Source organism: Pseudochaenichthys georgianus, chromosome 8 (assembly GCF_902827115.2).
Source record: "Pseudochaenichthys georgianus chromosome 8, fPseGeo1.2, whole genome shotgun sequence".
NCBI classification, from domain to species: Eukaryota; Metazoa; Chordata; class Actinopteri; order Perciformes; family Channichthyidae; genus Pseudochaenichthys; species Pseudochaenichthys georgianus.
The window spans coordinates 20,322,103-20,466,281 of NC_047510.2; the positions used below are offsets into that span (position 1 = coordinate 20,322,103).

At 41.8% G+C, this 144,179-nt stretch overlaps 6 protein-coding genes across 12 annotated transcripts; 4 read left to right on the top strand and 2 right to left on the bottom strand.

Moving 5' to 3' along the window:
* The first annotated feature begins 15,096 nt into the window (after positions 1 to 15,096).
* metrnla (meteorin like, glial cell differentiation regulator a) lies at positions 15,097 to 25,789 on the top strand. The gene is made up of 4 exons (XM_034090158.2): positions 15,097 to 15,498; positions 17,443 to 17,831; positions 24,715 to 24,774; positions 24,898 to 25,789. Exons 1-4 carry the CDS (start codon positions 15,398 to 15,400, stop codon positions 25,209 to 25,211), a joined length of 864 nt encoding a protein of 287 aa, XP_033946049.1. The 5' UTR covers positions 15,097 to 15,397; the 3' UTR covers positions 25,212 to 25,789.
* A 10,344-nt stretch (positions 25,790 to 36,133) lies between these two features.
* On the top strand, positions 36,134 to 45,997 carry LOC117451268 (medium-chain acyl-CoA ligase ACSF2, mitochondrial-like). Of its 2 annotated transcripts, none has more exons than XM_034089482.2 (16): positions 36,134 to 36,587; positions 41,594 to 41,789; positions 42,172 to 42,300; positions 42,611 to 42,664; positions 42,989 to 43,107; positions 43,243 to 43,405; positions 43,491 to 43,586; positions 43,668 to 43,819; positions 43,905 to 43,996; positions 44,088 to 44,164; positions 44,270 to 44,377; positions 44,462 to 44,613; positions 44,719 to 44,860; positions 45,413 to 45,523; positions 45,611 to 45,675; positions 45,757 to 45,997. In XM_034089482.2, exons 1-15 carry the CDS (start codon positions 36,484 to 36,486, stop codon positions 45,635 to 45,637), a joined length of 1,722 nt encoding a protein of 573 aa, XP_033945373.1. In that variant the 5' UTR covers positions 36,134 to 36,483; the 3' UTR covers positions 45,638 to 45,675; positions 45,757 to 45,997. The 2 variants fall into 2 exon arrangements, with proteins under 2 accessions (XP_033945373.1, XP_033945371.1); XM_034089480.2 differs by having other exon boundaries at positions 36,136 to 36,587; positions 45,607 to 45,675.
* Positions 45,998 to 50,189: 4,192 nt separating this feature from the next.
* Positions 50,190 to 59,723, bottom strand: ndel1b (nudE neurodevelopment protein 1-like 1b). Its single transcript, XM_034089540.1, has 9 exons — positions 59,582 to 59,723; positions 56,752 to 56,848; positions 54,685 to 54,838; positions 53,804 to 53,952; positions 53,514 to 53,650; positions 52,292 to 52,459; positions 52,104 to 52,198; positions 51,826 to 51,971; positions 50,190 to 51,702 (listed from the first exon to the last, which is right to left on the bottom strand). Exons 2-9 carry the CDS (start codon positions 56,835 to 56,837, stop codon positions 51,612 to 51,614), a joined length of 1,026 nt encoding a protein of 341 aa, XP_033945431.1. The 5' UTR covers positions 56,838 to 56,848; positions 59,582 to 59,723; the 3' UTR covers positions 50,190 to 51,611.
* A 1,241-nt stretch (positions 59,724 to 60,964) lies between these two features.
* LOC117450614 (RING finger protein 222) lies at positions 60,965 to 61,674 on the top strand. Its single transcript, XM_034088468.2, has one exon. It carries the CDS (start codon positions 61,024 to 61,026, stop codon positions 61,645 to 61,647), a length of 624 nt encoding a protein of 207 aa, XP_033944359.1. The 5' UTR covers positions 60,965 to 61,023; the 3' UTR covers positions 61,648 to 61,674.
* A 1,369-nt stretch (positions 61,675 to 63,043) lies between these two features.
* Positions 63,044 to 90,502, bottom strand: arhgap44a (Rho GTPase activating protein 44a). 6 transcript variants are annotated; one of them, XM_034089706.2, is made up of 23 exons: positions 90,210 to 90,502; positions 80,150 to 80,189; positions 79,151 to 79,270; positions 78,929 to 79,005; positions 78,593 to 78,704; positions 78,368 to 78,444; positions 78,169 to 78,283; positions 77,988 to 78,056; positions 77,769 to 77,850; positions 77,256 to 77,383; positions 76,435 to 76,546; positions 75,873 to 75,954; positions 75,631 to 75,711; positions 75,401 to 75,514; positions 75,221 to 75,312; positions 74,230 to 74,413; positions 73,345 to 73,362; positions 73,065 to 73,244; positions 71,150 to 71,662; positions 69,408 to 69,553; positions 68,801 to 68,875; positions 67,802 to 67,853; positions 66,674 to 66,763 (listed from the first exon to the last, which is right to left on the bottom strand). In XM_034089706.2, the coding sequence occupies exons 1-22, from the start codon at positions 90,260 to 90,262 to the stop codon at positions 67,846 to 67,848; spliced, it is 2,478 nt and encodes an 825-aa protein (XP_033945597.1). In that variant the 5' UTR covers positions 90,263 to 90,502; the 3' UTR covers positions 66,674 to 66,763; positions 67,802 to 67,845. The 6 variants fall into 6 exon arrangements, with proteins under 6 accessions (XP_033945596.1, XP_033945593.1, XP_033945598.1 ...); XM_034089703.2 differs by having other exon boundaries at positions 68,474 to 68,875; XM_034089705.2 differs by lacking the exon at positions 67,802 to 67,853 and having other exon boundaries at positions 63,044 to 66,763.
* A 28,634-nt stretch (positions 90,503 to 119,136) lies between these two features.
* hs3st3b1a (heparan sulfate (glucosamine) 3-O-sulfotransferase 3B1a) lies at positions 119,137 to 131,627 on the top strand. Its single transcript, XM_034088353.1, has 2 exons — positions 119,137 to 119,928; positions 129,783 to 131,627. Exons 1-2 carry the CDS (start codon positions 119,435 to 119,437, stop codon positions 130,399 to 130,401), a joined length of 1,113 nt encoding a protein of 370 aa, XP_033944244.1. The 5' UTR covers positions 119,137 to 119,434; the 3' UTR covers positions 130,402 to 131,627.
* The last annotated feature ends 12,552 nt before the right edge of the window (positions 131,628 to 144,179 follow it).

Below are 144,179 nucleotides of genomic sequence, written 5' to 3' on the forward strand. Positions count from 1 at the left end.
ATTTCTACTGATCATATTTCCATTGTTGAGGTATTCTAGAATAGATTTAAATTGTGCAATTTTCCAAAATCACACTGGTTTCTCATACAGCATCTCTGTATAGTATGTGTATTCACTCTGTCCTAAACGGCTTGTTGGAGCTCCTGCCCCCCCCCCCCCCTCCCTGTGAGCCCAGTGTGCTCTGATTGGTCGGGATGTTGCGAGGCTCGTTGCTGTGAGCAGTTGCTGTGAGCTGCTGCGAGGAGCGGACAGGTTTCCGGGTCGGCGATACAGCGAGAACAAGCTAAACTCATCCTGAGCACACACAAACACTCACAGCCGAAGTAAAAACAATAAGTGTGGCTTGATATTGAGTAAGAAAATGGTTTATAGCGCTGTGAGAATGGGTCTGCGGAGAGCATTCCCCCGCGATCCCAACTCGTCTATTACCAGCGTTCAGGGAGCTCTATGCAAGTCAATGTGGACTCCCTGTTAGTTAGCCAAGGGATCCTGGTGTGTGAGGTGCTCCGCGGATTGGTCCATTTGGGCCAATCCGGTCATTTGTTGTTGATTTGGGTGTTCACACGTCACAGAACCCAGGAGGCAAACAATGGAACATGAGAAATCTCCAACGAGGCATTCTAGGGCAGCATATAGACAGGTATTTTCTGTGTTAGAGTTTTACTCACTACAGGGTGTACTTTGAGGGTTTTTGACTCTGCAGACCGTTTACATGCAGAAAAACCTTCATAACACACAAGGGGACGGGTTATAACCGGAAAAGCATGACATGGGACCTTTAATGTCTATGAAGACCCAACAGGGTGATCCACCATACTCTCATCATATCTTCACATGTCCAGTGCCCCATGAACAACATGCAAGTCCACTCCAAGGTACACACAGAAGTTGCAAAGGGGGCCCCTGCTGTCCTAGTCCATTGTCGGGGGGGCAGCAGGCATGCTTGGACACATCAGCCGAGGATCAAATTGCTTTTGTTGGGCTGGTCCCAGGTCCACGCTGCTCTCCAGGGCTTCAAAGGGCCATGTCAGTGCGCGTTAGGGAAGATGAGAAGCGGTACGAGCGCAAGTCAGCGGAGTGTGATCAGCAGGGTCCACGGGGCACCCTCAGGACGACACCGTGTTGTCTTAGCAGGCGAGGGAGTCACGCAGGACTGACAAAACACCCAAGCACTGGAGCTGAGATGAGGCGGAGAGATGGCCAACAAAGGCTTACAGGACAAGAGAGCGGTAGGATAGACAGGTGGAGATTTAGATCGAGACACTATTATAGACTACTGGATTGATGCTGTCCATTAGGAGAACAGAGGGAGGCTGTTCCAATGTGAGACGGAGCCAATGTTATCTCCTGTACGGGCCAGTGGACTGAATGTATGCACAACATGCAGCTTTTTTGATAAGAGCTACAATAGGACAGAGGTGAAGCAGGTTGGGGGAGGATAGTGGGGGTCAGGAGTCACCACACAGGAGGCAAAACATCCTCCGCAATACTCACAAAAATCACATCCCCTGGTGTCACTGCAGCAAGCATCCTCTCCCCGCTCCAAACACAGCAACTCTTTTCCCTGCACAACGAGTCTGCAACGGAAGATTGCTGCTGAAAAAACGTTTGAATTGTAATGTCTGTGGGGACTGTCTGTTATCTTGTAGGGTGTTTACACAGTGTGTACATGAACAACAGGGGGAAAAGGTGGAAGATATGTTTGCACGATATGTTTTATACAATTTTGGTTGAGTGGAAGCCTGTGACTAAATGACTTGTTGACGTTTATATTTTTGTGTTAATTAAAGAGAATATGAACTTAAAAACAAACTGAATGTGCTCAAATGAAAAACAGGGTCATTATTCTTCAAAATTCTTATTCTTGACATTCTGGAGGTTTGTCACCACACAGCAACATAGCAAACACTTGTTTTTTTCCCCCTTGTTATTCATCACAGTCTTGACAAGTAAAAAAAAATCTAATTCTTGTGTGCAGACTGCAGGTATGGAGGCTGCTACGAGTGTGTGTGTTTGGTGTTTCAGGTGACGATGCCTCGTGTGCAGAGAAAGAGGTGTTTTGTCGACAGGTGTGACTCCTGACCCTGCCTCTGTCTGCCTCTGTCAACACATCCAGGCCTCATGTTTTGACTCGGGCATGGAGAGACACGCCAGGCCACCACAGGCTTTGTCTGCTCACCTGGATACAATAACCACTCCGCTGAACAGCAACAGTACACACACTAACCGGTTTTGACTATTCAGTCTTTTTGTTTGACAAGTTAAAAGCCATATAAAATGAGGTGAATGAACATAAAGCATGTAGATATGTTCTTCTCCCTGCAGCAGATATGGCCCACTGACACAGTGGGGACGTCTTTCCATGAGTAATGAGGAATTTGTGCGCTGGAGATTATGTCAAATCCCAAACAACTATTGGCAATTTTCCAATGAGTTCCATTAATTCATTTGCTGGACAGTGAGGTTAATCTTTAATATAATGATAACATTCCTGGCAAACCTCCTGGAAGACACACACACACACACACACACACACACACACACACACACACACACACACACACACACACACACACACACACTCTTACTTCCATTCAACCGGCAGATGATTCCAGATGTTTCCTAAACGGATGAAAGGCATGGAAGCTCCTCACAAGCCTGCATTAGACTCAACAGAGTTTGGAAGCCGACCAGCTGGAACCACCCAGGCCTCCATACTGTTTCCTCCTCCCCGGCCCCTCCCAGACGCAGACCCATAGTTGTGATTTATCTCCCCAGGATGTGTAAGGCGCGTGGGGAGGACGCCGGGGCAGACATCCCTGTCGTTAAATGCAAATCCCCTTGATAAGAGACGGTCCAGTGAAAGAATAGAATAAATAAACAAAAGCAGAAAAAGAAACCCTATATTAGAGAATATAGATGTACTCTTTTCAACACATGTGTTTATGTATCGGAACAGTAGGCTGCTTCTGGATGAAAATATGTCTCATTATGGGGTTTTAGATTGGCACCAAGGGATTATTAAACTACTCCATTGGACTTTTCTTTCGTCACAGATCACTGAACTACCTTGTGGAAATATCAGGATGTGATTAAATATGTCACTCCAACGCTGCCGAGCTTGTGGCCCCAACCTCGGCCTAAACCATAGACTGTATATAAAGGCCTAAATACAATCGAATACAAACAGGAGCTTACTGTATCTAGGCTGCAGCCCCAAGCTCAGGTGCGCGAGCCACCCACGTTTTTCTCTATTATATCTGATTCATGAAACATCACTGAAAGCCACAAAACTCTCAAAATGTCCCTGAGAGTCAAAAGTGGGTGTGTTTTTCACCTGAATGGAAAGATTGTAGCAATTACGGTGTTACCTCGGCACGTACAATGGGCCCATTGTGCGACGTACAACTCCCCAGGCTTCTGGTGGATCTGAGGCTTGGCGAGAAGAGAGCGGGACGGGGTGGAGGTGCAGAGCGAGCCCACCGCTGAATCGATGGCTTTGTTTGCAGACATATCCTCGGATTTTGATCATAGGGTTGGAATCGCTGGGGCTCAAAGCTGCTTAGATTTGCTTGTAGTCTGTGCTGCACATTGTCAGACACGTGTAGGCACGTTTTATCTTTCTATGAATATTGTTGACATCTTATCGGTTTCCAAATCCATCTGGACTTAGTTTTAGGCACACGACATACATTTCAACATTTTAAACAGTTTAAAAAGTTGTGTAGGTTGTGCGTGTGGTATGTTTGATCACATGTAGCTACCGATGATGATTTACAGCCATGATTTTGAGTTGTGTAGCTCTGAAAAGGACGCTGTTCACTCAGCACTCTGCTCGTGCCTCCTTTGTGAGGGTGTGAGTGTGTTTTCTGTGCGCACGCCTGTGGTTGTGTCACCTGCTGCCACTCTTTCAGCTGGCTGTGATTCACCTGCGTAGTCACATGTGTCCCGTGTTTCAACAGGTGTCAGGTATCACAATAGGATGAACTTTACATGAGGGCACATTCGGTTAAGCCTTGGGACACACAAACAGCAGTCTGTCTCGTTAATGCAGTGTTCTCTACACGTTCATGTTAACTTGAATACATAGTAATAATTTAGCTTTTTTCCCTAATCTGTGACTACATATTTTAAGGGTTATGATACTTGCTGTTGAGGTCATATCTGACACCAGAAGATGATGGCCAGTGAAATGTCATCAGTGTAGCGTCTATCATACATTCACATTTAAAACATTTTGTTTTTGGCTGTGAGGGTATCTGATTTGTTTCTACATTGTGTCTTCATATTGCGTACATGACCCTGGGAGTGTCAGTGGAGTGTGCCAGCCTTGAGGATATGGGTGGATCGTGTGTGTGTGTGTGTGTGTGTGTGTGTGTGTGTGTGTGTGTGTGTGTGTGTGTGTGTGTGTGTGTGTGTGTGTGTGTGTGTGTGTGTGTGTGTGTGTGTGTGTGTGTGTGTGTGTGTGTGTGTGTGTGTGTGCATAAACCGACCGGACAACTTGCTGATTCAACCCTGCAGTACTGAAGGTGTGTGTTTGTGTGTGTCAGATGCTGCTGAGCTACTTAGGGGGGCTTAGCCCGGTGGGCAGAGAGTGGAATACAGTGCTGCGCGACACAAAGCACAATAATAAGATCACAGAGCACAGCCTCCATGCCCAGCTCCCATGATCCCTCAGCTGATCTCGCAGCTGATCTGGCCTCCATGTTCCACTCAGTCAGCACATCAGCTTCTTTCAACCTTATCCATGTGACCACATTTCAAGATTTGCTTTGCATTCTGTGCCAACTGCTTAAACCCTTAAATAATCTCCTGATGTGGACGTGGCCTTTGAGCAAAATCAGTCAGCCCAGTAAACCTCTTTTTGCCAAACGCTCATTTAAATGTGTCCCTCATTACCAGTCTCATTTAGTGACTTTTGCACATGTCAGAAGAGAGTTATTCACAAGAAGCCATTTCCATCAGAGCTCTCTGGATACCTGCTTGAGTCAAAATGGCACTTTGTGTCCTCACAGGCTCTGTTGGCGGGCTGCCTGACATAACCTCAGGATGAAGGCAGGAAGATACAGACCGAACAGGTTATGTGTGTGTTGTTCTAGTCTCAGCATGTCCACATTGTTTTTGTTATGAGACCACAACACAAAGAACAGATCTTACTATTAAGCAATGACTTGGCGCTGAGCTCTGCAGTACTTTTTTTATTTCCATCTTCCTCTTTAGATCCATTTACAGTGTACCAATAACCACATGATGAAGAAATGTGGTCGTTTTATAACCTGGGAAAACAAGCATGCTTACTATTAAGTCAAAATAGAAGCTTGAACTAATGTTTCCCAGTATGTCTGCTTGGTGTGTATTCAAGTTTCACTCTGTTTTGTTTTGTAAGTGACATTTCCCTTAAGACTTTTCAGCTTTGCAAGTGGTGAGTTAGTTATGAAACATCTGCACTTCTACTCAGAAAGACACACTTTAAATAAGGCCTAATTCAATATTCTGCACATTAAGTCTGCTCAGAGCTGACATATGTTGATTTACGGGAACAGAGAACATACTATTATGACTTTATGTGAAGAGGAAACAGCTCTGACATCCTGGAAACTTTCTAACTTTTTCTTCCACACTTGCCCCAGCTAACATCTCAGTAAATGAGCTAGTAGATCATTTTAATTCAAAAATTAAAAATGTTATAGATGCCATTGCTCCAACTAAGGTAAAGGAAGTGTCTGGCAAGAAAATATCTCCATGGAGAAAGGCCATGACCGTGAAAACAGAAAAAATAGAATGTCGAAAAGCTGAACGCAGTTGGCGAAAAACAAATCTCCAGTTTCACTTTTAAATCTATCAAGAGAGACTTGGCCTTTATAATTTGGAATTGAAAAACGCACGACAATCGTTCTTCTCTGACATCATTACCAAAAACAAAAACAACGCACGTGCCTTGTTTGCTACTGTCGACAGACTAACTAACCCCCCAGTGTCAGTAGCCTCTGAATTTCTATCCACTATGCACGCCCTGTGCAATGATTTTGCCTCCTTTTTCACTGACGAAAATCAGACAAGCAGTCAGTGCCTCTGCATCGGGTACAGCAAATGTGTTGTCTCTGTGTCCACTTAAAATCAATTCAAACACCATGACACAATTCCATCAGATTAATGATAAAAACCTAGAGGACATTATACAACTTCTGAAATCCTCCTCCTGCTGCCTTGATATTATTCCAACAGGATTTTTTTCAAAGGTGTTTTGCCCTGCATGGCCTCAGATCTACTTCATATACTAAACAAATCTCTTCACTCAGGTATTTTTCCACAGGCCCTGAAAACTGCAGTCATTAAACCGCTCTTAAAAAAAGAATAATCTAGATGCTTCAGTAATGAACAATTACAGGCCCATATCAAACCTGCCATTTCTAGGTAAAATCATTGAAAAAGTTGTTTTTCAACAGTTGAGTAATTTCTTGCATTTAAATAACTGTTTTGATGTGTTCCAGTCAGGCTTTCGTCCAAACCACAGCACTGAGACTGCTCTTGTAAAGGTCTTCAATGACATCCACTTAAACACAGACAGTGGCAGAACTTCAGTGTTAGTATTATTAGATCTCAGTGCTGCGTTTGACACTGTTGACCACAACATATTACTAGACCGACTGGAAAACTGGGTGGGACTTTCGGAAACAGCTCTAAATTGGTTTGAATCCTACTTAAAGGACAGAAACAACTTTGTTTCTATAGGTAAATACTAGGGCTGTCAGTCGATTAAAATATTTAATCGCGATTAATCGCATGATTGTCCATAGTTAATCGCGTTTAATCGCAAATTAATCGCACATTTTTTATCTGTTCTAAATGTACCTTAGAGGAATATTTTTCAAGTTTTTAATACTCTTATCAACATATGAGTGGACAAATATGCTTTATGCTAATGTTTATTATCATTTTAACAATGACAAATATTCTCATGAATATTAAACGCAACAACCTGGAACCTCTCTCATACAATACAAATGGTGTGTGTGTGTGTGTGTGTGTGTGTGTGTGTGTGTGTGTGTGTGTGTGTGTGTGTGTGTGTGTGTGTGTGTGTGTGTGTGTGTGTGTGTGTGTGTGTGTGTGTGTGTGTGTGTGTGTGTGTGTGTGTGTGTGTGTGTGTGTGTGTGTGTGTTGGATCGTTGGAGCTATGTGCAACTCAAGGCATATGCTCGAACGCGAGCTGCCTGGACGCTGCAATCATGTTGCTGCAATCATGAATGTGCTGACTTCTCCTACTGTCTGGCTTCCTGCATAAAGTCAAGTGCTCGGTGCAGTTGTGGCGAAATATCGCTCCTCTGTTTTCATTGAAACAGCTCCTTATATCCGTTAGCGCAGCTAGCTAGCACCAGATGCTAACAACAACAACAATGCACGTAAGGTCTCTCTCTCGCTCGCTCGGGCCACACACACACACCCTCCCGGTCCTCCCGATGGCCAGTCGGTGCCTGCCGGTGAGCGTGGAAGTGTGGTCTGCTGCAAGCGGGCGGCAGGAGCGGGGCTGTCAGCAGATGGTATTTTAAACTCGATGCGCTCTGAAACTACGGCGCGTTAAAATAATTAGTGGCGTTATTTTTTTTTTGCGTTAACGCGTTATTAACGCGTTAACTTGACAGCCCTAGAATATACACATCTGAGTTGACAAATATGACATGTGGGGTACCTCAAGGCTCCATCTCGGGGCCTCTTCTCTTTAACATCTACATGCTACCACTGGCTCAGATAATGAAGAACAACAAAATAAGTTACCATAGCTATGCAGATGATACACAAATGTACGTAACAATTTCACCAGGAGACTATGCTCCAATTCAAACACTGAGTAAGTGCATTGAACAAATCAATGACTGGATGTGTCAGAACTTTCTCCAATTAAACAAAGATAAAACTGAGGTAATGGTTTTTGGAGCCAAGGCAGAACGTTTAAAAAGTTAGCGCTGAGCTTCAGTCTGCAATGTTCAAAACAACAGATAAAGCCAGAAATCTAGGTGTAGTCATGGACTCTGACCTGAGTTTCAACAGTCACATTAAAACAGTTACTAAATCAGCCTACTATCACCTAAAGAACATATCTAGGATTAAAAGACTAATGTCACAGCAGGATTTGGAAAAACGTGTCCATGCTTTTATCTTCAGTAGACTGGACTACTGCAATGGTGTCTTCACAGGTCTCACTAAAAAATCTATTAGAAAGCTGCAGCTGATTCAGAACGCTGCTGCTCGAGTCCTCACTAACACTAAGAAAGTGGATCACATCACTCCTGTTCTGAAGTCTTTACACTGGCTTCCTGTGTGTCAAAGAATAGATTTCAAAATACTGCTGCTGGTTTATAAAGCACTGAATGGTTTAGGCCCAAAATACATTTCTGACCTCCTGCTAAATTATGAACCATCCAGATCTCTCAGGTCTTCAGGGACTGGTCAGCTTTCTGTCCCCAGAGTCAGAACTAAACATGGTAAAGCAGCGTTCAGTTATTATGCTCCAAATATCTGGAACAAACTCCCAGAAACCTGCAGGAGGCAACTCTTACTACTTTTAAATCTAGGCTGAAGAATTATCTTTGTGTCGCTGGCTCGCTGCTTTTAATTGAACTATTCATATCTTAGACTGCACTGTAACTTTTATCCATGTATTTTTTCTTTTAATGTTTATTTTATTAGCTTTTCTTTTTAATGACTGATTTTAAATGCCATTTTCTTAATGTCTTTCATTTTTTGTAAAGCACTTTGAATTGCCTTGTTTTGAAAAGTGCTATATAAATAAACGTGCCTTGCCTTGCCTTAACTGCAATTTCAACATGCAAATTTGAGAATAATTAAATTAAAGAATAATTATGAAGTCAAACGGAACCAGGTTTATTTTGGAAAATATACTACAATACAAACAGCGAAGTCAGCCAATTGCTAATATTTGATTTAATCATTTAAATGTATTTATTTAAGAAGTCTGCTCTTTAACAGTATGATCACCATTCGTAGGCTCAATAACATATCTAACTTCACTGCAGTGGAGCAGATCTTGTTGAAAATAAGACACAAGGTTCCAGGATGTTCTTTGCAGCGGCATCAAGCTCAATAAACTGCAGGAACTCCTGATTTGAATAACCTGAAATCCTCATGGGAGAGTGTTTGTGTTTGTTAGTAACCCCAAACATGAACTCCTCTTGTCTTCCTCAGTGACCCTTATGTGGTTTTTCTTTGACCCCTACTTTCCCCGTGAACCTGCCTCCTCCCGTCACCTGTGACCACAGCTGTCACCAGCTTGTGATGAAGATGAAGTGAGTATCGCCTTCAGAGCTAACCACACCACCGACCAAACTCTGGGTTTTCCGAAATTCATCTCTGGTTAGAGGCAAAATGAAATCCATTCAGAGAGATGCCACAGGATCTTAAAGAGCCCTCTGTATCAGCGCTCTAAGAACCGTAACACCGGGTCAGAATTTCCATAAAGAGCCATCGTGTTTTGTTTATCCTTTGACTGATTGTTAAATTTTAAATAGTTTTTTAAGTTGTTTCTCCAGGCAAAAACCATGATATACAACTCTGCATGTGGATGAACACAATAGACCAACTGTTCTTCTCTCTTGCATTTCCTTTTCTTATTCTCTCGCTGTGTAAACACATGAGCTTGTAATGTGAATTAATGTGCTTGTTGGCTGGCTGTGTCCGCTTTGCAGCATTAGAAGAAATACGATTATGAGGTAAATGCAATTTAAGTAAATAAAAGTACTCATTATACACAGGGGCCACTTTCAGAGAGCTTTACATAGCATTTCATTGCATTAACAGAAAAGCAGCATTTCTATGTTAATGCTGGTGAAGGATGATGAATTTAAGAACTTCTGATGATTCTGATATGTTTTAGGCTGTAAAAAATCATCTAGCTCGAACTATCAATCTATTGAGTCCTACAAGTATTTTCTGCTTAAAGTAGTGAAATAAAATACCTGTATTGTTGTATTATTTAAAAAGTGTCACCTTATTTGTGTTCATTCACAAAACCAGTCAACCAGTTGAAATCCTATCACGACTCTGGCAGATAGCTTTAACTTTTTAACAAATATAAGACTGTTATAACTCAATATTCATGCTGCAGTGTGTGCAGTATGTATGTCTTTTAGACAGGACAAATCTAGTGCAGTAAAAAATAAACCATAATTATTAGCAGCAGAAGTGTATCCACATACTAACTGTAGCACTCTCACTTAAACCAAGGGGAGGAAAGCTAGGCGATATGTTCCAAAAAATCTTCTCCTCAAAGTCTAAAGATTAAAGAAACACAATGTTAACCATCAGTCAAACAATGCCCAGGGAGTCTGACTCAGCCTCATCTGCGCTGGCAGATTACTGCATCTCTGATTAAACACAGGCGCCATCTCCTGCGATGTTGAAACTCCATAAAAATCTGTTTTGCTTTCTCCTTCAGAGACACAGAGATCGGCACGGCCTATAAGGAATCAATATTATTTAAATAGGCACATGTTTGAATGTTCTCCTGCAGTGTTGCACAGGAATGATGCCAGAGTCTTTGGACAGATAGAAGGAGCTCCCTGTGTGAGCCAGAGAACTTTGGCATTCACAAAAGAAGGCACTCTTACCCCTCCGCCCCCACAGTCTCTGAGTCTATCATGGCTGTCACCCAGCATCAGGGAGTCTAATGGCTGAGGCTTTTTGTGTACAGCATCATGGACTGATAGAGTGAATCCAAGAATGGGTGTAGGCCCAACCATCAAGGAAGCTCTCATGTCACAGAGCCATGAAGAAAACGGAGGGACGTGGGCCAGAGCTTTTTCTCTGCAGGAAGCCATGAGAATTAGATCAGTGTGTCTAATCTGGATAGCGGAAGTCGTCCTGGAGAAAGGGCGCACAACAGCTTTTTCTTAGTGAGTCAGGTTTTACCTTCATTACTGCTCCCTGTCTTCCTCTTAACATTTGGTCGCTGATTGGCCTCAAACCACCTGGATCTGCAGGCCTAATCCATATCTGATCTCTGTGAAATTCAAAGGCAAAGCGGAGTTAAGTTCACTTTTATTATGTTGCTTTCATAAGAGATGCCCACCTGCCCTGTCAAAATGAGCCCTGACCCAAATTCCTCTGAGCTCTCGGCGCTGTTGTTCCTCAGGTTTCTGTGTGCTGCTGAGAGACAGGGATATGAAGGAGCTGATAGCAGGGTGTTGGAAACAGCTTGAAGGCATCAAGGGCTAATTCAGCATGGACTTCTTGAGCATGTCGCTGAGCTGAGGCCTCTACAACATCTAATCTCCTCTGCAAACCCTCACATGGCCTGCTATAGATACACAAGCAACAAAGCCATGATATGTTGTGGCTTCTTCCACTTTGGCGTCACTTTTCTCTGTATTTCAACGTGATTTTTCCACATACATCACCATTAGAGCTGCAACAAAAGACAGGCTTTGTCTTCACTGGCTTACAACAACTTCAGGGAATTTTTAGCGAGATGCGCCAGTTGCTGCATACTTCACTTCCTCCCACATATTTTCACACTTACTTGTTGTATGGACTTCACTACTAGCAATACAACACTGGGGGCGGATGATAGAGACACTGTGGGCTGCAAAGCTGGAATGTACACTATGTTTATTAGCATGTTGTTTAAGCAAGGTGTTAGAAGAGATACACACCATGTCTGTCTTTAGATAAGGAAGACACTTCAAAATGACACGGTTCCTGTTAACTAGGAGAAATGCTCATGCAGGTTTGAGCTGCAGCTGCAATTCTGACAGTCGAGAAAGCAGCCAGAGAGGGATGATGACAGGCAGACGGCCTCTCGATGATATCAGCTTCTGCCTTTGCATACCACAAGTTATTGGACATGCTTGTGTGACTGCAGTTCGCAGTTTATCTGGCCAAGATATAGACTTAAAGAAACAGGTTGAGACTGGCTCTAAAGAAGAGCAGCGGTTAAAGTCTTTATGAAACTGGTTTTGAGGAAACACAGTTTGATATTTGAGGTAAAGGTTGTTGTAAATTAACTCAAGGCAAGCTTTCGGTCACAACCGCCAAAGATCTCAGCCAAATGGACCAATAAACTGTATATTTTAAAACCCAGAGGAGAAAGTGCAAACAATGGGTTTGTTCAGAATCCGCTGTTTAACGAAAAAAATACTCTGCTCTTGTTTAATCATTGACATGCCTGGTTTCTTGTTTTCCAACAGTGACAAGTAAGAAAGAGGGGACAGAGAGGACACACACACAAGTTTACACATGCAAACACACATAAAAAAACGCATCCTGCCAGCCGCCTAATTTACTTTATGACTGCTTTTTCACCTGGAGGCTAGCCCCGGGCATAAAAGTGAGTCACACTCAGCAAGAGTTTGAGACAACAAGCCTGGCAAAAAAAACAATCCTACCCTCCCCCCATCAAACTTCAGGAGCCTCGCCCTCCCTGCCTCCCTAAACTCCACTATCCCTGGCTACGTAACACATGTTTACCTCCTAATCCTCTAATAATTCAAACTGCACCTCGCTGCTTTTCTGTTGAACGTCATGGTTTCTGGGCCAACTTTCAACCTATACCTGGAACACACGGTAGGATTCACTGTCTGTTTCTAAGACTCTTGCAATCTGTCATCGATTTATTTTATTTCCCGCCCTTGTGCCCAACTCTCCGCTCCCACCAAGAGTGAATCTTCTGACAGGTGCGGGGTGAGAGCTAAACCTGCTTCCTTTAAGCTGCAGTGCAAGAGAAAATAACAAACACCAACAGCAAGTGATCAAGCAACTGGAATAACAAGAAAATAACAAACACTCTCTTCTGGGAAGACTTTAATTACTATTACTCAGTAGTAGAGATTAAGTTGATAAAAGACAGTCATGCTAACCAGACTTTAGGGCTGCAACTATATATTAGAGTATCAAGGACTTCTTTTATTTGTTGGTTAAATGTGTAATCTATAATGTGTCTGAACAGTAAAAATGTCCATCACAATTCCCCGGGGCCACAGATAATAGTTATTATGGCTGAGTCTGGCTGAAATTTCAAAGGCCAAACTATTCCTTACCAACAATGTTCTAAAACAAGATAAAGACAGAAAACCTTCCTATCTAGTGACCTTAAAAAAGGGTTTTTATTTATTTATTCGTATAAAAATAGTAAAATGTACTACTTAAGAGAGTACAACACTGATGTAGCACTTTAACATTGACGATTTTAAGATGAACGGTTTAAAAACATTAAGTAGCAGAAGACACATATCGTTTTTATAACACCTTCTCTCATTCTTTGGCAAAATATGGCACCTCTTTTACCCACAATGCAACTTAACATCCAAAAGTTCAGTCAAACTTTATGGTTTGTTTGGCTAGTAGCAGCTAATATTGCATTGATTTGCTAGCCTCAATCAGCCATGAGTAGCTAGCTCCATACTTCCAGATGTTTTATTTATTTGTAGTCTTCTGCCCAAACAGACGATGACCCAAGCGACATCACTGGAGCCAAGTAATCAGATCCCACTGAGCTTCCTCTGGATTAACAAAAGGCTTTATACAACTTATATCACTAATACAGTCAGACTCGACAAGCCTTTGATATGTAAAATGGGTGATATTCCCCTTTAACCTTATACTTGAACAAGGATTCAGAAAACAAATTGTGTAATTCTAATGAACTAATTGAGAAATCCTTACAGGTGTAGCTCTGGTGTAACAGTGCAGGTGCAATCGTGACGGCTCCTCAGACATCTTGTTCAGACACGTCTGGTTATGTTACTTCATCGAGAGCCAGTACAACAAGGACTACAGAAACCAGACACACTTCTCATCAACTGACAAAAATACACACAACATTACAAAGTTGCTCAATGGGAAGTCTGACATTTCTTGGAGTTTTATCAATTTGATCAAAAAGAGATATTCCATAGTCAAATTTAAAACTTTTTCGCACACTCATCTTAGGTTTGTGGGGTGCTTTGGTGGCATGTTGCCCAGGCTGAGACATGTCAGGTCAGTAATGCAAACATGTAGATCAAAAACAAGCCACAACCAATCCAAAGTCCTACGAAACCAGAGAGGAAATGTAGCAGTTACAAACTGCTCTGGATTTCCTCGTTGGACCAGTTTCTATGCCATATACAAATAAAACATCTTGTTTTCTGAGAAACCCTAGCCCAGGATACATGAGCGATGAGTAGTTGATGTTTACAGATGCACCCAGTGGTTAACAGACCCACAAGTATGTGCAGCTCTTGTTGAACTTGGTAACAAGACTGAATTATAAAGCTCAGTAGTGTTATCTTAAACTTTGGTTGGGACTTGTGTGTCATAAAGTTATGGATCAATGGCAAAGTATAAATAATTGTTCATATTTTTATTTCACATTCTATTATGACTCTTTGCATGATGTGGTTTTACAGATGTTCAAAGGTTGAAGGACTATTCTGGCATATCCTTGTATTTTTTTATACATGTTTTTAATAATGGAAATAACGCTGTTTACTTAAAGATGAATAAATGCCAATTTTTGTTTCCTCAAAAAAATCCATTGAAAAACTAAATTCTTGAGTTTTATGCTCACTTCAGGTGCTGTGGGAATTTTCAACACTTGTTGTCAAGTGGATTATGTCAACACAGCTCAGTAAAGAAAAAAATGGGCTTTGGCAGTTTCTATCATAATTGAAATGCTCAAATGTAACTAAATGAATGCAAAAATGCCAGAGAATGTATTTTAGCCTTTTTCCTCAAATGTACTTAATCAATAATAATAAAGAATCACACACTTAAGACCAGCTTTTTGCATGTATGAGGAAATTATGTGATTACAATTACGTATCATCCTGGAATAACAATGAGAGACAATTAACATACAATTCACACATAATGTGTAAATAGCTGTAAAGATAACAATCATTGTTGGAGTGTTTCACATAATATGTTGAACGAATACAACTCTAGTTCTAATTTAGTTTTGACCAATAGCTGAGTAGCTCAGTTGTGTTGGTTTCAAAGGTTTCAAATCAAAACCGTAAACCAATTTGTTTTACATGCAATGCACAAGTGTCCTTTTATTTTTGAAAGGCTAGGAAATCGGAGTCTCTGCTGAGCCCCTGAAGGCAGCACAGTGATAAAGTGCTTTGGATGGGGTGTGACGTGGAGAGCAGTCAGGTCTGCAGGAACAGAGTCGGAGTTAAACTCACTCCACAGTTTTTACGGAGGGCTGTCCGGACTGGGTTTTACGGACAGCATTTGAATACGCGCCGTTACTCACCTGAAACTTCCTGAGAATCACAGGAAATAACCGGGGAGCAGCACCGAGCGGTCCGGGGCACATGGAAACGCTATGTAGCTGGAAATACGGCGGTGGACTTCATCACAGTTTCGCTCGAGAAGAGGCGAAGTTAGCTGCGAGATAAACATGCTCACCCCGATGTTGGCCTCCCTGCTGCTGCCTCTTCTCCTTCTCTGTCGGATTTCTTTCTGCCAGTATTCAAGCGACCAGTGCAGCTGGAAGGGCAGGTGAGGTTTACCCCGTTGTTTTTTTAAAATGTGGATAAAAATGTGTCTGTAAGTGAGCTGCAGCGACTTGAGGCGACTGTGGCCGAAACTCAGACTCCGAGCGCGGCGATCTGAAATCAGGCAGCGGAGTAAAACGAGAATAAGTCTTACATTAAGGCAGGATAGGAATATTAAAAAAATGTCTTGCCTAAATGAATAATCTGTTATTGTTTTGTGATGTTAATGGAAATGAGAACGGGCATACGACAGTTTCACAGACGGGCAGGATTTATTGGTATGCTGAATTTATGAATGACAAACTTATTTGATCAACATATGACTCACCAATACAAATGCGTTTAGGCCTGTTATTAGGGACTTGCTCGTATAAAAAGTATGCACAATTATTATAATATATAATTAAACATACGTAAGTACATACTTAGATTTAACCCCCCCCCCCCTCCCCCCCAACAAAAATAATACTGATTATTTACAGGATTGCATGCACAGATCTCCACGGAACCGTTTTAAGCATTTCGTTTTTTTAACAGTTTCTAAAACCTCAAGCAGCACACTGGAAAATGTTTCCTCCATCAAACATCTGCTGAACTCTCTTTTTGCACTTGAGAGGCTGTGCTTCAAATAGTGTGGTTTTGTTTTTCATCCTCCACTCAGGAGGGGTAAGAGATATTCAGCACTTTGAGCCCAAACCAATAATCTGTTGTTCATTAGTGAGACTCTTGACTAATCTCCTTTAATTGCATGCAGAAGTGATGAAGTTAGAAAGGACTTAATTAGAGGCGTGCTGAGGAGAGCCTGGTTATGAGGCTTCAGCTGCATGTGTTCAGCATATGCCATGGGTTACTTTAGATCTATGGCAAATTTGAATTTCAGCATCTCATTTTCAGGAAGCTGGGCGTTTCTCCCCCAAAGTCAAAACCACTAGCTTGGCATGCACATGCTGGTGGACTGCTGATGGCTTCCTGCCTCAGGCTCTGCCACAGAATGACTGACAGGCAGGAGTTTTCGAACCCTGACCAGGCATTACGTTCTGGAGGGAGTCATTTGGTCATGCTGGCGCCAGAGTCCGAAGTGCTGCCCGGACAAGTCTCTTCCAGTCTCTTTGGTGGCTTGAAAGCAAGGGGAGGTTCGGTGCGTGACCTGCATTTGCACTTGCATGCAGCAGGCCCGGCTACTGTTGCTGTCGCTGTCTGCCCAGAAGCCCCTGTGTCCCTCCATTCATCCATTTCTGCTTCCAAACTCTTCCCCAAGGCAGCTTGCCAGTGGTGCGTTTTGCCAAAGCTCGGGGAGGATAATGTGGTATGGGGGGAGTGTGTGTGAGCTGAGGTCATTTTGGCTGCTGCGGCTCGTGACTGGTCATGCAGCCAGTCTTGCGCACAGGCAGCCATTAATGCTTCAGGAGGCGTTTACTATAATCAGGTATCTCGGGCTGTAAATGACCAAACTATTATTTTCCGATCACTGAATAATCTGTTCATGATGAATGAAAGCAGGAAGGCACAGTATTTTTTGTCAATATTACATTTTCCGATATTTTTGACCCACAACTAATTCTTGCAGTTTTCTGATAGTTATATCCAAAACACAACATACAGAAGGAACTCATTCACTGGGCCAATAAGGAACAACCTAAACTATGTCCACATGCAAAACATGCCCTTTTAACTTTTTATCCAACATATGGCCTGTCATTTTGGAGGAAATGTTCGGTTGTGGCTGATGCCAATATTTCTTTTTAAAGCCTCTTCCTGCTAATATTAGTGACTTGTGAATAACATCCTGAATTCCTAATTAAAAAAATTAAAATATCTCCACATTAAAAGGTTCCACATTGCAGGGTTTTGTGTAATTGTACACTTTAAGACATTCTAAACAATCCCTGCCACTTTGATTCTCGAGTGGTCGATGCCTGCTGACGTCTTTCCTTCTCGTTACTTGCAGTGGTCTGACCCATGAAAGCCACGCCAGGGATGTGGAGCAGGTGTACCTGCGTTGCTCCCAAGGCTCTCTGGAGTGGCTCTATCCCACAGGGGCCATCATCGTCAACCTGCGGCCCAACACTGTCTCCTCCGCCGCAGCCCGCCTCTCCGTCTGCATCAAACCCTCTGCAGACTCCGGTGGCACCAACATCTACCTGGACCGCAACGGCAAGCTGCGGTTACTGCTGCGTGAACAGGACCATGCTCAGGGCAAGGTGCAGTGCTTCAGTATCCAGGAGGGGGCGCTCTTTATCGAGGCCGTCCCGCACTTGGACATCAGCCGTCGCATCACAGAGTTCCAGTACGAGCTGGTCAGCGACAGGCTGGGACCAGATGCACAGTCACTGGAAGGTAAGACACATTTCCACCATGATGCTTTACGGCTCGATGCTAACCTGTCGGCCATTGTAATTCATTTGAGAAGCCATTATAAAGACCTACAGGCTTTTGAATCATTCCCTCTGTGTCTGGTTCTCTTTGTGCTGTGTCCCTGCGGTGTGTGCACTAAATGCAGCCATCTAATGGTGGAAACTGTTATTAAGTTGGACGCTAATAGTAGGAAACTCAACGTTTGTTCCAGCAGACTGCTAATACTGAAGCCAAAGTCCATTTCTCTGGTCACATTGTCTGTACATTTTGGTTTTAAGGGAATGTATTTCTTGTCGGAATCAAATGCCAGCTATAAGTATCAAGACATCAAAAAACTGAAGCTTTTTAAGTCTCTATGGTACTTTTCCAGGACGAAAAAATCCATTCATGCTTGATTTGACTTGGCTCTTAGCTGTAATAGATTTGTTTTTTTTGTGTGTGTGGAGAGGCACAGCCAAACAGGGGGCCTCCATTGAAAAACAACCGTGTATTTTCACGCTGCGTACCTGCCAAACCTGCACAGTTTCAAGCCGCGCAACTGTGCAAGCAACTGTGTTCTTTTCCACCTCAAGCAAAATAAGAGCAGTATTGGGCCCACATCTGTTTTTACGGGCTCTCTGGGTTCACATATCCACATCCTGCGTCATTATCTGGTGCAGCACAGAGAGGGGGTTAAATGCAGAGAGCAGTGAGTGTGGAGTTGTTTTGGCCACATTAGTGTGCTCCGCTCAGCTCCGCAGTATAATCTGTGTGTGTGATGTGGCCTCAGATCGCATCGGGATGATTCACAAAGACGGTGGTCTCGTGTCATCTGAAGCCTGGGCTGGTGGATTGATTGCAGCTTTGCTTCTTCTCATCTCCTTCTCTCTCCCGTCTCTTCCCTCTTCTCTCCGACCCGCTGTGCTGTGATTGAGTTGCTCACCGTTAACTTGGAATGCATCTCTAACCAGATGTTTGGAGGAGCTTCTAGGAGCATATAGGCTTATTCCCCCCCACTCCCTTCTTTTCTTGCCGTCACTCCCTCAGCCTCCCTTTCAGATCACTTAACTCATATTTGTTTTCCGTCTTTGTTTCACTATTTCCTACCTCTCTTTTAATGTATTGCTCGTCCATTTATCATTCTAGTATTTTCCTTCTCATTCCTCTCCCCTTCATATATCTTCCCTCTCTCTTCCTGAACGTTTGAAGTGGTTCACGTCTGTGCCGAATGGTATTAGCGAGTTGTGCTCCATTACAGTGGAATGCATCGGGGCCCAGATGTTTTAGGGACACTACATCGTGCCTCTCCTCCCCTCCTCTACCACTCCTCCCTCTCAGCTCCTGTGAAGTGGTTCTGATCAGAGCGGCGCTGCATGTGCATGGGCCAGAGAGGGATGCTGACTCGGCTCTCAGCCCATTCCTGTGGTTCTGTTTCATGTCTGACATGTGAGCCCTGCTCGCCTCTGCTTTGGTGGAAAGAAAAAACACGGCTGGGTTTAGCGCCGGGCTCTGGGCCTTTCTAATGCTAAGGCCGCACGCAGGCTCACTTCAAAGGGCCTTTGCACTCGGCTCTGGGCGAGGTCGGCCGCTCTGAAGTCTCCCGGCTTTCCAGCTGTTCTTAAGCCGTCCGAGCTTGTGGCTGTTTGACCTCCGACCTCTCTGGTGATGCGGCAGAGCCTCGTGTTGCTACACAAGCTGACCTAAGACATGTTCACCCCTCACCCCTATACTCTCAAGCCAGCTAAAAATAAGGCTCCAGCGCCTACAGATGACAGAGGGCACTCATCTCTGTTTTTGGACTCAATTAAGTAATAGTCTACAGATTTACTCTCCACATTTCTAAATGAGAAACATTTCACACCAGACTATGTAAGCTAGGGTGGTTTCCAGTGCACCAAATCCACCTGAGTTAACTGCTTTAATCATTATTTTTCTAATTTAATGGATGAACACCCACTGACCCAACCTCTGCACATCGCTGACTCGACACCCCTCCCTCTGCTCCCCACCTGCCCCTCTCTGCCGCAAAAGAAAACCACAGCAGATCTAGGACTAATAAAGACGTTCTATCCCGGCCAGCCGCAGGACCACCTGAGTCAACTAATCATTGGTTGTCTGCTCTCATTTAGGGCCCTTTCTCCTGCTATAAAACAGTCTGGAGGCGGGCCGGCTGAGCTGCTGCTCTGTGGGGGAAATGTAGCCCGGGACAGACTTCTAAATTTCTCTCCAATTCTCTTTCTTGACAAATCTTTTGCCCTTCAGTTATGAGAGCATACCCTTTTGATTGCCATCTTCTATTGTTTAAGACCAGGCATTGTGGAGATCTGCCTACTATTAAGTGATTTTCACTTTTAAAGCTATTCAAAACTCTACTTGATGTTGTAGTTGAGAAAGTGCTCACTGTTTCAGTCCCAGCAGGTCTGCTGAAGTGCTAACAGAGCTCAGGTCAGCAACTTAGCCTTTCCTCGTGTCTGTGCTCCCCTAAACTTCTCATCTGGTCCTTGTTTGTCACGGAGCGTCGAGGGGCTACTCTTGTGGCGGGGAAGCTGACCGAACTCCCCCCACGAGCATAAAACCCCTCAGCAGTGTTTATGTGGATACACTTTTTGTTGAGCAGCATGCCCAGTTCTGTTTGGTGTTAAAACAAGGAGCTCATGACAGCTGAATTCTGCTCTGCCGACTTTGTAAATAAATAATCATCTGTAGGGACGGAAATGACTGTGACCCCAGTTGTTAGTGTGTGACTTTGTGTTTGTTAGGTAAACACAGGCAGTGTTCAAAATGGAAGATACTATCCAGTATAATGTAAATGATGTTCAGCCACCCTAAAATGAATTGTGGCTCTATCGACTGTTCAATGGTGGACAACAAATGATGAAGCATTGGATAAAATAAATGGGAATGATGGCAAGTGACTTCTTCTAAAATATTTAAAACTTTTAATACTGGAAAATAAAGTTGAAGAGGTAGTGTACCTTTTGTGATACAGGTTTCATTCAGAGTGTAGCTCAGACCGGTTGTCATGTGATGTAGATGCATTTAGCTTGGCTTTACTTCAGTGTGAACAGTCTGCTGGTCATGTCAAACTTGAGGGTAATTTAGTAGGAAGTAGTATGCAGTGGCTCAGTCAGTACAGTGTTTCCCACATCATTTGATTCTATCAAGACAAGCCAGAGGCCCCTTAACGTATTCTGGTGGCCCACGCATCCACCCCCCTTCAAATAACAAAATACATGCAAGTTCATGGCTACTGTAGCAGACAACGTTCTTGTTGCTCTGTGTTGCGTTGTTAATGAGTGAGACACACCGGAGTTGAGGATCTGTGGGGTTTATTCTCCAAAAAATATAATTTACACCAAAAAAAATGATATATTATCCGCCACAAATGAATCAATGTATGGGAAACACTGCAGTAGGGGCTTGGACTGTGAGCCGTAGGGTCGCCGGTTCAAGTCCCCGACCAGACCTAAATATGGAGTGTGGACTGCTACTTGGAGAGGTCCCAGACAGTTCACCTCTTGCCCTGCCGTGGTGCCCTTGAGCAAGGCACCGGACAACCCCCTTCCCCACTCACTCCCATTGCTCCACGGGCGCTGTACACTAGGGCTGAAGTCGAATAGTCCATTTAGCTTAGGAACCTTCCTAACCGCGTGAAATGACCCGGAAGTCCCTCAGTGGCAGCCATGATAAGTGCCTTTTGAATTCTCTAGATGAAAGGAAAGGAAAGGAGGTTTCAAACTTCCTTTATAACCTCCTTTAGCTTAGGAACCACTGGACTGGACCTCCCTAACCGAAAGGAGAGGAGAAAATGCTGCCCCACAATGCCTTGCGGCCACAGCATTTGTCGTCACACAACAGTCGGCCGTTCATGGAAGCAACCGATTATGACCGAGAAATGATATCATGAAAGTTACGGTGCTTATTAAGCATTTTAAGACGTATGTGGTAAGTTGCCAAAGTGCTTTGTTTTGAACGTTCATCAGTATTATAATCAAAAAGAGAAATATGAACGTTAGTTTTTAATGAATTGATCCAAAAAAATCAACATTTCACAGTCTTTACTGAGCTGTGTGGAGTTTGTTCAACTTTTAAAAGATGTTTGAATGGTGATATACACAGTGATAGATGTTAAGGACTAACGTTTATAATAAATACATTTGTATTGATTTTAAGATCTTTTCATAGTTCATACAATCATACGTATTGGGATCATTTGTATTAATGTGGACCGGAGGGAGAGGGTGACGAGCATAAGTTTCACTTTCCTTTTTTATTTCAATTCCAACTTTGGTCATGAAGAATATGTTTCTCTGTCTACGTTCATAAAGCAAAACAGCAGCATCAGAGCACGGTGCAGAGTCTCTAGATGAGTCCCTCGTTCTTATTGAACATCCATGTTGTAGTCCGCTGTATAGAAAACTGTAGTTTCCATAGTTTCCCCACAGCAGCAGACGCACAAAATGTATCTAGTATTTAGCTCGGGCAATGAAGCCTCACCTGCTGGTTGCCCAATCGGGCAATCTATTATGCCAGTATCATGCAGCTCGCGGATCCAGTAATGAGTGACCCGACAGTAAAACTAAACATATCTATAACTAGTTTAGGTAGTTTGAGAGGTAATTAAAATAGCTACGTGTGATATTCTAACCTGAAATGTGTTTTGTTCCGCTCACCGCTGCATGTGGTTATGCAGAGCTGCGTGTCGAGTCTCGACTCGTCAGCAGCTGCTGATCTCTCTCTCCCGTCAGATTAGACTTCACTCGCGTTTATGTCCATATCGATCAGATCCAGCTAGTTCTAGCTAATGATATGACTGCCTGCTTATTAAAAGACAACTACACAATAAGTGTTGCGATGCAACTGGATGAGGCCACAAAGTATAGCGCAGCATTATGCATTTGTTTACATGCCCACCGGAACCCCGAGGCATTACCAACAGATCAACGCACAATCAACCCATACATCTCTTTCTCCACATTAAGTGTTACGGCCCGTCCACACAGCGGCATGCGCTGACGCTTGCCGGCGGGCGTGTCTGAAACTCGACCAACAACCAATCACATGAATCTCCCGCCCCTGACACACAAGCAGCGGTTTGATTGGCTAGAGCTTGTACTGGCATATGATTCGATTGGCTGACGCCTCGCCGAGGCGTCAAAAGTTGAACATTGCTCAACTTTTGCAGCGAGCCACGCCAGCTACGCTCCACGTCGCTTCCCACGATGCATTTCGGCTAAAAGTGACGTCACCCCATTCAAAGTGAATGGGGAAGCGTCAACGCACGCCGCTGTGTGGACGGGCCGTTAGACATTAGAGTTGACTATTCTTGTATGTCACATACTCTTCTTGTCTGTCACATAAGTGGCGCAACTGAAGCGGTATTGCTCTAAAGGGAAATTATTTTGACCGAAGATATTTAGATTTGCCGGCTAACGGGAACTCTGACGTGTGCTTCGCGGATGCGCTCGGCTCCTCTCGGGTCTGCTCGGTCAGCTTCCGGATGAGGAGGCATTCGTTCGACCAACTTACAGTAGTTAACATTACAAACATTTTTAACAGGGGCCATAATAGTGTAAATAATGTTTGTTTTGGCAGTTATAACTGAATGTAATGTTTTCTACTTTTTTCCATCTGGGAAGGCATTTGCCTTCATCAGATGGAAAGTGTTTTGACCAACAACTTAAGTATTTCTTATAGCTATGCAGGGCATGCAAGCGAGCAAACAAGAACAAACACACAAGTGAAATGAAGAATAAAATTGAAATTGTACAACATAATATTGTGGTGGTTCATCTTATAATTCAGTCTAGAGAATGCACCAGACAGCATCTAAGACCTGCAAAAATCAAAATTTTCTAGGGGGACGGAGGCCCCCCAAACCCTTCGTGCCATTTTGTCCGCGTGCATTTTTCAGGGCAATCTCTATTGGGCTCAGGGCCATCTTAGATGGCCCACAGGGCCATCTCCCAAAATCCTTAATGTCATGCACTGCGCAGTCTCTTCTCCTAAATCCTTTTGAATTCTCCTATCCACTATCCCTTAACCCCGTGACGTTTCACTCAGAGGTGAAGGAATAGACGATAGGGTTAGAATTTAGGAGCTGATTTTTAAACTATCCGACTGCAGCCTAGCTGCCCACTGCTCCTTGTACTAGACTCCTGGTACTAGGATGGGTTACAAGCAGAGAACAAATGTCACTGTGCTGTGTGCTCTGCATGTGTGACCATTAAAGAGGGTTTCATCCCTCTGATTCTATCTATTCTATACTTATTGAGTTTAAAGTGGACCTATCATGCTATATTTGAATAATATATTGTAGAGCCATACCTATACAAAACATGTCTGTGAAGTTTTTTTTTCAAAATACCAAACAAATCATGCATTTTAGCCATGCCTCATTTAGCTCCATTTGCTCTAATCCAGCCCTGTTTTTGCAAGGGCTGATTCTGTGGCAAATGAGCTGCAGCTGACCACGCCCCCCTGCAAAGGAGGGGGGCGAGGCACGAGCATCATGTTACCATGCCACGGCAACCTCTCATTCCCCTGATGGCTAGAGAGTTGCCCATATAGGCGGAGCACCCAGTTTCTGACGTCAGAACAATTTCAAATCTGGATCAGTCTGTATCAGATCCGTTGCAGCCCCGTTTTTAGAGATTTGGGTATGGAGGAAAAGAGAGGGTTGTGTTTTCTGACACTTGTTGAGTTCCCTGACACACCGGGGACACATATTCCTGTATAAAAGACGTACTAAAGTACATTTTGCATGATAGGTCCCCTTTAAGTAGAAGGTGGTGGACCTGTTAAATATTATGTGGACTGAATTTTCCTGTTTCAGTTTGTAGTGCTTTACCAAACTCATCCACTTTCTCTCTTTGTGTCCCTTCAGAACCCTGTCATCCCTGCAGCGACACTGAGGTGCTCCTCGCAGTCTGCACCAATGACTTTGGTAAGTTAAAACACTGTTTGGGAGAATAATAGTCGTCCTGTTTCTATCTCATGAGAACATCATATTGTGTAGCATGAAATAAAACCCGTACCTAAATCCTGTGTTCATGCTTGGTGTTCTCAGTGGGCCGGGGCAGCATCAGGAGGGTGGAGCAGGAAGAAGAGCACTCGACAGTCACTGTGGAGATCAGCCGCCTCTACAGACAGAAGATCCACGTCTTTGCATCCGGGGGTGTGAGGGTGCGGAGGTGGACTGGCAGCATCAAGATGCCCCCGCAGTGTGGGGTGAGGGCTGGGGAGGGGGAGTTCCTCTTCACCGGGACTGTGAGGTTTGGGGAAGCCTGGATGGGTTGTGCCCCACGCTACAAAGACTTCTTGCGGTTGTATAACGAGGCAGAGCAGCAGGGGACCAACCCCTGTCATGTGCAGACGGACTGAGGGGTTTACCTGCCCACCCCAAAAATTACATGTCCTCACTGAGTGGGGGGGGGGGGGGAAGAAGAGCAGAACCAAGCGTTCGTGCTAAGGAGAGAGAGAGGCCGACAGACTGGCCCGGAGCCTCTCTTCTCCTGCTGTCATGTGACTCTTCGGAGAGAAAGACTGGAGCTTCTGAATGTTGCCAAGCAGCATGCTGGATGAACTCGCCTCTGAAAAGTCAAACGTGATGCAACAAGGAATGTGTCCGGACTGCCTTTCTCGCAGACAAAGGCACTCCCAGGATTTAAATGTAGCAAACCCTCATTTGGTTTTTATTTGTATAAAATGTGAATGAACATTGTATATTTTGGAGCTCTGTGTGCTTTGTAAAATAGCTTGATGTACAGTTTTTGAAGTTATTTCTTATGACAGAAATGTATAAAGTAAAAGCCTTTTTATTTTTATTTTGTTTAAAAAATGATCCACAATTTTAATGTGGTGGTTTTCTTTTCAGGCCGTACAATTGTTAAAGAAAAACCCCCTAAAAAAGCAAAAACGTTTTTTTTTGCCTTTTTGAGAATAAAAGTTTTTATTCCCTGGATGTGTGTTAATGTCTGTTTTATATGTTAAATAAATAATTGACAAAATCTGCGCTGGGCAAATTTAAACTTAAGTAGGTCATTGTTTTTTGGGATTTTGACTAGCGAGGGATTTAAAGAGGGTTCTCTCTGGACTGTTGGTAACTCGTGGACTCGTTTAGTCCAAAAAAATCAATTTATTTAGAAACTAATATGCAGATGAACTAATGCAGGATACGGCTAGCTTTAACCTTAATTTAGCTTGTGCTATAAACCCTTAATTTCAGCCTCATATGGAAATGGTGGGTCATTTCATATCAGATGAAATACACTCAGTAGTGCGAACAGGTTATTCCCCCCCTGTTCTGTTGGAATAAAAACACACTCATATGATGTGCATTAGGCCCTGCTCCGAGGTTCACCTCAGCCTTTAGCCGAGACCGTCTGCCAGGGGTAGAGATTGATATCAGAGAGTTGGAGTGGATTCCTCTGCGTTGGTTCCTGTGGTGATGGGGGTGGCCGTGTGTCAAGGTCAATGTGAAAGGCCTCTTTGTTCCAGCGTAGCAGTCTGGTATGAGAGAGAGGACTGAAGACAGACCTGAATACAGCCCTGTGACTGGGCACGCAGCACTCTCCAACCACACTGCACATTTTGATTGGCATGTACAGTCGTGCTCAGGTTCCCTGTTTAAATGAAGACTTTAATATCCACATCACCTGGAATCTAACAAGGAACAGAGCAGGTTATTTTAGCGCTGTGCTGCCGTAACAGTAGATGCAACCTGTGAGCCAGGCCCGTTAAGATGACATCCAGTTCATGGCCAGGTCCCTCTTTGTCAGCCTTTTCACTTAAAACGGAAATGCACCTCGAATGTCTTTCAAAAGTTGCCCCACATAGACAATTGCTTCTCCAGACAGCTCTGTGTATTGAATGTCTGAATTCCAGCTGAATTCCAGCTGAAAGCCAGCGGTCCCTATTGCTCACTGGGAAATGCAAACAGAGTTTCTATGGAAACGATGACTTTCTATGAACCTTCTCACTCTGGCTTTGAGACCAGGAGCCTTGGAGGAGGAGGAAGAGGAGGTCAGCGGGCATTACTTGGCTGGTGGTTTTCACTGGTCGGGCTGTCCTGGTTGACAGAGCTCTCTTCCTCCGGCCAGTAAGCCTGTTTGACACCAGACTGGTCTTCAGGTGATTCCTATGCAAAATAATCAATATATGCATCACTGTTCAAAGTGACCTACTGAGCTGTAGTGTACTCCTATGATGCCGTGCAATTTAGCTCTTTACTTTCCCTGGGGAAGCATCTACTAGCTCTCATAAGGATTTATTTTCACTAGAGCTGCTTTTAATGAATGTGATTTATCGACCACTGCATCTACAGGCAACTATTTTGGGGGGGTAAAACATTTGTTCCAGCTTTTCAAGTTCAAGAATGTGCATGACATTTGAGGACATGTCTATGAGTTGTAAAAGAAAAAAGCAGCACAAAAAAGATGCAATTGTTCCTTCTTTTCTAATGTCTAGCTATTGTCACTAATACTGCACTTTCTTTCTAGAGGCTTGATAAGCCGCCCATGGGCAAACAAATCAAAGATAAAAGGCAGTTTTAGAGAATGTTTCTGAACCCCATTTCATGAGATTTTCTTCTAAATAATGTGTTTCTAGTTTCACTGGGAGTAGTTCATTTGAAATTCTGACTAATCTGTCAAAAATGCACATGCAATTGTAAGGGCGAGGTCAGATTTCATTGTAATACTAGTTGAGAAGGACCAGTTTATGCCAGACATGAATATGTGGGGCCTTTGTGTCATCAGTGTGATTCAGCCAGAAGTCACTGCATGGTCATCTCGTGGGTGGAATTAAAAGAGAAAGAAAAAAAAGTACTGTTGAAAACTACAGTGACGGCGAAGGGCACAGTGACTTGGCAGAAAGAAGGGCAGTCGAGTTGAAGAGCAGGAGGTCTCCAGTAGTGAGAGGAGGCCTTCGAGCGCAGTGTAGTGGCTAATATTTTATGCCTCTTTTGGAAGTGCTGGAATGTGGGGAATGTGTTGACTTCACACACACGCGTGCACAGTTCCCTCAGCGCTGCTGCCTTGGTTAGCTGGAATCAATAGAGTCTCTGTGGTGTTTCTGTGTGTCTGACTGAGTGTGTGTGAGTGTGTATGCCTGCACTGTGCGCGTGGCCCTAACCCCAGCACACATAAACACACCGCCTCAGCAGCGAGATAGCCGCCACCCACACTGAGCCACGACTCTCTCTGCAGCTGCAGTCCTAACACCTCGGATCTGACATAATGCTGCCCTGACACTTCTGTTAGCAGGTCTCACAGGTTTATATTTATAGGTTTATATATTACTCTTTTACTATAATAGTATTTGTTTTGTTAAACAACTATCCTCTTCAAAAGATTGCAAGTTCCTAGTGCCTGGCTCGAGCTCAATATCCTCTTAATATGACAGATTATGAAAATCTTGCCAAGGGTTATAGGTTTTCAGCAGTTATTTTCCCTGGGTCAACATGAAAAACCCACAAACAGCTTTCCTGCTAATGCTATATTACTCTAAACCATAGCCCCTACAATTCTTGTGAATGTTTACTTGATTTCAAACAATATGTCTCAAAAGTGTCTAAACTGATTTTTACAGTTCAATTGGTGATTGAAACATCCACATCCCTTCATTATTTTGCAAAGAGAGCCTTATTCAATCTCTCATTGTTAGGAACCTTGACTCAATAGTATGAGGATTCAAATGCACAACCCAGAGACAAAAAAGGTTTGAAGAAAATAATCTGAAAAAACAAAATGTCAAAAGTAAAGCGCTCACATGGAGGAAAAAAGGCAAATCAAACTTCGCCCGCATAACAAGGGTACTATGAATCCTAAAACTGTAACACCAAAAACAGAGAATCAGTTTAGTAGGCTATTGATAATCAACCATACCATTTATGATGTCTTTCCCTAAAATATATAAAAAAACATGTTTATGCTTAAGTATCTCAAAAATAATTTCAATACGTTTTAAAAAAAATGTATTTTGAGTGAATGTTAAAGTAGTCTGTTTTCAAATTCCCTTTAAGTCATTACCAATTGGAGCCAGAAAGAGATGAACACATCAGAACGCGAGGGTCAACAAGCCAATAAGGCCCCTCACAGAATGCTCATTAATCCCCAGAGGGTCATGAGTTTCCCAGTCATGAAATGCCTCAGAGCCGCCTCCTTTACCCCGCCTCTCCCACCAAAGCGGCATGGTAGGATTATGCTCTCTGGTGTTGGGTGTCCCCTCACAAAAAGTGATTGGGAGGTCATAGCTTGGTCTTGCATGTCTTAATATCAGGTATCAAAGGGGATGTGGGAATTGTGTGCTCAGATATGTTAAATGGGAAGTGTACATGAAGTAAACCAGGCACTGCCTTTATTAATTAAGTTTTGGCAGAGACTCATGCAGTCAGAAACATACAGTAGCATTAGTCTGTTGAAGAAAAAGCTACCCATGATAGAAAGCTCCACACTGCTAAGCTTTATCATGTAAATGCCTCTTTCTTGGCTGACGTCTGTATTATGACTAATTATTTCTGTTTGTTAAAGGTTATTTGCTGCTCCAGTCTGTTCCTACAAGACTGTCTCCTTCTTCCTTTTGTCCCTCATCGTTCTCTTTTCTTAATGAGTGAATGTGCGCGGCTGCTGTCAGCTCACATGGCTCCCAGAGGCCGCGTTAGGGTACCCTGTTCGTTCAGCAAACACGCCAATGTCCTCCAGAGTGGGGGGTCCCACTGCACAGAGTTACTGGGAGCCCCCCAATGCTCAGCAGCCCAATAACGGCGCAGAACTTGGCTCCGAGGACATCGAGCAAACACACTGCAAATTGTACTTTTATTTACTTGCCTTCACTTCCCTGCCCCCAACAGCCTTCATTTACTGGGATCCGCAGTGCCATATCCAGGAGCCCCATGGCAACAGTCGGCCTTGTCAACGGGGGGACAACTTTCTCATGATGTCACTATGTCATGGATATTGGCAGCCTGTTGCAAAGCCATGAAGCTCGCTGTGAGATGTTAGGATCCCAAAACGACTGATCTTTACGAAAACACGACATTTGGGTTTTGGTACTCTAGCTTAACCTTGATTTGTCTTAGTAAAGTCGTTTTTTTAATGTTTTTATCTTATTATTTTGTTGTTTTGTTGTTTCTGTGATTAACAATAGTAAAGCCGCTGGTAAACTCACACAGAACTGCTTGTTGGATTGGCTGTTTAGCTTGAAAACCCCCTCCCCCACAGACTTTTACGAAGTCTGATTTGGATGCAAGGGCTACAATTTCTATACATTTCTGAAAGTCAAAGTTCCCAAATCAGACCCAACTTATGCAGCAACAAGCCAGGGGAGACAGTCAGTTATAAACACTTCCAATGTGGTGGGACAACACACTTTGCCAACCTAGTTTCTAGCACGGCCCAACACTAAGTGATTCAATGCTTTCAGGATGGACCATTACTGAAATTGTCACTGATCACAATAACAAAAGCTGCCCCTGTCACTAGTGCTCCCTTGACTTAATCTTGGCTTTGAATGAGCGTGTTGTTGCATGCTCTATACAACCTTTCACTCATCAACCCTTGCTTCTTGTCTGCTTGTGATAATGCAATCGGCCCAGGCTCCTCCGCTCTCAGGCCTGTCAGACTCAGCAGATCAGCAGTTTGCACACTCCAATGAGCACCAGTGGATTTGCCCTGTTGGTGGACTCCTCCTTGGCAACCAGGCCGACCCCCTCTGACCTCTGGCCTAGGCTGTGGCCTTTGGTTGAGAAGAAAAATAAATGGTTCCTGTCTAAATTCAGCATTAGAATCTGGAGGAGACTGGGGCGGGCACTATATCCTCAAAAGGAAACGCACATCTTTAGGTTTTGTTGAATGACAAAGATCATCAGCCAATGGCGGGACAAGTTTAGAGCGTGATGGATTGTGTAATGGGACATGGGACGTTTGATTGATGTCTAAATGAGGAGCATAATAGCTCGTGTGATGGATAGGTAGGAAGTGAACACTTAGATTTTCATACAGGAGCGGATGTTAGCTGTTTGGTTTCGTGACAGAGGATGATGGATCGACGCCCGAGAGAGGAGGACTTGGTAAACGGGGAATAAATTGATCGCAATGCCGTTTTGTTTTTAGATAATTATTTTGTTGGATGGTTTGACGCATAAACACAGTTTAAAGTAATGGGCCATCTTGATCCAAATAAAACATGTTAAAATTAAACAAATGTTGCGCTGTTAATTTAAATTACAGATAGTCAGATACCCATTAGATTCAATTATTAGATTACTTACTTTCAATTGAATTACAATATATGCTGTATAATGAAATAATAGTGACATTTCTGTCTTGAAATAATTTTCTAGGAGGTCTTTGCCAAAAATAACAACAACATTAAAGCGCTGTCAAATATTTTGAGCGCGCTTCTTCAAAATTGTGCGCACATGATATAATGGAAACCCAACCCAACAACCGCACCGCTTAATTCAGGATAGCATCACAGGAATTTAAGGCCTGTCACTCACAGACTGCAAACATACCACAGCTCAGCACCTCAAAGTGTAAAACATAGACTAAATCTGTATTACTTTTGCAAAGCTTAATAATCACTTTAATTTCTCTCTGGAGAGTGCTTAAAAATAATATTGTCAGTTAAATGACAGATTCAGATGTCACAGGGTTTCATTAAAATCATTAGTGGATGTCAAACCAGCGTGCTGAGTGCTGAGTTACGGCAACAGTTATCAAGTGGACAAGTGTTGGCAACAGCTGAAAAGTCAGCTGGGAAAAGAATGGCTGAGCCAGGGAAAGTAGAGCTGTAGGGGGTCACACACACACACACACACACACACACACACACACACACACACACACACACACACACACACACACACACACACACACACACACACACACACACACACACACACACACACACACACACACACACGCGCGCGCACACACACACACACACAGTGGCATGCGTGTGCGTGTTGCTGTTTCATGTAATAGTTTGGCACAGGTGACAGTCAGTGACCCCTAATCAGAGTTCAGGACCCTGTTGTGTAGTCTGGGACCTCTCTGAGCTCCATAAAGTTCAGAGGGCAACCTGATTGATTGGCATTAAGGGATGTAATCCACATCTGCAAAGTACAAAAGAAAACCTTGGTCAAATGACAATTTAGCTGTTGAGCTCACGAGAATAAAAACTACAGGACAGCGAGAGAATACAAACAGGCCATAAATGAGACCACAAACATGAGGAATCAGTTAAACAAGAAGAATATTTATATCATCCCTTTTTACTGCTTGGATTCTTCGCAGAGTATTTGATCTCCCCTCGAGTATCGCCTCGAGAAAGAGCCGTACGGCTCATGTTGCAACACAGAACAGAAGGGTCCAGTTTACCCACTTGCAGGCTGAGGAGACAAGCGCTCGCTGGTGTGACATTATGTGCACATTTTGGGGGATTATCACCGCTTTACTGTGGAATGCATAACATGTCTGAGTGGGGAAATCAGACACAGAGTAGCAACGAGGGCACAGGAGCCTCACAAAGTGCTGAGTGACTGACAGTTATAAAAACAAATTTAAAATGTAAAGCTGCTGAAAGAAACTTAAATATATGCTGCCACTTTATTTCAACAACATATTCACATTTTTCTATCAGATATGTGTGGACAAATCAGATATGTTATGTGTGGTCATTAAAACGGCATTTTGGATATGGTGTTTAAAGGGGCTCTTTTTTAATGTTACACCTAAATGTCAGTTTATTAGTTAGAAATTGTACTACTAGTCTGTTGAGAAGGTTGTATCATGTCTCCTGTGGCTTGGGAGGGCTTTTGCCATACATGAAGAAATAAACCTGATGATTTCACAAGGGTGTTTTTGTTTTGGTCATGGAGACTGCACATTTTTAGCTGCAAGCGGCATCTCTATTATTAGTTTGCTCTATCAGCTGCTACGTACATAAACAAAACTTTCCCTTCGGCTGCTGTGTACAGACTTTCACTGGCTTTAAATGTACATTAAGTGTTTGTGTGGATGCAGGTTTTTACAAGATTGCAACTATTGTAACTATTGTGAATTTGCGCTAAATCGCTGTAAGGACCTGCCCGTCCACACTACAGCGTCGACAGCCTCGACTTTGAATGGGGTTACGTCACGTTGCCTCGCTTTTTCGCCGAACTGAATTGTGGGTAGCATAGCGGTCCGTCTCCGGCGTCAGAAGTTGAACGCCGGAGTAGCCAGCGCCAGCCAATCAAATCCCGTTTCGGAAAATCTGACAGCTCAAGCCGTAGCCAATCAAACCGCGTCTAAATTGGGAGAGATATCCCGCCGTTCAACTAATTATCGCTGTAGCAAATCACCCGGTTTTGTATGACCAGACCCTCTTCACCTACCGGGATACAAACCGGAGGAACCAGGCATGGAGGGAGGTGGCAGAGACAGTGGGTGAAACTGGTAGGTTTTCGCCCGTTTGGGGAGTTTATATATATATTGATTTGCTCCCATAAAATCCCCGGGTTTTTTTGCTTTGTATGTCGGGGGCGGGAGATTCATGTGATTGGTTGTTCATGGTCGCGTTGCTTGAATAAAATTGTAGGATTTAGTCGACGAGGGTCTATGAAAGATGCTGACAAAATTGCATTATGGGAACAGTAAAATCCATCGTTTTTTGGGAGTTTGACCCAAGATATCTCAACACCTGCTGCTTTGACTTTAAGCATTATTTATTGTTTTAAGCTGTTTCTCACAAGTCTCCCAACCTAAATGACTGTGTGGGTTTAACTGATAGTGCTGCTGATAAAAGATGTAACCTCTCAGGCCTTGCTTGTTGAGTTACACAACATCCCATATATCAGCATCCTTCTTTGTTTAATTTAAACCTTGGGACCTTTGTTGCATGTCACAACCCTCTCTCTCCCCCATTTCAAGACCATCATCTTCCAAATAAAAAATCTGCACAAAAAAGGAAACAAGTGAACACCTTCAAACACACCCTTTAGTGTTAGTAGGCTACTGTCTAGTGTTTGAATGTGTCACATTTTCCACTGTGAAAAAACAGACAAATCCAAACTGCTTAGAAAAACACTTTCCAAAGTAAATGCTATATCCAAAAAGAGTTGACAGTAATACAATAGTTGAACATACCATTGAGACTGGAAACACAAGGTTTACTCATGTCTCTTCGTAAGACAGACACTGCCCCCTGCAGGACAACAGTCTTTAGCCACTGCTGTGTGTGCTAAATCCTGACACATTGACAGTGTTTAAACCAGAGTGCATTTCATACGTATCACCATTCTGTCTGCACCAATAGACACAGTTATGTACAGTATTAGACCAAATCCAAACCCATAATAACAGTGTAATAAGAGCACAGAAAGTAGGCTTTATGTTTAAATACCGGAGAGGCTGCTCAGATTTCCAGACGTGGTGAAATGTATATTTATACTGCAGTCAAAACAAAGCCTGAACATGTCTGACAATGCATAACATAATGGCTGGAGCTATGATCAGTTATACTGCTGACCTGCCATCCACACACTGATGGCTGGTTTGAGTATGTCACAGAAAAAGTGTATGTATTCAACATAACCAAGCCAGGCCTACCTGCAGACATGAGTAAATAAATACACAAAGAGATGAGTGCTGATGCCCTGCTGATGCAGACAACTGACAACCACAAGTCACTGTCCCAAACACAACAGAGACCCCAGGAGGGAAGGAAACCTTACTCTGCTCTCTGCTGAGAGTGATTTGGTAGAGTGTATACTTAAAAACTCATCAGTGTATCCACAAGGGTTCGATTTTCAGTGAGTGTTGGAGGGTATTTCATGCTATATATAAAAAGAAAACAGTCCATCAGATCATGTTCAGTGTATAACTCTTGGGAAGAAATCCATTAATAAAATAACAGATGTTGGCCTGCGAGGGGTCCATAGTTCGTTTATAATGGGCTTATGAACATAGACAACCTTTAACTAATTTTACTGATCACAAAAAACAAGAAAGTTGGACCATATTTTCAGGTTTTACGTTGAGGAAACACTTTATTATCTTTCACAAAAGTTCTTTCAGAAGGTGGAATATAATCCATTATTCAAGGGGGGTGTCCTACTTCTCCAATGTGGTAATGCACTTCTGCATTTATTTGGAGTCATTATATCACAGGAAAGGGAAGCCATTTTAAACATCTATGCAAATCAATGAAACACCAGATTACTTGTATTAAAGAATAATAATTAAAATAGACACTACAATTATTCATTGATTCAGGGTCATTCTATTACATGACATCAAAACATAATTCATACACATTTTCATACAAATAGTCATAGCTGTAATGGAAACTTCTGTGTAGCAATGCAGTGGGAGTCACTGACTCAGGAAGGAGACAGGGTAGAGCAGGAGCTTCGATGTCAAACACTGGAGGTTTATTTGGAGTTACGGCCGGAGAATTCACATCACAAGTCACAGCAGTCACGGTCTGACTGCACGGGTGGTTGCCATGTCAATTCTGGAGAGCCTCTCTCTTGTTAGCCCATTTAACTGGTTTCAAAGAGAGTAATCAACATATATTGATAAGATAGTTTAACCAGTTGGGCACACTGAGTCACTTGCGTCCGTCACTTATGGCCTCGAAGATGTCATACCTTGGAGTCCACAAACAACAAAGAAGGAAGCGTCCCAGTGCACCCACAACAACAGACCATCTGTGACCTAGTGTTGACCGGTCACAGAATGGGAACAATAACATTATGACTCAAGCAACCTATGTCCTTAAAGGAGATAAACAAATGTCAGGGTTGGTCCTGTACGTCATATCTAGGAGTCTAGGTCAATAATTTCCTTAACAATATCAATATTCATAAAATAGAAAAAGCACTACAACCATAAAGAGTTGTGTCCTGCTTGTCCAATGCAGTTATGAAGTTATGCCTGCATTCAAAATCATTAGGTCACATGAGATAAAAGTAACAAATATGCAGTTTTTGTTTTATAAACAAAACGTAGCTATTTAGAATACATTTGCATTTTTGGCACCAAAATTACACTTTTCATCAGCATTTTTCATAGAAAATTGAAGGTACACAAAAATCAAATAAAGACTTGTGTCCCCTTTTACTCATCAACACCCAGCCCATAAATAAGAATGAACAACACGCCAAGCATGTTAGCTGCTAGCTTGGATTTCCACTACCATGGCAACCCACACATGAGCCCTTTTGCAGCTGCTCTTGCTTTTTGAGTTCAGACATATGCTCACTACTTGTAGCACTTCGGGATTTGCATTCAAATATGAAGTGCTTTATAAATGGAACTCATTATTATTATTATATTGTTGTTCAGACCACTACTGTAGCTGGATAATCAATGTATTTCATCTCTGTATTATGTAGGGTGATCATCATGGTTAATGAATGATATTATTTATTTGTAGTTCATGTTTTATTAGAATAGCCTCTTGCTAAATGTCTTTGGAATGGTCAATGGCCTCTCAGCCAATCAGGGTGAGTGAAAGTTAAAGATTACACATGGGGAGATAAACTCCAAGCTGTGTAAAGATAGACAGGTAAGAACCAGTTCATTTGTTGTTTAGACACAGCATATCGTGCAGCAAATATACTATTTAAACACATTTGAAACAGAGTTTAAGATATTTTAGACAAATGTCAGCACTGCTAAGGTCCTGTGCTCACAGAATCAGATCTTTCGATGAACTCAAACACAAGGCTTGGAAATTATGCAGCACAAGTTTGCTCGAGCGATGCCGGTAAGTTTATACTCTTCATGTTCACTGGTCAGATGGCAACAACATGTCACTCAAAAATGTAATGATGTTCGTATTCCTATAAGGGTTTATTGGAAATATATAGAAAGCACATGGCTTTTAAATCAAGTGACCACAGATCAGCTCCCTGGTGCTAAGGTTATAAAGTGTGTTATGTAGAGTCAGCAGTATTGGAATTGAAGTACTTTCCCTTTTAAAAAAATCTGATGGGTATACACTGAAGGCTTTTTCTGAATACATGTTCTATTATCGTTTCCTATGCTATTCCTAGCTGAATATGTAATAGGAGAGCAGTGGTTCTCAAATGGGGGTACTGCAGGGGGGTACGTGAGATTTATTGTATGTTAATGAAAGAAAAAAACATAAGTAATGCATTTAAAAAAAAAATGCTAATAGTAGATTAACTACTTTCTTCAAAAGTTTACAGAAATTCTGGATAATAAAATGGGAAAAATAAACGGGGTGCTCTCTTTTCCTCTCCCTCTCCTGACAGCCCGTCAGGCTCGTGCAGCTCGCTGAACCTGTAATAAGTGACCCGAGAGTAAAGAATAAATATATTTATAACTAGTTTAGCTAGTTCCAGAGTAGATAAACTAGCTAAGTGTGTTAGGTCTAACTCTTAGTGTATTTTGCTCGGCTCAACGATCCGTCACAGCTGCGGAGCTGTGATCATGCAGAGCTGCGTGTTCTCCGTCAGCAGCAGCTGATCTGCTCTCCGATCTCTCTCTCGCGTCCGGTTATACTTCACTCGCGTTTATGTCCAAATCCATCAGATCTAGCTAGTTCTAGCTACTTATTTGACTGCCTGCTTATCAAAGGACCTAGACAATAAGCGTTGCTTGACAACGGCGTGTGGCCGCAAAGTATAGCGCAGCATTATGTATATGTTTAAATATGAGGGGTCAAAATCCCATGCTCATAAAATGCTCATATATTTTTTTCTCTTCATTCCCCACGCCCCAAAAATATACAAATATACCAATTTTAGGAAAAGTAAGGAAGTTTGAGCAGTGTGGGTTTTATATTAACAGAGTTACACATATTTCAAAACGCGAAGTGTAATAACTGCAGTGGCCTCCCTGTCAGAATGACAAAGATCCTCAGTGAAGCACAAGCCCATGTTTCTCACTACATTGTAAGTAACTTATTAAAAAGATCAGTTCAATGCAACTAATGTCATCTTAGTGTTATTGCATGATGTTAAAATTGGCTTTTCATGATTTTTATTATATGTACAGCACTTTGGCTCGACCAAAACTCGTTTATAAATGAGCTATATAAATAAAACTTGATTTGATTTGATTTGAATATCGTAATTACACATCATGCGGGAAATCTGTACCATCCAAGTTGTTCTGTGCCATTAACACTGATACTGTTTTTGGACGGCAGAAGACACTACACTACCCAGAATCCTCAGCTATCGTTTGGGACTACACCATGAACCCCGTGATCAGTCCTCAAGTTCTTTGATTGGTTGACCTCCAACTGCATTCCATATGAAAAAAAACGTTTCGTAAAAGAGAAAATCATACTTTATTCAGCAGTGCTTGCTTTACTCTTTGAAAGTCATCACATGAATGCATTGTAATAAATGGTTTGGCTGCATTAAATATTACACATCTATCTTAGTTCTTTCTTTATCTAGATCGGGCATCAGAATACACCGGAAACTATTCTTTTACCGTTATGTTTTAATTTCACAATAAAGTTAGTAGTAATATTTTGTTTTGATATTATTGTTTTTTATTAACTACTAGACGACTGGGTCATGTTAAGACCATCTTTTTTTGGTTGCTATGGGTTTTTTCCATCGCTTTTGTGTTACAAATATCAAAACAATAACAAAATAATATTCGTCGTAAACTAAACCGGAAACAGCAGTATATTTTATTTTGTTAACACTGTAAACTTGACAGCCTTTTAACCCAAACCACCTACTGGTTAAAGCACGTTATTGCACGTTTAGAGTAATTGCAATGCAGGAAGATTGTGTTGCTTTTTAATGACTGTTTAAAATGCCTTTTTCTTAATGTCTTTCATTTTTGTAACGCACTTTTGAATGTGTTATATTTTATGAAAACATTCAAATATTAAGAGTACATACAAAATAGTGGGAAAGTAGAAGGTCAATTATATAAATATAGAATAGAAAATATCAAGAAGATACTCAAATGATATCTAGAGTAAAACAGTTTAGTGCCTGATAGGAGGATGTGCTAACTAATAAGGCCTTAATTAAAGAAATGTGCAGAATACGACAGTGTAATGGTGGAAGTATACACACATTGATAGATGTCTTGTAATGCACTGTTGATGAACCTGTGACCCAAGTTGTTCATTCATTGCATAACTACACTGTTGTGTATATGATGTCAATAAACCTTAGAAAATCTTGAAATCTTGAAAGGGATGTGCAAAATAGCAATTATATACAGTCTTTAATGAACTATTAGAGAATAACGAGTAATGAATATGCTTTAAACGGATCTGCAGATAAATATTTAGTCTTCTCAAGCAACCAACTATCAAATATCTCGCCTGATTGTTGGCACTTGACAATCACCTTCACTGAATTTCATTCAGGTGTAACTAAAGTCTGATTTAAGGCTTGTTTATATTTCACATCATTAATCCAAATCTGTAAAGTAACTAAAATAAATGTAGTGGAGTAAAAATACCAGGTTAACCTTAAAGAAAGCCCTCAGGATTATAAAAGACCACCATCACCCCAGCCACAAACGGTTCTGTCTGCTGCAGTCTGGCAGGCGGTACCACAGCATTCAGACTAAAACCACCAGACACAGAGACAGCTTCATCCCACAGGCCAGAAGACTATTAAACACCTGAACTTAGAAATAACATTCATCTGGCTGCTACTTAGAAATTATTTATCTAATATATCATATTCCAATCACTTGTAGACTCTTATTGCATTATTTCACTATTTTTTCTGTGCATCTGTTTTATTGCGTAGCACTGTTGGAGGAGCCTGTGACCTAAGGGAGGGAGGGGGGTAGGACACGTTCGATTCCTGTTTTGAATAGTGTGCCGTAGATGGGTTTCATTCCATTTCAAAGTCCTTTTGGACGCTCTGTGTAAACGTCGCGCATCCAATCACAGAGGTTGAGGACTGATCACGGGGTTTGTCAAGCTAAGCACATGGTGTAGTCCCAAATGATAGCTGAGGATTCTGGGTAGTGTAGTGTCTTCTGCCGTCCAAAAACTCCGAAAATATATTTGTTTCTCCGAATCGAAGGGGGAAAATACAAAAGCATTGTACACAATTCAAACCAATCAATGTTGTGTAATTAACAAGGACAATTTGGTGTGTTAGTCGATGAGTAGTGCAGATATCACTGTAAAATCAATCGACAGTAAGGGGAATAGGCTACTTACTTCCGGGTGTACAATTCTCCGTTATCCAATGGGAATGGACGCTCGTAATACAATACAGGGGACATGATCATTATCTTTTAAATAACGTTAACTGAAGGGAACAATCTATTTGACACAGCTGAAGCTCTGGCCTTCCTTAAAAACTAACTAATTTAATAAAAATAACAGTTGCATTACACACAATGCACGTTGTAGAAATGCGTGTGTGCACCACGACAAAGGAGCTTCATTCACTTTACATTGGGGTTGTTTGCGTGGTGCCGACACGCAAATGTAACAAAGTTCGTGACTCCACCACGCATTGTGGTGTTAAGGAGTCGTGGTGGAGTCACGCATTCTGGTGAGATCAGGTTGTGTAAATACTATGGTAGACCACCCAATATTCGCATCGAGTTTCACCGCGGCTGTCAGCTGTGTTTGATCCTGTCATTCAAACAAGAGGCGCTGGAGAGGGAGCGGGGCGTATCTCCATGTAAATGGGAGATACCAACTACAACAAAATGAACATGTTTGACCGTGATTTAATTGTAATACACGTTTCAAAGTGATGCCGAAGTAACTACATACTGATAACAGTTAGTAAAAACCATGAATTAACGCTTTGACAAGACGGCAGGCGAAAAGCTTTTAAAATGCGTGTTTCCTCAATGGAATCGGACCCATCAGGCTAAACTAACCTGTTGCTGCTCCGTCCACACTCACAACAACGTCATACAGACATAAATAAAGCAGCGACTGTATTCGCCATGACATAGACAGTCTGTGGTTTGTACTTGTTTAACTTGTGTCCAGTTTCTGAACAGATATGAGGAGCTGTGAGCTCTGAGTGTGTGCTAACGGCTGATGTGTTGGGACATATTTCGCTGTCGGGTGTTGACCAATCACGAAGCGTTATTTCTTGACTGGCAGCAAAAACAACCAAGCACAGCAGTGCTTCTCTGGCTCCTAAAGGAATACCCTTTCCGTCCAATGTGAAATGCTGTGGTGTTTTCTGAAATGCTGTGGTGTCTTCTGAAATGCTGTTGTGTTTTCTGAAATGCTGTGGTGTCTTGCACTTCAGGGCCACCGTACGTTTCAATCATTCATTAAACTGACCACTCTTCATGTGAAGTGATATCTTTTTTAAATGTATTTGTAATGTATTTAGGATAATCCCATTGAGATGAACCATTTCGTTTTCAAGGGGGTCCTAACATATAGTACAGACTGCAAGCAAAACACAAAAAACAAATAAAGCAAATTGACTAGGGTATTTCATATTATTTTCAACGCTTATCAATGAAATAACAGCTTATTAATTGATTAATTAATAATCCTAACAAAAAAATAAGAATTTCATCAATTTGTCTCCAAACAAATGAATGAAATTCTGAGACATACACAGCTGTATATATATGATTACCCAAGAATGCCTCAAGACCCCCCAACACGCTTTTGCTGGGGGTTGTGACCCTGATATTTTGAACTACTCAAATAGAGAAAAAAGATTCATCATCTTATTTCCAATCTGCAGTAAATGCTGATGTTCCAATCACATTGTAACTACTGCATTAAACCCATGCTCTTTTTGCTAAACCTTTGAATGTGAGGTCCCTCCATGTGGACAGCCGTCCTCACACACCCGCACTGAGCAGCAGCTATGTGCACGGCACCTCCACCATCCCTCTGCTCCCCCTGACCGTGGGCCAGAGTCTGGACTCCACCGTTCAGCGCTGGCCCGACCGTGAAGCTGTGGTCTTCCTGCAGGACGGCATCCGGAAAACCTTTGCACAGTTTCATCAAGATGTAGGTCTTCAGCTTCTGTTATCAAGAGCTTTCATGCATTTATTAACCCTCAAACACTATTCATGATATGTTAAGAGTCTCCTGTTTCAATAAAGAACACTTCGAGAACAACTTCTCAAATCATTACAAATGTTAACTTGTTATGTTAGTAGGATACTTGTTAGACCTTTTGAATCCCAATGAAATGGTGGTTTGTCATTAACTCTACATGAAGCAACCCCCATTAAATGTAGTTTAATAATATGAATTGGTCTCCTCTTTGGGAGAACTCATCACCAAGCTTCTCTGAATCACAGGAATACTTAATTGCATCAGACAAATCTATCAAGCAGTCGCAGTATTGAATGATTATCTGAGTTATCTGTAACATTCTTTGGTGCAGGTTGACAAGGCGGCTACAGGTCTGCTCGCTTTGGGCCTGCAGCGAGGCGACAGACTGGGAATTTGGGGACCCAACACGTACGAGTGGATCCTCTTCCAGTTTGCCTCAGCCAAAACTGGAATTATAATGGTCAGTTTCAGATTTACAAATGCATTTACAATGTAGCCTTGTGGTTAGAAAGACAGTCTGCTCATTGTTGTCAAACACTCTGCTGCCAAGTATGAGTGAGCAGGACATTGACCCTGGAAAGTTATTCTGTACCATCTGAATATCTACTAGGTCACTGTAGCTTTTTAATTCATTTCTGTATGCAGTCATGTGTATAATATATATATATATGTATATATATATATTATACTATAAGGCCAATTTGAAATCTGTGTAGTGAGGGACTGTGCATACACTTGACTTTTAACCTTCTTTTTTTTTATCAATGCAGGTTTCATTGAACCCGGCCTATCAGGTGAAGGAAGTGGAGTTTACTCTAACGAAGGTACAGTGAGTTGTGTTACAGAGTATTACTATCATTAGCTGTTATAATGTGCATATAGTAAAAATACCTGTACACAGTTGGCAGGTACTTTTACTTGAGACTTTCTATTTTATGCTACTTTAAGCTTCCACTCCAATCCAAAAGTACATTAGGTAGCAGTATGTTATTATGAATATTATTGATGAAGATAAGACTTGATTGATCTTTATAGTGAGATTCACAAGCTACTTGGAAGTATATATAGTAAGAAAAGGAAGCCCCACCTTAACCTTCTGCAACACTTTAAAAAAAAAAAATCAAACACCAAATATATGTCATTTGCAGGTCCAGTGTAAAGCTGTGCTCTGCCCTACCAGCTTTAAAAGCCAACATTTCTGTGAGATGCTGAGGGAGCTCTGTCCAGAGATTGACTCGTCGTCAGCAGGAATGATCAAAAGCTCCAGGTTTGACAGAGTCAATGTCAGATATCAGATGTAATAAATGTTGTCTTCTTCTGTTACCATTATGGGAGAAACAGACATTAAATGCTTAACATTTTTCCATTGATTTAAATAAATATCCTGTCTCGGTTGTGCCAGGGTGCCAGAGCTGCGTATGGTGATTGTGACGGACAGCAGACAGCCAGGGATGCTCCACGTAGACGATGTGATGCAAGCAGGGGAGAGTCAGCACTACCAACAGCTGATGGAGCTGCAGAGAAAGCTGTCCTTCGATGATCCCATCAACATCCAGTTCACATCGGTAACCCTCAGTCACACTGTCACTCATGTATTTTATATATCTTGGACTGACACTATAAAGATCAGATCATGCTTCTTTGTTTCAGGGGACTACAGGGAGTCCAAAGGGAGCCAGTCTTTCACACCACAATATTGTAAACAATGCCTACTTTATGGGACTCAGAATTGGTTTTAGAGAAAAAGTAAGTCTATATTGGTCTCTTCATCATTAAAAACATGCAGACAGTAAAATGTAAGTAATTGTATTTTCATTTCCCCATCAGCCTCAGGTGCGAGTGTGTGTGCCCGTACCTATGTACCACTGCTTTGGCTCAGTGTTGGGAGGGATGGCTATGGCACTGCATGGCATCACACTGGTCTTCCCTTCCACTGCCTACAACAGCCGAGCCAACCTGGAGGCCATTCAGAGTGAAAGGTATGGCACCCTGCTCATCACACAAATCAACTTTAAATATAAAATATAATATAACTTAAGTTAATTTGTGTTTTTTTCACTCGAGGTGCAATTATGTGTACGGCACTCCCACAATGTTCACCGACATGCTAAGCCAACAGGATTTACACAAGTACGATTTGTCATCACTTGAAGCTGGTAATAGATATAAAAGACTAAAACATCTGTTGTATTGAACTTGGTGTAATTGTTAGCAAGCATACCTTTCGTATGTGCTGCTGTGTTTAAGGCATCATTGGTGGTTCTCCGTGCCCTCCTGAGATTGTGAGAAGACTGATAACAGAAATGAACATGAAAGATATAACGGTAACATATTCTGAATAATAATTTTGCCTATAAAACGTATTTATTATAACTATAAGCATATGCTTCTTCATCATATAACATCATAGGTTCATAATTTTCTAACAGATAGGCTATGGAACCACTGAGAGCAGCCCCATCACATTCCTTGGATTCCCACAAGATAATGAGGACCTGAAGTTGAATACTGTTGGATGTATCATGAACCACACTGAGGTATGCCTCATTATTTGCCAGAAAAACCTTATTTATTCGTGCCATAACCCCCCTGTGACTTGTGCCTGTCTGTCTTTACTATAGGCCAAAGTGATCGACCCTTGTACCGGGGAGATTGTCCCTCTGGGGGCCTCGGGGGAGCTGATGGTCAGAGGCAGCTGTGTGATGCAGGGATACTGGGACGACCCTCAGAAAACCAGTGAAGCTATCTCCCAGGACCGCTGGTACAGGACTGGGTAAGACACTATGTGCAATGTATACAGAAGATACAAAGGCATGTTACTTTAACAGGGTTTGATGTCAGATGCTACATCATTTATGATTTTTTTCCTTCTACACAGTGACACAGCCAGTCTAAACAGTTTGGGATACCTTCGCATTGAAGGACGTATGAAGGATTTGATCATCCGAGGAGGGGAGAACATCTATCCTGCTGAGATAGAGCAATTTCTCTATACACACTCGAAAGTAAAAGAGGTGCAGGTGAGACTGAAACCCACTAGAGGGCAGCAGAGGTCCGATACATTGTCTCAGCAGCTAAAAGCTAAGCATTGAAGCCATACTTGTCTCTCTGGATGTTGGCCATAATCAGGGTTGGGTTGTAACGGAATACATGTAACGGCGTTACGTAATCAGAAAAAAAAGTAGAAAAAAAATGATTTATAATGATTTAATAGCAGTTATTATGGGCGTGTACATTTTTGCCACGAAGGTGTCCAGAGGGTACAAAATGCATCACGAGAGTATACAAAACATGTAAGAGTAAACGACAATTTGACTCAAAAGAAGACTTCTTACGTGTGTAAATTAAATAAATAAATCAAAGATTTTATTATTACTGTTTTTGAGGAGTGGGTTGGAGTTCAGATTAACTTACTCTAACAGTTTTTTTACACTGTATTTGTCTATCACAAATACTGATGCGGGACGAAACGCAGAGCGAACCCTGGAAACCCTTACAGACGCAGCACTATAAACATAAATAACATAATACATATATTACAGTGATCTGAGATGTTGTATTTCTCTGTCCAGGTGGTTGGAGTGAAAGACGAGAGGCTGGGTGAGCAGGTGTGTGCCTGCATCAAGCTGAAGGAGGGCCACACCTCCAGTGCAGAGGAGATTAGAGCGTTCTGCAAAGGCCAGGTGAGAGTGGGTGACGACAAAATGACTCAACATACTCAAAAATAAATCAGCACAGCTTTACAGTTTGTGTTTTCTCCCACTAGATAGCTCACTTCAAGATCCCGCACTATGTGATGTTTGTAGACAGCTACCCTCTGACAGCCACTGGAAAGGTACAGTTCACCAACATCACTGAACTACCAAGATTTAAAATGGATGATGGGACTGACATTTTTTTTTCATTTGTTTTCTAGATCAAAAAGAACATGTTAAAGTAGGAAATGGAGAAGGAATTAGGCCTTTAATTCAACCTGATCTCACCAGAATGCGTGACTCCACCACGACTCCTTAACACCACAATGGTTTGGCTGCATTAAATATTACACATCTGTCTTAGTTCTTTCTTTATCTACAGAGATCGGGCATCAGAATACACCGGAAACTATTCTTTTACCGTTCTGTTTTAATTTCACAATAAAGTTAGTAGTAATATTTTGTTTTGATATTATTGTTTTTTATTAACTACTAGACGACTGGGTCATGTTAAGACCATCTTTTTTTGGTTGCTATGGGTTTTTTCCATCGCTTTTGTGTTACAAATATCAAAACAATAACAAAATAATATTCGTCGTAAACTAAACCGGAAACAGCAGTATATTTTATTTTGTTAACACTGTAAACTTGACAGCCTTTTAACCCAAACCACCTACTGGTTAAAGCACGTTATTGCACGTTTAGAGTAATTGCAATGCAGGAAGATTGTGTTGCTTTTTAATGACTGTTTAAAATGCCTTTTTCTTAATGTCTTTCATTTTTGTAACGCACTTTTGAATGTGTTATATTTTATGAAAACATTCAAATATTAAGAGTACATACAAAATAGTGGGAAAGTAGAAGGTCAATTATATAAATATAGAATAGAAAATATCAAGAAGATACTCAAATTATATCTAGAGTAAAACAGTTTAGTGCCTGATAGGAGGATGTGCTAACTAATAAGGCCTTAATTAAAGAAATGTGCAGAATACGACAGTGTAATGGTGGAAGTATACACACATTGATAGATGTCTTGTAATGCACTGTTGATGAACCTGTGACCCAAGTTGTTCATTCATTGCATAACTACACTGTTGTGTATATGATATGTCAATAAACCTTAGAAAATCTTGAAATCTTGAAAGGGATGTGCAAAATAGCAATTATATACAGTCTTTAATGAACTATTAGAGAATAACGAGTAATGAATATGCTTTAAACGGATCTGCAGATAAATATTTAGTCTTCTCAAGCAACCAACTATCAAATATCTCGCCTGATTGTTGGCACTTGACAATCACCTTCACTGAATTTCATTCAGGTGTAACTAAAGTCTGATTTAAGGCTTGTTTATATTTCACATCATTAATCCAAATCTGTAAAGTAACTAAAATAAATGTAGTGGAGTAAAAATACCAGGTTAACCTTAAAGAAAGCCCTCAGGATTATTTGGTGTTTTTTAGTCGATGAGTAGTGCAGATATCACTGTAAAATCAATCGACAGTAAGGGGAATAGGCTACTTACTTCCGGGTGTACAATTCTCCGTTATCCAATGGGAATGGACGCTCGTAATACAATACAGGGGACATGATCATTATCTTTTAAATAACGTTAACTGAAGGGAACAATCTATTTGACACAGCTGAAGCTCTGGCCTTCCTTAAAAACTAACTAATTTAATAAAAATAACAGTTGCATTACACACAATGCACGTTGTAGAAATGCGTGTGTGCACCACGACAAAGGAGCCTCATTCACTTTACATTGGGGTTGTTTGCGTGGTGCCGACACGCAAATGTAACAAAGTTCGTGACTCCACCACGCATTGTGGTGTTAAGGAGTCGTGGTGGAGTCACGCATTCTGGTGAGATCAGGTTGCTTTAATTATGTGGCCCCTGGTGGACTGTGGACAGGGAGTCAGACACTGAGCAGCGTTGAGTAAAGACTTTCTTTACCAACAGCTGGACTGGGACTATATCACTGATCAGCTGCTGGCTCGCCACTCCCTGAAATTCCTTTCTTCACACCTCATTACCTTAGCTTCATGATATGTCAATCAATCAATCAATCAATCAATCAATCAATCAATCAATCAATCAATCAAGCAATCAAGCAATCAATACATCAATCAATCAACCAACCAATCAATCAATCAATCAATCAATCAATCAATCCATCAATCTATCAATCAATCCATCAATCAATCAATGTTTATTTATATAGCCCAATATCACAAATGTTACATTTGTCTCAGTGGACTTTACAGTTTGTACAAAATATCAGTATGACAATACGACACCCTCTGTCCTTAGACCCTCACATCGTACAAGGAAAAACTTAGGGAGAAAACCCACAGTTTAAAGGGAAAAATGGGAGAAACCTCAGGGAGAGCAACAGAGGAGGGATCCCTCTCCCAGGACGGACAGACGTGCAATAGATGCTGTGTGTAAATTGAAAAGATAATACATTTGCAACATAGGTAGTCCAAATGTTTGGAAATGCATGTGTGTATAATAGGAAGATGAATCCACGAGGATATCCATCCAGGACCTATGATCCAGGACCACAGCCACGACTCAAGATCCAGGGCTCGCGATCCAGGACACAGGACCGCAGGATCATCCATGACTCCGGATCCCAGCGTATATAGACACCAAAAAGAAAGAAATTTGGGGAAGCTGGGTTAATCGGAACATGAGAGTACACAGGTTTCACAGAGAGAAGGAAGAAGTAAGATGTCCCCCGACAAACTAAGCCTATATCAGAAAAACTAGGGGCTGAATCTAATCAGCCCTAACTATAAGCTTTATCAAAAAGGAAGGTCTTAAGCACACTCTTAAAAACGGATAGGGTGTCTGCCGCCCGAACACAAACTGGAAGCTGATTCCACAAATGTGGAGCTTGATAAGAAAAGGCTCTGGCTCCCATTGTACTTTTAGAGACTCTAGGAACAACCAACAACCCTGCATTCTTGGAACGCAATGCCCTAGTAGGACAGTAGGGTATAATGAGTTATTTAAGGTAAGATGGCGCCTGCCCATTAAGGGCTTTGTAGGCGAGAAGAAGAATTTTAAATTCTATCCTGTGTTCTATAGGGAGCCAGTGTAAGGCAGCCAGAACAGGAGTAATGTGGTCCCTTTTCCTAACTCTGGTTAGTACACGAGCTGCAGCATTTTGAATCAGCTGAAGCGACTTGACTGACTTCTTGGTACACCCTGATAATAAAGAGTTACAATAATCCAGCCTTGAAGTAACAAATGCATGGACTAGTTTCTCTGCATCGTTTTGAGGCAAGATATGCCTGATTTTTGCAATGTTACGTAGATGGAAGTAGGCGGTCCTTGAAATTGATTTTATGTGGGCGTTAAAGGATAAATCCTGATCAAATATAACACCAAGATTCCTTACAGTCTCACTGGAGGCCAAATTAATGCCATCCATAGTTAGTATATCTTTAGATAATTTGTTTCGTAGATTCTTCGGGCCAAGTACAATAACTTCAGTTTTGGTCGTGTTTAACATCAAAAAGTTTAAGGTCATCCACGTTTTTAAGTCCTTGAGGCAGTCTTGAATTTTATTTAGATGATTAATTTCATCAGCCTTGATTGATAAATATAGTTGAGTATCATCCGCATAACAATGAAAATGTACAGAATGATTCCTTATAATATTGCCTAAGGGAAGCATATATAATGTGAACAAAATAGGTCCGAGCACTGAGCCCTGTGGCACTCCATGGCTAACTTTGGTTTGCGTGGAAGATTAATCATTGACACGTACAAACTGAGAGCGTTCAGATAGATAGGACCTAAACCAGCCTAAAGCAGTTCCCTGTATGCCAACTAAGTGCTCTAGTCTTTGCAATAGGATACCATGGTTGATAGTATCAAATGCAGCACTGAGATCGAGCAAAACAAGAATCGAGACACGTCCCTTGTCAGAGGCTATTAGAATGTCATTTGTGACTTTAACCAGAGCTGTCTCTGTGCTATGATGTGTTCTAAAGCCAGACTGAAAATCTTCAAATAAATCATTGTTTTTTAAGTAATCACACAACTTTTTTGCGACCACTTTCTCAAGAATTTTTGAGAGGAACGGAAGATTAGAAATAGGTCTATAATTGGCTAAAACCTCTGGATCGAGGTTGTGCTTTTTAAGAAGCGGTTTTATCACTGCTACTTTAAATGATTGTGGAACATAGCCTGATAATAAAGACATATTCATAATATTTAATAAAGAAGTGCTAATTAATGGAAAAACTTCCTTCAACAGCTTAGTTGGAATTGGGTCTAACATACACGTTGATGGTTTAGAAGAGAGAATCATTGAATTTAATTGTTCAAGGTTTATGGCTGAAAAGCATTCTAGTTTACTATCTAGTGTAATATTAGAACTTACGTTTCCAGAAGCTGTTGATAACACTATACTGGTCAAAGGCAAGAGGTCATTAATTTTGTTTCTAAGAGTAACAATTTTATCGTTAAAAAAGCACATAAAATCATTACTACTGAGTGTTATGGGCATATGTAATGACAACCCACTGATACAAGCCATACAATGTGACTGCAAGCTTTAATAAATGTCCAATAAGTGTATATTGTGCTTTATCCTCAGTAATTTCAGTACAGTAAATGACCCAAACACCACAAGGTTATTTGTCCTCTCAATCTTTATTTACTTAAACAATTTTGACAATCTGATATCATAGAACAATGGCTTTAACCATTCATTAGCTGAACATGCCATACAGAATCTGAAATAAATAGGGCTTTTAATGCCAAATGTCAGTATGTACAAATTACCATCCATACAAGCTATATACACTGACTGAAGAACACACGTTAGTAACAGGCTCATCGAGTGCCCAAAATGACATTTTATTATTAAATAAAACAAATACTGAACTTTAAATTATTCTTCAAGATGGAGACCCAAATACTTATGAAAGGGATATCAGGGGAAATGTGTTTTGGCATGTAAAATGATTTGTTAAATCCAACCTGCTTAAAATCCAATAAAAAGTCAAATAAACATTTAGGTCACAAGTTAACAGAGAATCATTAAATGTGCTGCATGACACAAAGGACACTAGACCATAAATCATACACCAGCCAAAATGTTTTATGGAGCCAAATTCACCTACTGGATACTTTCCCTTATATCAGAACGAGGTAAATGAGCCTGTCACAAGATAAAAAAAAGAAATGTGTACATAAAACGTAAAAAAGGCAAAACTGTTCCCTTGAAATTTCAACAGATGTCCACAGAGGAAAAAACACTCGACTGCAGCGAAACATTTGAGGAGCAGTTTGTTTAAGTGCAGGTTTGACCAGCAGCTTTCTCCAAGCTTCAACATGGCGACTACTTCCAGGTTAATCACAGGAAGTAGCCGGTAACAAGAGGAACGACTGCACTATGGCTACATGGCTTTGAACGGTCAACATTCACTTCAGTCGTGAATATGGGGTCCGGCCACACCTCTCAGACCCCACATTACAAATGCAAGAACATATTGCATTTTAAAGCATACTGTGAGATAAATTAGTTCATATGAACACATCCCTTTTTAAATATAATACATTCTAAATTGAAATTAGCTTAACTGTGCAATTTTGAGTGAAAATACAGGAGGAAAAGAAGTCAAGAGGAAGCTTTGGTCTGGTAAGACCGTTTGTCGGGGTTTCAGAAGAACAGTGGAACTAAGAATATAACGGTGCCACTTCAGAGTTGACGTCTAGAAAGCAACACATTTGTAACGACATTCATACAAGCACAGTAAAGCACAGCTTTAGGCACATGCAAGTGTGTGGTAGGAACGTGTGCACACACGACTGTGCACCTACTCACAGATGCATTCAGAGCTGCAAACTGGAGGCAAGTTCATTGTGAAGTCCAGCCTCTCTTCCACACGTCAAAAAATGCACAATCCCAAACAGGCAAACACACGCGGCATCGGTTTCCTTTCAAACTCTTTCTCTCGCATACACACACCTAGCACACAATGTAAAGGTCATTCAAGTGTCCTCTGGGTTCCCACAGTGACAGTAGAGGTTCAGGTGGTGAGGGGTCGCCTCACACACTCAGAGGCAGCAGAGCTGGGGGAGGCACGGCTCTGGATGTGGCGACGGAGGTCAAGGAGCTGGGGTCCAACCCGTTTATGGTCCTGCAGAAGCCACATGGACAATATTAGCAAACGCAGACACGTATAAGTGCAGGGCAGACAGAAAGTTTTATAAAACCAGAGGGAATTCTCTGCAATAACTGAACCACTTGATAAAAGACTCACGTTTTGTCAAAGTAGGTCGTGTGAAGAGAGTGTGAGAACTTTGTGGCATTGCTGTTGATGAGTTTGCCGTTGTCTGTGGAATAATTTTTTCTAGCTGCTTGGTCTTTGGCAAAGTTCCTGCAGGCGGCGATTTTGGACTCCAGAGCCTAATCACAAAACAGGAGATACCATCAGTCTTTAGTCCGATCATAAACACATTTCTGTTTCTGTTGCTGAGGAGGACATCAGTGTTCTATCCAGGTATGTATCCTTATGTGTTACAAAGCGATAAGACTTACCCCAACCTTCCTCAAAAGGTCGCCAACAATATTAAGAGCAGAGAGTCGAGCAGAAGGAGTGAGGGACGAGTTGCCGTTGCAGCCGTTGGACAGTGCTGCAAAAGACACAATCCCATGTCAGAAAACAGATCAGACAATTTCTCATTTCACATGAGTCATAACGAGTGAGATTCCTTTCCAACCCTGACCTTTTTGCGTGATGAAGGGGTGCTCTATGCTCTTTCCTACAGGTGTGGCTGGGAGGGATAAAGAGGCCTGAACTGCTGAGTCCATCTTGTCGATGTCAGAGGTGGGGGAGCTGGGTGCTGACATCCTGTCGGTGGTCCGCTCCCGTACCGCCAGCTCCTGTCTCAGGTCTGCAGAACACAAAGTCAAACTCATGAGATAATAATAATAATAATAATAATAATACACTTTATTAAAAATAGCACCTTTCATGCTTGACGCAGCCCAAAGTGCTTTACAGAGTATGACAATAACAAATGAGGAACACAATTAAAAACAAGGTATAAACAAACAGAAAGCGTTATATCCCTGAACCATAAAACAATAACATAAACAGTGACGCAGCGTCCACAAGGCAGCGTGCGTTGAAGCTTGCCGGCAGGCGTGTCTGAAGCTCGACCAACAACCAATCGCATGAATCTCCAGCCCCGGACACGCAAGCACACGGTTTGATTGGCTAGAGCTTGTACTGGCATATGATTTGATTGGCTGACGCTTCCGTTGAAGCTTGAAAAGTTGAAATTTGTTCTACTTTTCAAGCGAGCAACGGAGGCAAAGCGAAGCGATGGAACCACAATGCAGTTCAGCAAAGCGTGACGTCACCCCATTCAAAGTGAATGGGAAGTAGCGTTGAAGCTTCAACGCACGCCGCTGTGTGGACGGGCCGTGATACTACTAACAAAAATTAAGCCAAATAAAAAAGATGGGTCTTTAATTTACTTAAAGAAAATTCCAATTGAGGCTGCTGTTCTAAGATCAAATGGGAGTTTTCTTGTAATGCACTCTAGGTACTTCTAAAAATAAAATATTGGAGGATCTTAGTGTCCTTGCAGGTTGATAAAATGAGAGACAGTCACTTACATATATTGGGGCAAGGTTATGGAAAGCCTTGAAAAGCATTAAAAGCACTTTAAAATAACTTCTGAAGGACACCGGTAACCACTGCATCAATCTCAGAACGGGCCAAATGTGGTCTTTTTCTTTTGTGTTTGTTAAAATCCTGGCCGCAGCATTCTGAACTAATGCGATTTCTTTATGGACTTTTTACGAAGACCAGTAAAAAGAGAATTGCAATAGTCCAAGCGTCTAGTAATAAAGGTATGTCCAACCATTTCAGCTCCTCCACTAACCCTGACACACATGATGCTGTGCCTGCCAAAGGGTTGAATAGAGTCGTGTCTTTACCTCGTGCTTCGTCTTTCAGCCGCTGGACCGACTCGAGGAGAGTCTCCTTCTCGTCTAGCTCACTTTCCAGGAAGGCATTTCTCTCAATGGCCTGGTTTAGACGGCCCTCGAAGTCCTCGAGAGAAACAATCGTTGCCCTGCGCATACGTAGAGATTGGAGGGGGAAATTGTTAAAACATGTTTTGTCATTTAAAGGTCCAATAGCTTGAAAACACCTAAATACAGCTAGAAGTCATCTCCTCAGTGTCCGTCCCGTCCCCCCCATATTGAGCAAGAAGTGTCAGTCTGACCTCTTGGCTCTCTCCAGGTCGTCGTTGGCCTGCTCCAGCTCTCGGACGTATTTGTTGAGCTGATCTTTGATGCTGCGTGTCTGGCCCAGGTCGTCCTCCAGCATAGAAACCTGCTTATAACTCTGCGCATGCTGATGCTCCAGCTTCTCCTGTGTGAGGGGGAGAGAAAAGGACATGGGAGTGAATGTGTGGAGAAAGACAAGGAAAAAAACTGTACTTTCATTAAATGTTTATGGGTCATGCAGTGTGAAAGTAGCGTATTATATACTAAATACATGTTATGACGACAACCTGGTGAATCACAAGACAGTTAGTAAAGATGATCTCCCACACATTATGTTATGGTTATAGAGCCTCTTATTTGCCCTGTGGCACTTTACAGTACAGTTAGCATGCTAGTGTTGTGGCCCCTGAGGCACAAAGCATGATTCACAGTATTTTCTGGTTCATTTACACCGTCTGTTTTCAGCATGAGCTGCTGTAATCACACTCACATGATGGGGCCATGGGAAACATCACAATACTGTTCTGCTCGGCGGTGGATAGGGTGTTTCTCCTGAATGCATACACAGCTATTGGTTTACCTATAAACATGTGAGCGTGACTACAGCACATTGAATACATCGGACCACTGTTCATGCCTGCATTGATTTAGAACCAGACTTGTCTTTGCAGTTCTCCATTTTCTTCCAATCCAATTAAAGAGTGCCGGAGGATTACCTCACGACTTGTTAACGCCTACATTACAATAAGACATCCGGATCCAACAGAGATCAGATAACCTCCTAAGTCCGCAAATGACTTTATTGGTCAATAGATCATAACAACCCAAGCCAAATCCTAAAATATGAACCACATGGCAAGTCACCAGGCCTAGTTACCTTGAGGTTGACCACCTCGTTCTTCAGTCTCTCATTTTCGATCTGGAGGTCTCGAAGGCGGTATTCGGCCTGACTCAGCTGCGCCTCCAGCTCGGCCTCCAGCTCCCGGCTCCCCTCCTGGAACTCCTGCAGCTCCTCCTGGGCATCGTAGCAGCTGTGAGGACACACGTAAACAATCACTGTCAATTACCAGCTGCCCTGTTCACTGCCACCATTCAGCTCTGTATCGCTGACTGGCTGAATGAGCACAGGCCTGAGCTCTAGAAACGGGCTGGCTTTTGTCCCGCAAGATGAGCCAGGCTCAGGCATGATTCTCGCAGCTTCATCTCCGATGGCCAGGAATAAACCTGCATAAAAAGCCCCGTCAGACATTTGTAGATTTTTAACCTTCAACCGTGCCGCTGCCAAACAGGAATCTCAGTGCTGTCGAGTTAAGCATTCTAAATATACAGCCCTAAAGAGACAGCTGACAGTAGGAGGTTCAGAGGTAGCTTGAAAAACAGGCCTGCTGTCAAAGAGTCCTCAGCTGTGGGAGAGGTTAAAAGGTGGGGAGAAAATGAGAGGGTGCAGGAACAGGAAGAGGACACCGTGGTCAGGCCGGGATGACCCCATGCAGAGCATCTTCAAAACACACACAATAACTCATAATGGAACACGTGTGGAAGTACACATTTCAAATAGAAAATAAAGTAAAAATAAATGTCGTGGTGATTAATGTAATGCAAATGTATCCTAACCTTTTTCCTATGATGACACTGTGGTTGACACTGTTCTCAGATCAGCTGATTTGTGCTGGGATAATGGCCTCACAGTGGCTCTACTCTGGAATCCATGAATCAGTTGTTGTGGCGGGGTCGTTCCACACATACCAACGCCACAGCGGCTGCTGCTTCATCAGCACGCTGCGTCCTGCAGCATAACTTTCATACGCCTTTCATGGTTTCCAACAACCCACAGCACTCTGGACGCGTGACAGCATTAAATGCATGCATGCTGGGCAAGCATTTCAAATCAAATCTTTCAGGAGATGAACAGAGGGAAAGACTCACCTTTTTTTCTATTTCTTTTAACAATTTAAATGTTTTATTTTATAATTTATTATTGTTATTAGTATTAATCGTACTTACCTTAATTGAAGTGCTACATGTCAGTTTTTTGTAATTGTTTTTTGGGTTGTTTGTTTGTATGGTGTCTTCTGTATGCGCTTGTAAATGTGATAAATGAATAAAAATGAAAAAATAAAAGATGTCAGTGTTCAGTTTAATTATAAACTGTATTATGTCCAAGTGTCCTTGTCGAGGTAAAGCGGAAAAGTGAAACATCTCTTCTGGGAGATAACTTTTCAATAGGTTACTACGCTGTGAGCGGATTGCTGTTAACGTGATCCTGAGAAACGGCATGAACCAAAACATGTGTGAGACACGCCACTGTCAACATGGAGTTGTTTTTCCGTGGGCTGGAGTTTTTCCGCTATGTACCCACATGAGGAATTTCTTAGAAACCCAGCAGGACTTTAACCCTCACTGCGCCAGTTTACACTTCCTTTGAGAGTATGATGGGCCCCAAGTCCATAAATAGAAAAGACAGACAGACTGAGTTCAACAAAGATTTACAAACAACAACCCAAAGCACCACGGCTGCCTACTCCAAACACAGACTGAGCAGATGTTGTCATTTCCTCCTGAGCAAGCCACAGCTGACTTTAAAAAAAGCCTGTCTTTTCATTTGCCTTATAAGGCTCAACACGGCTTTTTGTGATGAAACTTTAAACAGTGACACATCAGGAAAACTACATATTCAGCATTTTAACATCTGCCTATTATGTAACAATGAGCGACTTCTTTTTAAACGTATTCATCTCCTGCTGTTTTCGAGGGTTGTCTGAGTTTGCTTATTTCAGTTTGGGTTTGCTGCCATCTTCTATTTGATTCAAAGATTTGGAAAGACAGGTCACACATTAAAATATAAAACATTGAGCTTGGCTGGCAAACAGTCATATTCTCACAGCACAAAAAGCAGAGAAGATAACTCCACTTGTGAAATGAGAAGTAAATCATACTTGCCTACCTTTTCTTATATTTGAGGGCTTGGGACTTCCAGTAATCAACTTCCTCATCCTTTGACGTAAATTTGGGAATCATCTCTTTGTCCATGTCAGGGCACCCTGAGGAACAAAAAGACGGATGTATTAGCCTCACAGCAACTCACAAGTACATATCGAAGCAAGCAAGGCTATAGTGGCCATGGGGTTAAAACAGGAACAACAACAGTGTACAAAACAAACCAGCGTGGCTCTAACCTGGTAAAATCATTACACTATTAGGTAGGGCTGCTCGATTATGGCAAAAAACATTATCTCGATTATTTGGGTCAATAATTGTAATTGCGATTATTAAATGCGATTATTCATTGACTTTGAAACCATCCATTTATTGGAGAATTGAACAGTATGTTTTTAACAGTTGATTACCCTGAATATTAAGTATAATTCAACTGAAAAACCAAAAAAAAAAGTAATAATAAAAACATAATCGTTTTATTTTGATTACGTTGTTTTCGTAATCGTTGCACCCCATAATCGTAATTGCGATTAATTGAGCAGCCCTACTATTAGGGAATGTACTGTGCATGTAGAAACATGCACAGTACATTCCCGTCTAATCTCAGAGCAGATCAAGATTTAAAACATTCCCTCATTCCTCACTGCAGAAGAGAACAGAAGAGACCGCTCTTTTTTTGATTGGAAGTAGCAAACAAACAAGCCAGATCAGCCTGGCCATGTCACCGAGCCGCTCTGAGGTCATGTCCTCCTCAGTTACTCATGCATCACCGAGTATAGTGTCTTAAGGGAAAAGTCACCCAATTATTTAGAAGCTGGGTTTGAATAAAGTGCCAAACATGACAGTGTTTCCTTTTGCAACTGAATAGACTCAACGATACAGTATGTGTGCAGTGCATAGTAGAAGTGTGTCTTCTTTATGAAGTGTCATTACATTACCGCTCATGTGAGGTCCAAATTACTTTAATGTTTAAAATGTCTCCTCTTCCGTCCCGTTAGCGGAAACAACGCTTCACGAGAAGTGTGTTCCTCTTTTCTGGTGAGCTAATAAACTCTGCCTGTGATCTCTGTGGACCACCGAGGCAGGAAATGATTAAACACATCTGGAAGGAGCTGTTTTGTGTGTGTGGGGGGGGGGGGGGCAGCTGCTACTCACATTGCTGTACCTCCAGGAATATTCATAATCCGGACAGATACTGACCTACAAGGAGTTCCTGCTGATAGGTCAGACAGCACAGGAAACCTCTCAGCTGGACTGAAGTTAAGCTAACTACGCTCAACAGTTTGAGGAAGGTATTATTTTGACTGGACAAGCCTGTCTTGGGCTTAGGCGAGGAGGAGGAGGAGGAGGGCGTGTTAGTTTTGACTCAGAGGGACGCAGACTCTTCACCTGCTCTTCCCTTAAACATTCCTCTGGGGTGGCGTCATCAACAATTTACTTGCAAAAGGCCGCTTCTGTGTCAGTCCTTTGAAAACACAAAGGAAACCAAAACACCCAGAGGATCAAGAGGGGGACATGTCCTCAAGCTGCTACTGACATGTTAGATATGTGTCATATGATAAGGGAATCTAGCAAACTCGTGTGTTGTGATGCTGATGGGTGTAAATGGGATCTGGTGTTTTCTACGGATCCCTGTGAGTCTTCAAAAAGGCATGAGCGACAGGCAACTGTTCCCATGGTGATTCAGATCAAAGGCCTTAACAGTCAAATTGGTTATTTATTTGTGTCCGCCCACTGACATGACAGGAGCTACCGAAGCAGTCTCACATATTTAGCACAGATGTGGACACCATGGTGCTGTACTGGTAACATGATACACCACTAAGATTGGAACACAAAGGTTCAGTTACATAGTGTAACAGCTCAAGTGCTGAGAACAAATGACAGTTCCTGTTATCTCTCATTTCAGCATCCTTTGGAGCAGTGTCAGTTTGACCCCTGGGTCTGTTTATCTGTTGTTACAACACAGGCAGCAGGGCTCACAGCCAGCAAAGATGGAGGTGAGAACCTCACTTACTGTGTGGAGCCATCTGGAACTTACAGACATGGGAAGGTAGCAAGGAGAGAGTTTCCTTTCCCACATTGTTGTTTCTACATCCTCTTTTGTTGAAGATGACTCTGTGCTTACTAAGAGTTTAACTGCTGACTCAGATGGAGTATTTTTTTTTTTTATAACGGGGCCTAAGAGAGGGCTGAGTCAAATCCAACTGTAGTGTTATTGGTTTGCTCCAATGAGAATAATAATCAGACGTACAGCTTCACAGGGTGTGGTGGCAGTGTTCCCCTGACTATGTTTGGTCCTTTGTGTTATGCTTTAGCTTCGAGAGGACACTTCATTTAGCTGAGCAAAATCAAAAGGATAACAATCATACTATGTTATCAGAATCATCACCAAAAACCCCCCAAATAACAATTGACATGGATCACAAATAACTGCCATTTGCAGATAATACACACCTTTTCAAAATAACAATCATTACACTGCCATGTATTTGATTTATCAATTGTATCTGAATAGCGGCAGGTTATCATTTAGCGGTAGGTATGTTAGCTAATAAACGCTGTCGTCAATGTGTGGATATTTATAAAACTGCGTTGTTTGACAGATAGTACACAAGCTTGGGATAATGCCAAACTGTACGCTAAATGCTGTTAAAAGAATGCGGTTATTACCACATACAAAACGTTAAAACGAAGAAAGCGAAATATCAAGGCGAAAATGTCTCTAGACATTAAAGCCGGGCTCGAGCTGTCATCTCGGTTTTCAAACAGCTGAACGCGACACTCAAACATGTCAGACGTTAAAACGAAATCATGTTTACGGTTAAATTCGTTACCTGCTCATGTCAAATCGGTGTCCAGCTATCTTCTGTTTCAGGGGGTCGCCTTCCAGCCGGTGTTATATCCAACACACACCTCTCCCCTGCTCTGGCCTCGGATATTAGTGACTGGGCTGTGTTTAGGAAATTGCCAACGCGTCTCCCGGAAGCGACGTAAATCCTGACGGGAAAACGTGCTGACGTAATTCACGTTTACGTCGAAACTGGGCAGGGCTGCTCAAGAAATAGATGTACTGTAGGACTACCAGAAACCGCCGCACCGTTTTTCTGACTAGATGTGTTCCTACATAGCCTACTTTTAACTACAGTGACCACAGGGTGGCATATGATTGCCAGAAACCACCAAACAGGGACTCCGAACTCAGCATTTCTTCATGTTACATTTTTGTACGACTTTTTCTGTTTACGATTTTTTCTCTGAGCTGAAAATAGGCTAGACTAGAATTTAGGCTATTGCAGAGGTGGGAGAAGTACTCAGATCTTAAGTAAAAGTAGAATTAGCCTACCAGAGTGTAGGCCTATACAGTACTTATAACAGATTAAAAGTCCTGCAATCAAAAGGTTACTCAAGTAAAAGTAGAAAAGTATTAGCCTCAAAATATAGGCTACTTAACGTAGCACTTATTATGCAAATTGGTCAATTTCAGAATAATATTATATGTTTTGATTATGATTATTGATGCATTAGAGTGTTATCAAAGCTGGTAAAGATTCAGCTAGTTTGAATGACTTTTGAATTTTACTCCAGGTCTAACTAAAGTCTTATTTAAGTATTATTTACATTTCACATTATTTATCCAAGTCTGTAAGCAAACTATAAGGGATACAAAATAAATGTAGTATAGTAAAAGTAGGCTACAGGATTTACCAATGAATTGTAGTGGAGTAGAAGTATAAGTATAGCATCAAATGGAAATACTCAAGTAAAGTTAGAACCTCGAAAGTAAATGTAGCCTACTTAGTTACTTCCCACCTCTGGGCTATTGACACCATTTCAAAAAATAATAATCTCAAACTTAACATTGGTCCTATAAACCCCCAAAACAGCCTTAGCCTATAAAAACACAATTTTGATGATAGAAAAATAAGTTGTCGCTGTTTTCTTGAACATCTTTTACTTTGCAGTGACTCACATTAACACAACTGAAAAGGAGGTTCTAGTTTTGCTCATATTTAAGGAATGCACCTTAGCAAGCAGTGCAGTATGGAGAACATGAAACGCAAACCAGCTTGGCCACTTGAACCGTGGTGTCTTCCGGGGACCCAATCAGTGAAGGCCCTGCAGTCAGAGGTGGCTGGCCCTGTTTGACAAGGCGCAGCTCTTGCCTCGCTCAGCCAAAGATAAAGGAAGTCTGTCATGCGCTGAGGGAATTCAGTCTACATTTTCAAAGGATTCAACTTGTAGTCAACAATTGGCTGCAGTGGCTAATTGTCATTCAATGGAATTTCCTAAGCAAGATAGTCAAGAGGACGCACCAGAGTGTCCGGTGTGTTATGAGTGTCTCTCGGGCACAGAGAGGACTCTGAGCTGCGGACATGTGTTCTGTCACGACTGCCTGGTCAAAACGCTGGTCAGCATCAATGGCGATGGAAATATCAGAGACACTATTGTTTGCCCTATCTGCCGACATCTTACATTCATCAAGAAACAAAAGGAAGCGCTTGTGTCCCTTATGGACAAGGATCCAGGTGGAGGGCAGACCCTGGAGGTGCCCCTGCCTCCACCACCGAGACACATCCAGAGCGCACGGCGCAGCTCCAGTTTGCCGGTAGAACTTAATTGGATGTATCGCTGCTTCAGGGAAATGTCTGAACGAATCCGCCGACAGAGGTTGATCAGCCCCAGCCATAAAGCATCTCAGATTTTTATCATAAGCGCTCAAGGGCGACCCATGGCAGAAGACGATGCGTTTAGGATTGTGATGACTGTGGTTCCACCGCAGCGCAGGCAGAGGCGAAGGCGCAGGATTTGCACCACTGCAAGATGCCTTATCGTTCTGCTCTCAGTTTTTACTCTATTGGCACTAGTGGCTGCAACGCTACCCTGGATTTTGTTGGCATAGCACCGTGATGTGGGTTTATGGATTATGATGTGCCAATAGGGGATGATACATTGACAATTATAGCGAATATATTCTTATCCATGGAATTAAGTTTATGGTTGCTAAGCAATGAAGTGTGAATAAATGTGTTTGTCTTTCTGATGAAAATAAGGCATTTCCTTACAGAATCAAAAAGTAAAACAATTTCAATTAAGTGAATATTTTGAGTTGAAAAGTGGGTTTAAGATATAATTAGGTATCGTGATTCCTCTCCTGGTTTTCAGGTCAGAAGTCAGAAGGTGTGTGCCCCTTTGTGTGCATTACCAAGCAACAGTCTAGTAAAGTAAAGTCACGGTTGAAGTTTTGACAGTCTTTTGTTTTGCATTCCTGTCTGTGACATGTTCGACATGCTTGATTAGAATCAAAAATGCAATACATCCTAACAATTTCAAAGCACACTCAATACTAAATCCAAAACGATTGAACATTTTAGAATGATTTCAACAACCAAAAAAAGGGGCCTGCCAGAAAAAGTGCAATAAAACATGTAACCCTAATCCCATTGTTGTTAAAGCAGCTCAAGTCAATGTTTTGTTACCCTGTTGTTGGAGCCAGAAACGAGTTTGGTTTATTGAGGGAGCGTGACATAAATGACCCTGGTTAAACATTTGGGGTATCATGTTAAAATACTTTCTCTCCTCTTAAAATTACAAAGAAAATGTCAGATATTTGAAAAAATCCACATTTCATTTTTAGACTTTAATTGTACACATGCTAAATTAAAATGTTTGATAAGAAGATTGAAGGGAGTTAGATACACAGTTACATATACAGACTGGCTCACATTGTAGTGTATGGACGCTGTAAACAGAGACACCTTTAAGAAATAATTGATGCACCCTGTGCAGTCTGAAGGAGATATACTGTAGCAGGTAGTAATGAGCTCTGCCTGGCTGTTTGCTGTAAGAAGATATGCCGCCTATACTGTGGCATTAGATTACTTGTCTGTCTAAAGAACCAAGATTAAGATGGAGAAGAAAGATATGAGCATGGCTTAAAGGGGAAAAAAAGTAACAACATGAGTTATATAACAAGTAGAAATTACACAATCACTGGTTTCTTTGAAAAAATACTTGCTCTTGAAACAATAAGGTCAAACAAAGAGAAAGGCAGAGTGACACCATGACACATGTGGACACTCCTAGTTTCCTCATGTGGCAATCCCTCAGCCGTCCTGCTGGGCTGGTCCTACATGTTACACACCTGAGGGGCGTCCGTTACATTGCATTGCATTTAGCTGATGCTTTTATCCAAAGCGACTTACAATAAGTGCATTCGACCAACAAGATACAAACTTGAAGAAAACAGAATCACATCAGATTTCATAGAGCTAAAACATTTCAAGTGCTACTCAACTGGCTTTAGATAAGCCAGTCCTTTATTAGTATATACGTGCTTTGTTTGGCTGCTGTTCTGCAGCCAAACCCATTTCTAAGAAAGTGAATAATCATTATTACATTTGATGAATCAGATTTTAAGAAGGTGTTGTTGTTGGTGGCTTGCACGGCAGTGGTTAGAGCCGGATTAACTGTAGTTATAAATGCTAAGCAGATGCAATATTTAAGGCAAAGATATAATGAGTGAAAACAGTATAATAGTAATTTATTCAGGTTAAAATAATGACAGTACCGATTGAGAGAAAATTGCTTGAGTGAAAGTCCTGGATTCAAAACCTAACTAGTTGACATATGTATCATCATTAAAATGTACTTGAAGTATAAAAATGAAGCAGTAATAAAAGTAATACAACTTGATTGTGTACGTTAGCACAAAATTAGTAAATGTATTAATTTACAAATGACACCAAATGTAGTGGATTAAAAGTACAACATTTTTTCCTTTAAATATAGCAACGTTTAGGTTGCTTAGAAATACTGAAAATACTCCAGTAAAGTTAGTAGTGTTGACCATCAACTGTACAATTTGCCAAAACCTTTTTCCTAGGAAAACAAAACACTGCAAAAAAGCCACATGAACCAGGTGAGATATTACAAATGTAGAGTTTAATATATATATTTATTTCTGACATTCTGATAAGGATTGCAGGTAGGCTTCACAGTACACACTGTGTACCACTTGATATGCTAAGCAGAGGAGGGAGGGGTGGGCTTGACAAGCGGCAGGTTTTGTTTTTGTACACTAGTAGTGAAAGCAGAAGGAGGCAGTACATCCACAGGCAACAACCACTCCTCTACCGTATTGCTCAGAACACCACATAGGACCATTCATTATGATCCACATTCTCTAGAGTCAAACTCTACATTTCACCCCTCTTACAATCCCTAAAAAGACAGTGATTGACACAAAACGTGGATTATCAAAAGACTATCTATAAGCGCATGCATGACACTTTTTCAGATTCCCCCATTTTTTTTCATTGCAGATTCCTCCCAGATGTAAACAAGTTGAGCTTTACTTTAGACCAACATACTTGGTGGTAAGGTGAGCTATAAAATGTAGTTCTACAGTAGTTAAAATGCTTGATAAAACTACAGTGTACCATTTGGTGAAAAAGGTAACTCTATGAATATGCTATTGAAAATCGTTGTAAAGGTAGATGATCTGAAATTAGATATGTGATGATATTATGACTCGAGCTTTGGGGAGGGTACATGTGTTCTTTTCCCTTTTGAGCAGCATTATAATCACACTTACAATGAACAGGAATGCATGCTTTTAGGTGGCTGTATGTTCCAGTTATGTTGCACAAAAGCATTACAGTAATACTGCCCTGCACTCATAATAATACATGCCAACAAGGAACCTTCATCCAGATGTACCATGTCCATTTGCCTTTTTGCTGTTACAAAATCAGGTAGCCTACCATTGGAAATCTTAGTGAGTCACATTCAGTCTGCACACACAGAGAGAGAAACCCTGCCTTCTCGTATAAATGTATGGATCCAGCACAGAAAATAAAACCTCTATACACATTAATTATGCCTATAGTTCCAAAATAACAACCAGAGTGAGGGCACTTGCAATTGTTTTCATATAATCATCACAACTATCAATATAAGTATCAACATCACCAAAATCTTCATAAACATAGTTCATTGAGAACACACACGGAGCATACCATCACTTTTGGAGAAAGGTTCATCTAGAATTAATAACTGAAAAAAGAAAATACTTGCTTTGTAATAAAACAAATGGCTTTTTCTTCTCTAGGGTTGGGGAGGGTAACACTTTTTGGACTGAGGTGGCTCAAAACACTGTAATTGCACTTTAATTGACAAAATGATAGTCCTAAAACATTTTATAGGTGATTAAAAAAGTTACACTGCAGCATCGGTTATCTGATAAACTTAAAGAACATCAGAATAATTCTCTGCAGTTAGAATTACAACAAAGGACAAAATCATTTTAATATGGTGAAAAAGCGAGTGTGACAAATTAGCTATTATATGAGCACAACAAGTAAGCCGGTCCATCAATATATATGCTAAAGACTACATTATCCTCATTATGAATTGATTAAACGAGCTGAATGTTCTCAAAGTAAACTTATTATTTACAGAGGAATCTATTAAATAACTGATTCAGATGAAAAGATAGGGCAATGGTGTGCAACTCATTAGTGCTAGAGTATATTTGAAGTCAAAGCTCAGGAGACAGAATTAGAAAAAGCCACAATAGATTTCTAGCAGAAATAACATTCTGCATTTCTGCTGCAGCATCATTGTTACCTGGTGTTAAAGAGAAACATTATGAATCCACAATAAACCTGTTCATTGTGTGCAGGGACAAAAATAACAGCACATTTTTAATCATTACATCTTCTAGACATGATAAATATCAGCACATATATTATTATTAATATCATCATTATATATATTTGAAATATGCATTTTTACATATACTTTTACTCTCAGATTTATATACATCAATGTATGTACAGTCTTTGTATTTACATTAGGGGTCAAAGGTCACTGAACCTGAAGCACTTGAAACAAGGTTAAAAGAGAGAATCATACGAACCTAAAGGCAGTGAAGTCATCCATCAATTTTCATCAAACTGTAACAGCACATGGGTGGTCTACATTTACTCTCCAAGGACAACAACAACCAACACACTCACACAAAACAACATACTGCCATTCGGAGGCCCTTGATCAGAAGCAGTTTGTTTATAGTGGCTTGTCATGCAAACACATTGTGGTGCTTTCGTCCAAAGAAATGTAATTTACAGTAACATTCTTCTCATACTGTGCTGGTATAAAGTGAGTTAAAGTGAGCTTACCTGTATGAGGGTAAATGTCAGATAAAGAACAGTTGTAATATGTGATAGCAGAGGGGAAGTAAAGATTGGGTGTAACGATAAGAAGTAAACTGCATTAAACGTTTCATCCTGCATGCAAAACCTGTCTCTACGGCTCAGCATTATCCTAATGTGCACAAAGCTTAAATACCCTGTGAGCAATAAAACACGACTACTCTCTGGAACACCCTGAGGAGGGGCTTTGCTCCTAACCATGTCAGGCTCTGAGTTTCCCTTACCAAAAGTTGCACAACTTGTGAATATCATATTGCAATATGATTGCATGTTTTAATAAGGCAAACATACATTGAAAAAACTACAGACCACTTCATCAAAGAACATAGATGAACAAGCTAAATAAATAAAAAAAATCTCTTAACTTAATACTCATTCTACTATACTTATTCCAGTCTTTCCTCCTAAAGGCAACTGTTTCTCCGCTATGGCATTTTGGTGTTTTTCTTTGTAGTCACATTTAAGTTCTAGCAAGCAATTGTAAGAGATGAGTTTCTTTGCAGCCTGTAGCAGATGTGTTCGAGTCGTGGTTTCAGGTGGGCATTGGTGAGGCCAATTGGTGTTTCCATCAGGCCTTGATGGCGACAGTTAAGAGCACGTATAGCCACAGGGGTGCTGGTTAGCTGTGATGCCTTAGTGTCAAAGGTCATAGAGTGGTGCTCTGTGGCTCCTCCTCAGGCACAGCGTCCCCCTCTGGAGAGTCTGTCACTGCCAGGGACCTCCTGCAAGGGGCACCGCTGAACTCATCGATGAGGCTGTCCAGATTGACATTGATGGAGGGGATTTCATAATTGAAGATATCTAATGGTGAGCATGGTGGGAGAGGTGAGTATGATGAGCAGAATGGTGGGAATGGGGATGAAGAGCAAGAGGAGGAGGAGGAGGAGGAGAAGAGGGCATATGAAGATGATAATGAGGTGTAAAAAACGGAAGAGAGCAGAAATAATATTAATCTTTTTGAGACTGAACTCATGGTAAGTGGCATGTCTGTCCTGATTCAAGTAATCAGTAGATTACATGTGCTTCACATTCTACACAGGGATGTTTCAGTGTGTTCTAGTCATACCTGAATGACTAGTGTGGCATTTCACAGCTTTTTGTGTCTTTTGAGACAACAACAACATATATTTTTGCTAGGTAAAATAAAATAACAGCTCAAAATGACTGCACAATGACACATTACTTTTCACGTTACAACAATGGTCAGGTAAACCAACACAGAGGCAACAAGATGTGTGTGGAACTCTGTGGAAGAATGGCACCAAGACACCAAGTGGGCTTGAAGTAACAATGGCAATCTCATAAGGACCTGATACTTGCTCTTAATATATCCTAATGTGCTGCTGCGTTGACTAGAAGCAGCAGGTCCAAGCAGAGACTACTCCTGTGTAGGAATGAGATGGAGCGTGGCAGTGTAGTAAGAGGGAGCAGAGGTTATAAAAAGCGATGAATCTGCCAAAGGAGGATTGGGGGTTACCTGTGCCCCCCCCGATACCAGTGGCAGACGCGTTAGAGGGGGATGTCTGCTGGCATTGGGCTGGGAATGGGGTACGAAAAGAAGGGGGGCTTTAAGATGGACCTTTGTAAGCGACGGCGTCTGCAATGTGAGCGCAGTGTGGTGCACTCTGGGAAGTCCTTAAGCCATGCATTTTCGGTTGAACTGCAACACCATGCAAAAAGTAAAAAATGTCAACCTGCTCAAAGAGGAAATAGGGAACGTGTTCTGATTGAAAGCTACAGGTAGATGTTTGAGGCAGGCTGCAGGAGACCCCAGAGGCAGCCACAGCACGAGGCCAGGCAGTGAGATGGAGCGCATGGGGTGGGGACGGTCTGGCTTACCCTAAAAGTCCCCCTCACACTTAGCCCACACTGAATCCCTGGCCTCACACAGCTGCAAGGTACACAATAGTAGCAGGGGGGAACAAGAGAATGATAAATATAGCAAAGTGACAGAATGATTGGTATATCATGACAGAACACCTCATCATCAGAACATATACTGTAGATAGAAGGTGGGGTTTGTCTGGCTAGGTGTCTGCGCCTGTTACGCAGTAAGAGAGACTGGACTGTAAAGTAAGCCTCTGACCTACCTCTGCCATGTGAGGGTCTGGGTAACACAGATAAACAGAGAGCACATGATGAATCTAATGGCAACTTCCATACAAGCAGGACGAGCTATGCTTCTCTGATGTTTCCACACATTACCCAGAAACATCATCACATAACACAAGCAATGAATACATAGGTCAAGGAGGTTTGCTCACTACAGTAGCAGTCATTCTTCAGGCATCTGTGTCTAAAGGCAACTTTTTTTCATTCAGACATTCGCTTGGGAACAGTCAATAAGGGTAAGGGGATCTTTTATATCTACATGACATATGACAAGTCCTACAGAGTTCTACACTCGTCCACCGTCTCCATTGGACAGAGCCACAGCGAGTCTGAGAGAGGGCCGCTGCAGCCCCACCTGAGGGGGCGGAGGGGGTGTTGTAGCCAATGGCTGGTGTTTACCTGTAGACATGCTCTCCCCGGGAGACAGTCCATCCAGGAGGCCCAGCTCCAGGGGCTGGGGGACTGTGGCCATGGCCGAGCCTGTGAACAACTGGGGGGCTGTGGGCGGCTGAGGAGGGGGCAGACTGGGTCTCTGCCTGGGCTTTGGGGTGGGCCGCGACTTGGTGAGCGTTCCGGTCAGGGAGGGAGGGGACGAAAGGGAGTGGGACGCCCCAAACAGGGTCTGCCCAGGGGAGCAAGGCGGCACTTGCCCCGGAGGGCAGGCCAGTCCATAAGGGGAGGGGGTGCTAGGAGGTGTGGGGGACAGGCTGACCGGTGACGGCTGACCTGTTGATTGGTCGGACATCCCGCAAGACTGGCTGTAAGGGACCTTGGGAGGCACAGGGGCCAACTTCTTGGAACCTGAAAGCACACAACACAGTCACATTCCTGTTAGATATCAATTAGCAAAAATACACAATGACTTAGATTGCAAGCACTAAATATTGCTTTTTTTCTTTTAACCTTATTCTGAAAAAGACAAAAGTCCTACTATGCTGTTCACATGGCTAATCAAAACGAATACTCCACTAATATTCCTCATTAAATGCAGACCTGCATACTATGATTTACATAAACCCCCCCGGTTAGTATATCCTAGCTTAAGCCTTTTAAGTAACTTTAATCTCCAAAATCCTCTTGATTCCAAGTCTTTCATAATGTTTAAAAGTAGGCGTGTTTCTCCTTCCAACCAGAATCTTTTTGGCATGCATCTCTATCCCAGCACTGCAAACTGCGCTGTATACATGTGCAAAGAATGATCCTAAAACCTGAATAATAAGGCCATATCCCACGTGACACGATTAGGAAATGCTGCATTAGAAATATTGTGGAACAGTGGAATATGTGCATGTTAACACAATCATTGTAAACTCGGACTGAGAGAGGTGCTGACCTTTGCGCAGGGTGTGTGGACTGTGCTCTATGGAGTGGGGGGACTGGCTGCTGCTCTGAGGACTACAGCTGAGGGGGACTGTCGGACCGGCCACCTGGATGCCTTTGTGTCCAATTACAGGGGAGAGCTCTTTACTCTTGAATGAACTGAAAAAGACAGAGAGACATTAGTGTGTGAATAGTATTACAGTAACTGTCAGTATACCTCATGTGCACTACTTTAGAGCCACAGCAGCCATCATCACCATCACCATCATCATCATCACCATCATCATGAGTTTCACTTTGTTAAAGAACACTGTTACCAATATTACCATATACTGTAATCAATATTAATTAATACAATTAACCCAGAACATGTTGTAAAGCAAAGTGTTGGATTGGCATTTCAATCAGAAAAGTGCAGCCTAACAAACCCGATCTTTATTTAACCACTATTATTATTATTATTATTATTATTATTACATCCAGATTGATATAATAATCGTGTATGTATAACAAAAGCACAATACATTCCAGTTTCAGCATGTTATATAGAACATCAATAAATTATATTTATTTATGTGCTGTATTGTAAGATACAGTATATAAAAAAAGAATGTTCAGTACCTTCCTGTCTGTATATAAAGGAGCTTATCATGATCTAAAATACCAATGATGTTCAGAGACAGCTGGGATCTCACACAGTGTAAGATTTCCACTGGATTCCTCACAAAAAAGGACACCGAGCAGAACAGAAGGTGTAAATATTTGTACCCAGCAACAAATCCAAAGCAGAGTCATGAGTGTGTCACTGTGTGGAACCACCTTGATTAACATCAGTATTATTACTTACGGAGAGTATTGAGGATGCACCGTAAATATGGTAGGGATTCCGCATGTAACCATATATGAGCAACGAAATCTAAATTCTGTGCTATAAGCAAAGAGTAGTTAATGAAGGTATTGTATTATCTTCTCACTTTAAATAACGTGTTTCTGCGATTTCATGGCTGTAATAAGGATATCCTCAATAATATAGACACAATGTTGCAAAAACTCATATGAACTCACATCCACAAAGACAACCATTTTGGATTATATGACATCTAATTAACTGCAATTTCGGACAGTCCCTTTGAGATGTCTTTCCCCGAAAAGAATCCATCTGAATGGGAAGCATTGAGCTACCAGATCTCAAGACAGAGCGATATCAAGCGAGCTTGTTCTGATGGCTGGCAAAGATTTGCAGTAATGATTCACACTGTCCTGTTTGTAACACCACAGACATATGAGTCAGGAAACTGCCACAGTCACTCTACACAAACTCAGCACTTTGGGTCCAGCTGAAAGATTGTTGAAACTGCAGGAAGAAGCTTACCAGAACAGAACGGTACTACAAAACTAACCTTACAAATCTCCAACTTCATTCTGCTGGTTAGTAAAGAAAACAGCTGCGAACTGTAGAATACATACATATGCTTTTTGATAGCCATATGCGGCATTGTCCATGTATTTATCATCTACTCAATACCAGCCTGAAACCGAGCGCTATATATGAGCCAGCAACATCCCTTGTTGCTAGGCAACCACCATGAGAGGCATTCCTGGACAACCTGATGTTACAGAATCTAAGGTATGTAATTTGAAGGGGGAGGGGGGGAAAAAGCAAAAGAAAATATGAGCTAGCGAGCTAGAGGAGAGGAGAGATACAGATGCCACTCTGTGATGCATCCATCGTGGCCATGGGTGTGTTGTATTTACCTAGTCAGCCTGGGGGGTCCTCTCTCTCGGGCACATGGACAGGCAGTCCACGGCGGGGGCGGGGGGGCGGACGAAGGGAGGCTAGGGGGGTTGCCAAGGGACTGGTCATGGCGGGTTAACACAAAGGGGGTTTTGATGTAGAGTGGTGAAGCATTAGTGTCCGGTGGGGGGGCATGCGACATGTCACTGGGCGGGCTGTGCTTGGGGAAATGCAGACAGCTGGGTTTGGGGTTCGAATTGATGTCAAGTGACGAGGAGGAGGAGGAAGAAGAGGAGGAAGGGGGCGGGGCCGGGGGAGTGAAGCCAGACCAGCGCAGTGGGGGCGGGGGGGAGGCAGGGGGCTGGGACTCTGGACCCGGTGCCACAGGGCGAGCGCAGGGTGGGGGTTTGGGATAGAAGAGGTGGGGGGCAGTGTGGCACGAGGAGATGGGGTAAGGGGGGGGTGGGCGGTCCTCCCCTGGGGGTGGGTGGGCATGAGAGGTGTCCGGCCGATTTGGCGACACGTTGTCTGAGCTGCAGATATTAAGAGAATAGACAGCACAAAAGAAACAGCTCTAGTGATTGAACAGGGAGACGCATTGGAGCGAGATACCAGAAGCTGTTTTGATGGTTAGTGTGTTAGTGTGTCCGTAGCCAAAATAAAAAAATACAAAAACTGCATTTTAGGGTTGGCGGTGGGCACCAAGCTTAGCACACAGTCAGCTTAGTGCAAACACAACCACAAGCACAAAGAAACAGCAAAGGAAAAGAACGTTTTATTGCCGAAGGAAAATAATAGCGTGTTTCGGACTCCCTCTGTGTTCACCTTGTGTCTGCACACTGCATGGAGCTGTGAGGATCTGTCTCTAAAGCCAAAGTGCTGGTGTGCAGCTTACAATATTATCCAGCTGAGCTGATGACTAAATATCTCTCTGCAGCATATGGAAACCCTAGCTGCCCTTATCTGACTGTATAAGTCTTGTTTGCATGGCAGGTCCTGCAGTCAGCCCAGGGCAGTGTGAAACAGACACAAAACCCTTTCATCGGCTGAAAGAGCCACAGGATAGGAGGGAAAAGCTAGCCAAGCCAGAAGCCATATTATCTCATCTGCCACACAGGCAGAGCCAGCAATCATGAGGTGATTATTCACGTGTTTAACTATGATAATCATACCAGAAAATGGTGAAATCAGTGTCAACAGAAAAGGAAATAATTCACAACCAAAGCCGAGAAAGCCAAGCCACAACAATGGGATATTGGAAATATTAGCATGCTCGCAAAGGACTTGCAGATTGAAGCTTAGTGCCAGGTACAGAATCAAAACTTCCAAACAGTAGTTGGACTAAAACCCTTTAGAGTTAGAGTCAAAAGTGTCATTTTCCTTTTGAAAGGTTAACCCACAAGGACATAAACCTGACAAACCACAGGGTGAATATAAGAGATGTAGAGAGTGAGAAATTATAATAACAGAATGAGACCTTAAGGTGTTGACACGATGCACAAACAAAAAATACAAATTAAGGTGGCAATAGGCACGTATTTAATTTGAATTATTATTAATAAATCTTAACCTCACAATGTAATGGCTATATATTACAACATGAGCATTTCGATTTCTTCCATATAAGCATGTGCTAATTCTGTACCTACCACTGGGTACAATTTGGAATGCATTTCTTGTTTTATCTATAATGATCTGAACAAGGCCATATGTTTGTTTCTAGTAGGCTCTGAGGAAAACGGCGAGCAGCAGTATGGATGGAAAGTTGAACATGGTTCCATTGCCACTTTAATGGAAATATGATTAAAACAGCCAAGGATCTTGTTCACACAGAGCTGAGAAAGTTGATGATGGTGATGATAATGGGGATGACAATTAAATAAACAGGAGTGGATGTGTGAGGAAGAGGGGGGCAAGGTCTCCACTGTGACTTACCAAATCCTTTCTCCCAGTGGGGGGGTTGCAGACGGGGAGCAGGCGAGCTCTCCGGGCTGCTCGGGTATGAGCGTGTCCACGGAGCCCTGCAGGCCTGGCGGGGTGGAGGAGGTCTTTCGCGTCAGAGTGGCCGAACCCTTACGAGACACCCAGGAAGTATCCATAACCCGCACGCCCATACTAGAGACAAACACATCAAGGGTCATATATAATGATGAAGAAAGGGCTGAGTTGGGGAAAGGTAAGGAAGGAAGTGGGGAAACGGGGCATGATACGGTACCTTTGTATCTTCCTAATGCTGCGTTAGTAGGGGGAAGAGAGGCAAAAGGAATGTGAGGTCAGTGATGCAGACAGGGTTCACAAACACTCAGTACACTTTATGATGGGGAGATGAGAGCACCAATGGCAGGGAGGAGCAGAAGGGATGTTCCAGAGGTGAGAATATGTCAGCCCACATAACCTGCCTGCACTTATAATGAACCGGTCTGCACTTATACTGAACCCAAATTAAAGGCGTGTTTTTGGCTAATGCTGGTCTAATAAACACCTTAAAACATAAACAAGGAACACTCTTTATCCCAAGCTGCTCTTTGCTCCAAATAGTACAAAAACACTTTATTTGTATATAGGTTTTGTCATTTTATTTTCTATCTACCAATATGGATATAGTCTTTTGATTTTGGGATGCAGAGGGCTCCAATTCTATCAGTGATTTTCCACCAGCTGGATGAATGACTCAGGCCAGGTGACGTGCTAGCCAGACTGTGAAGGAGGAGCTGGGTGTGGGAGGATGATAAGAAATATTTCCTGAGAAAAAAAAAGAGTTACCAGCAGCCCTTCATCAGAGACTCGTTGCCATAGAGACAATGCCACTCAATTTGATGCAGCGCCATGTATTCAAATGAGACTTAGGCTTCTGTGCTCCTAATAGTATGCGTTGTATGAGCCAGAATTAGTGAGATATGCGGCCTAATCCCCACCTCTGCGTGGCTTTTGGAGGGTCCAGGGATTCAAATATAGGTTAAAGTTGTTAATTGCTTTATAATGGCTGCCTCAAATATAAGAACACAATTAATTAGATGCCTGTGAAGAGGTGTGGGTGGAAAGAGAGAAAACAGAGTGAGAGTGAGATGTGGGCAGCAGAAGGATGGACTTGGCATCATACCCATCCTTCTTGTAAAACTCCAGCATCATGTTGTCCGTGGCAACGCTCAGTGGCCGTCGGGTCTGGTCGTGCTGCTGCTTGCGCTCCGATTGGTCCAGGTCTGGTGAGGGCATGGAGCTGTAGTTGGAGTTGTGGTTGCTGTGGATCGGGCTGCCGTAGCACCCTGTCAAGTTGAATTCAATCTCTGAAGAAGGAGCAGACACACCATCAGCATTCATAACTGTTATGGACATTGTGGTGTTGGTGTGTGAATGTGTTGGTCATTGTGGAGTCTATCACTTTTATGTGGGAGTTACTACTACTAGTCTAGTCAATCTCTACTTAAATCCACTTAAAAACGTAAAAAAGTTATACTTGTTTTTGTTTTAATCTACTTCAAATAAAATGTATTATAATGATCGTTAATGTTTTGATTATTTCAGAGAGTAACATTATTGCATGGCTTTAATCAAAAGAGTAACACAAAAATATATGGAGAAGAATTGCTGGTGTTTTTACTGTATATGAGACTTGTGCAAACAGGAAGTGACTGCATGGTCTACTTCCTGAAGTCAGGGGTTGATGATGCTGAAGCTTTAAAGACATCATCATCAGATCAGTTTTAGCTTCATGTATGTTTTTGTTGTGACATTTGGGTATATGTTGTTTGATGTGGTGCTTTTCTTTGTGAACTGACACACATGAAGGAGAAACATCTTATTTGTATAGGTCTGAGCCAAAGGAAGTGACAATATATTAATATTCTAAGTAGTCATACTAGTACAGTTAATACGTTGTTCACGCATTTTTCAGAAAAAGTCTATTTTTACAATTGCTTGTAATATTAATTAGGTCGAACTGGGTTGTACAAATTGCAGGTCATACCCTAAAATATATATAATTGAATTTTTTTTTTTTAAAGCCATTATACCATAGGAATGATTGAAGATCAATAGATATATATGGCGCCCAGCCTTACTATAATTTTACATACATAGTATGAGATCCCCACCTCCAGGGAAGAACCAGTCAGCATGCTGAATAATGGGCTCAACGATGCTAACAATCTGTAGGGACAGGGTGGTCATCATCTCCGTCATGTTCCTGGAAAGAAAAGAGATAATTAAACCGCAGTAAAATCTTATGCGATACGTGAAGGTAAGGTAGATGTGTTACAACAAGAAATACATACGGTTCAGTGTGTGTCCAGAGCAAGTTAGGACCAAGAACAATGGCCTGGTTACCGGGACTCATCTTATTGTCGTCTTGGAAGTCGGTTAGCTTGGCTAAGAATTTGATTAGATATCTGTGGGATTTGAATAAAAGCAAAATAATAAGATGAAACTTTACTGTATTTTTTAAAAGTATAAAAGCCACATGGGAACATTATTATAGGACAGAAAATAAGGGAAAGTGACTGACCTGAAATTGTTCAAGTTGTCTGTCGGGAGTTTTTCACACACTGCCATTAATGCTTGAAGCCTCTTCTCCAAATCTGGGATGCTGGAGAAATACAATCATGATGGTTACACTGTTGCTCTATTACTAAATAAATGTCACCATTTTGGCAGTAAAGACTCCCTTTATAATGGACTATTCTATGTTGTATCTAGGCCAATGACATAATTGAAGAAAAGCCAATTTAAAAGAGAACAGCAACTCACTTGGAGGCCTGAATCCATTCATCATAAAGTTCAGTGGTCATCAGTGGCTCAGGGAGCTCACGGAGGTATGATTTCAGAGCCCCTTTGGTGAGAAAAACAGGGAGAAAGTGAAGACCAGTTTGCTCTTTTAGAGGAAGGGAGGGTGTTGTTCCCTCTTCAGAGTACTGGTGAGGCGATGCCCCATATCTCCACTACCCTCCAGCAGGCCCTTGCAGCAAGTGTAACTGCCAAATTCAGATAGCTCTACACAGATTTCATGCTAAAGTGTGAAATGCACAGCAATATCAGAACAGAAAGGCTTCAGGAACATAGCACTAGCGTTAGAGCTGATGAAGTTTGCACAACGCTTGTAGACAAATAACAGTATTTTCTGGCAACCACGTCCAAAACCAATCAAAACTTTTGATATGACCTTTAAAATTGCAGATTCCACATCATAAAACAACTGGCAGATGTAAATAACAATCATTGCCTTTAACATAGAAGGATAAAGAAAGTGTGTAGGGGTTGTTGTTATGGAAATGGGCTTTGAACAAGGCATTCGTGTGGGAGTGTTGTTCACCTGCGATGGCGTGTGGGTCGGAGGAGTACTCCTGCACATCCAGAACTCCACAGTCCAGGGAGGCTTTCAGCTTCTTCAGCTTGGAGGCTGATGGAGCGATTCTGAAGAGGCCCTGCAACCCACACGCAGGAAACACATAATCATGTGTAATTATCACATCTAACATGACCTGTGCATAAATGCTGTGCACAATTCATAGCCATTATCGTTGAACACTTGACATTGGCTGATGATAAATAACACAGAAACAAACTGTTGGCTTTACATACGTTTGTCCATTAATATTTTAATGTAAACCATCTTTATAGCTTGCTGTCAGATTTTAATTGGTTAGAGCAAACATATTAAAATCGTAAAGATGATTAGTGAGCTCAGTCTCCCACACATGTTTCCTGTTGCAACGATGTTGCTACTCGGACTCTAAACTTCACAATTTTAATTTGAATTAAAAGGTCAAGAAGATCAGAGCCAATTCAAACTCTTAAAAATGAGTCATTCCAGGCCGACAACGTCAGGTTTAAACTATGCACTGAATAGTGGAAGTACATCTCTGTGTGTTGAGATAGTCTAAACTAAATAATATAAACACAATAAACTTTTAAAGGTATTTTTAAAATGTATATTAACTCCCATACAGTATGGCATCTTTGTAATAGAAAGATTGATACGTTTAAGCACCAAGTGACACATACACATATTAACTTACACCAAAAATACCTAAGCGATGTGTCTGTCAATTTGTATGTGTATGTATATGTGTATATGTGTGTGTGTGTGTGTGTGTGTGTGTGTGTGTGTGTGTGTGTTTGTATGTCCTCTACCTCCTCTTGCATGCCACACTCTAACAGCATTGTGACACAAGCTTCAATGGGGAAGGCAATCTCTCTCCCACTAATATTCAGATGATCCTCCAGAGACTTGCCATACGACGGCTTCTCCACCCACGCTTCTGCAACACAAAACAGTCGCTTGAATTGCACATAGACACAACAGCAATTACATATATGTTTCTTGTTATTTAGCACCTTAAGAATAGCAGGTAGCATAAGTAGGGAGGTGAAGGTAGAGCTTAATACGATTGTTATAGGACATTTCAAGGCTGTTATTACTTCAGTGCACATTTGGAGCATATTTCTTCACACACACGCATGGGCAAACACACACACGCACGCACGCACGCACGCACGCACGCACGCACGCACGCACGCACGCACGCACGCACGCACACACACACACACACACACACACACACACACACACACACACACACACACACACACACAGGAGAAGTAAACTGGACACACTCAAAGGAGAGCTTGACACGGTAGACTTACCTTGGTGAGCTTTTATCTGGGGCAGGATACTCTGAAGAATCTCTAATGACTTCCTGTGATACTCTGCCTGCGTTTCTATTAGCTGTGGAAGGAGAAAAGATTATAACAGACAACATGATGAATGAATGAATTGTGTATAATGTACAATGTTAATTGTAACCTGTGCCAGCATGGGATCAAATATTTTATTTGCAAAAAGTAAGGATAATATATACTTACTGTCTGGAAGTAATTTGCATAGTCTATTTCTTTGGCCACAAAACTGTACATATCTGCTGACAACTGATCCTGAAACAGAAAATAGAGAGCAACCATCTCATACAGTAAGAAATCATCTAATATATGGTAAATGTAACTGTAATTCTGATATATATTAGAATTGCTCTGATTGGAGACTTACCCTACATATCTCCATCCGATTGGCTGCCTCCTCCATCTCCTCTCGGAGAGACTCTGCCTTGGCGCCGGGCTGCAGTGTGCTTGGGTGACTAGATGACTTGGATGATTGATGAAATCTATAGAATAGAGTAAAAAACAATGACCACTGTACTGGATATAATAGCTTCCTGAGCATTTCTTTTAAATAGGACGTCATATACCTTGTTCTAGCTGAGTCCATGTCCAAAACAAGTTTGGCTAAGTGCTTCCTCTGTTTTTGGATGTTTGGAATGTCCACCTTTAAAAAAAAAGTGCTTGATTAAAGTCAGTTAATGTAATATAAGTGTAGCACTAAATGAGGACCATGTGCTGCTTGTCATTTTTGGACAAAAGAGAAATAGCTTGTAGAAATATTATTAGGTTGATATGTCTTAATTGAAGCTCACCTCAGCGAGCACATACATAGGCTCCACCACATCTCTTTCTATCTGAAACTCAAACAGGATGAGCTCCTGGGCCAACTTCTCCTCCGTCTCCCCACACATCATCAGCATCTTCCTGTTTGATGACAGCCACACACAAAGTCAAAGGCATCAAACACAATTAAAATGCAGACAAGGGTAATGAGGACAGAGGAGAATTCAATAGCTGAATCAATAAGTAAAGATGACTCCATGTGTGTGTGTGTGTGTGTGTGTGTGTGTGTGTGTGTGTGTGTGTGTGTGTATGTGTGTGTCAATGGAAAGTGTGTGAGCTAAGTCCTGTTAAATACAGGGACTTACCCCAGGAGAGAGTCATCCCCCAACACAGCAGCTCCTTCTACCATACATTGTGCAAGGATGGTGAGCGGTAGTTTCTTCTAATAAAAAAAGATAACAATACAAAAGCTTCGGTGAGAATGATAGACGGTTATGAATACTTTTATGTTGCATCATCGCACATATGTTCACATCAGTTTGCATCAGTATTCAGTGTCTGAGAGGATGATGGCTGCAGTTACTCACAGAAGGAGACTTGACAGATCTCTTCTCGACATCGGCCCCCTGCTGACCCTGCAGGCAGGCCGTCAGCTTCTTGTGAGTGCTGTGTGTCACCTGCTTGACCAGATCCAGACGCTTCTCCACCTGGAAGAACACACACACATCAGAAACGTCTTGCAGTCACAACACACACCCAACACTGTGCTCCGATAACACATCTGACATTTGTTATGCAGCGTCAGACATCTGCACCTGCTATTATATACATGGTAAAGTTTATCAGTGAAAAAGTTATGGATATTCACAAACGGCAATGATTTATATTCAATTGAAATGTTGTGATGGGCCTTTTTCATTCATAACATTTTATTAATTAAAATAATCATCAAATATTGGATGATTGAGTGGAAGATCCAGATTGAGCCCAGTTGAAGGTTGTAAATAATCAAAGGAAAGGTTAAAAGAAAAAAGCTTTTCTGCTAAAAAAACAATTATACTTTCTTGTACAGATTTATGAAATACTGGATAGTAGCTCTGTCTTCCTTTAAAACGTTTTAAATCAAACAAACCAGAGAATCAATCTATAATTAACCAAAACACAAAGGTATGTACCCTGTGATAAAACCTTGCTTCCCTTTGAAGGGGCCCAAAGACAATACAATCTCCATCATAATCACATTATTTACACCTTTAACACCGTTTTAACACAGCATGAACACTGACAGCACTAACTGCTTAGAGACCATCATTTCATCAAGCACCTGTTAGCAGGTGTTTGGATCACACACACACACACACACACACACACACACACACACACACACACACACACACACACACACACACACACACACACACACACACACGCACGCACACACACACACACCACACACACACACACACACACACACACACACACACACACACACACACACACACACACACACACACACACACACACACACACACACACACACACACACACACACACACACACACACACACACACACACACACACTCACTTGTAGAAGGTCCTCGCTTAACACCTCTGTTTTCTCGGCCCTGTAGAGATGAAAATGTAAAACAGTAAGGGTATTTATCTAGGGGAGACATTATTAGCATTATTTGGAGCTGGTATTTTAAAACATTCTCTCTATAAACATTGAAAATCAGGAGACTGAAATATCCATTTCCAATTATCATCATCATACAACTTGTTTTGCCACAAGGGAAAACTTAAATTCTCAACTAGAGAACATGAAGATATGATATTACATAACAAAACGTTTGCAATAAGGTCATTTGAGGCACAAGCGGTGGCGTGTCTTCTCCAAAGATATTCACAAGTTGTGAAATAAAGTCCCAGCTGTATTGCACTGGATGTTGACTCATTCCATGAGTTCTTTTGCACATCATCAATGTGGCAGTGCTCCAAAGTTGGTGGGCTGCATCCATGCACTTGTCCCTTTAGCGCATGTGGGGGTGTGCATGTGAGTGTATGGGTTTGACTGTCTCTCTCAGTCATGATTTAAGATGATCCATAAAGGGAACACATTAGTTATCAGGCGAACTATTCATGTTGTAAACTCGCTGGAGTTTTCTAAGCGTAAACAAAACAAGCAGGACCGCAGCGAGCAAAGGCCACTGATACAAATATGCCGTTCCCACTGAGGAGCATCACATCCCACTGTGAATCCAGCAGACTGGGGACCTAGCCAAAGACTGAAGGAAAGGGCAGAGAGGTACTGCTGCTAAAGCAGATACAACTACTCATCCGGAGTATTGAATGAGCCAGCTTAGAAAACAGCAAACCACTGGATATCATAAATATAAAGTGTCCAGTCAGTTAAACAGCTTATATTTTAAGACTTGAGGCAGATTTTCCAACAGAGATGAATATCAATGTAATGGCAAATTGTCTTAAAGCAGCACTAATTACATCATTTTGGGTTGTTTTTTGGAATTCCATTAAACATTTTGACTTCCACAACACACAACAATGCACACATCTAAAGCAACAATCCAAGACTTATCAGGACCGCCTTATCAAAAAGGAGGAAAACCTTTACTTCCTGCTGAAAAGGTCAGGTCCAGTAGGGTCCTGTAGACCCTAAGCAACCACCCAGTGGGGCGCATTTCTCTCTCTACGCTTTCCCTTCCCGTCTGTAACCTCTTCCTGCTATTGTGCCCCAACCATGCCAATGCCAGTTGTGAATAGTAGTTTTTGTAATCATTTTTAAAAATAAATCTGAATTCATCTCTCTGTTGCCCAAGAGAATGGAACAGACTTTGTTTTGTGCTCTATTATTCATCAGCCAGACCAAAACACATCAGCAGCACAATACTGAAATGCTCTTTTCATGTATGATGCCGCGTCAATCCAACACATCGCATAGCAGCTCTGTGTTGCCCCCTGCATAGTGTTGATGGAACATTTTTTACAAGAAATGACAGTTTGAGAATGGCAGAAAATAAACGGACCACCATTTGTCTGTTTAATATTGACATGATGTTGTGTATTTACATATTCCATACGATATGGCCTACAATACAACGCTGCTTTCCAGTAAAGAAGAACGTTATTAGCTGCTCTCAGTGCCAAGATGTGAGTGTGGTGCCAGGGGAACTGGGTCAAACCATGTACCAATGGATCTAATCACAGCCTGCCTGCTGGAAAACTGCTCTGCTCACTAAGGGAGGAGGAAAGAATACAGGACATGTGTGCAAGTTAAAGAGGGAAAGAGAGCATGGTGGTAGAGCAAGGAGTCTGGCATAATTTGTAAGGATAAGTGTGATCGCAGATTGCTGATTACATACGAGGGATACAAATAACCCAAGCACTAAAGTTTGGCTCAGTTTTGCTGCGACACTCCAACAGCCGCTAGAAATCTGTAAAACGCAATGTCCCATAAAATACCTTGTAGGCAGGACTGTCAAATGTATACCATGCTGAGTGTGGAGCCTGCAGGTCTGCAATGCAGCTGTGAGCTCGTCACTGAAGTGTCCTCACATTGACTGGCCGAGATGTCCCATAGGAGACTCTGGCAGCAGAGGAGCTCTAATAGGGGCCCAACAGCACAGATGGGACAGGAGACAGTGACAGGGACGTGGAGAAGGGACCAATGTGCTAGAAGTTTTAATAGTGGGGGCCGTCCTGCCATCTCCAGGGAAAGTGTGGGAATGTTTCCTTGAAGGTTTGACTCCATGCTGAACTCATGTAAAGTACATGTCTAAAGGGTGGGTAAAACATACAATTTTTTGATTGCATATGTTACATTATTTATTATTCTTTGTTAAGAATAAGAGATTGTAATTTATGCGTTACAGTTATGAAATATAGATTGCGACACAAACTGTTGAGCTCTCATTACGTTAGGATGCAGAATCTCAAGATGACTGCTAATACACCGGAGATTGTCATTCAACTTGTCAGCAATGTGGAGATTGTTCCTATTAATTTAGTTCAGTCTATAGGAGGCTAATTTATAAAGTTAATCAACCTCTTTGGTTTTAAATGTGCTTAAAGTGTTGCAGTTTTTCTCAGCTTGTCTTGGTTTACATCACAAGATTCAAAGTTAAACGCAGGCATCTGGTGTTCTGGCTCACCACGACTGACGTGCCCATTATGACCCAGAAGACTTCATACAGATTTGATCTTCAAAGACAGCAGGCCGTCTTGTTCTTTGAGCTTGTTTGTTTTCAGACAGTGGTATTTCCTTTTAGGAAAGCACTACCCCACATCACCAGCCTATGAAGGCACAGAGACTAAATGCAATTGCATAGGCTGGATCGAGTACAGGGTGTGATGGAGCTGCTATACACTCTGATGTAAAGCTAAGCCGCAGGAGATTTTGGAGGTGAGGAGTGAAAGTCCTCCTCAAATAGTGTGCACAATGAGTCCTGCGGGGAATGTAAACACGTGGGAGAGTTGGCAGCTATGTGGGCGGTGTGCACATGGAGAGAGAGGAAGACTTTGCCAGTGTTATGCCAACCATCTGCCACTTTGCAGGCATTCGTTTACCTGGAGCTGCTGATGACTCAATACAAATATGCACACACAACACTCCTATAATACAGATTAGTTATATCAGGTCAAAAAGCTGAAATGTATAATCAAATTAAAATAGACAAAAACTAGCTTTCTTTGAAACATCAGTGGGAAAAAATCGAACCAACGCAACAACAGACAACTGCATTAACATGAATTTGTACAGAACATATTCACAAATACAGATGTACAGCCAGACTTTGATAAAATCCCTCTCCTCCTCTGGTGAAATTCACAAAATGCTGATATGATAAGAAGAAGAAAGGTCTAGGTATCTTGACAACATCTGGGCTTTTGTGTTTACAGCTGGCTAAAGAAACACAAAATACTGTGTGCATATTTTCCGAGGAACCATACATTCTAAGTAATTGTTGGAAGTGAAATGTGAATACCAAATATTCTGTTGATCATTTATAGATCAGCTGCACATTATACAAATATTCCTTATTTAATAAACACGTAGGCTATAGTAATATGTTAATGTTGGAACCGCTTGTGCCCAGTCCCCCCAGCACTGTGCATGGTTAATGAAAGCATGAATAATCCATGTTGACATAATCAAACTGTGAATTAAATAACATCCCTAGTCTTGAACATTTCGCCATGGCAGCTAGCCAACTGTTTGCTGTAACAGTTGGAAAGTGGTCATGCTCTGGTTTGCTCACACTGCTAGCCTGGCTAACAAAAGCGCTAACTCCTGGGCCGGTTTAGAGCTGAGCTATAGATCTATGCTAGATGCGGCGCTGCGAGGGGGGGTAGTGGAGCAGAACGGTGGCCCTGGGCCTCAGCAGGGCACCACGCGGCCTGGAGCACTGGCATGAGATGCACAGTCAGCCACATACACACAGTGACACACACACACACACACACACACACACACACACACACACACACACACACACACACACACACACACACACACACACACACACACACACACACACACACACACACACACACACACACACACACACACACACACACACACACACACACACACACACACACATACACACACACACACACACACACACACACACACACACACACACACTGATACATAACCATTTTCATGCTATATATATGCTCTCTAAATATTCCTCCATTTACTGTTTTTTTCCCTCCAGACCTTTGCCGTGTAAACGCGTCAAGAGGCCCACTCGGTTTCCTCCCAAATGACAAGGCGGAGGGCTGATGGGACTCAAGGTTACTAAAACAGAAAAACCCACTTACTGTAGTTGTCCAGCAAACTAGGTCACAGATCTGTTAAGTATGCAAGAATAACTGAGAGGAGTGTACACACACATGCATACGAGCATGCGCGCACACACAAGACACACACATGTCCAGAGAGAGAGAGAGAGAGAGAGAGAGAGAGAGAGAGAGAGAGAGAGAGAGAGAGAGAGAGAGAGAGAGAGAGAGAGCCTGCAGCATTCAGCAACGTTTCACTTGAAACACAAGCAGTGAGTTATCTCTAATAACTTTACTCATGGTGAATAATCTCCACAAGAGGCACTGACTACACTGTGTGTTACCCTTGGCATCTGCCCCAACACAAACACGCTGCCCCTGAACAACAAGCCAGATCTCCAGAAGAGAGCATCATTTAAGTTGGAGGCAAAAAGATCAATGTTTTACTTCATGATCACCCAGCCATAGATGGAAACATTGTCCATGCCATAAGTCGTCGTCAGTTCTCAAAAAGAGGAAATATTCTTTTCCCCTTTTGAAAATGTAACATGTGGGTTGGCAAAGCCGAGCGAACGTGATAAAACAGCCAATACCAAATGAGCGTATCTAAGCAACCAAAGCGCAAGTACATGATTTAACATTTACTGCACAGAAAAGAGAGATGGAGTACTTTCTTCTTTGATCAAAGAGCAAGACTTTAAATTAAGAATAAGAAACTCTTATTAATGGAATAGTGCTTCCTGTTTTCTGCCTATTGGCATTCCTGAATGGAAGGAAGTGAGCATTTCGATAGGGAGTCGCCCGTCTCCTTTGGAGAACTTAGTTATTTCTCACAACAATGCCACTCTCTTACTGCAGTGTATAATGCAGCAGTTTACCGAATGAAGGCCTTGGGTTGTACAGAACAGAAATAATAAGCCTTACAGTATAAGCAGAGCACAAAACACTATGCGAGTAACATTCTGATGTCTCGCTTATTACCTATTTCTGAGTACTCTTACAGCTATATAACACTGCTTTTATACTAATAAAATGTTTCTTTTGGTGAAGAAAAAATATAAAGCTGCCTCACCAGCAAGTGTATTATCCCAAGGCTATTGGATTTATTTATCAAAAGGAAAACTAATAATACATGTAAATGTATACACTCTTTAGATGCTGCCTTGCTCCTGAATGCATTGCAGATTGAATGGCATCTGGTTCAATTGCTGCATTTCAGTCAGGCTCTAGTAGGTGACATTATGAGCAGCAGTCTAGGTCAACCCCGACATCTGTAACACAACAAAATCAAATATCAAAACAAAATCAGTGTGTGCCATGCTGTTTATCATATTACAAACATGCACAATTCACTTTTGCCGATTTTGGAGTTGACTACCAGTACATGGGCTCTTTAAGAGGTTAGTCCTTTGATTGAATGAGTGACAGAAAGGGAGAAACAGGGCTTCTGTCAGATATTACATCATCTCTCTTTTGATGGCTAAAATGGCCCCCTGACAAAGGCTCTATCACTAATTCAATCCTGTAGTATGCTGTCTGTGAGAGGCACTGACGGGGTTTTGGGTAAGTTATCAACAAAGACCTCTGACACTATCACTGATTGACTCTACAATTTAGCAATGGTCTTAGTTAAAATAAAAGATACAATGACACAAGTAATATCTGATTTGTGATTAATACTGCCTCAGAAATACATAAAACTCTTGCCCCGGATGGGCTTTGTCTTGTTCAACTGCATGCTGAAAGTGTTCCATTAAAGTATATAATCAGCCAGAAACTATACTAAAGTAAACCCAGAAAAGCAGTGAATCACCAGCTCCGTGAAGGCCTCTCGCTCCGAGATCTCCACAGTGTTGTCGTCATTTGCAACGCCAGCGATTCAAGGCTACAAGGTGGAGGAGGAAGAGGATGAGAATGAGATGCTGCATTGGCATTCAACAGGGATACCTCCTACATCTCATGTTACCTGTCAGCTACCATATGCTCGTTTAGAGGGTGACACACATTCTTGCCATGAGGTGCATATGTTAATGCTGTGCTCAATGGAACAACAAGAAAAGACGTTCATACAGAAATGTGTTGACAAGATTAGAAGATTAATCTTTATTTTCTGTCTTTGAGCTAACATGAGAGTGAAGGAGTACTACAAGTACCTAAGTGCATACACATGTAAATGCAAACGTCCCACTTAGGTGTACACAAACATGCACACACATGTTTGCTATGTGTCCTTTTCCTCTTTCCATCATCCCACTCATATAACTACTTTGTATGGACACTTAGATTCTATGAGAGGCCGGCATGCAAGCTTATTGGCAACACATTCACCTACTGCGTCACATAGTCAGATGGAAGGGAAAGGGAGGAAGAGTGAGACAATGCGGGAGAGAGAGAAATCCTTTTTAACCCATCTGCCAGCCCACAAATAGCTGCCATTTTCTGATGAATGCAGAGTGGATGAGGAGCTGAAACCTAAAGGTATGAGCAGGAAGAATGCTATTATCATACACTAGTGGTACTGGTGAAAATCACACAGGTGAGTGTGCAGAGTGGGAGAATGGATGTTAATTTGTCAGAAGGTAAATGCCAGAGACAATGGCTCCCCTTTTAAGTGTGCTCTTCCCCTTTCTTTCATGTGTAAAAATCACTGACAGATGTAGAGACTTCTTAAAGGGATCTTTATATCAGGCTGTCCTAGACCTAGATAGGGCAGTGAGTCGGGAATAGATAAATAGGTCAAGAGAAATGGAGGGTGGGAGCTGGCTGGAACAAAGCACCCATTTCCTGGTTTGTTTGGTGTGTATGAAGGCATTGGAAAAACAATTCAATTAATATTTAAGAAAAACCCAATTATTGAACTACCAACAATGATAGCTTTAATTCACAAAGATCTAACAAAATGCACACAAACAGAAGCCCAAAACCTCTCTCTTCACAGAGCTGTTACACTCTGTTGTCTCTTACTGTGCCATAACACATTTCTTTTAGCTATAGAGTATGCATGGCTGCACATCCTCCAGTATGGAGTCTTGCTTCACGGAGGCGATTGGTCAAGCTGGCGGTCACATGACATGGATCTCACCCAGGCGAGCAGCATCAGCCCCGGAGAGCCAGAGAAATGCTGACACAGCACACTTGATCGTCAACCCCCCACTAGAAAAGACCTTCAATCTCCATCACATATATAAGACACACATAAAAGAGACTCATGGTAATGTTGTCACTGCGGTAGGACACCATTTAAGACGTGATAATACATGCCTGAGTAGATTAAAAGACTGCGGTCCTATTCGTTACCTCATAACAGAGACACACGTCTGCTAATACAAACAGATTCTTCTTATCAAAGCATTTCCAACATGGACAGTTTTGTCTTGTTGGAGTTGTTGAATTGTTTTGAAAGGCGAGGAGGACTGGTCAGCGTTATTACCAGCTCTGAGCACTGAGACTGCTGAGGTTCAGGGGGGTCAAACGCTCTCACCCCCTGTTCTACTCCCAAGATGGGTGAGGCGGAGTCAGCAGAAGGATCTATACATTATCTGAAGCCTCAGTGAGAACAAATGGAGCGTAAGTGAAACCATTAATGAACAGTTATGGACCAGAGGATAAAAATACAGGTAAAGTTGAAACCCGAAGCCACAGTTAAACACAATCTCCCCATGGGACGGTTTAAATAATGATTAAAAACACGAGGGCATTTCCTTCCTCCTGGAAAATAAATGTTGTTGGAAGAAGTAAAAACAAAGAAAGTAGTAGCATGATAGGGATGCTTGCTGAATGTTTACATAAAGATGCCTCATTAATTTGCACTTACACACATTTGTCCGACCCCTGCCTGCTGATCCTGCACTAACACACCATGGAATGTGTGTGGATCTAAACACACTGTCACTACATTATATATGCAAACACACACTCACATAAATCTCCTTTGTGGGTGGTACTATCAAGGGATGTTATCGCCCTTCTTGGTTTCGGGCGAAAACATAAGAAACAGCCATTTCAAAACGTAAAGCACCTCTTGAACTGCTTCGATTTATCGAAAGAGGGGAACGTGTCTTACATTTGAAGATAGTCTTCAAATAAATGCAAGATGAGATGACAAAGAACAAGCACGGCAGAGTTTTTGAAGAGCACATCATTATACCATAATTGTGTGTCATTTTTGCACATGTGGATGCAGAATTGTTAGTTTCAGCCACGATATACTATGTCGCAAATATACCAGGAAAAATGTGGCTTCATTTAACTAACCAGCAGGGGTTTCTATGGCACAGCTTTGGCTTTTCTTTCTAAACATCTTTCCCTGTGACACCGCCAATGTTTGACACTGCTCAAGGTCACCGGGTCAGATCTGATACTTCTTGCCACAATCCAAAACTCAAATCAACTGTTGTTTCACCCCCTTTGTTCCTCACTGTGGATAACTGTGAATTCCCACAGTTAGGGTTTAGAAATAAAAATATTGACTCCATAATGCTGCTGGTAATTATTATCTCACAGGCAGATCCCCTCAACAGCTCGCTGTTGCGTCTCTTAAAAAAAACAGCGTGAGATTGATATTATATTCATAACAGCAATGGCTTTCAGTACGTGTGGGATGTTCATGGAAATAGGGCTATAAGTGCATACACAAACACATGCAAGGAAGAACAGCCTTCTCTGCTAACATGAACACCGTGTCTTCCCACACACATATCCAGAATCAAACCCACACACACTATAATGAGTCATACAGAAAATTAATTTAAAAAAAGAATGGAGCTCGATAAAGCAGCCTGAACCAGCTGACAATGATAGCACAAACAGAGGCTGCAAGGTGTGTCGCCTCCCTCCTAGCCTTCTGAGTGCATGCAAGTCACACAGCCTTGTAATAATAATGACCCAAACCTCCTGCTCCTAATCCCCCCCCTGTACACTCAGCAGAGAACACCCTCTGGCTCAGTGCTGCTTCACAAGCTGCTCTGCCTCCCTGTGAGGTGAACGAACAGGGTGGGGGGAGAGTGATAAACGCATAAGACCTGTGTAAAAGGTCGCATCTATTTCTGTAGGTGGCAGGGGAACTCAGGACCACCCAGATGCAGGGCAGGTACAGGAGATGAGGAGAGGAAAGGAAAATCCTCCCACATTAACCTCAGATAGATCTGTTTTAGGGAACTACAGAGACATGATAGCCTCCTTTTTTTTTTTTTTAAAGGGTGCTAATATAATCGCATTATTCAAGCAAAAGTATGTTAGATAAGTACCAGATGCGAAATACGACCTTCAGGAATGCACGGACTGGATTACCCACGCCAAAGAGCTAGGTGCTTCCCTGCTCACAGCTGATATTACTGCGTAATGAAAACATTGCGCCTTTTCCCAGTTTCCCTCACGTCGCAGCCCACACCGCATCAGTCTGCATCACGCTCACCTATTGACAGGTTCTGTGACAGGAGGTACATTTAATCACATCGTAACTTCACAATTACATGTTTTACCAACTTGAAACGTGAAATCTCGTCTTAAAGAGGATGTTGTATCAGCGTAATGTTGGTAATGCGATGGTCTTTTGCCTATGTTATGTATTTCTGTGGGCAGGTTGCATTGGGGCAATGCGCCTACACGCTGCCTATGCGGTAGCCTCTGCAATGGACATTACGCACCAACATGAACATGGGGAATTCTATTGTTCCTCAGAATTTCAACGAGTGTACTGACCATTGTCTATTCCATATAATCAGCCTAATCACATGTAATAGAAATCATATCTGCATGGATGAGATGCACATCCTATGTGGGCCAAACAGGGGGTCTCTTCCCGTTGGCCCGGCTAGAATAGCGCACGGAGAGGGTTTGCTTACCTTCCCACCGTTTGGTTGGCGAGCTGTCGCATCCGATTGAATTGCTTCTTCATCTTGAATTTTCTGCGTTAACACCTACTGGGGGAAATATTCCGCATTATTTCTCTCAATATAACGGTCCGTGCTCCACAGAGGTGTAACACAAAATCCAATCTGCCCTGTTTTCCTTCCCTCATCGCAAACTGCCAACGCCGAAAACCTATTCCACACGATTACATATTTTCTAATGATATTTTCACATCTACATTTGCCCCACTGCCTGCGCAGGGATGCTGGACCAATTCACCGCGGGCAGAGCGCGACAGCAGTGACAAGAAGCGGCTGCGCAGCAATGCAGTGTGGGAAATGTAGTAAATCAAGGCTGACGCTCAATAAAGAACCAAATGAGGCGTGATCACACAGGCGTTTATTTTACTACTTGTTTAAATACAATTTATTAGCCTGCATCTCAGCAGTTGACTACAACAGTGGGATTTGCTGTAGTATGGTGCTAAATTCTTTAACTAGTAGATACAAATACAAGTATAATGTATGGGACAATACCAATGCGTCTGAAACTGGAGGATTGCAATCATAAATATTTAAAAATCTATAAAAAAAAAGTAAATGGTAAAAATAAAAATATATGTCTTTCATTTATGTTTTCATATAGACATTTGTATGTTTTAGATACTGTTGAGAGATTACGGCAACGTTGTATTTTCTCAGTTTTTCTTACACCCGCTAAGGAATTCACTGCTGTAACTCAGCCTCGCTAAGAGCTCCATCTGGTGTCTTCTACGTGCCAATGCACTTACAATGGTACACATGGGAAACAACAACTTATACATTTCAAAATTGTCAAAAAAGTGGTAAAGGAAGGTAAGTCAGTCAGGTAATTGTTTGACTTTTAAAGTGATCTAGCTATTTCACTAACATGCTTATTTAGTGTAGTACACTTACATTTCAGTTTAGGTAACTCAAAACAAATGTATACTTAAAATTATTTTTAAATAAAATGACCATTTAGTTCACAAATTTCAAACAGCTAAATACAGGTTAAATAAATGTTGTTTGTATATTCCAAACAACACATTTATTTAAGTTAAGATATCTAATGTGACATTTCCGGTTGCAAATAACAATCAAAGTATAGTGACACAGTTTAAAGTTCAATTGTATGCCTTTATTTAGATTTGTATTCCTTAAAAAAAGAAAATGTTACTCATCATGAACAGGAGTTTGCAGTTTGGATTTGTTTTCTCTCTCAATATAACTACAACATCTCTCTCTACAAGGATGTCAGAAAACACAGGGTCAGGGTGAAAAGGAGTTGGGGAAAGCAACCTTCACTGAGGACAGTCATCACCCCACAGATACTTGTACCAAGGCCTCATCGCTGTCAGAATCATGTAACCAATCAAAAACAACATTACAACAAGGGAAAGTCGATCAGTGGTTATCGTCATATGTCCTTTTATCACTGCATATCAGCCTTGCACAGTTCAAAAGCAAGAGTATTAGTAAGCCCAATGTTTGATTCTGACATGTTTACTCAGTCCAGTAAAGAATATAGAGAAATTATGCATTAAAGTATTTTACATGTCTTGTTCTCTAGTCAATCCCAGTGACATGGACTGTAAACGGAGTACATTTAAAGTATAAGATATGATAAGATAAGATAGTACTTTATTGATCCCAATTTAGGATTGTTGTTGTTGCACCAGCATAAAAAGACATGGCATTGTATACAAATTAAAAGACAAGAAAAAAACAAGAAAGTAGAAAATATATATGTTGAATTTACAAATTAACAAGATATAAAGCAAGGTATATATATATACAAGAGTATTTGACAGATGGAATATTAAATATTAAACTGAATATATAAATGTAAAATATACAGTGTGATTTTATTCCAAGAGAAACTATGGAGCAGAGACTTTGGCTTTGCTTTTATCGTTTGGTGGTGCTACTAGCCTACAGTAGCTCAAGTAAAGTGACTTTCAGCATCTCCATCTAAAACACAAGTAATGTTTAGTGTCCCCACCAGGTGAACTAAGGCGCCCCAATTGGATCTAGGCCTACATGTAAAGGTCCCATGTCATGGCCATTTCTACTGATCATATTTCCATTGTTGAGGTATACTAACTAAAATAGATTTATATTGTGCAATTTTCCAAAATCACATTGGTTTCTCATACAGCATCTCTGTAAAGTATGTGTATTCACTCTCTGTCCTAAACGGCTTGTTGGAGCTCCTGCCCCCCCCCTCCCTATGAGCCCAGTGGCCGTCTGTGAGACAGCGAGACACAGCCCAAACAAACACACACACACACACACACACACACACACACACACACACACACACACACACACACACACACACACACACACACACACACACACACACACACACACACACACACACACACACACACACACACACACACACACACACACACACACACACACACACACACACGGTGTTTCTCAATGTCGAGTACGCTTGCTTGGTAGCTAGGGGTGTAACGGTTCACAAACATTTCGGTTCGGTACGTACCTCGGTTTTTAGGTCACGGTTCGGTTCGGTACGTTTTCGGTACAGCAGAAAAAATTATCACAAAACATAACATATTTTTTTTTAATTATTATTAAACTGTGAATAATGTATTCACTCAAATAAATACAAAATATAATAAAATAAACATTAAGGTGTAGCATTTCGATGAACTGAAATAATCTGTATTTGAACTTTACTGTACTAGTACTCACAAAACATAAACTATTAGTTTTGGGTTTTTAATTATTATTAAACTATGAATATTCACTCAAATAAATATAAAATATAATAAAATAAACATTAAGGTGCAGCTTTTCGATGAACTGAAATAATCTGTATTTGAACTGTACTGTACCTAAGCAGCCAGTTTGACATTATGACTTGCTTGTCATTGTATTTTCATGTTTTTTTAAAGAAAAATGTACTTGTCCACATTGCTTGCCGAAAGGGCAGATCTGCTGGCACTAGCAATGTCTCCTGCTGTGGAGAACACACCCTCTCGCTAGGGACAGAGGTAGTAGCAGATACAGCCAGGTAGCGCTTTGCCAACATGGCAACATAAGGATATTTGCCGTTTGTAATAGCTTTGGCTCGGTCTGAAGTTTTTGCGAGTGGTGGAGGCTTACATGCTAGCGGGAGTTGGGTTTGCACTTCAGTCTTTTGGTACCGGTGATATTCACGTTCGGGTGATGCCTTTTCAAATGAGTGTGCAAGTTTGATGTATTGCCAGCCGCGTAACCAATGTTAGTTGAACAATGCCGACAAACAGCTTTGGTTCGGTCCACCTGTCTTTGTCCGTCATCCTTGTACGTAACTGCGAAACCAAAATGTTCCCAAACCGGAGACTTCAATGATGCTGGAGGATTTTCGAGCTCAACTTTATCTGCGTTCGCCATTTCGATAGTTCCTCAAATTACTGACTACATGTGAACGCATCCCTCTGACCAGCTCGTCCAATGAAATGACTTGCTCGCTCTATGACGCGTTGATCACAATGGGTGCAAATTACTCTGAATGCTGCGACGCAGCACCTGAGATTACTTCCAAGAAGTTGTTCACGTTCTCAATTTTTTACGTTTAACGTTATATGCGTTCGGTACACTTCGGTACACACGTGTACCGAACCGAAGGGCCCGTACCGAATAATTTCGGTACGGGTACGTGTACCGTTACACCCCTAGTAGCACATGTCTTCCGAGTCACTTGCTTCAGAAGCGAGGCAAGAATACTTCCTGGCATTCGGAAAACGAAGAGTGGAACAGGCGAGCAAGTGTGCAGGTGTGCGTCATATGAGAGGCCCCGCCTTACATTTTCCGCCACAGATTTGGGGAAATTGGTCCGTGCGCAAAGCATTGTGGGGATTTTAAGACCGCGGAGTCTACAGCCTCGAAATTTCTCGCTACGAAGTACGCCGGGCTCGGTAGAATTCCAAGTATGCTGGACATTGGAACAGTCCTTCGGCGGCACTCGATGACGTAGTATGCTTGACATAGTGGCTCTAGAGCAGCTTTACTCGACATTGAGAAACACCCACAGACCGTTTCTCAATCTCGATGATGCTTGCTTGGTAGTCGCGTACTTCCAAGTCACTTCCTTCAGAAACTAAGCAAGTATACTTCCAAGCCATGGCTTCGGAAAACGAAGAAGAATGGAACAGGCTAACAAGTGTGCCACTCTCTCTAACGGTTTCAACATAAACTGTACCGAAAATAAATACCTCACGATGTCTATCTAATTATGAACTTGCTTTACTTTCACGGAACACATTTTTGGTGATAACAAACAAATGTAACAAAGTAACATATTTACCAACACATGTTCTACGCCACTACATACTTATATTTAAATGTGTGCTGCGTCGGTTCAGCCATTCTCCGCAATGGTTTTTGAAATTGGTCCGTGCGCAAAGCATTGTGGGGAAGGACGCGAAGTCTACCCATGTGCAGCCTCGAAATTTCCCCCGAACCAAGGACGCGGCCTCGGTGGAATTCCAAGTATGCTGGAGATTGGAACAGTACTTCGGCGGCACTCGATGACGTAGCATCCTAATATTGGCTTGGAAGCCAGTATCCTCAAGATTGAGAAACGGCCACAGCCTGTCCCGCCGTCTCAGGGAGGAGAAATCGGCGGAGCTCTGCAGCTGAGAAAAGATTGAGTGTGTGTGTGTGTGAGGAAGTCGGCGGATTTTGGACCGATTTGGACCAATCCACGGACTTAACCTCGGACGTAACGTAACGGTTCCACGGATTGGTCCATTTGGGTATGGGCACGTCACTGTACCCAGGAAGAAAACAATGGAAAAAGAGAAATCTCCAACGAGGCGTTCTGGGGCAGCATAGACAGGTATTTTTTCTGTGTTTGTTGTAACTTGTTTTATTTAAGGCAGTAAAACATTTGATTATTTGATATAAGTTAAAAGGTACGTTTCACAAGAAATGCTTTTATTTTGAAGTGCAAGTATGTCTCTTCCTCTGGTTGCTTCCTGTTATGAAAAATTGAATACGAGCATGTCGAGTGCATTTTCTCTGTCTTCCACCGTTCTTTTTGGAAACTGTTTAAGGAATATAAAGTAAAGATTCAGTTTGAAATAGACTGTGCTTGGTTCTTCATTCGAAGCTTCTATTACACAACATTTTGGTGCCGAAACCAGGGATTCTCAAGACTTTTAAGACTTTGAACTGTGTCGTAGTTTGGAAGCTAACTGGCTAATGCTAGCTGTTGAAATGACTGAGCGCTACGAACGGATGAGACGGAAGCGGGGAACAATACGAGCCTCGACAACGAAGCTGATTACTCGTATAGAAGAGGAGGTGAGCAAAGATGAACCAGACTCTGATAGACTCCGTGAAATGCTGACGTTATTGTCGAACAAGGAAGAAAGTTTATTAGACTTAGACAAAAGCATTGAGGATGAAACGCCGACGGACGATCTGGAGGCAGAGATTGAAAACACAGGATTACCAGGACCGCATTATCACATGGAAATCCCGGGCCACCAGATATATTCAGAAGGCGCGGGAATCTGTGACTGTGCGGGTGAGCGATGTGAGTGCACCTTCAGTCAGATTGCTGCATAAACAGACTGTTAAACTGCCCAAGTTAATAATAGAAAAATACGGTGGAGAAATAAGCCAGTGGCAAGAATTCTGGTCCCAATATGAAACGGCTATTCATGACAACGATGCACTGATCAAGAGGGAGAAGTTCACTTACCTGAGATCCTATCTGACTGGAGCAGCAGCAAGAGCTGTGGCAGGACTGGCCATGACAGATGATAATTATGATGCAGCAATACAATTGCTTCAGAACCGCTTTGGAAGAAAAGACATTGTAGTAAGTGCACACATGTCCAAATTGCTAAACTTGACTCCTGTGAGAAGATCATCGGATGTTGCAGCTCTCAGACAACTGTACGATGAATGTGAAATACAAATTCGGAGTCTAGAATCCTTAGGGGTACACAGTGACACATATGGCTGCCTGCTATGCCCAGTTCTACTACAGCTCATACCAGAAGACATAGCATTAGACTATACACGCATTTCAGACTCCAGTGGCGAATGGAGGGTACCTGAACTCATCCTGTTTCTTCAGAATGAAGTCCAGAGCAGAGAGAGAGCCCTTCAGCTCACCAGACCGGGTAACACTAAAAAGGACTTTCTGCCAAATATCAGAACTGGTAAGCCACACACCCTTACTGAAAACAAACCTAAAAGTTGGAATGTGCCATCAGCGACTGCATTGCACACAGCAAGTAATAACTACCAGACATGTGTATATTGTGACAGTGCCAACCATAAACCAGAACATTGTCCAGACAATTCTGTTGCTGCTCGCAAAGATAAACTGCGAAAATTGGGAAGATGCTATGTGTGCCTTGGCCCAAAACACATAGCAAAATTCTGCAAAGTCAAGGGTGTTTCATGTGCCTTGTGTAGTCGCAGACATCACCAGTCAGTTTGTGATCAAAGTGAAGCTAAACCAGATGCCGACAGTGGATGTACTGATGCTGTGGTATCAGCTGTGTCAAGCACAGTTAAAATGAAAGCTAATGTTCAGAACACAGTCCTGCTCCAGACAGTCAAGGCGTGGACAGAGGGCCCAGCAGGGAGAAAAATCATACGCTGTCTGTTGGATGGAGGCAGCCAGAGAAGCTTCGTTCATGAGAATGTAGTTAAAGCACTAAGACTACCAGTGGTTAGGCAGGAGACGCTACATCTTCACACTTTTGGAGCCACATCTCCAATAATAGTACAGCGCAACGTTGTGAAAGTGTCCCTAAAAAATGTGTGGAATTCACAGCAAGGAATAGAGATCGAAGCAGTGGAAACCCCTCAAGTGTGCAGTGCTGTGATAAAAGTGCCAGGCGAACCAATCCAAAACGAATTAAAGAAAAAGGGTCTGCAGCTTGCTGATTTTCCATTGGAAGGCGCTGATGATCCAGAGCTGTCTGTGTTAATAGGAGCAGACTATTACTGGAAAGTAGTGACAGGCAAGGTCCAGAGGATAACAGAATCGCTGGTAGCTGTAGAAAGCAGCTTTGGATGGGCTTTGCAAGGGCCAGTAACAACCTCAGGTGTCACCGAAGCCACTTGTATGCACATAAGTCTAGAAGAGGACACTCAGATCTCCAAACAGCTACAGGCTTTTTGGGAGGTGGAGTCACTGGGCATCGTTCATGAAAAAGCCCAGAGCCCAGAGGAAACCGAGGCTCTTCAAAACTTCGAACAGACTATAAAATACAAAGATGGCTGCTATCAAGTCGAGTTACCATGGCGACCAGAGAGACAAGATCTCCCAAACAACTTCAGAGTAGCAAAGGGGAGGTTTGAAGGTCTTAAGAGGAGACTTAAAACAGATGTGACCCTGTACACAAGGTACAATGATGTCATACAGGACTACCTGCAGCAGGGCATCTGTGAGGATGTACCAGTGAACACATCAGCAGGAGAGCAACCGGAGGCTGTGAAATATTACATGCCACATCATGCTGTTATCCGAGAAGATAAAGCAACAACTAAACTAAGAATTGTGTTTGATGCATCATCACATGAAGAGGGTTGCCCCTCACTAAATGACTGTTTGCTGACGGGTCCAAACCTTAACCCAAATCTGTTAGATGTGCTCATTAAGTTCAGACTCCACCAGATAGCCTTTACTGCAGATATTACCAAGGCTTTCTTGCAGGTAGCTCTAGCAGAAAAGGATAAAGATGCTGTTAGGTTCCTGTGGCTACATGGGCCTCCAACCAAAGACGGTAAAGATGAGCTGCGTATCATGAGAATGAATAGAGTGACATTTGGAGTGTCACCTAGCCCTTTCCTGTTAGCTGCAACAATAAGAAACCATATCAAGCCGTATGAAACAGAGCAGCATGTAGCAGTGGAAGCACTGAGAGAGTCTCTCTATGTTGATGATTTCATTTGCAGCTCATGTGATGTGGATGAAGCCTTTTCACTTACCACAACAGCAAAGGAGATTCTGTCTCACGCCGGCATGAACCTGTGCAAATGGGTGACAAATTCTCCAGATCTGAGAGCCAAGTGGACAGAAAGTGGAGTGGAGCACACAACAGAAACAGCCACTTGTGTAAATGTACTGAAGGTGTTAGGGTTAGTATGGAAAGCAGAGATGGATCATTTTGTATTTGACTTAAAGGGACTGCTGGACATTTTAAAAGGCAAAGAAAATACAAAAAGAAGTGTACTACAAACATCAGCTCGAGTATTTGACCCCATCGGTTTCCTGACTCCCTTCACTATAAGAGTAAAGTGCCTGTTTCAAGAACTGTGGGAGAGGGGAATCGGCTGGGATGAGCAGCTGCCTTCAGACTTGGCTGAAAAATGGGATCAGTGGTGTGCAGAGCTGCCAAAGCTCCACCTGGTGGCCATTCCGAGGTGGTACCAAATTGAGATCCAACCAAACTCACAGACAATCAAACTGCATGTCTTCTGCGATGCCAGCGAAAAGGCATACAGTGCTGTTGCCTATCTGCAAGGAAAAAACAAAGATGGAGAGGTTGTAACAAGTTTTGTGGCCTCAAAGTCAAAGGTAGCTCCATTGAAGAAAATGTCAGTACCACGCTTGGAGCTTATGGGTGCACTAATCGGGGCAAGGTTAGGGAATAATCTTCTCAAGCCACTCAACATGGAAAAGATTCAGCTTTACATGTGGACAGATTCGATGATCGTTTTCCATTGGATTCGCAGCTCAGCACAAAGGTGGAAGCCGTTTGTGTCAAACAGAGTGACTGAAATACAAGGACTCACAAATCCAGAGTCGTGGGCTCACTGCAGCGGCAAAATCAATCCTGCTGATTTACCCACCAGAGGCCAGAGCGTCGAGAACCTCATCCAAAGCAAGCTGTGGTGGAGTGGACCCACTTCACTGTTATCCACAGATGGAGCAGGAGTCATTGATGAGAGCTGTGATGCAGATGAGGTGAACGCTGAGCTTAGGTCTAAGTTTCAGGCTGTAGTACAGTTTACTAGCACTGAAAAAGCTGAACCACTACTAGACCTAGAGAAGTACAGCAGGTTAAAAACTGTATTGAGGATAACTGCATGGGTGAAAAGGTTCATAGCTAATGCCCGTTCTAATCAAAGGATTCAGGGAGAGCTAACTTCAGAAGAACTCACAGCAGCAGAAGTGTACTGGGCAAAGGTAACCCAAGAGCAACATTTCAACCAGGAAATGTGTCAGCTGAAATCTGGACAAAACATAAAGAGAGATTCGAAAATCAAAGACTTGAAACCATTCTTAGATGAAAATGCCCTTATGAGTGTAGGAGGTAGGCTACAGCACTCTGATTTCAGTTTTAGGGAGAAACACCCATGGGTGCTACCTAAAGATCACAGATACACTGAGCTACTAGTTCAGCGCTGTCATGAGAGAGTGATGCATTCAGGGGTCAGAGATACTCTGGTTGAGGTGAGAGAGAGATACTGGATTTTAAGGGGGAGACAGCTAGTCAAGCGGGTGGTATCACATTGTTTCATTTGTCGGAGACTGAAAGCTAAACCAGCACAGCAGGTTACAGCTCCACTACCCAGAGACCGAGTGACTGAGTCTCCACCCTTTGAAGTAACTGGGGTAGATTTTGCAGGGCCATTGTATGTCAAGTCTAGCGGTCAGGCTAAGAAGGCATATATTGCACTTTTCACTTGCGCTGTCACCAGGGCAGTGCATTTAGAGTTAGTGTCAGATCAGACGACAGAAAGTTTCCTCTTAGCCTTAAAGAGATTTATAGCAAGACGAGGACTGTGTAAAGTTATTTACTCAGACAATGCTAAAACATTCAAACGAGCAGACCAAGATCTAAAGGAACTATGGAAGTCATTCAAGGGCTCAGAGCTCACAGAGTTTTTCACTGACAAGGGGATCACCTGGAAGTTTATTGCCGAGCGAGCTGCTTGGTGGGGTGGCTTCTGGGAGAGACTAGTGAGATCTGTTAAAACATGTTTAAAGAGGGTCATGGGTAAGGCTTCACTGAACTTTGAAGAGCTAACAACCATGCTTGCAGAGGTTGAGGCTGTGTTGAACTCCAGGCCTCTATCCTATGTACACAATGATGCATCAGAGCCTCAGCCACTTACCCCCTCTCACTTCCTGGTGGGGAAAAGACTAACCTCTCTACCACCAAAAACTTTGCTTCCACCATCTCAGGCAATCAATGCGAGCAGAGAGGACATGAGCCGGAGATGGCGGTACCGGCAGAGACTCTTAACCAGCTTTTGGAACAGCTGGAAAAAGGACTACTTGATGGAGTTGAAATCAGCTCACAGGTGTGAAACCCACTTTGCTGAAGGTGGGAGATGTCATCCTCATCGGAGAGGACAAAACTCCCAGGCAGAATTGGAAAATGGGTAGGATAACAGACCTGTTTCCAGGGAGAGATGGACTCATTCGTTCCTGCGTTGTCCGGACTTCTACGGGCAGTTTGTTGAGGAGACCTGTTCAGTTAATATATCCATTAGAGATAAGTTAATGGACTGAAAAGTGATGAAAGACTGTTCATCGTGCGGGAGAATGTTGTAACTTGTTTTATTTAAGGCAGTAAAACATTTGATTATTTGATATAAGTTAAAAGGTACGTTTCACAAGAAATGCTTTTATTTTGAAGTGCAAGTATGTCTCTTCCTCTGGTGCTTCCTGTTATGAAAAATTGAATACGAGCATGTCGAGTGCATTTTCTCTGTCTTCCACCGTTCTTTTTGGAAACTGTTTAAGGAATATAAAGTAAAGATTCAGTTTGAAATAGACTGTGCTTGGTTCTTCATTCGAAGCTTCTATTACACAACAGTGTTAGAGTTTATTTTGAGGGTTTGTGACTTTGCAGACCGTTTACATGCATAACAACCTTCATAACACACAAGGGGACGGGTAATAACAGGAAAAGCATGACACAGGACCTTTAAAACTAGGAGCTGGTTTTGCTCATCATATTAATGTAGCCTACAAGGTCTAGTAAATAAATAACTATGGATCAAGGCTGGTCGCTTCACCCTGCTGCCACACGCAAACTGTCAGAGTTTCTCTACACACAGAGTAGGATTTGTTGGAGGTAAGAGATCACCTCGTAACACAGTCTACTGACCAATTTACGGATCGTAAAACAATATTACATCTGTACGAATGTTAAAGGCTAAATACTTATGCAATAATGTAAACAGTCATGTAAAGCTCTCCGTTACAGCGGCACAAATAGTCATTACATACACCAGGGGCCTATACTGCGAACCTGGTTCAACCTAACCTGGATATGTTTGAGTTAGCCGGTTGGCTTAATCCAAAACATACGCGCTCTCGCTAAACTGTACTACGACGCTGGTTATCAAGTGGATCGCTCAAGCCAGCCGTGTCCTATCTAGTTAGGTGCGCGTTCACATGAAAGGGGTGGTATTTGGAGCATTCGACCAATCACAAACATGGAGAAGCGCACTGACAGCGCAGCGTCATACTTCCTGAATGAAAAGTGAACTTTAATACTAGTCAAAAATGAAGAAGTTAAACTTTAAACATCCATGACTTAAACACTTTATCCAGGATAAAAGCCACATAGCTGCACCTGCAAGGTGAACACAGCTGGTAAAAGAAAAAGTGTTTGAATGCGTACATTAACAGGTTTATGATATCACTGCCCCGTCTAAAACACGATCTGACTTCCATTACATTTGTCTCGAGTGTTTCGTCAACTTATGTGTTGCTTAAAATAATACTTCTGCATCCAGTCTGTGACACTGTGAGTGTTGCATGGCCAGATACGGCTCAGCTGACTCAGATCAGGAGATATATGATACATTATGAAGTGATATGCCGCGGACTGTACTTAATGTACTCTGATCCGGTTACTTATGTTGTGGCCGATATTTAAGTAAGCTTTCTTAACGCTAATGTTATAATAGTCAGATTGCTCTGAAGATGGGAGGTGATATTCTATTAATGTTCACGTTCACACAGTCGGTGATTTTTGCCGGCCGTCTTTCCTGCGACGGCAGTTTTTCTGTATTTCCTTTCTCCTGTAATATGACTTGATCGCTTTAAACTCCGCACACTGAGCTCTGATTGGTCAGCAGGCGGTGCTTTCACTGAGTTGAGCTCTTAGCCTGCAACCTAACCTGGTCCCGACCAGGTTAGCTGCTTAGCATATATTACCATGGAGATCTAGCTTGCTAAAAAGAGAACCAGCTTCGTAGGACCGGAAAGCCGGAGTTTTCCCTGAATTTAGCCGGCTAAGCGAAAATCCTGCTTCGCAGTATACCCCCCAGAACTATGTAGCAAACCTAAATGTAAACACACTAACATTATGTGTTGCTTTCACTTATGTTAGCTAGTTGAACGTTTGCTAACATTGGCAGCAGTCAGAAAAACTAACTCACACACGAGTACTTGCTTGATAACTTACCTTCTTATTTTTTTTAATGAGAACATTATGCTTTACGAAATGGTAAAAACCCTGGCCTCTCTTGCTTTCTCAGTTTCTGTATCCCGGCGCGCCAATTCACCTGAGCACCAGGTACTGAGCATGCGCAGTAACATTTGCTAGTACGCATGCTTAGAACCGTGGCTCTTTTTTTTCCTAGTGGTTTCTTCCGTTTTCTTTTTATGTTTTTAAGCCATTATTCTTTCTTTATAGTCTTCATTTAGCTTCAATTAAAATAATATTAAATTGTTTTTATTCCAATTAACTATTACTTCATTAAACATAATAAGAAGTCATTTTTGATGAGTAAAATGTATTACAGTTTATTCAAGTCCAGCTATTAGTGTAGCTACATTCAATACACAATGTGTTTTCTTTTGATTTATGCAGATTTATTGAAGTATGAAATGGGCATTATCTTTGCATTGAAATTCCTGACTTTGTTTTGATATATTGTTGGGTACTGCTCTAACTGTCCAGAAGGGAGCAGTGTCTTCTTCTAAACTACTTAACGTATTCAGCACCACGGCTTGAAGCACCATGAATGAGCTGTTTACTCAGGATATTTGGCATGTGTTTTTCTGTTTTCAAACACAAATGGCATGCCATAGTATTAAACACTTGTCTTATATGTGTATGTTTGTATTTTCACCAATTGGGAAATTAAAAGTGTGTTTGATAGTCACATCATGAAGGCTTAGAAGTGTTTTAAAAGCACCTTGAAAGAATAATCACTGAGCAATTCATTTCCAAATTGAATATTGAGTGAGGGGATATACTATATCCTACTGGTAATTTAAATGCAACCATCTTGTGTTTCCAATGTTGTATAAAAATGTACCCAAGATAATTCGATGACTGGCTGCTGGAAGCCTGTCTGTACCATGAACACGGGCTGTTACGGACCCGGATCAGGACGGATGCCCTCTGGCTGGTGTCATTAGGCCTTAATGGGCCAACAGGTGGGCTGCACACCACCACCAGGGTCCCGAGGCCTCAGGGAGTAAATGATATAGAGAAATGGCTGTTCTCTGCCTTCATTAATCTCCCAAGTTGGAAAATTGAGAGGGGTGGAGGATCCTTCAGCCTTGATCTCAACCTTTTGACCTTGTCAGATCATTTGTTTTCATTAGTCCCCACTCAGACAAACTGGTTAGTCCCAGTCCAGACACCTACCATGCCCCCCGTCCAAGCAGGGAGCATTTCTAAAAGCATCTCCAGGGGTCTTCTAAACTCTAACCCCAACCCCCAAAACGTACTTCTCTATTATAGTGTCTCTGGACACTTCTAAATCAGCCTGGTTGATTCTTCACATCCGCTGACCTGTTTCAGAAACTCTCTCACCGGTAATCCCTCAACAATGAACATGAGTGAGCAAGGGACGCCAAAAAGACCATGAAGTCAATCCATAAGAAAACTCAGAGGTGGATTTCAACCTCTAAATATCATTATTCATCTGCACTCCTGCTGATTCTCACTGTAGGTAGGATGACTGAGGGTTCTTCCTCTCAGTCTGTGCTCCTCTACTGGGCAGCTGGGGACTAATTGGCTCCCAGTTCAGCAAATGACGCCTTCTGACTTAGGTCATAACCTCTCCACCTGATGACCCATTCCTGCTACTGATATGTGGGCTGCACTTTGACAGTGGTCAAAGTGAATGTACTATACTACAATAACAGGAAAAGTCCTTCATTCAAAACCTTACAACATTATCAGCAAAATGTGCTCAAATTATATACATCTAAATAATTCCTTTTGCAATCAAATGTTCCTTGTCAGTGTTTATATTATTCTGTTTGGATCAACATCACTTCTGCATGTATATGTTGTAATTTATGGCTGAAAATGTTTAAGGTTGTGCTTTTTTAATCCCTTTATTTACTCATGAGTAGTTTACTCTCCAACAATGCATCATATTATCAGATTCGATAATAATCATTATGTGTTTGGAGCGTCTCGGTTCTGTGAGAACCACTGAGTCAACAGCTCAGAAAAACAGCCCTTTTTTCGACTTTTAGAGAAAGCATTTTTTCAGCTGCTCCAAGAGGGGCTTTAAATAATGTATGTATCTTAAGAAGTCAGAGAGTATTCTCAACCCATGAAGGAACAATACTTACATTTTTTCACAAAGTTAGAGATACATATTTGTTTTACTTAACAGGCAGGGTATGATCAAATTAATCGACTAATATACTAAAGATGTCCCGCTTAGATAGAGTTCGGGGTAGAAGTACATTGTTGTATATACAATTGAAATGAAATATAAAAAAAGTAAAGTTAGAGTGCCTCTAATTGGTGCTTAAGTCAGTACTTAGTAAGTGAACTTAGTTAAATGTCAGCCCTGACCTTTGCATGCACTCATTAGACGGGTTAGCTCTTGCCATAAACAAAATGTTGAAGCTTCAATTGTTGGCTTTTCTAGAAGAAAAAAACAAAGGCTGAGTACAAGGATGGACCCTAATGGCATGTTATGTGCTCATGTTAAAAGCTGCCCAGTCAACAGAGCGTTGGATTGGAGGGAATCGCCACGTACATCATGCTTGTGTTTTTATCTAGACACATGGCATCACATTACCAAGATCAATCAGTCTGGGTGTGAGGGGTGGGTCACTACAAGCCTTTGGTCTGTCATTAAAGAAATGTTTGACATATTCATCAAGGAGGTGTGTGCGAGGCAGCAGGCAGGCGTTGTGAATCATACACCCTCTGTCTTTAACTCACATTTCATCCACAGAAATGTCCTTTTATATTGATTGCCCATCCAAAATAATCAAGGAGCAATCACTGATATTACAATTGGAGTCAAACTACTTGCAAAAAGCAGAGATGTACCTTTTTCTTTGAAGTTTTTCTCCCTTGCAGACTGGGCGTGGAGAAGCAAAGCTCACCATTACCGTCAGTCCTTTCAGGTAAACCTGAGCGCAGAGGCCAGACTTCGTGGTGTGTTTTTAAAGGGTTATCCAAGGACATAATGAGACCCAGCAAACCCCAGCGCCAGGCCTAATGAAAACGCTGTGACATCTGAGGGGGAAGGATATTACAGGTCTAAACTACAGGGGCTGTTTTAACATGCATCAAATGACAGAAAATGATGGTTATCACAAGCACCTTTTAGAAGGTAAATGCCGGTCTGCTGTGTGTCGGCCCTGAGTAGAGAGACACGAGCTGAGCACTAATCACTGGTGGCATGTTGGACACTCAGCACAACATCTAGAAAGAGATGTCATGTAACAGGAAAATGCTTCTTATTCTGGCCTAAGTAGAAGATGGGGGTGTGATCGTCATTCTAAAAAGATAACTCGTGGAGAAAATTGTGTTTTTACATCAGCAGTCAAGGTGTTACCTTTCACAGCACACCTTTCATCACTGGATCAGGATTCAAAGATACATTACCAACTCAGTAACTGCTTGTTTGGGTGTGGTGAGCTGCAGTGTATTGTGAATATATTTGTGCTCAGAGACAGAGCAAGCACATACTTGGTGTCTCAGACGCGGCCCGCGAGACAGTTTCTCATGGCCCCGTTGTTGATATCATGTAATAGTGTTAATCTGGCCCGCGCGTTTACATTTGCGCTTTCAAATTTTAATTACATTTTTGGATTGATCCCGCTGCTGGCAGGGAACTGCTGCGCGCAGTTCACTCTGTTCACACCTCCCAGAGTCCGACTGGTGTTGCCGCTGTTGCGTCATGACGTCACCGTTTACATCGCTGATTTGCTCCCCAACGGCGTTACGGCGCTCACAACAACAACAACAACAACTGCGTCGGGTCGATGATCGTGTTGCTTTTAATCACACGAAGCCAGATTAAATTAAATAACGACTTCTCCAACCTTATGCTTTTCTCCAGAGTGCCGTGGTTCATTGTTTATTAATGTGTTTCTGCGGCATTTACCGACCGCTGCAGTGCTGCTCTTCCACGGGAGTTTATTCTCCCGTTAGCTCCCGGTTTCTTTCACACACACATACGGGTATTGGGCCGAGCGCGACACCGTACTTCCGGTATCCGCCGTTTTACGCAAGGTGCAAGCAGCCGTACACCGTCTAAGTGTTGCTAAGCTTCCTGTACTGAATATCATAGTCTATTGCCTTAATCAATATCTATCAACTCTAAAATACCACATATATGCAATGGCATGATAATATTATTGTGACAAGTGGGGTATTCACCTGGTGTTTCCAGAAATTAGACGTAGATGCAGCCAAAATCGACGAAGGCCACTGTCGTTTTTCCATACATCTGCAGGCAGTCTGTAAGGGCAATCCGACAACCCACACAGCTCTAGTTTACGCTGGTAACGACCTAGAGCACACCCCTCAAGTCCAGAGATGTAATCCGAAGACATGCAGCGATTTCTTCGGTCGTTAATTCAGAAAAAAACCCTAGTGCGCTCTGCCTGGCTAGCTAGCTGTTTATATTTGCACTTCCAGGATATTTGCACCTCCAGGAAAATGGCGTATTTATATATATATATATATATATATCGCGCGTGTTGCATTGTGGGTAGCTCGTGACGTCACTGTGTGTGAAAGATTAGCTCACACTGCAGCGGCCGCTCTAAAGTATTCACTGTCCAACTCACACAAGCAGCTAATAAATATCCCCAGTTCCCCTTAAGTGAATGTGTGTCAGTCTGAATTGACGCTGTTTGGCATCACAACGCTGTTATGAAAGTTTTTCTGGTATAAAATGGGTGATGTTAGCATAGCAACCGAAGCTAAACTGACTACCTGCTATTGCTATCCTATTGTGGCATAAACCGTTTTCTACAGGCACATTTTACCGGCGTATTTTTATTATGATTCTACTTGTGATAGTCGGACACGACAACCTGTGCAGCCCATGTATTGATTCCTTCCGATAGCTGCTATAATACAAAACAAAACGTCTGCCTCTCTCCACAATGATCGATAACAGTGAACGGATGGTCAAAGTAAGGTACAAATAAACAGAATCACACAAAGCCTGGTTAGTGTTGCCTGACTTTATAAAGTGTGTTTATAATCACTACTGCTTGTAGGCAGGCATGACAGTCGACTCATGTTCAGGGGAGGTGGGTTTAGTTTCCTGCACATCTCGACGTAAGAGAGACGTAAGCGACGCGACCTCTTAGCTCCGAAGCTCTTGCCTCTAGACTGACCATTTTTTGGAGCTGGAAGTGAACCGGATTCCGGTGCTAAGAGGCGGCGCCGCTGCGGTGTGAACAGGAAAAACCGGCACTTTTCAGGCTCCAGCTCCGAGCCGGAGCTGAAAACGCGTTGGTGTGAAAGGGGCAAGAGTGGAAGGAAAATATATCGCCCAGTCATGTCTACATCAAAACTTTCAGGGAAAAGAAAAGTCGATGATGACCACAGAAGATTTCAGGAGAAGTGGGAGACTGAATATTTTTTGTCGAGTACAGGGGAAACGCAACGTGCCTTATATGCACAGGATATACAAGGAGTATAACGTCAAACGTCACTACTCAACTAAACATGCAGAGTATGCAAAATACCTGGAAGACGAGAGAGAGAAAAGAGTCACAGAGCTAAAAAAAATTCTATGGAAGCAACAACATCTCTTCAAGAAAGGAAGCAATGAGGCTGATTTTGCAGTCGAAGCTAGCTATGTGGTGAGTGAGATGATTGCTAAGGCGGGAAAGCCGTTTACGGAAGGCGAGTTTATAAAAAAGTGCATGTTGCAGGCTGCAAGTATAGTCTGTCCGGAAAAGAAGGGTCAGTTTAACAACATCAGCCTGTCAGCTAACACAGTGGCAGAGCGCATTTCTGACTTATCAAGTGACATATATGATCAGCTGTGCGACAAAGCCAAACTTTTCTGTGCATACTCTGTGGCTCTTGATGAGAGCACGGACATCACTGACACCGCTCAGCTCGCAATGTATGTCCGTGGTGTTGATGACAAGTTTGAAGTGACAGAGGAGTTGCTTACAGTGAAACCAATGCATGGCCAGACCACCGCTCAGGAGATATTCCAGCAACTGTGTGATGCCATTGCGGATATTGGTCTGCCATGGAAGAGGTTTGTTGGAATTACGACCGACGGAGCGCCATCAATGACAGGGAGGAAAAATGGGCTGGTGGCACTTGTTCAAAGAAAACTGGAGGAGGAGGGTGTGGAGGAGGCTATTGCTCTGCACTGCATTATCCATCAGCAGGCCCTTTGCAGCAAATGCTTGAAGTTTGACAATGTGATGTCTGTTGTTGTGAAATGCATCAACCATATCAGATCCAGGGGCTTAAAGCACCGCCAGTTCCGTGCTTTTTTGGAGGAAATTGAGTCAGAATATGAGGATGTGCTCTACTTCACAGAGGTGCGTTGGCTCAGCAGGGGACCGTCCTGAAGAGGTTTTTTGAGTTGAGAACAGAACTGAAAGTATTCATGCTGGAGAAGGGTGGGATGGCTGTTCCCGAGCTGAGTGATCCCAAATGGCTCATGGACTTAGCTTTTCTTGTTGACATCACGCAGGAGCTGAATGCACTGAATAAGAAGTTGCAGGGCCAGGGCCAGCTTGTCAGTGCAGCATATGACAATGTCAAAGCATTCTCTACAAAACTGGTGTTATGGAAAGCCCAGCTCCCTCAGAAAAACCTCTGCCATTTCCCAGCATGCAAGGCTCTCATGGACAGGGCACAGCATTCAGTGGTGAGAAGTATGTTGATGCCATTGTGAAGCTACAGGAGGAATTTGATCAGCGGTTTGCAGACTTCAAGACACACAGAGCCACTTTCCAAATGTTTGCAGACCCCTTCTCCTTTGATGTGGAAAATGCCCCTGGTGTGCTTCAAATGGAGCTCATTGACCTGCAGTGCAATTCTGAGCTCAAAGCCAAGTTCAGGGAAGTGAATGGGAAAGCAGACAAGCTTGGACAGTTCATGAGAGAATTGCCCCCCTCCTTCCCTGAGCTTTCCAGGATGTTCAAGCGGACCATGTGCCTTTTTGGGAGCACATATATGTGTGAACAGCTCTTCTCCACCATGAACTTCAATAAGTCAAAGTACAGGTCCAGACTTACTGATGAACATCTTCAAGCCATACTAAGGGTTTCAACTGCTTCCTCCCTCAAACCAAATGTGGCTCAGCTGTGTGAGAGGAAGCGCTGCCAGGTCTCTACCAGCAAGGAGTAGGCAAGAGCAACTGTAAATAGTTATGTTGTGAAGAACCGTTCATGTTAAGAAGATGTTGAAGAACTGTTAATGTTGTATTTTTTAATACATTTTTTGTGGAATACTTGAAGCGGCCCAGACTTGCCCAGACTCTACGTCCAGCGGCCCCCAGGTAAATGGAGTCTGAGACCCAGTACATGCAAGCAAATAATACATTATAGTTTTTCCTTTATAGAGACCATGAATAAAGAACAGATGGGAAAAGTGGCCTTTCTGTTTGAGCTTACAGTAAAACGGATCATTTTAAACACAAGTTGAAACAGTGGGACCATGAATGTAGTCATGAATGATCCGTTGTGTGTGATTGATCATTCATTATATATAATAATAAGTATTATTATTTTTTTTTTTGCTGTTTGCATTTATTTTTGTATATATTTTGTATGTGTTTAAATTCCACCAAGGAACGGGCACTGTTTTTGTTATGTCTTGTTGTGTCGTGTTTTTTAGCATTTAATTGTGATACTCTTGATTACTTTCCACTTATGCAGACCATCGCCTATAACAACTAGACATCTTGAAAGTGTTGCAGGTGGAGATGAAACATCACCACACACACACACACACACACACACACACACACACACACACACACACACACACACACACACACACACACACACACACACACACACACACACACACACACACACACACACACACACACACACACACACACACGCACATTTTATATGAAACCAACACTTGTGGAAAACAAGGCCTTGAGGTAGCCTTGGCCTTTCATGGATCTGAAAGACAGATTGAGCTCAGAGGGTCCAGGATTTATGATGTGAGGCGAGCAACCCTAGAGACAAGCCAACTCCTCCCTATGTTGGCAGCCACTTGTGATAGAGATATTTAAGGCAGGATATTACAGCTGATTGCTCATGGACCATGGGAAAGTAAAAGTTATACAGAAAAGAAAGCTGAATTAGAGTGCTGGATCCCAAAACACTTGTTCTACCTAAACCTAAAGCTTTAGAGGCTCAGGGTCAAGAATGGCTCTGCCAAACTGAACGCTGAAGGACACATAAATCAAATATTCAGAGAGCTCTGAATCCCATGCGTGTGTATATTTGGCAAAGTCTTGATTATGACCAAAGGAAAGTATGTATACCAAAGGCGGTGCGTGTGGTTTGTGGTGTTTGCCCACCCTTGCTGTAGTATGCGCCGTAAATCGGGAGGAGGTTGAATTTTCAATGAACTGTCACAACCCTTATAAAATATGCATCCACTAAACATGTTTCAAGTGCAGCAGTGTGTTTATCCAATGCTAATGAGCGTGGTTAGTCCTGCAGGGAGACTTTATAAAAGTCAATGCACTGTTTGTGTTGGCTTCAGACAGCTTTTTTATGTGGAATCAGTATATTAAAATGAGTGTTCTTTGTGGACACAAAGTACAACTAAGTTTTTCCTCTCAGAATTTGTGTTTAAAAGGTTGAACTTAATGTAATAATCGACGTATTTTCCTGTTGACATTGGTGTTCAGGAATGTAGGAAGCATCAAGGGCAGTGTAGCTTCGATGACTGACTGACCTTACTTCCCTCAACCCTGCGTTGAACTCCATTAAGAGCTGCCTGTAGTCTGTAATTTAACCAACAGCCTCTTATCATGTTTGTCTTGTCTCCTCCTCAGGGGGTTGACTGCTTGTCCACAGACCAGCTTTACTTCATTTCAGCCTTCAGATTTCCACTGAAAATAAAGCAAGGGGATATGACAACTGCGTGACTGATTGAAAATACAAATGGACGGCTGAAAAATGACATTTTTTACGAGTGTGGTTCAGACAACCACCATGTGTATTTGAACGATTTATTTTAGTGGGCTTCCTGGAAATGTCTTGAGTTAGTTACTCTTCGATCAGGGCGGTGATTTTATTTGGCTCCACAGGTTATTTACTGTTCACAAGGAATTACAAACCACATCCACTCAATTCAATTCAAAACCTTTATTTATGGTAAAATCCCATTGAGATCAATGATCTCTTTTTCAAGGGAGACCTGCAGCAGTAGGTTCCACAAGAAGACATAAAAACATAAACAACAGAACAACAAAAGGACATCATACAGCAAAATGTACAGGGATTACAATTTACATATTTAACCACATGTACAGGTACCAACAGCATCTGATTTTGTAGCATCCAACCGAGCTTTAAAAACATGTAGTGGTACTAGCTTGGTAATTTTCCATTCTTTTTGCAGACTGCTCCAAGTTAGAGGAGCTGCACATCTAAACGCTTCTCCCCTAAGACAGTCCTAGCACTTGGCACATTTAATAAAACCACAGCATGCGATCTCAGGCAATAAGTACTTTCAATTCGCAGAGAGATCAGGGAGCAGATATAAGATGGTAGTTTATCCAACACGGCTTTGTAAATGAAAAAGTACCAGTGACTGAGCCTCCGTACAGTAAGTGATGACATAACCGCCTTGGTATACAGGGTACAGTGATGCAAAAATCTCAGTGCGCTGTGATACGCAGCATCTAACTTGCTCAGGTAATTGGCAGGTGCATTAATATACATCAATCACCATAGTCCAGCACAGGTAAAAAGGTCACAGTGACGAGCCTTTTCCTGGCCTCAAGCGAGAAACAGCACTTGTTCCTGTAAAAGAAACCTAGCCTAACCCTCAGCTTTTTAAGCAGGTTATTTACATGAAATTTAAAAGTGAGACAATCATCAAGCCAGATACCCAACTACATGCACGTCTGCAGTTTAGTAAAGCTATAGTTAATTATATTGTTATTTATTGTGCACAGGGAAGTGCCCAGGCCACATGGACTTTATAAGAGACCTTGCAGTGCTGAAACACTTTCAGACATAAACATAACGCAACTGAAATAACTTCTATAAATAAAATATGCCACATCAAAAGGTTCCAATTGTATAATGAACCATAATAAATTAATATATTAAATAGGCTCCATTTGAATGTAAACCTAAATCACAGTACAAAGTATTTTCGCTGGAGGGAGACCAGTAAACACGTCTGTTTCTATAGCTTATGGTATGTAACTGTACACACAGAGAACTTGGTCTTTAGGTTCATTTCGCTTCATGCAAGGCTCTGCACTATTTGTTTTGTATCTGACAATAATTAAAGCTGGTACCGAACATCAACCTTTCCTTTAACATGAGGAGCAAATTGTGCCTCAGCTTGGGGCTCTTGGCAGTTTTTGGACATGTCCCCCCTCACCCAATCATACAGGTAGATTGGAGCTCCTGTGTGTTCCCTCTGTCCTCCCCTGAGTGACCTTGTCAATTTCTGCCTGTGGTGACAGAGGAGGCCTGGGGCGTTGGGACCACACAGCCTTGTCATCTCGGCCCAGATCAAAGAGACCCTGCTCTGGCCTGACAGGAGCCATGGCCCTGGATGAAGGCTACAGTGAGCCTGAAGCTGCAGAGCAGAGCTTGATCCACATCATGGGTGGCAAGAGGCAGAGCTGGTTACCCTGAGTGAGGAAGCTTTAAAGCCAATGGTTCTTCTAACTTGGCCGAAGAGATGCTCAAGATTTTTGAGCAAGGAAGCGAGACTTGTAAGAACCCGATGAGTGAAATTAAAGGGAAATGAGAGAAGAAGCATGCCAGGAATGTTGAAACAAAAGCAAAGGGAAGGAGAGATGGTGGAAACGTGGAGCCTAACACGTCTTTAGAGGACCTCCACCCAGTTGGAACTTCTTTAGACATTTTTCTTGGCCACAGATATGCTGTCTTGTGACCCCAGAGTATTTGCTGACATTCACAGCCTCTCCACTGAACAATAAATAACGGATGAGAGTAAATATCAAATAATTAAGATTCAAAAGTAAATGGTTTATGTATCATACTTCAGAATGTTAGGCTATGTTTGTTTTATTTCCTGCTAAGTAACATTTCATAAAGTAAAGTGGATGAGATGATTAAGAGGAGCATTCTGTAGTAACATTTGCTTGTATTCATATCATTTGGATTAGTTATTGAAATATAAAACAATTGCAAGATGTTTATGTGTTTATGTGCCCTCCAGTCATGATAGTTACAATAATGTGAGCCATCATATATGGCAGATTTAAAATTACTTTTTTAAATGTTGACGTTTGTCCAATAAACTTGATGTGAGCTGTTCAAGAAAATGTCTTGCATTCCTGCTTGACGTTAAAGAAGCATTCTTTGTTTCTTAATCTTTATTATTTAAATGGCTTCTAGGTCGACTCCCAACCTCAGCATCTGATGTGTTTTGCTTTCAAAAGGCCACATCATAAATTCCTGGATCTTGATATTTTCCCTCATTCCCCGCAGGACCATAATGATGCAGCGTTCTTTGTTGAAAGCACCTGTTCTCAGCTCGAATAATGGTCTACATTTTTATCCAAGGTATACCCCCTGAGGGACGCCCAGCCTCCAAGCCTCCACTTGAGGGTATCTAGTTGCCGCCGTTGCCAGTGAATGTGTTCTTCCACTAGGGTCTGTTCTTAAAAACGGTCGAACGGCAAGGCTGCATTATCCTTTCAAGCTATTATCTCAAAGTAAAAACATTGACAATAAAGCAATGGTGGGGGGTTGCTGACTGTGTGTGAATGACTGTGTTCAAAATGAGCTTGCAAAAGAGATTGAGAAGTACAAGCATTATATTCCCATATATTAAAAAACTTCACCAGATGTGTTTATGTTAAGCATACATATTTGACAATTAAAGATTGCTACCATAGGCTGCAGATATATTAATTGGAATAAATAAATAAACTAAACTGGAGCAGACCTGCAAATAAAGTTGTATTATACATCCATGATAAACTTGTAAACAACCTGGAAATTGTGAAAAGGATCCGAACAACTAAGCTTACAGGAAAACTCAACTTGTGTGTTTGAGACTTTAGTGCTTTAAAAAAGCATGGTCTGTACTTTATACAAAAAATATTCCATGTAGGGAAATAAAAGAGCGAAACAAATAGAGCATGTCAGCATGAGGTAATATTCCTAAACCAATACATTGACATGTGTTTGAAAAGCTTTTATTTGTCTCCCCGGATCCATTGTTTACTGTAATGTGTGTCATGTTTTAGGAGCTCCTGTTTGAGGGTTTTCAAGTGTTGCATTCAGACGCCAGTTTAATCTTAAAAATGCTCATTCCCAAAAGCATTAATGTCAGTGCATTCTTACTTTTGTTAATGGTATAGATTCACTTTGTCACATTCACCTATGAAAAAGTAGCTAACAGTATTACAGGAGTTATTTTTCGATTGGGTAAGACTTGGTAAGACCAGAACATCTAAGCCTGGTTGAGCCCTTCAACCTGCCACAGGGCTGCTTCCAGGTACAGCCGATAAGACCTTTTATACAGGATCAAGTGAGGAAATCCACTCAGGTTACGGCTATTCCCTAAGACAAGATGGTCTCTAGCACGGCTCCAGAGCATTTATAGACATTGTAAATGGCCTTAGCCTGAGTTGAAGACCTTTAAGGAGGACTTAAGGAGTCCGAGCAGTGTCTTGATCTGCCTCTCAGCTCACCTAATAACCCTGTCATTACATCGAGGGCTTTGCGTGTGTAAGACCACGTCAGCCCTACTGTTGTTTGTATTTGTTTGTTCTTTTTTGGATAGAGCGGTGGATGAGATCATCCATCCTCCACTTTACCCTCTAATAGGCTCAGATCTCTGACATCTGGACGTTGCTCTAACAGGGACGATGTGTTAGTGTATGTTTGTTTGTGTAAAAGACTGTTTGGGCACATTTTTGAACCAGAGATTGCAATTATATGCACACACCTATGCACTGGATTCACACTTCATTTGCACAACAGCAGGAATGATGACAGATGAATGTTTTGGAAGGTGATAAGCAAGCACAGGTTGTTAGCAGCATTAAAGATGCATTTGTTTAGGCAGAAGTGTTGGACCCTGTGTATCCTTGTTAGGTAGAAAAGTCACAGATTTAGCATCGGTTTTTTTTTTTTTCTCGCTATAAAGCAACAACTTTTCTTTGTGAAAACCCAGAAACGTGTTGCTTTCATTAGATTAGAAAATGGCTCCATGATGGCAGACTGACAACCAAAATACACAATGGATGGATCAGGTTGCATTCATTTGTGCTGTAGATAGATGATCAGTGTGGGTCCCGATGCAGGACTTTATTTAACTGTCTGGTTTTCATGTATGAGCTAGGTGCCGTGTATGTCATCTGTTTAGACTGCAGAAGTGGAGTGTGTTAACATGGTTCAGTTAGTGTAATCGTATCGAGGATGTGAAGAAACAGTCAAGCACTCCTTTAGTGTGTCCGGTTTACTTCTCACAGAGATGACACAGAGTGAACATGCTTGTGAATGTAATAGTGTGTGTTTTTGCGTGCGTGTATGTGCATGTGTGTGGTGTAGTGTTGTGTGTGTGCATGCATGTGTATGAGGTATTGTCTTCCTGCATCATGAAGCACAGTAGATGGAAACAATCTGAACACAATTTTACGGGAAACCTGGAAGAGCTGTGTCTGCTTATGTACCCTGTTGTGTGTGTGTGTGTGTGTGTGTGTGTGTGTGTGTGTGTGTGTGTGTGTGTGTGTGTGTGTGTGTGTGTGTGTGTGTTTGTGTGTTTATTCTCTCTCAGGTGTCTTTTGTTCTAAGTCCCTTCCTTTCATGACTGAAAGCTCTGCTTTGAAGTCTGTCAATCCCCTCCATGCAGACAAGAATGAAACCTCAGAAAGAGGGAAGATATTTCCCAGTTTCTATATGTCATATTGCAGTGAAAACACTTAATGTCATCCTTCAAAGGATCAATATATAATTAGCTTTCTCAGTACTGTCATCAAACTGTAACTCAACACATTTGTAATAGTGTTCTGAATGCTAAAAGATCTCTGAATATTTTTGAATATTAAAAAAAACTACATTACCTTTATACATTTGAGTAATGTTTGACTGTAAGATTTTGCTGTTTTTTTTCAAATGACCTTTTATTGACCCACTTCACATGACATGTAGCACATTTCCTTTTATTGTTTTTAACAGTCAATGTTTTTATGTCATCTACAACATGTTTGGACATAATATCTGAGTTGTGCTTCATAAGAACGCTTCAGTTTTCTTATTTGGTAATAGTTCACTGAATTAAACAGAAAAACCCTGGTTTGACTAAAACTTAAAGGTCAAAAGTACAAGTTAGACAAACATATTGCAACTATTTCTAAACAGACAAATAGTGATTTACTCATAGTTTTATTTACTGCAAGTGTTCTTATACTATGAGCTCTAGGTAGGATAAAGTGTTGTGGAAACATGGCCACATAAAAATGACTTCCTCCTGTAAACACTGGAAACGCTATTTTTTGGACTTCAGAGAGACTATAAAGTTAATACTCTAATAAGACTTGAACTCAAACATTCAACCTCCACCCAGAGAGTGACAACACATTGCAAAGACACACATTGTCTGTAGACATAGCAGAAAGGGCAAACCACGACAGGCTAGCAAAAACCTAACTGCATCCGCACATTTTCTCAAACAGGTTATCTTGTGCTCGTGCACTGTGGAAAAGCAACTATTAGGATTATAAATCACACACACACACACACACACACACACACACACACACACACACACACACACACACACACACACACACACACACACACACACACACCACACACACACACACACACACACACACACACACACACACACACTCACACACACACACACACACACACACACACACACACACACACACACACACACACACACACACACACACACACACACACACACACACACACACCACATATATATCATACATAGTGGTGTCTGAGAGATGAGATAAAGGGATTAGATGAAGGGGGCAGGGTTGTCTCTGGTGAAACCCTGACTGACATGGCAGCTCTGGGGTAATCCTGCTAATCCTCTGCTAGCTCAGGGGTGCAGTGGGACTAAAGGCCTTTGACCCTGCATCGGGAGGAGGTGCCAACACACACACACACACACACACACACACACACACACACACACACACACACACACACACACACACACACACACACACACACACACACACACACACACACACACACACACACACACACACACACACACACACACACACACACACACACACACACACACACACACACACACACACACACACACACACACACACACACACACACACACACACACACACACACACACTCAGAGCTAACCTTTGGTGGCATTTCAAAAGTCCTGGTGACAAATCTTCATCACCACCCACTCAAGAGTAAATTAACTTGTATAGATTCCCCAAAATACACTGAAAACATTTGTTTATGTGGAACGGGATGTTCACTTTGTTTGGAATGATAACAAGGGCAATTACGAAGGATTATGATGCCAATTAGCCTGGACCCACTCAACCATTCAGCCTGTAGCTACAGGAAAAAGTGTGAAGCTGTTAAAGGAAACAGCTGATCCGTGACAGATATTTACAAGTCATGTCATTTATTTGTCTGCTGTAGCTGATGTTTGGGTGCTGTTAAGTGATTCAACATGCAAGTATATGTCAGTTGTTTGGGGATACTTTGTTGTTCTTTTTCAAAAGTGCAAGAGCCTGGGCAAAGACATTCCCTATTCTCTATGTTGTTTATAGTTCGAAAATTATTTGATTTCCAATTTGTAACCAACATTCAAAACACAGGAATTCCGTCCAGCCTTGTATCAAATAAATGGAGACTTTTTGGATGATCGATTTCAAGTATTACATCTCATAATGCTTTATTTTCCTGTTATAAAATAGATGTTTTCTCTTCCCTTGACTTTCTGATGTATTGCTTATTCAATCATATTTAAAAATATATATTTTACATTTGACCTCTTTGTTTGTAAAGTCATACAATGTTTGTATTACAGTCATAAAAAAGACTGTAATCATGCTCAGGTTGGAGGAATAGCTCATCTCCACTGTAATTCGCCCTTTGGTCTCAGATTTTAACAACTGTGTACATGTATGCAAACAGAGACATTACCGGAAGCTTTGCTGCTTTCAAAATAAAAGCAATGTTAGTAAGTATTTTGTACAGAACAGACTACATCATGTCAGTACATTTCGGCCATGGAGTATATGAACATACGAAATAACTTTAAACATACAAGGTTTGCAAGGTCCATATGCTTATTTTCGTAGGACTTGGAGGACTTTTTTTGTTCGCAGAGCCTTTCGTACGTTTTCACCAGATTTACTTCGAAGGACCATACCGGAAGTAGTATTTCATAATCTGGCACACTTGATGCTGTTGCCCGGTGTAGATAATTTGGTGCTCCTCTGAGAGTGCACACACACTGAGAGCAAGTGATGGGAGGCAAACTTCGTCCCTGACGCGCGCATTGCTCACCTGGCGATATCTTAACTACCTGTTTTGTAATTTATTTTCCCGTTTCTATGAAGAATTTGAGCATTCAATATTCTCCAAACAGAACTGAAGCCAATGCAGGGGCTGAACGTCCGGCGTAACCTACATTTCAATTTCAATTTGAATGTTGGCTATAGTTTGTTTTTTGGGAAATTGTGCACCGCTTGTCCAGGATCCGAGGAGTGAGGCACCTTTGCCAAAATGCCTGTTAACTGGAATATAACTTTGTCACGGTGGTCCTATGGAATATAGTCCGATTTTACACAATCTACATGTTGTGCCATCATCCCACGTGAAAAACAAACTATTTGTGTTCTGCATAATGCTGTCCCTCTGGGTGTATATGATTTATTGTTGTGTTGGCTACTGCTCAACTGTGCCTAACCTGACGTACCGCTCGGTAAACAGACACGAGAACGATTCAGAAATTGACAATCAGGACTCCTCTGTCGGGGCTTCCAGGGACCTACTGAACAACGAAAATGATTTGGACAGCAGAGGAGATGAGTGGGATGAAATTAGAGGCGAGGCGAAGGCGTTGGACGATAATGCCATGTCAGGTTTCCTCAATGAGTCGGAAAGTAAAAAGTTGCCCCAGGCGATCATCATCGGGGTGAAGAAAGGAGGGACCCGGGCGCTGCTGGAGTTTCTGCGCCTTCATCCAGACATCCGAGCGGTGGGAGCAGAGCCGCACTTCTTCGACCGCAACTATGCCAAGGGACTGGAGTGGTACAGGTATAACACTGTTTATGTATACTAATCCAGATATAGATGGCCGAGTAAACTCTACTTTGCATCATTTAACCGTTTACATAAAGGGGACTTCTGCATCTTGTGCCACATAGGCTATTTGGGAACATAACTATTTTACAAAATGAAAACACAAACATCATTACTCTTCCTCTGGAATCTAAATCCAACTTTAATCTACTTGTTATTTATATGATGTAACCTTATGAAACCACAAAACAGTATGACAGAATACAAAAAGATTAATAAGAAGTCAAAGAATTAAAAATAAATGTGTCGTTGCTCCTATAAAGTAATGTTTTCCCTTATTATACCATAGCACCATAGCAGCATTGCATTACCTTGATATGTCTTGTTACATGTTCTCAACTACAATGATATAAGTATGAATTAAATGTAAGAACATAAATGTGTTAATCCGGTGGTGAATAGGATCATATTGTAGTCAATGTTCAAGACTACTGCAAGGTAATAACATAAGTTAATAAAAGCTTTAAAAAGTGAGACATTAATGACAATTTGCAATGCAATTAAAGACATTTCCTAATACTGAAAAATGCAAATAATGGTAGATAAGTAAAACCTCAAGACTTTAAAGTATGCTCATCTATAGTATATTACGGTTTTGTAGTAAAGTGTAATACATACTGTATGTAATGTCAATTAAAAAAAGGACAGTAAACTAAAGGTGACTTTAAACTTCAATTTAGGATGTTCTCAGTTTGTTAATAATACAGTTTGACATCTGCAGGTGCAATCAACCATAGCATGTCAGCATGACATAGGTGTCAACACTACCTGACAACATTTGTATAAAGTTTGGCATTGTATGCAACTCTTATCAGTCATGTTTACATGCAAAGCAGAATTGATTTTCTGCTTGTTTGCATGGCCTTCACTCAAAGTTCCTGGAATGTTTCTACACCCGTCCTTGGATGTGGAGTTGCTGTTGCTTTTTGACAAGTAGGAGGCACCAGGTAGAAAAAGGTTAAGCGGAGCTTCCATTTAGATTTGACCCGAATTATTGATGTAGTTAAAGAAAGAAAAACAACCCCTGGTTTGTGGTTAAGACTCAGCAAGTTGCATCATGCCGTCACCCGCAGCCAGGAGCGTTATTCAAGATTATGAGTTATTGTGTATTGATTCAGCCGCAGTAATTTGTTTTGATCTTCAATTCAAATATACGTCAATGTCAAAGGGAGAGATCTAGCACCTGAGACGGCTTACACATTCAACATTGTGTGACGTAACATTTTTATTGTTTTCCCTGCCATGGCAACTGTTGTCCTTGTGCCATACATGCCTCACTATCTCAATAAGTAAGCTCTTTACTATTGACTCAGCTGCACAGTGACACAACTTGCTGCTCTTAGTGGAAATAAATCACAAACTCACTAAGTTCACATAAATTATTGATCTTTATATGTACCTATAATGTTCCCAGAAAAAGGTTTTGCAATAATTGTTTTACATCAGAGCGTCCACATTGTTAATACGATATGCTGTGTCCATTAGACTGAGCCGAGGGATTAACAGGCTATGTCAAAGGATCTAGACACTGTTTCAAAGCAGGCTTCATAAAGCTACAATAGGGGAAGTGAAGCATTGTTCAAAGGACTTCTCGCTTAAGCCCCTTTAAGCATTTCCAGACAGGTTTAGGACATTTTTGGATGATCAGTGTGTGGAGTGAGGTCTTTGTGTCCATCCCTACAGACTGAGCAAGATGAAAACATTAAAACTGTCCTTTCCATAAAGATGTTTTACTTATCACACAAAGTCTCATGCTGTTTGTACAATACATGTGATGCACGAGTAAGCAATGCAAGTTAACAATGAGTAATGTCCGAGAAGGAGGAGAAGCTATCATTAAAGATGCAATGAAATGTTATATAACAATCAAAGAAGCGGTTGTATATAATTGAGACATGCTAGTGACTTGTTCACAGTGGCAGCTTTACTATTTAATCTTGAGACGTGTATAATGAAGACTTCCTCTCCCAGAGAAGTGATCTGGCTAATTAAAACAACTTGGCTTGAGTTGCCACAGTGAGAGCACTGTGCCACAGATTGACCCCATTCTGCAGAGCACCATGAAACGAGTCATCTCTTTAATGATCATGAAGCTCAGAAAGAATCCCTCACCTGGGTTTTGTGGTGGATAGTTGGGATTTTCTTGTACCTACTTGTTGGCTTACTAAGTAAACATTTATAAAATGGTATTTTTGCAGTTTGTAGCCTTTATTTAACCAGGTGAAAATCCCATTGAGATCAACAATCTCTTTTTCACATTGGTTACACAGAAAAACAACAGAAAACAAAAAGGACATCAATACAACATAATTACAGGAGTATACATTAGCAGCCTATTCACAATGACAGATATCTAATAACATTTCATCTATCCGAGCTTTAAAATGATGCAAGAGAACCAAAACGCTCAGTTTCAATTTGTTTTGCAGAGTGTTCCAAGCTAGAGGAGCAGCACGCATAAAAGCTTTAGTACGTAAAACAGTCCTAGCACTTGGCACATGCAATAAAAACACATCCTGGGATCTCAGGCAAATGTAGCGCAGTATGGCGCATCTTTCTGTAGCCTGTTGAAATCCTAGTCCTGCAACCTGTCAGCACAGTCGTCACTCTTGAAGATAAGCTAAGGGCATAAAGCCAGTTGAAGGTGTGTGTGGATTTGTTTTCCCATATGTTTCACATCATTGCCCCCAGACCAATGGTGTGGAGAAGCTGGGGGGGAGGAGCAGTCCGCTGGTTGGGCTTATCAGTTCCTGTGGTGGCATTGAGTTGTGTCCATGCTATTTATCTGCTGTGAGTGGTGTGTCCGTCCTGCTGGAGGTTCGCTGTGTCCATCCTGCTGGAGGCCCCACATAGCGGAGAGGCCCCTGCACAGCGGGACCCCCACCACAATACAGCACGTTGTCAGCCATCGGCAGAAACGTAGAAGCAGACAGACAATTGTGCTCGCTCACACAGAAGGCAGCGACTCCTTGGCCCTGCCTTTTCTCTAATAACTTCCTCCCGTAGGTCTTATTTGGGCAGGTTAATGCTCATTGGCTGAATGCATGCTCAAATCAAGGTCCTCTGTGTTATATACACTAGATGTGGCTTTATTGCAGAGATTGTGTTTTTGCTCTTGAGGCTTCATATATAGAACAAAGAACAGCCTTCTTAACTCACTGAGGGTGTCAGGGAAGAAGGCCTAATCCTCCTCAAAGCCCCAGGGAAGCTTACTGCCGGCCAGTGGCAGATAGAGGGCAGTAAATTTAAAGTGAGTCTTTAGAAAGCGCAACAGTATTATGGAGCTCAATGAAAGGGGATGCTGGAGAACCCCTGAGGTCTGTATTAACCCTGACAATAAAGGAGCAGACAATTAGTGTGAAACATGTTTTCTCTGCCTTCACTTTGTATGCAAATTTACTCAGAAGGGTGAAAGTGCCCTTTGACGATGCCCAGCAGGAGTTCATCAGAAAGAGCATTCATTGGAACCTGCCCAAGAAAAGACTCAACCGCTTCAGTTTTCTATCCTGAAAGTTGACTTTTCACCGATCTCTGTGTGGAAAGTTGTGTCTTTCCCAAGAGAAGGTTCAATTAAGTCCACTGGTGGAATATTGCTTACTCAACACTTTTAGCCCTTACAACACAGGGGGATCGATGTAAGTGAGAGAGCTCTAGATATACGTATAAACCCCAGCTTAAACTAATGTGTCAGCACACTGACAGGAAAAGAAGGGAAATGTGCGTCGATAATGAGATGCTTCAAAGAAACCATTCACACATGCTAGCTGTTGTTTCAAACATTCCTAAAATATTTCCAAAAGCCGTAAAACCTTGCAATTTCAGACTCCACTGATAGACTTAAATGATGCTAGCACTTCTAGAATTAATCCACTCGATTGTCAATACTGTTAATGTGCATCTCCCCTCCCTATTCTGGAGACTGAAGGTTTAATTTGCTGCAACAACCCCCTGGGCTTTAGCTTGAAGCAATTTGTCAAACCACAGCACTTATTACAGCACTTTGGAAACGCTGAAACAAAACAAGTTCACTCCATAATATCCCCTTGAGTTGTTGACTTCCTCATCTCTCCCTTTTGTAGTATCTTCAGAGAGAATGTGTTTCCTGCTTCCATCTTTCTCTTCACAGCAGAGACTCACTGACAGTATGTCAGAGCAACTTTAGCAGCAATCTGCCTCAGCCATCTTTGGTTTACTTCTTTGAAGTCTTGTTTGCGTTTGCAGTTCCCTTAAGACCAGCATGCATCTGTTGGGAATTACCCAACCGTACCAATCATTCTATATGTTGGAAACACACATTTCATGCAAATAATAGATCATCTAATTCTGTTTTAATAAAACTCTAACATTATAATTGCGGATGTTTTGACAAAGTAACTAATGCCAATGTTTATATTAAAGTGAAATACATGTGTTCGAAAAACTACCTTCTGTAGTCGACCAAATGTTTTGATTAGCATCACTTTGCTCTTAACTGTATAACAACAACATTTGTTGTATTAGTACCAGAATGTAGTCGAAAATGACATTATTATTTTACATTGTTTTTTTTCATATATAACCATATTTGGTAAAAGGAATACATTTGCGTTAGTCACCTGCTCTCTTTTCTTTCTAGCTGTTTCTTTCAGTTTTTCTCAGAAGGCCGTTTTCGTTCCTTTGTTCGTTCAGAACTCGTCCAACCCTTTATTCCAAGAAACTAATTGAGCTCACACAATTACATTGGTTAGTCATTGTTCGACAAGGCTGATGTCTTTCTGCATTTTGCTGAAGTCACTTATTCAATTTTCCTTTGTACTTTGTGGCATTCTTAATGCCAATTTTGAGGTTTCTGGTGATAGTGCTGCTGGAATAAAAAGGTCAGGCAAACTGATTCTCTCTCACTACTAGCTTTCAGATGTGTTCTATTTAAACTTGTATTCAGACTCAATTGATATATTTAGACTATATGACGCAATGTATCAGCTCCATCTGGAGTATATAAAAATGACACTTTTTTGCACCATTTAGCTAGGCTTCTCTTAAATTCACTAAATATGTCTTTTAACACAGTTTCTAATTCAATAGCCTCAAACATCCATACATGCTGATATTGATTCCATTCAATATGGGTCGTCATCACAAATCCAATGTTAGTGGTTTGGCATTGTCAGTTTATGTTGTTCAGTCATACAACCCTGAAAAATAGTTTCCATACACAACTTATTGCGACTTTCCAAATTGTTGTGTGGGGGAAGCCGGAATTTCCCATACACTGTTTCTTATCCTCTTCCTTCTACTCCTCCTCTTCCTCTCTTCAAACTGGGCCTGTTTCCCCAGGCAGCCAGGTGGCCTTGAGTTCTGCATACTGACGGTAATAATCATTGTTGTTCAGGAATGCTGTTGAGATACTGAACGCTGTTGGACCTCATATGAGAAGTTCCTGAGTTCAAAGCGAGATGGTGATGACTTTCACACGCATGATAAGATGAGCTGCAATGACCACAAACGCCTCCACGAAAGATGCATTCTTTACTTTATTTCTGTCTGGAACTCATCCACAGTATACTGTCTGATTAGTAAGTGGCTGCATACCACCACCTCTCATCCTGTCTTTGAAAATGTTTCCCACAGTAGCTCAACCCCCCTTAAAGCTGCAGTGTGAGATTAGGACTCATCATGACATTAGATAATGATGAGTTTTTTTCCGGAGTAGTCCCTTGTTCCCTTGAAAAGCTGAAATATAGATGCCAATTAGAGTCAGTCAAGCCGAATTCTGCAGGATACAAAAAGTTTTGTTAGAGTTTTCTTCACCTTACTTACTCCGGTGAACTCATCATTGAGGGCATCATCCATCAGTCGAGCACAAAGCCACACGCAGCGACGTTGTAAATGCTTTACCTTTTAACCTGTTTCCGGATAACGGTACATGTAAACAAGGCAACAGATTTCAAACGCCATCTGCCCAGCAGCCAGTTTAATGAACACACCTGACTGCCCAGCAGACAAAACAGAGAAAGATTACGCAACAAACTGCTCCTGGATTTATATCTGTGTGTAGGTTGCAGTGAGGGTGATATTCTTGTGCTACCGCTGCAGGAAACTACTGACACAGCATCCAAAGTGGCCAGCGACTTAAAACTTTGACTTAGACTTCTGGGTCAGGGGGGTCGACCATGCTGTCTCCATCCTCCAACAGTGCACCTGATTCCATCTAATCCTCTCTTTGCTCATTCCAGTCCTTCCTCTCTTGCTTTATCTAATTCTACTAGCAGTCTTCCTCTCAGCCTCCCTCTGTTATCTCCTCAGACCCTGCTGTTCTCATGTGAGTTTAACACGACATGTTAGGTTATCTGTATCCCCAAGCATCAATATAGATTCATTTTAGTGCACTAATTATAGGTACACACTCTAGAAGCTTCCTGGCTTCATGACTTTAGAGCTCAATTAGATGTTATATGTTTTCAGCATTATGAAGTCCAATACAAACATGCTTAATCTGTGAAGGGGTAAAAGTCAGCTCGCTGTGGTTTAATTCTAGATAAAGGACTGCTTTTTTTTTACTACCTTAAAGCTGAATGACGATGCGTTTGCATGGCTGATTGATAGATGATGATGCACTGAAACCTATTGGTTCCAGGCGACATTGTTTATTAAGCAGAACAAATTGTGAAAGCTTGCTACATCTGCCCCCCTAAGGGAACTCTCTCCCTCCTCGTTCAGTCAGAGATGTTCGCCCCTGCTCTGTCTCTGGTAAGATGAATAATGCATGTTCTTCTTACACAGATTGTTTTGCTCGGGGACTGAATGGAAAATTTGATTGGTAGTACGTTTGTATGTCCCTTGAGGACAGGCCTACAGTGCTACACTTGTGTGTATCCAAGAGATGCTGAGGATAATTGAAGTGGGTTCTGATGGATTTGTTTGTGTCTCACACACCTATTACCTTGTGTGTTTTTTCCACCACATACAATGGTGACTAAGACACTCAGGGAGAAGAATAAATGTGTAGAGCCTCAGGCCTCCAAAGATGGGAAAGAGCAGAAGGTGGTGAAATTGCATAAGTAAGGGAAACTCTTGTGTGCACTAATGAGCAATGGGTGATGCATACTTTTCCCATAATGACGAGCTCTTTCCCAGTGCTCTGCTCAGCAAAGGCCATTTTCTGCTTGTTTTCACCACTTGCATTTGTAAGATGAAAGCTGCTGCGTTTGGGGAGAGATATTGATGCTCCTTGTGAGTGTACCAACATATGGTTGAAAATGATTCTAATAACTTTAATGACATGGCTCCTCCGCTTCCCGTTGTTCGATTTTGATGAAAAGCTTACAATCAAAACATGAGAATATTACCAAATTCTTTCATTATTTAAGATTTACAGTTGACTGATTTACACTCCAATGAGGTATGTTTGGGAGGCTGATGCTTCTGAATAATGGTGTATATTTATTTTCCATCTTTAGCAGGAAGCAATATTTCTGCACACTGCTTTTGCTTTTAAGGCCTTAGTTGAATTTGTAAGAGATAAGAACTGCAGGGACTGAAATGTAAGTTTGATGCAGATAATAAATCCCTTGAATCTCCTGAGTTTGTGAATCTCATATTTTTCTTCTATGCAAGGCAATAAAACATGTATAAGTGATGTTGTGTTCACAAGCATCCGTCCCCAACAAGAGTAGTAACATGCGGAAGTGTTCACGGCTGGTGATGAGTTTATTATTTTATTTTACCCGGTTTACACTGTAAATAGGTCAATACTCGGTTAGTCTAATTTTTTAGTATGCAGTCTGGGGTGGATTGAATAACATTGTTATATTGTTGGAGTGGATGTAAAACCATTTCATATAAAATGCAGTTTGCGTAGAGGCGGGCCGCTCCGACACAGTCTTGAAAAAACAACATTTGGGTTTCATGCAGCTGTACAGGAGTTTGTGTGATCACATGTATTTCTTCATGGATTAACGTCTTACCATTGAGTCTCATCATCGTGGCCACATATCTCTCTCTCTCGTTCTCTCTCCCGAGACAAGCCAGCCACCCAGCCAGCCAACAAGGCAGTCAACCAGCCTCTAATGCTCCAGCGTGTTTGGCTTAGTCCTAATCCCCCTTGGCTCACTTTAGCCATTATCCAGTCAGGGCTGCAGTTAACAGGCTATATTTATGATCAACCAGAGCCGTCCAGGGTCAAGAAGAATATGCAGTTATGGGGACGGACAGCTCCCAAGCTTTGCATTTTCTCCTGAGAAGTGCTCCAAATCCTCCAAATCTTCAAATTTCGCAACACATTACAGACAAGTATGAAGAGAAAGGTGCTGTCATCTGTTTTGGCATGACGTTAAGAAGCATACTTCTGCCTATTCACAGTTAAACCGCCCTTTGTATAATGTAATGAAGGTGTGGAATATTTCAATGTGAGGATTGTGGGGTTTGAAGAGTCTTGCGGTCTTAAGGTAGATTAAATTCAGCAGCAGGAGATGAATGTATTCCTTCAGGGTTTGTTTTTTGGAATAAGGCATGAACTGTGCATTGTCAGTCACCAGTGATTGATAGCACCCCAGATTTACCTACCAGGCCCTGTCACTTTTAGTACACTCACTGCAGCGGGTAGCTCGCTTTAAGCGTGCCGAGCCGTGCGGGGCCCGTTTTTGGTTGCGTTTCCACTTGGCCTAGTTTTGGCCCGGGGCTACTTTTTCACCTTTTTTCTGGCCCGACTAAATCGTGGTTCTAGGTCCAGGCACAACCAGGCTGAGTATGCTAAACTAGAGAGAGAATCGCTGGCAAGGGGGCTACAACTACAACAAGATGAACATATTTGACCGTGATTTAATTGTAATACATGTTTCAAAATGATGCCGAAGTAACAACATACTGATACCGTCATGAATTAATGCTTTGACAAGTCTGCAGACAGACGGCAGGCGAAAAACCCTTTAAAATGCGTGTTTTCTAAATGGAGCTTGGCTAAGCTAACGTTATATATGCTCCGACCGTCCACACTCACAACAACGGCCTATACAGACATAAATAAACCAGCGACTGTATTCTCCATGACACAGGCAGTCTGTGGTTTGTACTTGTTTAACTTTTGTCTAGTTTCTGAACAGATATGAGGAGCTGTGAGCTCTGAGTGCTAAGAGCTAACGGCTGTGTTGTTTTTCTGGGGCTCTCATTGAAGATGACGTCACGGCTCCGCCTACACTGCGTTACTATAGTAACTACCCCAGACAGTTCCTAAACTGTAATGGAAGCGCAGCATTAAAGTGTGCCGGGCCTAATAAGGCCTAACCAAACCGAGCGAGGCCTGCAGTGGAAACGCGCCATTAGTGTTGCTCATGATGTCTTCAAGTGTCTTCTTGATGATGATTGACTTTCTTCAGCCTGACAGTACTTTAAACCTGCCATGGAGCTACTGCATCAAAGTTAATCTCATCTCCCTCTATGTGTCTTTTGTGGGTTGTTACCTTTTTTGAATTGTCAAGTCAAAATCAAGTCAAAGTCAACTTTATTGTCAATCTTTCCGTTTGTGTGTACAGACAGACAGAGGGATCGAAATACCGTTTCCCACAATCCCGAATACAAAAATACTAATATATATATAAAAATGTGTATACAAATATGTATATACATATACACACAATCAACAGACACATTTATACATATGCAGACATAAAGACATAAATAAAAGCACAACATTCAATATATACAAAATAACAGTCACTTCAATATCTTTGGGAAATGTAAGCGGAAAGAAGACAGTGTACAGAGTTGGTTTTGCATGCCATAGAATGCCTGCAACACACATTTTAAATAAGTTTGTTTGTGTTCTTTTGCAGGGAATTAATGCCAAAGTCATCAGAGGGCCAGTTGACCATGGAGAAGACCCCCAGCTACTATGTCACCAAGGAGGTCCCCGCAAGAATCTACACCATGTCTAAAGACACAAAGCTGATTGTGGTGGTCCGGGATCCTGTCACCCGGGCTATCTCAGACTACACCCAGACTCGCTCCAAGAAGCCGGACATCCCGTCTTTCGAGAGCCTGACCTTTAAGAACATCTCAGTGGGTCTGATCGACACCACATGGAGCGCCGTTCAAATTGGCATGTATGCGAAGCACCTCGAGCGCTGGCTCCAGTATTTCCCCACAGAGCAGCTGCTGTTTGTCAGCGGAGAGCGTCTGATCAGCGACCCTGCAGGTGAGATGGCTCGCGTCCAGGACTTTCTTGGGCTCAGGAGGGTGGTAACGGAGAAGCATTTCCACTTTAACCCAGCAAAGGGCTTCCCCTGCCTTAAGAGACCCGAGGGGAACAGTAAGCCGCACTGCCTGGGGAAAACCAAAGGCAGGACCCATCCTAATATTGACCCAGAGGTGGTCCAGAGGCTAAGAGACTTTTATAAACCCTACAACAGAAAGTTTTACCGAATGACCGGCCATGATTTCGGCTGGGACTGAGAGGGAAACTATGATAACTAACTGCTGCTGGTCCCTTGTCTGTGTTTTATTCTGGAGAAATTGTTATACAGTGTGTGTACAGTATTTGGTGGATGTGTAAAAAGTTCAGAAGTCTATTTTATGATAATTTATTGTTATGATATGAACTCACTTAGCTGCCTAACCAGGTTTATTCATGACCCACCCAACATTTCATGATCAAGTTTTAATTATTATTTGAGTACATTAACATTATTCTAAAAGCACAATGTTTTTACGGGTATTATGCGTAAGGGTGGTATCCTTTATTTTTACAGAATGACACTTTTTCTTGGCTTCAAACCCCCTTTTTTTTTACTTTTCCAAATGCTGATTTTGCTTTACCTTAAGATGAACGAGATCTAACTTTACAAACAACTGGTAATATCCCCTTAACATTTGCCTGACCCTCAGAGGTCTGTGGACCCACTTAGTCAGGTCGATACAGGCCTCAGCTGATCCAGTGCCACTTGCCAGGTCGATCAATATAGTAATAGCTCCTCATCATGTCAATTAGACCTGAGTGATGGCATTGGCTTGATCTCTCCACAACGCAATAAGACATGGATCCATTAATGATAATAAGTTTATGGTTGACCCTTGAGCCAACTTCAAATAAATATAATAACATATAATTCCAATGCAATGTTTTGACTCAACCATATGGTTCCTACAGAGGAATGTTTTGAGAGGTTTAATCCAAAAGTCTCTTGCGTAGGATTCATTATGCCTAGTCATTTATTGCTTTTTTTTTATAAAAGAAAATGATTAATATGATTGAATCACATTCATTGATCTGTACTGAAATGGCTCTAATGGATCATCCTGCAGAGATTTTTTTATTTTTTTTACCACAGGTAATAATTGATGTGTTAATGATGCCCTTACCCATGATTCACCAGCTGAAATAAGCATATTTGTGTTTTACTTTCAGTCGCTAAAGAAGAGTAAAATAACCTACCTTGGGCTAAAGTCCTCGCTTAAATGTCATGTATGGTTGAGTTTTATTCAATCTTTATCGAAATACATTTGTAAGCATTTTAACAGACGTCATCTGTGTAATGATGTACTGCAACCCCGCTGCACTACTTTGCTGTATGCATTGCTATACAAACTTTAAATGAAGCCGGTTTGATTGAGAAATTGATTAATAGGTGCAGTGATGTCATTTTTATGAAGTAAGAAATAAACATGTTTTACCAAAAGCATTAACAGTTATCTTTGGCTTTATTAAATAAACATAATTTTGCTATATTATTTTAAAAACATTGTTTGGTGTCATTGTTTTATTTTCCGAAAATGCTGAATTTGTGGTACTCAACCCCCACCTTACCTGTATACTGTACTGCATCCCTGCAGGCAAAGGTGCACTGCTGAGTCTAATTCACCATAAACTGGCTAATTAGCACAGCGTTGTTAACTACTTGTAGCTTCCTCAGCCCATTATCCCCCCGGCTTTTGTTGCCATGACCCCAAGAAACACACAAGATTCAGGTTACTCATATGGTGAGACATGAAAAATACTGGGTGACACTTGACACTCCACAGCCGATAATATGAAGTGAGGTCAGATTTCAAGCCGCTGTTTAAATGTGTTTATGTGCGTGTAAACAGGGATATATTTTCCGTGTCCATGTGTTTGATCTATGACATGCTTCTGCTGCTGCTGCTGCAATATTCGCATGCACATTCGCTTTTGTTCCCCGAAGCATTCGCTAATCTTCTGTTAAAATGTTCTGTCATTTTTTAAGAGAAGCACCACTGGTTGTCTATGTACTTGCCCTAAGCAACCTGTCCCATCTATCATCAAGAGAAAAAGGTTGCGGTTCAAGCTAGATATGAATCACCCCGCTCTATTAACGAAACAACCTTTATTTAACTCTTCAGCAAAACACCCTCATTTTCCTGGGGCTGCCAGAGGTGATGAACCAGTCTCCCTGGTGGCAGCCTGCTAGTCTGATCACTGAGGAAGCAGCTCCCTTTGCAATTACAGGGATAGAGGAGGGGTGCTGTAATTGCTATGCTTTCAACTGGGGAATTGCTGTTAGCACACATCCCTCCAGGCTGTTGTAAAGGAGGCTGCTGTTGTTTGAAGGTTGACAAGACATGAAAATAAATCAAATCAAGTTTTCTTTATATATACATTTATTTACGATTTTTGGTCGAGCCAAAGTGCTGTACATATAATAAAAATAGCCTACAGTAGAGACACTTTACAGCAAATACAACAGCACAGATTGTTCAGAATATCAGTATGAGAAAAACGACACCCTCTGTCCTTAGACCCTCACATTGTACAAGGAAAAACTTCCAGAGAAAACCCACAGTTTAAGGGGAAAAAATAGGAGAAACCTCAGGGAGAGCAACAGAGGAGGGATCCCTCTCCCAGGAGGGACAGACGTGCAATAGATGCCGTTTGTAAATCGAAGAGATAAGACACCTGGCAGCCCTCAGCATCAAGCGACTTTACACATTCACTTGGCAGCTACCGCTCAGGAATAGAATCAGAGCCGCTGAATATGAGCGAAGGAAAATAAAACATCATACAGCAGCTCAGTGTTTGGTTTGGAGAACCGATGTACAGAAATTTGGAGATTGGGTGCTGGCAGCGCGATGAACTGTCACCTCATTATGATGTCAACGAAAAGCCTTTATGTTACAAAGTGTCACTCATGCAAAATGTGAGTTTGACATGTTTGACCTGTTCCTGCTGAGAAGTTGCAATTTATTCATCCATTCTAACATAACATTTAGTCAAGTTCTCCAAAATCACTCTGTGACGTTAATAATTTAGCCTTTATGTGACATTAGCAATATATGCAGAAAGAAAGAGAGAAATCGACAGTGAGAGAGAGGGGGGGACATAGGTGCCTCTATAGGGAAATATCTCAAGGACATGTTACTTAGACTTAGACATACTTTATTGTCATTTCAACAAGACACAGAGTGTACTATTAAAACGAACATGCCTCAGCGTACTGTAGTGCAGAGATACATAAGGCATATACTTCAAAATGTAGCCTACAAATGAGAAAACAAGGGGTGTAATCCTGTCATATACTGTAATGTCTATTGTACTTCTTTTGTTCTCTCACTGACTTCAAACCTGCAATGTGTTGAGTTCTGCGGAGACTATGACATGTTTGCTAATGCACCTCAACTTTTCTTTTGGAAAAAGGTGAGAATACTTTATGTTGATTATCTGCACAAGCTCTTCTTTGAGAATCTACAGAAGATAATGAAAGTTGAAAAGGTTAAAGGGCAGCAGATGTTTAACATTGACAGCAAGTATAGTTCAGATAGCTGAAGCTTCTTTAAATACCAGACGTGTGTATCTTTAACCAAAGTCCTATGCATCAAGCCTGTTGTGTGATCATGAAACTATTGTCCCCCCAGTAAGGTTTAAAATAGCATTAAAAAAGCAAAAAAGCTCTAAACTTGAAACTACTCTTATCTATAGGACATAACTGACAACTCTGTAACATAGCACAGATAACAGGGAGATAGTGTTTCCTACTGTAGTAAACTTTGTCTCAGTAGTTATCAGGACAATTGTCTTCCTCTCTGTCCCTTAATCTTCTGTTCTGCATTGTCCAAACCCTTAATCCTAATCCAATAGGATGGGCAAGCAATAATCTGAGACAGTAGATTTAGAGTTGACATATATGTGCCGACATAGCTAATCCACATCTAATTCCTCTTCCAAAATGGCTTCTTAGCAATGTGTGGCACCAACTTGATGTATGAAACTTCAAATAAAACCTGGGTGGGAAATAATATTTCAAAATGAGGAAGATGTTTTGCTAAATTACAGATGTATGCGCCACACCCCAGGCTTGTTAGGTCCAATCTAGAGGTGCTGCTAATACATCAGCTCTACATTGGCAGGATACGGTAAATGCTCATCTGAAAGCAACTTGTCATAACACATAGTTTAACTAGACATTTCTCAACATGTTGTTCCTTTAACAAGACAGGTTTCTAAGACATCTGTTGAAATGCAAAGGAGCTGTGGTTAAATACAATTAATTCTCTGTAGTGGATATTATTGCTCCAGGGCCAAGTATATAAAAGGATAATTCTGTGTAAAACCTAATTCTCATCATTGTGTAAGCTTCAACAGTTCATTAAACATTTGAGAATTGGGTGGAGAAAACCTTTGGGATAATGCCATAAAAGTATTTACTGTTGCACAACATTCTAGCTAGAGAAAATATATAAAAATCATATAACAGATGTTCGCTTTATTGCGGTTATAGTTTAGGATTTGTGAAAAAACCTTTGACATACTTCACATTTCAGCTGCGAATGTGTCAAGACCTCTATTTTCACACTTCTCATTATCACTTACTTAGATTTATATTTTAGCACATAATTTTCTGAATAGGATAGGTGAAGAGTTGTGAGACATCTTTTTAATCACATGTTGGATTCAGTAATTGCTTTGACACTAATTAGCCTTCAAGCATTAGCATAGCTCCATGGGTGAGCTGTTGGTATTAAAATGCCACTTATATGCTCTCATCTTGACCTTAAAGCAACACTGTTTTCTCCGGATAATGTTGTGGTTCAAATGTCCAGAAGACAAAACCTTTTTTTTCCTATGTCTTTTGTCTTTAAACCATCAACCTTATTAACACAGCTGATCCCTAGTGCTCTCCAATAGTCGGGCTTCAGGCTTTGTCCCAGCAGGAGATTATTAGACTTCACATATGGCACTCAACATGGCTGTTCATTTGTGAGCTTTGAAGTTTCTTGGAAATGTTTCTTTCATTATCGTATAAAGCATTCCAATAAGCAAACAATGTCTCAAATGCTCCATGTTGATCAGCCCTTGTTAATATCACATGTTTTTTAGAGAACAAACAGATCCTGTGATGTTGTGAAGACTGAATATTGCATCATCATCTGCGGTGTAACCAGAGTTTCCCTGGAGAAAAGGGATGAAGGAAGAAGTGCCATCTAACCAATCCAGGCAGTTCTGTCCTTAATGCTCAGTCTGTGGTCTCTCAGCACTCATTGTTGCAATCGCCCGCCTGCCTGGTACCACTTTAGACTGTCCATTAGGCCAGACCAGTCCTCCAATCCCAGCGGCATGCCATTGTAATGACTTTATCACTCCACCTTATTTATCCCGAGTCCTAGATAGCAAAACAATTTGGGCTGTTGAACTGTTGCAGGAATGTTGGTTGCTGGTCTTATCTGATGTCTTTAATTTTCTTTTATTTACATCAATCACATGGAGCCTGCATTTGAAAATCAGCATTATATGCTCAGACTCTGCCACCTGTGAGGCCACCCAGCTCAGACATTTAAAAGCTTTCTTATCCTGCTTTCTCCGTAATGAGGCGTGTACTATATGGACCAATGTCACCTTCATAATCCAAGATTTGGACCTTGAGGGTTAGGGTTTTGTGGGACTCTCAGTGGGATTATTGACTGGATTGACTGGGGCATGGTTTGTTGTCTGTCTGCAACCTCCAGAAAGGCCAAGTAGGAGGATTTCTGCCCTTTAGCCGGTGCTAATCTTGAGTGGAAGGCATATTTTACTGTCTAAACTGGCCTCAGGACCAGCCATCTCATATGTGTGTCCTATAGGGATGCTCTTTTAAAATAGTGCTCCTGATTACAGAGCATGGCAGAGACAAGCCCGCCCGGCATTGTTATTTAATTATGGCTGTGTACAAGAATGAAAAATGCAAGATGTGGGATTTCACGACTCAAGGACTTGTTGTCTTCTAACAGAGATCTTACAGTAAAAAGTAACTAGGGACAGTAATATGTGTGCCTTGAGCATCGGAGGAACACTTCACACAGAGGTAATTTCAAGGCTTTCAGGGATTTAATCTGATTTTGCAATTAAATGGTTCGTTAAACTCCTGCTCCTGGGATTAAACGGAAATTAAAGCAGTGCCAGAATGGAGAAGGGAATTTCCCAAGACAACCCCTGCACCAGGCTCTGTTTATCTCCCAAAACGTATCACTTATCTCTCCTTCAGTATTTTGATGTATTTGGTGCTCATTTTCAATACGCCTCAAGATTGTGCCTTGCAAAAAAACCCTTATATCATATATCTTAATATATTTTTGGTGATTATGGGGGGACCAATAGGATAAATAGATGTACAAGTCAACATGTGATTGTGTTATTTGTAGCTGTCAGTTGCTTCAGGCTGCGTTCAGGTTAACGTTAGTTGTAATGCCATGTAACATTATCTTGCAGAAGATTACATTGGCCAATCAAATGTGTGTTTGTGCACACAGAGGATGTACAATGTAGCATTTAAATAATTCAGTAGTTTGACAAAAGTTGAATTAAGAGAAAAGATAAGCCTTCAAACTGGATTTGCAATGAAAAAGGGCATTGAGCGCCACAAAGGGATAAATGAACATTTGTCGCAACTGAAATTAGATCCCTTTGTGAAACCTCTTACTTAGCCTTGTGAACTCCTCGTACTCCAACTTTTAAAGTGTGGAAATAATTCATAGTGAGCCTCAAATTGATTCCCAATGAGAATGCCATTCACGCTCACGATTACATTTCATATCTTTATAGAGCCTGCTAACTATTCCTTATCTGAAAGAGTCCCGTCCTTGATCTCCCTCTCCATGTTGTCCTCAGTCGAAAAGCAGCATACATCAAGGTCTCGATTCGTCATGGGCTCTATTGAGTAGAATTCATTGTGTTGCCATGGTATCAGGGGAATGCTGTCACTGTCACTGAGATGACAAGCTCTCATTTCCTTCTTCGCTACTACATTTGCCCTTTTGTAAGTTGTTGATGCTCAAACTCGAAACAAGCAGAAACTTGATATGAGAGAAAAACAGATTATCAAGTTTTATCTGCATGATAACTCTTGAAAATGGCAAATAATGAATCCCAAATGAAGCTTTCCTCTCACCAGGAATCCTCCCACTCGTATTCCTCTTTCCTTCCATACTCAAGCCAGTGGTGCTTCATCCCACATCTAAAAGCCTCAGAAATGATCTTATAATTCATTCAAAACCTTACTCTCTTCTGCTTTTCCCTTTGATGACTTCCACTAAGTCACATTGTGAGACAACATGCAGAACCCCAAAGCTCAGTTTTTCCATCCTGTGGGTGAACACCAGCTGGTCAAAGTTATACAGAGGACCTATTATAGAACCTCCTCTGATCTCATTTCTCCCAGCTTCCCAACACAGCCACTGGCGCACAGTGTATCGAAACATGTGCTATCTCAAAACGTGGATGCTGCTAGAAGTGGTTCCCAGTATCATTAACATCTCCAGTATCTATTGTTCACTGGGTTTCCCTTGATGATGGCTCAAAGCCTTGGGATTAACAAGGTGCAGCTCCCATTCTATCTGCCTACGTTTCAACCAATTCGTGGAAATTGGTACAGTAAGGTGGTCGTAGTATGGAAATTAATTTCAGTCATTACCCACAAGAGAGATCCTTATCTAGGTCATCCATCCTATCTACAGTCTTAGTTCTGTTGTTTTCCTTCATGTGTCACCTTCCATTCAACTGTTCAGTGAGTGAGTGTTACATGCACATTGGCAGGGGGGCTGAGTGCCGCTATGCTAGTTTGAGAAGTGTAGCTCCAGACCCACCAGGGTTTCTATCAAACAGCTCCAATCTTTAATAGTCACACACTTTAAAACATATCTTCTCACCTGTCAGAACGTAAATTAGGAATATAAATAGGTAGCATATCCTCAAAGAGAAGAATTTAGGGCTTTTCGACATTGGCAGTCAATCATGGTTTCATTATTTTGATATCATATAGAACAGGTCTTCACAGGTTCAAAAAAGTGTGTACTAATTTTTCCGTAAATAAGTGTTTCTGTTGACTCAATGCTATGACACGTGTGGAATTAAAAGGAAAACAGTATCCCTTTTAGCACAAGGCCAAATATACTTCCTAACCTGAGATGTTTTATAGAGTGGGCTCGCAGATGACCACCCGCTCGATCCTGTTCAGCTCCGGCTCATCTGACCTGGCTGTTGCTGCAACCTTCAACAGTACAGAGAGAAAAGGGTGGGAGGGATAATAATGTGGTGGGTGGGCGGCTGGTTCGGCTTTGTAACTCATGTCCTCATTGCTTCAACCACACACACACACACACACACACACACACACACACACACACACACACACACACACACACACACACACACACACACACACACACACACACACACACACACACACACACACACACACACACACACACACACACACACACACACACACACACACACACACACACACACACACACACACACACACACACACACACACACTTTCTAGATGTCATCCCACATTAACAGCACTGTGACATGGTCCCTGCTACATCCAGTTATTAACTTTGCACAGTTAAACAGTTTGTGTTCTTCTCAGGTCACTTACTGGAGCATTTCCACCAACCAGTGACCCATTACTCAGAGGACTGGGTATGCTCTATATTCGGAGAGACAGGACAGACTAATTCAATTATTTCTCCAGTAACACAGCTACTATTATCATTGTAATGACTTTCTTATTTTCAAAGAATAGGCTGCATGTGGCCATTTTGACTCATTACACACAATTATTATAATAGTGTTCTTTTATGATTATTGTCTAATCATTTTGCTATCAATTTCCACTAATTTCCTAATTTAAGCAGTTTTGTAAGAGAAGATTTTTACACGTCACATATTACAGTAAGCTTACAGCTAAACCGGAAAAATAGTACGTTTGGTTATAATGTAATTTTGGTTTGATTGCATCCTTAGATGTGCATTGCAGCAGGTACAAGTATTGTGGTGGGGAAAGTAGAGCAAGTAGTTGAGGGGGTTGTTGATAAGATAGACTTTACAGCCAGATTTGGGTTGTGACTGAAATAATTATAACCAAAAATCACCCGCATATTGATTGTGTAATCTCCAACAAAAATACTTCTGAGTTCAGCTAGAAATCAGTATCTTCATAAATGTGTTTTTAACTGTCACTTTTCTCAGAATAATGAAACGACATGGTGTATTAAATGTATGATTTGATTTAAAGAATGTACAACGTAGCTGTGGGACATATAATTAAAGTAGAATAAATAATTAAATACTGTACGACATAAGCTGCTCTTTTACCCGAACAAGCAGTCGGAAACGATAGATGCTGAAAAAGCTTCCAGTTCTTTATCGAGTCAGAGTGGAGCAGGAAGTTTTGGTCCTGTAAGCACATATTTTCTAAAAGTAAAAAGAAGGTTACATTCTCTTGTTTCACCTGCACATCCTCTGTTTACTTGGGAGTGGCCATTACTGCAATGTGTTGTACACTGTGCAGTAAATTATCAGTGTAACCAATTTCCAACAGTATTAGAAATGTGTTATTTTATTTTTAATTATTTCCCATGTTCTTTTTGTCTTTTGTGGCATGTTTTCTTTCCTTGTTTTCCAACCAGACGGAGAAAGGCAGTTTTTTGAGTTAGCTGTGTCTTGGCGTCTTCACATTTGGTCTGTTGGCGCTGAGTGACTGTATTAAAGCAGAGTTAAGGCTAAGTAGGAGTATGTTTATGTGTGTGTGTGTGTGTGTGTGTGTGTGTGTGTGTGTGTGTGTGTGTGTGTGTGTGTGTGTGTGTGTGTGTGTGTGTGTGTGTGTGTGTGTGTGTGAAGGGAACACTTGAATTATAAAGACCAAATTCCACATAAATCAGCAACAAAGATGGCTTTATGCCATGGGGAGGCGTGTGGTGCAGTGGATTGTGCGTTGGTGTTCGGATAAGGGGGTCACAGGTTCAAACCCCACTGCAGTCAGCATGTTGTTGTGTCTCAAGGCACTTCACCCCAAATTGCTCCTCTGGGGATTGCCCACTGTATTGAGTATGTAAGTCGCTTTGGATAAAAAGTGACATGTAATAATAATAATAATGCCTCAGATTTCGACAAGAACATCATGTCAGATCATTTATGGGGTGTGAACTAGAAAGTTGTCTAATTTTGTCATACAAACAACATACTTCATATTATTTCCTATGAGAGTGAATGGCCTTTTACATTTAACAATATGGATTTATGATTTCCTCATCTTCTTTTCTAAAAGTTGTAAACTGAGTTTGGTTTAAAGGTCACCTACAGTATTATGCAAAATCCACGTTTTCATGTCTTTGTACATAAACATGTGTCTCTTCTGTGTAAAGAGATTCTGAAAGTTTCTGAAAAAATATTTGCTCACTTTTTGCCCTGATCCATTTATATAAAAACCTGTCTGAAAATGAGCTGATCAGATTTTGGCCACTTTATGATTTCATAACGATTTTTTGTCGTTAACCATTAGCCAATAACCAATCAAGCTTTGACTGATAACACATTTTTAAAACGTTGGGATAAACCCAGCGGGAATGGCAACAACTTACTTTGCAGGTGTGCTCACAGTAAACAATTTTGATGAGAACATTTCTGCTGCACTATGTCACCATATCACTCAGTGTCAAAAATGGTCTTCATGTTGCCCACAACAGACATCCTGCAACATCCTGCCTCACTGTGTTTTTGAGCAGGCTGCTCCAAGATCAAACAGACTTTGGTGAGCCTCAGCCGTCAGGGTTCATCAACGACACTCACCCAGTGGCGTAGCCAGGAATTATTGTGTGGGTGGGCCTGGAGAAATGTAGGTGGGCCAGGGCGAGACATATTAAGTGTGGGGTTTGAGCTGAAACTTCATTAATGATTTTGTAATGCACCAATAGAACATAAGCATAAATTAGCAGTGAAAACAAAAAGCATTCTTAGGCACGGCGGCCTAAGAATGTGTGTAAAACTGACATCCACATAGGGGTGGGTATCGTTAAGGCTTTAACGGTACTACTACTTTTATCGATAGCGCTTATGCTTATGCTCCAGGTTCAGTACCAACCACATCATAAAGTACGCGGACGATACAACAGTGGTGGGACTCATCAGGGACAACAACGAACAGGCCTACAGGGAGGAGGTGAAACATCTGACAGACTGGTGTAACACCAACAACCTGATCCTGAATGTCGATAAAACAAAAGAGATTATTGTCGACTTCAGGAACAAAAAGCACTGTCACCCACCACTCCACATCAACGGCACAGCAGTGAAGACTACAGACAGCACCAAGTTCCTGGGGGGTGCATATCACAAGCAGTCTGACCTGGTCCACTCACACTACATCACTATTTAAGAAGGCACAGCAGCGCCTACACTTCCTGCACAGCTCCCCCCTCCCATCCTCACCACGTTCTACTGAGGAACCAAAGAGAGCGTGCTGACCAGCGGCATCTCCATCTGGTCGAGAGACTGCAACGCCAAAGACTGGAAGTCTCTGCAGAGAGTGGTCAGGACAGTAGAGAAGATCATCGGAGTTTCTCTCCCTCCCATCAGAGACACCGCTCAGAACGCTGCCTGACAAAAGCCCAGAACATTTTAAAGACCCCACTCATCCTCACCATGCTCTGTTCTCCCTGCTGCCCTCTGGCAAGAGGTTCCGCAGCATTAAGAGCAAAACAGCCAGATTCTGCAATAGCTTTTTCCCCCAAGCCATCAGACTGCTGAACAGAAAGCAGACCAGTAACATAAAGATTACATTATTATGTAAAGAGCACATATTTGTTATATAGTATGTCTATTTTATTTATATGTATAGTAAGCAGGGGCGCCGTAAGGGGGTGAAAAGTTAGGACGATTCTAAGGGCCCGTGACTGACGGGGGCCCCAAAATATTTAGAACATTAAGAAAAAAATATATAAGTAACCTGTCATCCATCCTCAATAATTAACATTAATAGAACGTTATATTGATAAAGTACTCACTAAACTTACGATTCATTTAACTTATTTTCTTCCAAAAGTTAATTATCCAAAGCCTATGTACACCCCCTTCTATTTACATGTAATGGTTTGGTCCTGCCTCCAAACGCGGTTTGGGCACTGGCACTTGCAGAGAGTGAAAGCATGTGAGGAGGGATGCTAGTACTTAGCCTACATACGTGTGTTGTACCATGTTTCAACGACTCAAAAAGTCAGGCTCTAAGAAAAGAAGAGAAAGGAGAGAAAGACAAGAGAGAGGGACTAAAGGGCGACAGCATGTCACCCAGTTTTTCACAAGAAAAGGTGTGGTCCATGAGTGGTGGAAATTAGTTTGTTAGCTAATGTTTTTTTTTTACTAAGCTGACATTAAGTACAGACAATTCAGAGATTTTTAATTGCACTGCTCTTTTAGCTGACATTTAAAGGTGGGGTAGGTAATTCACTTCAGAAAAACCTTTTTGTTATATTCCATGGAATGCTCTTAACATCCCGATAGCAATGAATATATTAAATGCTTTGACAATAAATACATACAAAAATGTCATCTGTGGAAGCCGTGGCGCTGTAAAAAGCACAACCAATCATCTGAGCCGGTCCGGCTAAAATAATTTGATGGCCTACCTGCCTGTCAGCCTTCCAACTGTGCACAAATCTCGTGCCCTCATTGGGCATGTGCGCGTTTGTGTGTGTTGGAGGAGGGGCTCTGTAAGGAAGTCTGAAGGAAGGGGCAGATTTTTTTTGGTTGTGTACTTTCAGATTCTAGCGCACTCGAGCTGGTTTCTCCATTCTTACCTACCTACCTTTAATAAATGCAGGCACATTTTTAGCGCCTATTCATACTAAATCACTTGTTGTCCCCCCCCCCCTGGTGCCAGGACCAACAGATCCATCTCTAAGCTCTGCAGCCCTGTCCCCCCATAATGCTGAACCTGAACCAGCTTTTCTCCCAACTGAAGGAGGTGAGCAGCATTGTGTTGATTGACATGCCGCTTAACATATTTGAAGGGAGACTGGAATAACAAAAAATATATATATATATATATATATCAAAACAAAAGGCTAACATCTAATTTTAATTATACATTTCAATTATACATTTCATTTATACATATCAGCACCACGTCACTATTATTTATTTATATGTACAATTGTAGCAAGTTTTTATATTGTCCTGTTCCTGTAAGCCAGTACAACGAAATTTCGTTTTAATAGTACACTCTGTGTCTTGTTGAAATGACAATAAAGTATGTCTATGTCTATGTCTATGTCTTATCGATCCGGTCCTTTAACATTACTTTTATCGGTTATTTTGGAGAAAAAAATAAGGTAAACTAACTAAACAAATTGTGAACAAAACTAACATTGCTTTTTATTTAAATTAAATACATAATATTTCACATCAAAAGAAACAACAATGTTTTAACAAATCGTATTAAATAATGTGATGACAGAACTGTAAACAGAATAGCTGAAACTTTAACAAAATAAATAACTCAGTTACCTCTAATCATAACCCATGTTTGTATAATGTAGTTAACTCGGTGTGTTGCTGCTAGCATACATAACACCTGACGTGAAAACGTTACTCGTGGATGGGGCTACAGAGCTACTAAGAAAGTCCAACCCGGTGCATTCCTCCGTCTGGATGTGGAGCACTTTTGCTAAATGTTTAGACACATTGCTCGTATTACCGCCCTTAAATGCTAAACTCTTATTCCACTTTTGGTAACGAGTATTGTCCACATCGACACGGCTATAGTTTAACCACACCTCGGAGCGCGTTCTCTCCGCCATCTCCTCCGTGTGTGTGTGTTGCTGCATGTAGCAGCTGCGTGTGTGTAAACTGCCCCGCCCCCTCGCACACAGACGGGGATAGATCTCTTAAACGGAGTTGGCGACACTTAAACTGCAATGTAATGTTTGTGTAGCAATAATACATACAACATATATCTGGGGCACAG

Bases quoted from the DNA above. Each gene is read 5' to 3' on its own strand.
- LOC117451268 (XM_034089480.2), top strand. From the start codon at position 36,484: ATGTCAGCACTGCTAAGGTCCTGTGCTCACAGAATCAGATCTTTCGAT. The intron at 42,665-42,988 runs GTACAGTGAGTT...TGTCATTTGCAG, and splicing joins TGGAGTTTACTCTAACGAAG to GTCCAGTGTAAAGCTGTGCT. The intron at 45,676-45,756 runs GTACAGTTCACC...TTTGTTTTCTAG, and splicing joins CTCTGACAGCCACTGGAAAG to ATCAAAAAGAACATGTTAAA.
- arhgap44a (XM_034089702.2), bottom strand. From the start codon at position 90,262: ATGAAGAAGCAATTCAATCGGATGCGACAGCTCGCCAACCAAACGGTG. The intron at 77,384-77,768 runs GTAAGTCTACCG...TTTGTGTTGCAG, and splicing joins CCAGATAAAAGCTCACCAAG to AAGCGTGGGTGGAGAAGCCG. The intron at 74,414-75,220 runs GTGGGGATCTCA...CTCCTTCTTCAG, and splicing joins TGACTGGTTCTTCCCTGGAG to AGATTGAATTCAACTTGACA.
- ndel1b (XM_034089540.1), bottom strand. From the start codon at position 56,837: ATGGACAAAGAGATGATTCCCAAATTTACGTCAAAGGATGAGGAAGTT. The intron at 53,651-53,803 runs GTCAGACTGACA...ACGTATGCGCAG, and splicing joins GACCTGGAGAGAGCCAAGAG to GGCAACGATTGTTTCTCTCG. The intron at 51,703-51,825 runs GTGAGTCTTTTA...TGGCTTCTGCAG, and splicing joins ACGACCTACTTTGACAAAAC to GACCATAAACGGGTTGGACC.
- hs3st3b1a (XM_034088353.1), top strand. From the start codon at position 119,435: ATGGAATATAGTCCGATTTTACACAATCTACATGTTGTGCCATCATCC. The intron at 119,929-129,782 runs GTATAACACTGT...GTTCTTTTGCAG, and splicing joins AAGGGACTGGAGTGGTACAG to GGAATTAATGCCAAAGTCAT.
- LOC117450614 (XM_034088468.2), top strand. From the start codon at position 61,024: ATGGAATTTCCTAAGCAAGATAGTCAAGAGGACGCACCAGAGTGTCCG.
- metrnla (XM_034090158.2), top strand. From the start codon at position 15,398: ATGCTCACCCCGATGTTGGCCTCCCTGCTGCTGCCTCTTCTCCTTCTC. The intron at 15,499-17,442 runs GTGAGGTTTACC...CGTTACTTGCAG, and splicing joins CAGTGCAGCTGGAAGGGCAG to TGGTCTGACCCATGAAAGCC. The intron at 17,832-24,714 runs GTAAGACACATT...GTGTCCCTTCAG, and splicing joins AGATGCACAGTCACTGGAAG to AACCCTGTCATCCCTGCAGC.